The sequence below is a fragment of the Amblyomma maculatum genome, chromosome 1 (genome assembly GCF_055883805.1).
Source record: "Amblyomma maculatum isolate TAMU_Amacu chromosome 1, ASM5588380v1, whole genome shotgun sequence".
NCBI lineage: Eukaryota > Metazoa > Arthropoda > Arachnida > Ixodida > Ixodidae > Amblyomma > Amblyomma maculatum.
In genome coordinates, this window is record NC_139344.1 from 62830907 (window position 1) to 62958686 (window position 127780).

Consider the following 127780-nt stretch of genomic DNA (forward strand, 5'->3'; position numbering starts at 1 on the left):
TGCTCAGCGGTCGTCGGTTTACGATGCCCGTTGCACTCAACAGCGCTCAATTTAAAACCTGCGAAGATGCGTCTCGGAAAATACTCAAAAATGACCAGAGTAACCTGGAGCATTGTGGAAACGGACGCGAGTGCCTGAAATCATTCTTTCGACGCACCTGGCGCGACAGCGAAAATGATGAAGCCGCGGCCCGCGACAAAGAGCACAGACAAACAAAGAGTACTAAATCGTTCCGTTCGCTACAATCACAGTGATAAGGCAGCAGGCTGGCGGCTGTTGAAAAACAACAAATAATGATTGTAATGGTTCGCGCATTACTCCTCCCTTAAAAAGGCGCCGCCTCGATGTTTCTGAAATAAACATAGAGATGCAAACAAAAACATTAGAAATTCGAACACCGAGGGCCTTTAGCGCGCGTAATTAGGCTGCAGGCGCACAACGTGCACGATTCCTGGGCGCGCCCGGCACCGTCGGGCATGACTTGGTAGTCAAGTTGTCCGATGCGCTGAAGGACTGACTCTGTATGGGCCCAAGCACCGAGCTTTTCACTCAGTCCGTGACGGCGTATCGGCGTCAAAACCCACACAGATCCGCTGGCTTGTACTCCGCGTCACATCGTCGCAAGTGACATCATTGGGCGTAGATGCGTTGCTGGTGTTTAATGCACAGCCGGGCCAGTCGTCGGGCTTCATCTTCACGCTGAAGATATATAGGCGCGGCGACGTCCAGGTTCTCCTCGCCTCTTACGTGCGGCAACATTGCGTCGAGCGTCGTCGTCGGCTGCCTGCCATACGTAAGTTTGAACGGGGTCGATCTGGTTGTGTCTTGAACGGCAAAAGCAGCCTGCAATGAAATTTGCTGTGGCGATCACCGCGCCGTAACCCATATCCTAGCGGCGGCTTTTAAGGGCGTTTTCACGATACCTGCATGAGCTTACACGAGAATCAGATTGCAGGCTCTGTCGAAGCATTGCATGTCGTGTGAACTTGGCGACATCGAAATCGCTTGGGAAAGCACGTTATCTGTCACACGCGTGTCTATAATTCTGCTGAATATGCTCGGTCGTTTATCTCGAATCAAGCGGCAAAAAGCTGTATTTTTGAGGCACGCTGCAGGACAATTGCAGCGCCACCTAGGAAGTGCAGGTTCCTGATAGGTCAATATGACGTAGAGTTCAATGAAAGTAATGAAGCAGAAAAAACATATAAAACCAGATCAACTTTAACAGAAATGGGCAGCCTCGGAAGCATTGAATAGGTTCAATTCACTGAGCTGTAAATTTCCAATTAAACATCTATGCACAAGTCTCACCCCAGGGCCAAATAAGTTAAGCGCGCCTTCCAATCAAACAAAATATAAAGCCTTCCGCGATCTTCTTATGTATTTTTGTTAAACCAGTTCTTGGGAAAGGAAGGCGCAGTACCTGTCTCACTTCTAGGGACACCTTCACTTACAACTAACGGCATACAATCGGAGCTGCACGTGCCGTAGTTTTGAATCGCTATCGCGAACTGTATAGCCCCCAACTTGACTAGCAGATGATTCCTAAATTGGAAGAAAAACCGGTATGAGCTCTGCATACGGAACGGTTGCGTCACAATTCCGACACGAAGTCATGTTCCTATATTAGCGCTACAGCCCTGCCGCCTTTCTGCGACGCGGAGCCCTTGCGTCATCACACGTAAAGATGAGCGTTGGGTAAATTCTACAGAAATAAATGCCAAAGCGAAGCTATCAGTGGCAGTTCCGAAGCGATCTTCAAAGAGGAATGGAAGGAAAGAAGCAAAAGTAAGAAATAAGTGAAAAAATAAAGATGATGATACCCGGGTCCGCTCCTTCGGCTGATGGGAGTAGATGACGAACTCTCTATTCGTTGTTATTTTCTTTGGAACTGCTTTTTTTTTTAAAGCGCAGAGAAAATTTACGCTGTATCCTTTTAATTTATTTTGTAATCAGCTCCTTCACTCAGCTGTGTCTAACAAGCAGTCCACTGTAATTGATGTGATTTACCGTTCTCCTGGTTCTTCTGTCGTTTGCTGTTCGTGCTCAACGATTATTTGAACACACAAAACTTCATTTCTCTAATTCAGTTTTGATGAACGATTTTAACGCTTCAGGCATCTGTTCGCCCACGCTTTCCTTCTGTGCCCGGGAAGCCAGTGTTTGCAGTGAGCTTATAAACCTTTTCCTGTTCTTCGACTTCAAACAAACAGCTGACGAAGCTACAAGGGTTGATTCGCTTCTTGACCTCATTTTTGTGCGATCCAGCGTTTGTAGAAATGGATAGGAATCAGACGTTATCGATTGCATTTCTGACCACAAGGCGGCAGTTGCTTCGCTCGTTATTTTTGCTCCTGTTTCACAATACATTTTCACTACGTTCCCTGACTTTACACGAGCTGATGACGTTGCTCTCACTGACTGTCTTGCAGATGCCTTCGAACAGTTTCTCACGCTTAGCCATAGGCGTGACATTGACACTTTAGTCTGCTACTTTTAAAACGTCGTTAAAATCTGCATACAGCGTTTTGCTCCTTTCAAAACAAAGAAGAAAAACCCTAAGGCTCCTTGGGCGACATGGGACATTTTACATGCCGTGTTCGACGTCTGAGGCGCAGAAGACTACCCGGTGATATTTCAAGAGTTGTCGAATTTGATACAGCAATGGAGGAGCTTTGAACCTTCATTAATTTGGTGAAATACTGCTTTTTCAACTTCCAGATGGTAATCTTCTGAAAACCAATTCCTGCAAATTTTGGCACTCAGTTTTGCCAAAACAGTTTGTATACCTTCATATTTTATCGTTAATAATGAAGCCATTAATGATCCGGAAAATATAGCTAATACATTCAATGCCTATTTTCAATCTGTATTACCATTTGACACTGACGAAGCTCCTTTCCTTGGCCCTCCTGACACCACAACCTCCATTGACCATATCACAATTAGCGAAGAGGGTATGCTTAACTTAATACTGACGCTGGGCACAAAAAAATCAACCGGGCATGATGGTATACCCAACTCATTGCTCGTTCGATATTCATCTTCCGTGAGTCGCTAACCTCTGGCGTCATAACATCGTCTTGGAAGCTATAGCGAAGGTGTTTCTATCGTTCAAATCCGGTAACAAGCAGCTTTTACCTAATTACAGACTTATTTCATTAACGTCGTGTTCATGTAAGATGTTGAAACAGATAATCCACAAACATATAATTTTTATTGATGCAATAACATGTCTCATTCTCAACACGAATTTAGACAAGGTTTCGGCACCGTAACACAACTAATTGAATTTTCGTACGGCATTTCCTGCGCCCCTGATATTGGAGCCCAGGTGAATTTTATAGCTGTAGATTTTTCTAAAGCTTTTGACACTATACTACATTCTAATCTCCTATGGAAATTAAATTTCATTTAAAAAAAATTCCGTTCTGTAGATGTATTATCTGGCGTTCCTCAAGGTTCGGTGCTTGGCCCTTTATTATTCCGAATATACATTAATGATTTACCTCGCCATACCACGTCATGGATACGGCTATATGCGCATGACCGTGTTTTATATAACGTAATTAATACAAACGACTATCATTTGCAACTAAACGTCTCATTTACTCATTTTTGTACCTGGTGTATACCAGGAAAATGAAAATAAATTTTATTAAAGCTCTAGTGATGTCTTGTACTTACAGCCCCTCCCTTTCACTGTTTAATTGTGCTTTCAACGGCTCACCATTGCCCAAGACTTTGTAATATAAGTATCTCAGTGTTTTATGCATTATTAAGATGTCCTGGCCAAAGCATAAATATTTCCTTTGCCCTAGAGCACTAAAAATGCTTGGATATTTGAGAAGAACATTGCCTAGTTCTCAAAAGGAGCTAAGCTACTAATACTCAGATCTTTAATTCGTACGTACCTCCAGTCTGGAATCCTCATACACATGGTGAAATTGACATAACCGGGAGTATTGAAAAGCAATCAGGTTCATATACCGTCGGTACTAACGCCATCCATTTTTTACCTTCTTGTGCCCGTCCACCTTTAATCTAAATCCCTGTCCGTGCGCCGCCATATGGATTCATCGAAGTTATTGCATTGCATTGTTAAGGCAGTTTAACATGTAACACCTAATGTGTACCTTAACCCCCAATATTTCCCGATAAACCAGGAGCCATTATAGACTTAATCTAAAGCCATACTTCCCATCTAAGCCCGTACTGATAACTTCAAGCAAAGCCTTTCCCCTTGTACAATTGAACATTGCAACTCAATACCTGCCCTAACGCGGTCTGTTCCATTGTGCACATTTTTAGCAGCCATCGATGTCACATATATTTTTTTTTAATTTTTATTAATTGTGTTTATTAGGCATTGCCTCATTTTCTTTTCGATTTCCCAGCGTCTGTACCATATTCTGTCCGCTATGAGTGTAAACATGTTGAATAATTTTGTTTTGTACCTTGTCGTTCTAGTTTGTATTGTTCTTAAATCCACTCCTGCAATAGCCCGCAGCCTCTGAGGAGCTATTGCAGCAGTGGAATTTTCACTGCAGCCTAAATAAATAAATAAATAAATAAATAAATAAATAAATAAATAAATAAATAAATAAATAAATAAATAAATAAATAAATAAATAAATAAATAAATAAATAAATAAATTCCGTGAAGCAACAATGATGCAGGTGGAAGCCTATCTTGTTAGGTCTCATCTTACTTTCTGTGCGTCTGTGTGCCCAAAAAAGGTGATTGGAAAGCCCGTGGAATAATTTAAATGCATTTGACAACATTCCGCCGTAGCTCGGGAGTAACGGGGATTAATTAATGCTAGGCTTTTAAAGCGAAACTCCTGCAATGCTGTAAATGTTGGACTCTCTGCATTAAACCGTCATTCCTAAGTGACACGCCTTTCCGAAAGATGCTAAGGTCTAAAATTATAGATCCGTATGGTGGAATCTGATTCCCGGCAATCCTTTTGAGTCAGATTATTATCCGGGTCATTTAATCAATAGCAACTGCAATCAAATCTCGCACTGTTGCGAATCCTCAGCATGTCATTGGAACGACAGTGCCCCAAATTTATCACTGTGCCATTTATATTCACTTGAAAGTGCTGGACGGAAATGATGAAAAGGTAGCCTCTGCGGAGAAGGAACCTGGAGGGCGTGAAAATTACAGGTAAAATATAAAAGGGGCAAAGTACGTTGCAACAAGTGCTATACACAGTATCACGTGTTAAATACACGTATTTGCTCCAAACGGAAATGATAACAACGTGGCAGCATTTATTAGTACGATTGGATGAAAATAGCCCCATTAGAGAAACAACGCGGCGTCCGGCGTCACGTGTCATTAAATCAGCTGATTGGTCAACGGCGTCTGTGACATCATGAGACCACGTGACATGGTCTAGTGCGGTGGCGGGCTCGGCGTCATTCGGCAGCTGCATGCGCTTGGTTGTGTACAGACGTGTCTATAGACAGCTCCTGGCATCAAGCTGGAATGCGGCCATGGAGAGTCAACGCCACACGTGTCTACTGGGATTGAAATATCTGTAAGCGCAGAGAAGGCGCCCACTGAAGTATGTCGCTGAATATGGAGTATCGGCAGCTGCACTGGCCCAGCGTGTCCGACCAGCAGCAATGACGGAGAAGGTTTTAGAAGCAGGCCGAGCTAACTTATGATTGAAATCCTATCGCTTTCTCAACGCATGATGTAATTATGTGTCCCCTAAATTGTGCATGTTCTCTTACTTGCAGAGAGGCAGTTAGGAAAGGTTTCTTATCGGTATCAGTTCTTTTTTTTTTTTTTACTGATTCAATAGCCCCACACGAACAATCATCTCCAAGGCGATGCGGAACGGAACTAATTTGGAAACGCATTACTACCGTTTATTTCAAATTTGTAGAAAATATCGCAGCATTAATATAAAATCTGAATCATATTTTCCGCTTTTGGATGGTTTGGCTGATGAACTCGGCAAATAGGAGTTATGGATCGCTCTGAAAGAAAGCCTTCTGCAGCTCCAAGACACGACCATCCCCGCACAAACTATATCCATAGAAGAGCTAAAAATAAACCATGATTCTATACGACGAGTTACATGCCCTGACAATAAATAAAAAAAAAAAGCGAGTCTTGTGAAACTCCGAAGAAGGCGTTGTCCTGAAACCTAGCTTATCTAACAAAATTTCCATCACCATTTTAAATCGTTAGCAGAAATAGCCAAACGTTCTTCTTCACTTGGAAACATGTTGGTTCAGGATTCAAATCAGTTCTGGAAATAGGTTCGCAGTCGCGGTAAAGATGATTGATCGATACCAATGATAAAAAGTGATGACAGGTTGATTGACGATGACGGCATGGGGAGGGGGGGGGGGGGGGTAAAGCTGAGAGCTTTAGTAGAGATTTCTTGTCAATATTTCATTCATCCCACTCGCGAGTTCCAACAAGTGCCGATCCGATGCCAGAAGACATCTTTAGTGCAACATGCATTCACAAGTTATTGCATAATGTGAACTCATAGGTTGCAAGCGGCCCAAATAGTTGCCTGACACAATAAAAAGTTGGGCTCACAGATTGTCATTGCACTTCGCTTGTTTATTTGAAAAGCATTTCCAAGATGTCCGGGACTCTGCCAACAGACTGGAAATTGGTCCAAGTTTTGCCTATGGGAAAAATGGACCAAGAAATTCAGTAGAAAACTATAGGCCAGTGTTTCTAACAAGTAGATAGCTTGCAAGATTTGCAGTTGCATCGTGTAATACAACGTCAAATGTAATTTACTTCACCATACTTAGCACGGAGTTTGTCAAGGTATGTCCTGCGCTACACAGCTGGTTGAGCTTATATACTATCTTGCAGTAGCTATTAATAAACAAAAAGGTTAATGGTTGCATTTTTCTGGACTTCCGGATACAGTTGATGCCGTTGCACATGATCTCTTTGTTTCTAAGCTATGAGGCTACAACTTGAATGAAAGGGTTTTCTTGCGTATTTGTGAGTACCTATCCCTACGACAGCAACGTGTAGTTGGTGTTTGTCGTTCGTCAGACTACGGTTCTGTCACTTCTGGCGTCTTCCAGGGCTCTGTTCTGGACCGCTTATTTTCATTTTTGTTACACATAACTGACATTAATGTTGATGAATTACTTCTTGGTTCAAGACGATTGCAGTAGACTGCGCGATTTACAGAGTTATAGATAGCTCCTTTGACATCCAAAGCCTGCAATATGAGTTCAATAAGATAGACGTGTGGTGTGCTAATTGGGACATGACTGAATAAAAAATGTGCACGCGTGATCCTTTCGAGGAAGCTCTCCTACCCATCCTGTAGGCACCCTGCAATGAAGTTTGCTGTGACGATCGCCGCGCCGTAACACATAGCCTAGTGAGAAGAGCAAATACTTTTAAGGCGCTTTCGTAGGACGTTTCCACGCCACCTGCATGAGCTTACAGGGATCAGATTGCACGCTCTGTCGAAGCTTTGCATGGCGTGTGTCTGATAACTGGGCTACATCGAGAGCGTCTAGGCAAGGACGTTATCTGTCACATGCGTATCTATAACAGTGATGAACATGCTCGGTCGTTTATCGCGAACCAAGCGGCTAACCGCAACATGTTTTAGGCACACTACGGAACAAATGCAGCGCCGCCTAGCCAGTGTAGGTTCCCTATGGACGATTTTAGTTTCGATGCCTGGGCTCAGCCATCTTAGTTTGATGGTGGCGCCCCGTATGAGCCAAATTGGAAAAGAACGCTCCGGCTCCTCTTGAAGCCATCTTGGGCTGTGCTGTGCGTGTTGATGCTGCGATGCGGCAATGTAAAAGTGCTGTTTCGCGGTGGTCATGAAAGTTATCCGACACCTTGGTGCTATTTTGTATTTTATCTGAGCACGCCAGCAAACCGCGTATACCATCCGTTAGGCATGGCGGCAGCTGTTGGAAACAGCAGTAGCAGCGGCCGGGGCGACTGCGAAAGACTACGCTCCGCTTCCGCAGGCCGAACTCGTCAGAGTTAACTGTGAGGATGTATCTATTGTATCTTTCACGATACATGTATTTTCAATTATATTTTATAATCGCAATGGTAACTGTACACACAAACACAGTGAATGAACCGCATACGGGCAGCTACCGAGCGCGGAATACAGATACTACGAAAAACGCGGTCCAGTCATTGCCGTACTTATTTAACGTGAAGTGCGACCAATTTCATGTCGTGTATTTCCTCTCGACAGTGCATATTTATATTCGATGTTGCGCTGCTTTCATTTCGGGTTAAAGGCACGGACTGCGTTCACCGTGGTTACGCCGCTAACCGCTGATATCGCGTACCGAGCTTTAGCGAATGCATGCGTTTCTGCGGTGCGCCGGCGACCGAGTGCTAAAAGCATACGATCGAGCTGTGCTGCTTCAAAAATGTATACTTTCAACTTAAACCATGGTTTAAGAACAGTATATAAAAGTAGTAATGTTTAAAGTACCATCCGTCGATGTTTTCATGCAGCCTTGGTGTACGTCCGGCGGCGCAGCAACATCGTATCCCCGTCCCGTCGTAGCTGCATTGTTTGCACGGCGTATTGTTGAGCAAAACGTCGAAAAACGTGCGCTCTCAGCTGCTGCTGTGCTGTTCTGCATTCTTCTCCTGACTGTTGATCCTGTCTTGTCTGCAAGCCTGGCCGTTCTCTCTGGTGAGGCCATTTCACGTCGGGGGATTGGCCAGTATTTGTTTTAAACCGAACCTAGGATCCATGTACAATTAGGCCTATAATGTCTCTAGCTTCCCCAGGAGGGGGTTCGGCATCCTGGTTTGCCAGTCTGCCGGCCCAAAGCTTGGACTTGGAATCTTTCGGACGAAATGAAATAAGTATAATACCGGTGGCATTTGTACCAATTGGGGATGGATTCCTGAAGTTGAAAAATCCAAAAATAATCCAGGAGCAGCTAAAGGCTGTCACCCCCCACTACCTAGAAATCTCTGAGGTGCGTCCGTTTGGCAGGAGAGGTATCCTATGTAAGTCCTCGAATATACAGTGTGTGTCGGACTTGCTTCGATGCACATCATTTGCATCATTGCCTGTTAAACCTTTTATACCTGAACAGCTGGCATGTGCAAAAGGTATTATACGCGGCGTGGATTCGTCGGCTTCTCCGCAAGAAATGATTGAAGAATTTAATGAGGCTAGCATTGGCATCTTATCACTATTCCGTTGCAGCAGGGATGCTAGTGGCTCTAGGGTGCCGACAGAATCAATGATAGCGACGTTTGCCGGGGCTAACTGTCCAACGGAGATTAAAGTATGGCCCATTGTGTACTGTGTAGATCCCCTGCAGCCTCGCCCTTTGCAGTGCAAAAACTGCTGGCGATTCGGACACAGCAGCAAGGCGTGCAAATCCGCATCACGCTGCAGACTGTGCGGAGACAACCATTCATCTGACATGTGCACTTCTGCTGTGGTAATTTGCGCACTATGTCACGCAGATCACCCTGCTGATGATGGTACATGCCCAAAACGCGCAGATGAACAAACTGTTCTTAACAACATTCATCATAAAAGGTGTTCTAGAGCAGATGCCTATGCCCAGCTAGACCATAAGAGGAATTCGTATGCAGCTTGTGCAAAAACAATAGCTTCAGATGTGGAAACAGGCATAACAAAGTCGGTTGTCTCAGCTGTAGAGAAATCTCTTGAGGGTTTCTTCGAGCGTATGTTAAGCACGTTTACAGAAGCTGTGTCACAGGTCATAGCTACAAAGATTGGTTCGACCGAAATTGCAGCTTTGCAAGTTGGCAACCCTGGTATAGCTGAATGCCATGCTCCTATGGTTGCTAGGGCCTCAGTTGAGGGAGATTCTACCCAGACGACCCCTGCTCCTTTTTGTCAATGAAAGTACAGGGACAGGGTCCTGTGGATACCCACGTGTCCACCGTTTACCCATTGGATGTAGAGATGCCATGTTCGTCCCAGAAGCGTCGCGCTTCTTCCTCTCCCTCAAAATGCGCCCATTCTAACACTAAAAGTAAAAAAGGTTCTCCTAATCCTCAGAATAACATTGATGTCTTAAAAGAGGCTGTTACAGCCTCCCGGATTCTACAATAATCATTGCGGGGTTAAAAGTATTACAGTGAAATTGTCGTTCAATTGCATCTTCGTTTCACGATTTACAGAATCTTATCTCAAATTTCAACCCAGACATAGTTTTATTACAAGAAACTTGGCTTTTGCCAAATCGGCCATTTTCTCTAAAGTATTTTAGAACTTTTAGATCAGATCGCACTAGCGGCCGGGGTGGCGGCTTGCTAACATTAATTTCGTCAAAAACAATTCATCGGACGAAGGTGTCACACAAAATTCTACGACAAGACTGCGAACTGCTTGCAGTTGATATCGCAATTACACAGTCTGCTCCTCTCACTATTGCAAATGTCTGCTTTCCAACAGGTGTCCGCACAACAGATGGTTTGAGTGATCTTTTGAGTTCAACAAACGGACTGATTATTGCTGGCGATTTTAATTCACACCATGTTATTTGGGGTTACCGTTCAGATATATGTGGGCAGCGACTTTGGAACTGGATGTCTGTAAATGATGTCCATTGCTGTAATAGTCCAGGCATAACCTTCATGCGAGCAGCTGCTAAGTCAGTAATTGATTTAACGTTAGCAGCAAAAGGAGTAACGGTCTCATCATGGGCTACGGTGGATTGTGGTACATCTAGCGATCACTTTCCAGTTACGTTTAATATAGAATCTACTCCCCTTAGAGTAACTACTTGTGAACAAAAATTTGTCAACCATAAACTCTTTAAAAAGTTTGTGAACTCCTCTTTTTCCTCAATAGCATCATCTCAGCATTCTGAACGTGCTCAACAAGCACTCTCTTCACTGCTAGATGCCACTGAGCGTTCAGTGTTCACTGTGAAGTCGTCTGTCCCTAACAAAATGTCATGCCGATGGTGGAACGAAGAATGTGAGAAAGCATTCCATCGTAGAAAAGCTGCGTGGAAGAGCCTTTCCCATAACCAGTGTCCCCAAAATTGGATAAATTATAAATTTTATGCGGCTTCATTTAAAAAAACTATTCGTATAGCAAAGGATGAGTATAATGCTGATATGAATAGTTATTTCTCTAATCCAATTAATCGGAAGGCATTGTATAGGTTCATGGAACGCAACCAAAATTCTTCTCCACCACATGTAACCGAGTCAGAGGTGTTATCACCCAATGAAGCAAAAGCGAAACTTGAACAAATTGCGAACGGTCTTGCTATTCGCTTTCAATCGCAAACGGTGGCTCCCTTACTTCGACCTACACCACGTGCTCATTTTGTTGCAGTTGAGCCACCGGAATTGCATAGTATAGCGGCTGCTCTGAAATCTGCAGCTCCTGGGTGTGACGGTATTACAGTGGCTATGCTGAAAGCTTTAGTGCGAGACCACAGCTCGGAGGTGTTGAATATTGTCAATTTTTCTCTGGAAAATGCTTGGTTATCTCAAGACTGGAAAGTTGCAAAAATTATACTAAGCCTCAAAGATCCGAAAAAAGGCTTTGATTTGGATAATATTCGGCCAATTTCTTTGACTTCAAATCTAGTGAAACTTATTGAACGCATAGTTCATCGGCGCCTCACAAACCATGTGATGACCCTGAATGTATTTAATGATGCACAAATTGGTTTTCGTCAAGGGTGCTCCATTTGGACGGCTCATACAGATTTGGAAAGTAGAATTAGGTTAGCAATGAAGAAGAAAGAAGTGTCGGCATTGGTCACTTTGGATATCGCCAAAGCATATGACAGTGTAGAACATTCTATTCTGTTGAATAAGATAAACGAAATTAGGTCACCTTCTTACATGTTTGCATGGTTAAAAGAATTCTTAAGCAATAGAAAATTTTTCTGCACGAGGGGTCCTATAACTTCTGAAACTTATTACCAAACTAGAGGCGTGCCTCAGGGATCGGTGCTGTCTCCATTGCTATTTAATATATTAATGAGAGATATTCCTGTTCATCCAAATATAAAATTGTACGTGTATGCGGATGATATTGCCTTTTTCTCTTCTGCACGAGATGTTCATTCCTTATATCAGCTATTGCAAGCCTACTTGAATGCCCTTGAAGTTTGGCTGGGTAAAGTAAAATTAACTCTCAACGTGAAGAAATCCTCAGTACTCGTTTTCCCACCGGCTCACCCTCTTTATATCTCCCTTGTGTATTGCGGTTCACAAATCTCACAGGTTGAATCCTTAAAATACTTAGGTGTATTATACCACTCCCAATTAGACTGGCGGCCTCATATCAAAAGTAATTGCCTGAAAGGTGAGCGAGCCCTTGGTCGCCTGATTCGAATTAGCCATAAGAAATTCGGTATGCGTAGAGATACTCTTTTGTTTCTCTATAAAACTTATTTCAGACCAATTCTGGAGTTCGGCTGTGTTCTTTTCTCGGGCAGTCCTAAATACAAACTACGACCTTTGTTGCTACTGGAGAGGCGCGCTTTACGACTATGTTTGGGGTTGCCAAGAACAGTTTCAAATGCAGTCCTCTATTTAGAGGCCCGTATACGTGACTTGAACTCTCGATTTGAGCTGCTAACTGTGCGAACTTTTTTAAGAGCACTGGAATCTCTGTCTGGAGTGGCTTCTCCCATTTTTATTACACACCAATCTCAGTTTCTAGATTATCATTGGCCGCAATATAAGCAACCACAATTTGTATTTACTCAGTCCTTGCTGTCCAAAATTGCAGTTTCGCTTAGGTCAGTAAGAGGTGTTGACAATGTTCAAGCTACTTCCACACTGTGCTTTGACCAGTCGTTGTCATCTAATGCAAAACACTTGACTACCACGGTAATAAAGGGACACCTTGAAGATTATCTATTACAATATCCACGACACGTACCTATTTTCACAGATGCCTCACAACGAAATGAAAAAGCAGCAATAGGGATTTACTCCAAAGCACTTGATTGGAGTTTTTCTGTACGGATCCCTGATTATACACCAATATTTACTGCTGAATTGCTTGCAATTGGTTTGGCCCTTCAAAAAGTTCCCGGTAATGTTACTCACGTAATCATACTTTCTGACTGCCTGTCAGTCTTAGCAGCATTAGAAAGTCCGAAAATGCGTCTTTTGAAACAAACCCTTATGTTTTTCCTTCCGATACACTTACAGGAAGTACGCTTTCAGTGGGTTCCGGGACACTGCGGCATCGCTTCTAATACAATGGCGGATTATTTAGCAAATTCAGCTCTCAGTGGGCCTGTTGCCGATGTTGTACCCAATATTATCTTGCTAAATATATCCCGTTTTGAACGATTTCAAGCGTTAAACTCCTTGAGCCATGAGCCACTCCTTGCGACTACGGATTTTAACCATTTAAATTTCCATTGGAATGTCCGATGTTGTACCTCGAGGCAATGGGAGGTTTCCATGACGCTCATGCGTTCTAGAATTCCTTCCCTCAATCTTTATTTATGTCGCTCTGGATTCACGCCATCCGATCTTTGTGCGTCATGTAATGACGTGGAAACAATTGAACATTACATCCTCTCCTGCCACAGGTATGCTACTCAGAGGAGAAATTATTTAGAAATACCTCTTGCTCGCCTAGGACTGCCATTTACAGTTCCTGTCCTGCTCTCCTTTGGTGCAACCGTCAAAGGGCATGCCCAAAAACCGGTGTGTGAATTACTTCATAATTATAATATTGCTACTGGAAGATTTGTGTGTTAGCGCTGATCTGTCTGAATTGTATTTTTTCTTCTTATTATTACTTTTAGTAATTTACAATTTTATTCCTTTTTTTCATTGCTTTCTATTACATCGCCTCAAAATTTCAAGTTATTTCAGCAACACTAGCTCCTAATTATTAGGTTATCTATATCATATAGTCAAATCGACATTATCAAAAATATTATGTCCCCTACAACGAATTCTGGCCAATCCCCCACTGTGGGTATGTGCCATTACAATGAGGGAGAAGAAGAAGAAGAAGAAAGCGGCGCCGCACGCTGGCGCGGCGGACGACGGCGCACTCTCTCCGAGCGCTGCTCCCTATTCGTAGCTAGGCATAATTGTTTGGCATCGAAGGCATATACGATGGAGCTTTGTAATTGCTCAGCGCTAGAGTAAATGGTCTCACGTGAAACTGCCTTACTGCCTATCCCATTGTATCAGTAAGAAAAAAAAAATGTAAATTTCGGTAACGCCTTAGCAGTGCAACCAGCGTGCAGACAATGAGCCCCGCTACGTACTGTGTTGAGAAACTTGTTTGCATTGGTACTATCAACAACACGCTATGGGTCAGAGATATGCAAGAAAGAGTTTTTTCTTTTTTTTTTTCTGTCGGCTTATTGTTTAAGGCGCTGGCGGAAAAGATTTACCGTATCGTTGGAGCGGAGGGCTTGCGGGAGGCACGGCCTACCCGGCGTGCTTGTTTACTACAACGGAGGAAGTAAAATGGGCATCATATTCGTTAGTCCGTCATTGGTACTAATTAAGTCAGTCTTTCTTACATAAACTTTCATAGGCGAATTAAATCAGGATGGACTGAAAAGCGGTGAAGCAGGAACATATAGCCGCACTCGGACTGTCGATGCATGCTTCCAGCATACGCTCTCGGCAATCATCTTGCGATTTCTTTGATAGTTCGTGCAGTCCACAAACACGCATTGCTGTCCCGATGACATTACCACTACAATGGGTGCTAATAAATGTATTTAAGGCTCTCAAGCGACAATAAATATACCGACGTGCAAGGCCGCTCTGCTATGCATGAAGCGTGCGAATGCACAGCCTACCCGGCGCTGGCAACAATGGGCCGGCATAATGAATCTGGGGGTGCAGCGGTGGCGTAGCGGTAGAATATCCGCCTCGCATGCAAGAGGACCGGGGTTCAAATCCCGGTGCCGCGCAATTCTCCACCGGATGACAAAAAAAAAAAAGGGGAAAAAAAAAAAATCCGCGTGTCGATGGAATTGCATATACAGGTTTGGGGTGCGACCTGATGCCGGTGAACACCTCCGGCAACGCACTCCCTCACCAGAACAGGAGTTGGCCACCCTGGTGCAGTAATTGGCCACAACCTCCTATGATAAGCTCCATAAAACCCCGGCCCTCAGTCACCAGCGGCTGCGGAACAACTGACCACGGCGGCGGTCAGACCTGTGACGCAGCAGGGGGTGCTAAGAAAGCCTGGCTCCGCTGGACAGGCCGCCATTGGAAACTGACCCTGGCAACGTTTAATGCTAGAACCCTTGCTAGTGAAGCTAGTTTAGCAGTGCTGTTAGAGGAACTAGAGGGCATGAAATGGGATGTCATAAGGCTTAGTGAGGTTAGGAGGCCGAATGAGGCATATACTGTATTGAAGGATGGGCATGTACTGTGTTATCGAGGTTTACCAGAGAGGCGACAACTAGGGGTAGGTTTTCTTGTCAATAAGTATATAGCGGGTAATATAGATGAATTCTATAGCATTAATGAGAGGGTTGCAGGCATCGTAATTAGGCTTAATAAGCGGTATAAACTGAAGGTTGTACAGGCCTATGCACCTACATGTAGTTATGATGACCAGACAGTTGAAAGCTTCTATGAAGATGTACAATCGGCAATGCGAAAAGTAAAGACGCAGTATACTGTACTAATGGGCGACTTCAATGCCAAGGTAGGGAAAAAACAGGCAGGAGACAAGGCAGTAGGTGACTATGGCATTGGTTCTAGGAATAGCAGGGGGAAGTTACTAGTTGAGTTTGCAGAGCGCAATAACTTACGAATCATGAATACCTTCTTCAGCAAACGGAAGAACCGGAAATGGACATGGAAAAGTCCTAACGGAGAGACTAAAAATGAAATCGACTTCATAATGTGTTCAACCCCCGCCATTGTGCAGGATGTAGAGGTAATCGGGAAAGTTCGATGTAGTGACCATAGGATGGTGAGGTCCCGAATTAGCCTAAATCTGAAGAAGGAACGCAATAGATTAGTAACAAAGAAACCCATCAACGAATTAGCGGTGAGGGGGAGGGCAGAAGAGTTCAGAATCTCGCTACAGAATAGGTTTTCAGCTCTAACTGAGGATGGCGACATTACCCTAGAGGCAATGAACAATAATTTCAGAGATATCATTACTGAGTGCGCGGTAGAAGTAGGCGGTAGGATAGTTAAAGAGGATACCGGTAAGCTGTCTAAGGAGACGAAAGATTTGATTAAGAAACGGCAGAGTATGAAAGCTTCCAATCCAACAGACCAGATCGAATTGGCCGAGATATCAAAGCTAATCAATAAGCGCAAGGTGGCCGATATAAGGAAGTATAACATGGAGAAAATTGAGCATGCTGTAAAGAACGGGGGAAGCCTTAAAGCGGTAAAGAAGAAATTGGGCATAGGCAAAAACCAGATGTATGCGATAAGGGACAAGGCGGGCAACGTCATCACTAATATGGACAAGATAGTCAAAGTAGCCGAGGAGTTCTATACAGATCTCTACAGTAGCCAAAGTAGTCAGGACCGTAGTGAGATTGGCGGTAGGGAAAAACAGTCAGACGTTCCACCAGTGACGAAGGACGAGGTCAAGAAAGCACTAGAAACTATGAAAAGGGGGAAATCAGCTGGAGAGGATCAGATAACTACAGATTTGCTGAAGGACGGGGGGGATACCGTGCTAGAAAAACTGGCCACCCTGTATACGCAGTGCCTGGTGTCATCGACGGTACCGGAAGCATGGAAGAATGCAAACATTATCCTCATTCACAAGAAAGGGGACTTTAAGGACCTTAAAAATTACAGACCAATCAGCTTACTGTCTGTTACGTATAAGGTATTTACTAAGGTAATCGCCAATAGAATCAGGACAACCTTAGACTGCAATCAAGCAAAGGATCAAGCAGGGTTTCGGAAACGGTACTCTACTATCGATCATATCCATACCATCAATCAGGTGATAGAAAAATGCTCGGAATATAACCAGCCCTTATACATAGCATTCATTGATTACGAAAAAGCATTTGACTCAGTTGAAACCTCGGCGGTGATGCAGGCATTGCGAAATCAGGGGGTAGACGAGCCGTACGTGAAAGTGCTGGAAGATATATATAGTGGCTGCACAGCAACCATAGTTCTACATAAAGAAAGCAATAAAAATCCCATAAAGAAAGGTGTTAGGCAAGGAGACACAATCTCCCCAGTACTATTCACAGCTTGTTTAGAGGAAATATTCAGAGACTTGGAATGGGAGCAGTTAGGGATAAGGGTAGATGGAGAATACCTCAGTAATCTGCGATTTGGTGATGACATTGCCTTGCTAAGCAACTCGGGGGATGAACTGCAAATAATGATTGATGACCTAGACAGGAAAAGTAGAATGGTAGGCTTGCAAATCAATATGCAGAAGACTAAGGTAATGTTCAACAGCCTCGGGAAGGAACAGGAGTTTACATTAAGTAGCGAAATACTGGAAATAGTAGGCGAATATGTCTACTTAGGACAGGTAGTAACCGCAGATCCAGACCATGAAAAGGAAATATCAAGAAGAATAAGATTGGGATGGAGCGCATTTGGCAAGCACTCGCAGATTATGACTAGCAGCTTACCGGTATCGCTCAAGAGGAAAGTGTACAACAGTTGCATCTTGCCTGTACTCACCTATGGGGCTGAAACGTGGAGGCTAACCAAGAGAGTTCTACTTAAGTTGAGGACAACCCAGAGGGCTATGGAACGAAAAATGGTAGGGGTAACATTAAGAGATAGAAAGCGTGCAGAGTGGGTCAGAGAAATAACTCAAGTTAATGACATTCTAGTGGAAATTAAGAAGAAGAAATGGACATGGGCAGGACATGTAGTGCGAAGAGAGGATAACCGATGGTCGCTGAGGGTAACAAACTGGATTCCAAGGGAAGGAAAGCGTAGCAGGGGGAGGCAGAAAGTTAGGTGGGCGGATGAGATTAAGAAGTTCGCAGGGGTCAAGTGGATGCAGCTAGCACAGAACCGGGTTAAGTGGAGAAATATGGGAGAGGCCTTCGCCCTGCAGTGGGTATAATCAGGCTGATGATGATGATGATGATGAATGAATCTGGTTAGAGAGTATTTTTCTCCTCTCCTGCTTGCGCTCACTAAAATGGTCTATGTATGCAATATCAACTATGTGACCTTGAGCGAAGCGCAGAATTATAAATACTTACGTTTTTATCTTCCTGCTGACCCGAGGTGGTCAAAGCATCGTGAAGACAGCTGCTGGTACCTTGGGCTTGTTAAAAAAAACAAAAACAAAATTAGCCATATTACCAATAATTTCAAAGAAGAGAATATATGCGCCTGTCTGCTGGACCCATGTACACAAGAACGTATTGACAAACAGGAAGAAATTCAAAATGGGCCCGTCTATTTTGTCTTTGGATATTATATGGCAGAGCAATCTTCGGTGGCCAGACCTTGAAACTATAAGGTGAAATCAGAGGTTAAAATGTTTACACAATATTACTGTTCAATGACTAGTATAGACGAAACAAAATAACTGAAGTCGCTGTTCTATGTTTAGAAGCGAAGTGACAACCTTTATGAATTTCCTTTTTCAGGTGACGTATTCTGCTATTAGTTTCCATTTAGTTTTTTCATTTCATAAATGGAATGATTTGCCGCCACATTTTGTTACGTTATACCAAATGAAGCCTTTTTTTCCACGTGTTAAGTGCTTGATTTCTTGTTTTGTGAATATGAAAGTGTCTCCCTTGCTATAATACTCTACTGACCGGGTGTAGGTAAAAACATCCCCGGAAAAAAAACGTCCCCGGAAGAAATGTCCCCTGAAGAAGCGGCAACTAGGAAAAAAACACCCCCAAGGCCAAAGCCGGCCCTAAAAAAAAAAAAAAAAAAAAAAAAACTTATTCCGGACCTTACAAGAAAAAAAAAAAACACATTTTATGCCATTCTTTCTTGGCTTTGAGTTAAATGAAATCATCATTTGGAACCTGCGTCCTCTGGGGGCCTGAAATGCTCACAAGACCTGTGTAAAAGCATGGTGAAAGAGCCATCTGGCTTTTTATACGTTGCGAGGTTCCGAGCACTCAGCTCGTTAATCATATATGGCAGGTCTAATAAGTTTGATAACACTGCCCACTTAGAAAGGTATAAGCGGGTCGGCGTATGGTAGTCTCGGGGAACCGCCCAAGCAGAAGACGTCACTAGAATTACTTTCCAGACCTTCTGGCGACGAGGTTCAACCGTTCTTCTGATGCTGGTGGAGAATTGTGATAAGGGTGATGATGGTATAAGCAGAACGAGGCTTAACCGGTCGTGCATCATGGACATTTAAAGCATCGCTCTAAGCTTCTCCGGTAAAGCCGGTTGTCAGCTCCTCTTTTCCCCGCAAAGTGAAGACGAGGCGCTGTCACTGGGTGTTACCGCTGCCATAATTTTTTTTGTCATGAATGCCCGCATCAGTTCGATGTTCGCGGTCAATTCCAAGCCGACAAGTGAAACCGCTGTAATAAAGTTAACATGCATCATTCATCATTGCAGCTCGCCACGAGGAAACGTAGTCTACGTCCTATAGCGCAAGACTTTAGCCCCGTTCGGGGACATTTTTTTCTACTTCGCCAATAGGGACATTTTTTCCGGGGACGTATTTACCGGATCCCCCTACTGACCTTGTAGGTACCAAATAAATAAATGAATAAATAAATAAACAAACAAGCTCACCACATAAAGTGACCGCGTGCAGTATATATCTGTAAATCATAACTTGCTGAAAATTAATATATATATATATATATATATATATATATATATATATATATATATATATATATATATATATATATATATATATATATATATATATATATATATATATTGTATGCTAATGGTTTTAATGGTTTTTTCGTGGTGGCATGCATAACGGGAAGAGAAACTGAGTGGGAGTGCCAGCTTCTTGAACTCTAGCCCAAGGCGGGCAGAAAGTGGTATCGGCGAGGTTATTTATTTACCAACCTTTGCGATTTACTAACCAGGCCTATGCCATGCGAATTATGTGCCATATATCCCGCTCTTGGGAGTTGAGTCCGCGAGTGTGACAGCGTAGTAACAAGGTTTCAGTCTTTTTTAGGCTGTGCTAGTGTGTTTGAGTTGACTGCTTTTAGATTTCAAGCAAGTTGGTGCTGCTTGCATGATGTAAAATCATGTTGCACATTTTCTTCACTTTTGTTTTTGTATCGTGATTTACGCATTTGCCATTCGTGCCGACGCCGCGCAGTAGCTTTCCGATCAACGAAGTTTCCATTTTTAAGAAATCTGAAAGGCGAAATTTGGCGGATATGAAATTTTAATTAGTTTATGAAAATGTCTCGCAAAAAAAAAACAATTGCTTCGCTTGCGCTGACTTTCTAGTCACTTCAGGGCAAAGTGACCGGAAATAGGAATTTTTCGGCCTAATTGAAGGAATGTTTTATGACGGTATGAAGCACAACTTTAGCTGCGGTTGCTGTCACTGTTCGGGAAAAACTGGTGGAGCTTTACAACGAGTGGAAGCGCCACTCTCGGTGGTTTATGGTTTAGACGCTCGACTGCTGGACCCGTGTTCTTATATTACCGCTCTGCTACGATGGTGTTTTTTACACACGTGTGTGTGTGTGTGTGTGTGTGTGTGTGTGTGTGTGTGTGTGTGTGTGTGTGTGTGTGTGTGTGTGTGTGTGTGTGTGTGTGTGTGTGTGTGTGTGTGTGTGTGTGTGTGTGTGTGTGTGTGTGTGTGTGTGTGTGTGTGTGTGTGTGTGTGTGTGTGCGTGCGTGCGTGTGCGTGTGCGTGTGCGTGTGTGTGTGTGTGTGTGTGTGTGTGTGTGTGTGTGTGTGTGTGTGTGTGTGTGTGTGTGTGTGTGTGTGTGTGTGTGTGTGTGTGTGTGTGTGTGTGTGTGTGTGTGTGTGTGTGTGTGTGTGTGTGTGTAAGCACTACATATACGCCCACTAGCTAAATAAGCACCAAAACGACGAAGTCCTATTTTTGATTTTGCGAGGCCTTGAAGGTCATTTCCCGACACCCGTGAACTCCGGACCGTTCTAAATTATCCTTATCCCCACAGAGGCTTAAAGCGAAGAAGACGAAGTGGGACCTCGTGAAGAGCTCACGGTCGTGCGCCGACACCCGCCCGGCAAGCTAGGGAGTTGCAACCAGGAGAGTGGAGCTTCCTCTGTAAAATGTATGCCAGGAATATGCAAACATTGATCATGTTGAGCAAACCTAGCCCTTTGTTGGATGTGCACTCCAGGGCGATGTCAGGCGTTCCCAGGCTCGTTTTGATCGTCGTCTGATAAGACGGCATGATCATAGCACTATGATTTCTAGTCCTTACTCGTTTCGACACCTGACACCTTACTCGGTTCGACACCGTTTCACTCCCATGGCTGCTTTCTGCGTTGTAACTGTCGATGTTTTGCACGTTTTTATGCCGGCAACTCCCAACATTAGAGCGCAAGAGCTGAACCATTATCATCACAGTGCGACAGGAGCAGGCAGTCGCGAAGTCTGTGACGTCACGCATGCCCCTCCCTCACTGGCGGCAACGAGTGCGTGCCCAGATAACTTGGAAATTAACTCTATTTGATTTAAAATATGCAAAATTAAGAGAGCAACGTTAGATAATCGCAGTTTCTGCGTGAAATTTCAGTGATTTCACAAAATTTCTGTGTTTTGCCTTCATGTCGATTTAAGCTAATTGGCGCAAATGATTTCGAGGCAAGCACTACGAAGCCCAGTTTTCACATTGTGCCTCGTGAAGACGATCATGGGCAGCCTGCAATAAGACACAACTTAAAAAAAAAAAAAAGAAGAAAAATCGGCAGTTGTATAATTATGGGCAGTGGTACGCGGCGGTGTGTGTATTATTCCGCTGAACAATAAACAGAATCAGTTTTTGTTATTTCATAACACGAAACAAGTCATAGGCATCAAAATTCTCGGGCTTTTAATTTGCTGTGATATGTTTAGCCGTCGGTTACTGCATACTTACGTTGCAACCGACTATAGAGAAGTGCTCTTTCTACAGAAGCAGAGCGCGTAATCCGTTACAGAAAGTGTGTCATAATCATCATCAGCCTGATTATACCCACTGCAGGGCGAAGGCCTCTCCCATATTTCTCCACTCAACCCGGTTCTGTGCAAGCTGCATCCACTTGACCCCTGCGAACTTCTTAATCTCATCCGCCCACCTAACTTTCTGCCGCCCCCTGCTACGCTTTCCTTCCCTTGGAATCCAGTTTGTTACCCTCAGTGACCATCGGTTATCCTCTCTTCGCACTACATGTCCTGCCCATGTCCATTTCTTCTTCTTAATTTCTACAAGAATTTCGGTAAATTGAGTTATTTCTCTGACCCACTCTGCACGCTTCCTATCTCTTAATGTTACCCCTACCATTTTTCGTTTCATAGCCCTCTGGGTTGCCCTCAACTTAAGCAGAACTCTCTTGGTTAGCCTCTACGTCTCAGCCCCATAGGTGAGTACAGGTAAGATGCAACTGTTGTATACTTTCCTCTTGAGCGATACCGGTAAGCTGCTAGTCATAATCTGCGAGTGCTTGCCAAATGCGCTCCATCCCAATCTTATTCTTCTTGTTATTTCCTTTTCATGGTCCGGATCTGCGGTTACTACAGGTGGTATAAAATTCCTAGATATTAACTTCATACTTCATCATGATCGGACGTGCTGGATGTTTAAACCTCGTGGCGAAAAACCATTGTTACCTTTCAATTCATCGCGCTCTAAACTTGTGAAACGTTCTATTGCTCGCCTTTCATTTGTTAATTCTCTGAAGAAATCTTGCCCGCACCTCATGTATGACAGTTTTTCACAACAGTGTAAGCGTCTAGAATGTGCCGGGTACCCTTCCCATCTTCTTGTGTCCGTAGCCGAAGGCGTTTTGAAGAAAGTATGCCACAAAAAAGCGGATGCCAGTCAACAGGCCCCGTGTAAGAAAGAAAAAATTGCCGTCATCCCTTACATTCATAGGCTGTCCCATAATCTGAAAAAAGTTGCGCAGCGATCGGGAGTTAGAGTGGCTTTTTCGGCTCCGAATAAGTTGAGTCAGCTATGCACTAAAACTTCGTCAGATGCCAAGAAGGTGATAGACTGCACAAAGAAACAAAGAAAAATTTGTTAATTTCATCCAAAATGTAGTCTATCAAATACCCCTATCCTGTGGCAAGCAATATATTGGTCAAACGGGCAGATGCCTCAATGATAGGCTTCGTGAGCATGGCCGGGATGTCAGTAACAGGTGTGGTAAAGGTTTGTCGGCTCATTGCCGTGTTTGCAATTGTATTCCTCTCCTGAAAAAAAGTATGGTTTTTAAAGTGCACAAAAACCGGTTAACGCGTGAAATAGTTGAAGCTGAATGGATTACTCTTTTGAAAGATGATTGTATTAGTAACCCTTCTGTCGCGTTGTTGCCAAAGGAGATTGCGTATCTGAGTGACATGACTTGCTAGCGCATGTTCTTTGGCGCATGTGATACGCGGTGGTATAAAACCATGCTTTCTTCCTTGAATAAACATTAGTTGGAAGTTAGCGCTGTGTGTGTCTTCTTTCTCTGTCCTTGTCTTGGTGCGCTACATTTTGTTCCCTTCGATCATGTACCAACAAGCCCAAGTATCTACCCTTCTGGTTACTACCTGTCCTAAGTAGACATATTCGTCCACTACTTCCAGTATTTCGCTACCTAATGCAAACTGCTGTTCCTTCCCGAGGCTGTTGAACATTACCTTAGTCTTCTGCATATTGATTTTAGAGCCTACCTTTCTACTTTTCCTGTCTAGGTCATCAATCATTATTTGCAGTTCATCCCCCGAGTTGCTTAGCAAGGCAATGTCATCAGCAAATCGCAGATTACTGAGGTATATGTGTGGTATATGTGTATAGGTACTGTATATGTTTTTAATATGAGCACAATTAAGAAATAGTTTGAAATAAGATTACAATGGTACTTCAGGTTGAGCAGGACCATAAGCGTATGCACCAACGGGACACTAAGGACGACTTCATCTTGTCGTTCTTAGTAAAGACTGATTCGCTGGCTCTTTCTGGCTATGCTGACGTTTATCAGAAAGACGCATGACTGACTGACTGACTGACTGACTGACTGACTGACTGACTGACTGACTGACTGACTGACTGACTGACTGACTGACTGACTGACTGACTGACTACACAGGCGGCGCGGCCTCCATAAATAGGGCGCGCCGCGTCTGTCTGTTAAGGCGCGCTAAGGCTAGCGCGCACACACACTTAGCTTCGCTGGTTAGAGCGCTCCCTTTTCCTCCCGTCGAGCTGCGCATCGTCATTGGCTAGGTCCGCAGAATTTTCCGGAGACCTCTGGCATCTTTCAGACTGATGAGTCACCGAGATCGCCGGGTGATGAAAAAGAGGGCGACGGCGACGCGTACAAAGCTACGCGCTCTCTCGCGCGGAGAAGGAGGTTTTTCTCGAACCTTCCATGCGAAGCCGCGCGGGCCTCGCGCCGCGCCGGCTTAATAAAAATGTTGGCCGATTTCGTGACACCCACTCAATTCGAATGGTCTGCGAGATGCGAGGCGCCAGACGATGCATATTCTGACAGACTTCTGGACTACGACTGACACGTCGGAGCAGACGTATTGCTTGTAGGGCGTCGGTGAGGATGACAATTTTGGCTGTAGATAGTAAGGTTTTGGCGGATAGAGAGCGAAACGCGTCTTGGACGGCAACCAGTTTCGCACAGAAAGAAGGAGGTTCTGCAAATTGGTATGTGGATGTGCTAGCGCCGGCTTACAAGGACAACGAATAGCAGTTGTTTCACATCCGTCAATCTTGGCATCTACATATACATTTACTGAGCCTTGGGGCAGGTTGGTGTCTTGCTCTGCGATCCTTTCACAAAGGGACGATGCCGCATAAGATGTGGTTGGTCTATGAAGGTCATTAAGTTTGTTTTCACTCAGCTGAACAAAATTCCATGGAGGAAGAACTCGCGATGGCGGCGGCAATATAGTGTGCGATGCAGCATAGGCCCGGAGTGCTCGCGGAGAGTGCAAAAGTGTCGCCTTAAGGTTACGAGCATCACGGCGTTGCTGTACCAGTTCATCTAATGTGTTGAGTTGAGCGTTCTCTTGTGCCATGACCGGTGTGATGCGGGGGATGCAAGTGATGGTTCTCATAGCCTCTCTATTTACGGCTTCTTAGTTTATTTAGTTATATTTCAATCACAAGTGAGATCTCAGTGCCTGTGCAAGTGTATCTAGTTGAAGGCTCCGACTTGCAGCGTTGGGTCGTTTACAACGTCGACATAAACGAAGATCAAACCACCCTTCAACGTGAGCTGTACTGCCCAACGCACCGAGTCATACAGGCCCGACACATAGGAAAGGGCCGTTCCTGCATGATCACCTTGCAAGGCCCTCCGACACTCCCAGCCTGTCTGTACTACTACGGCTGCATATTAAGGCCACGGCCGTATAAACCGAGTGTGGTTTACTGTTATAACTGTTTTCGGGCAGGGCACATGCGCAAATCTTGCCCCTTTGCTACTGCCGATGAAGGTGCGTATGAAGGAAAAGGTACGTACCGATGCGGCCTCTGCAAATCGGACGACCACGAGATAACATCTCCAAGTTGTCCGACAAAGCAAAAGGCAACGCAGAAGGCTCGTCTTCGGAACACTAAGCGTTGGCCAATAGAGGACATGACACCGGTGCAGACATCCAATCGCTTTGCAGCTCTTCAGTATGATGATGACGAGTGGCCAGAGCTTCCTGAGCCCGCTTCGAATGCACCTCCAGCTAAGACAAAGTCTAATGATACGGTGCTCAAGAAACGTCGTCGACAACAGCCAATACAGCAGCGTACTGATCTACCAGACGACGATATGGCTGTAGTGGATCAGCAAATCAATCGTCTCTTAGCAGAAGTCTCTAAGCTCCGACAACACCGCGAAATGCTTGCTCGACGTCGGCGAGCTGCAGAAGTAACCGCCAAATCTAGTAATTGCTCAACACAACCGCCTTCATCCCGCGCAACAGGGCCATTTGCTGCCTCTTCCCAGAGTACCACAACGCCCAATGATAACTCTGCAACATCGCTGCTCCGCTATATGGTCAACCAGTTGTCCAACCTGACATCCGTGATACTACAGCGCTTGGACTAGCACACAAAAATGGCAAAATTCGGTCGTCCTGGTGTACTACAGTGGAACTGTAGAGGCATTTCCACGAAGGTGGCCGAGCTCAAGACCCGACTGCGATTCAACAAGCTTCGGGTGTGGGCTATGTTACTTCAGGAAACGAACGCCTTGCCATCTATTCCTGGCTTCAGCGGCTACGTGTCTCCTTCAATGACCGACCGTCGCGTGCAGACTGCTTCTCCCCCAGGAAAGGCGGCGATATATGTTGAAACGCGTATTCCTCATGTACACCTTTCTCTCGAAAACTGGTGCACATCATACCAAGAGGTAGTAGCAGTTGCTGCGAAATTTCTGAAAGAAACCGTTGTTCTTGTTTCTTATTACGTTCGACCAGCTGGAGGCGCCTCTTCCCGTATTAATCTTGGCTGGTTATTAAGTGTTCGTCGGCAATACCCCGGGTGTCCAATTTTAGTCGGAGGCGACTTTAACGCCCCTCACCCAGATTGGGGGTATCCGACTGCAAGCCCTCGTGGTAGGCGTGTGCGGGACGCCTTCACTGATGTCCTGTTTGTTCTGCTTAATCACCCTGGGACAGCAACACGGCCTGTGCGTCACATACGTAGTGCTGCCTATGCTCCAGACTTGACGTGGTGGTTGGGCGCAGGAACTCCCTCATGGCACATGGAGCCGGACTGCTGGGGAAGTGATCACCACCCGATCCTCATCGGTCTCCATCCCTCCCGTCTCCGCCATTTACGCCGCAAATGTTCTGTGGTAAACTGGGACAGCTTTTGCTCATGTCTCGACGGTATGTCTTCAGATTCGTCGTCACTCCTTGTTGACCGTATACAGAGAGCACTAAACAGCGCTACGACTACTACCTGGATTGATGTAGGTCGACCGGCACCAGATCTCGGCCTGCTTAACTTGTGGGCAGCCCGCCGTCAAGCTGAGCTGGCTGCTACGCGAGACCCTACTTCGGGGCAGGCACGTACACGACTGAATTATCTTACCGCGAAGGCTCGGAGATATGAACGCGATCTCTCGCGACGCCAGCGGCATGCAAGGTGTGAACAATTTTCTGATAAATCATCGAATGCCTCACTCTGGCGAACGTTTCGTTCAATGGAACACGGTCGTCGTTCTACTGACGCAGCAGCAACAGCATGCTTTGCGGCTAATCTGTCGCCGGGCGATTTCGCCAAAGAAGCTGCTCGAAAATTTTTCACAAAATACGATATACTGCCTCCTTCAGCTGTAAACCTTAATTTGGCAGGTATCCCTGCAGACGCATGGAAACTACCATCTGCTGCCGACGCTGATGGAATTGCGAGCCCCTTTTCGATGTGCGAGCTGCTGGCTGCAATTGACGATGCGAAACGGAAAACAGCGCCCGGCCTGGACAAATTTCAGTATGAGGTTTACAAGAACCTCAGTACTGCTGCACTTCCTCAACTACTAAACACCATAAACAAAGTGTGGCTTGATGGCGTCGTACCCGAGAGCTCGAAAACCGCTGTCGTGATCCCTATTCCCAAACCTGGGAAGCCTCCAACGGACCTCGCCAACTTACGACCAATCTCCTTAACATCAACGCTTTGCAAGCTCGCAGAGAAAATGCTAGCCACACGACTTTCTTGGTGGCTTGAACAGCACGGTTGTTATCACCCTGCTCAAATTGGATTTCGTCCATACATAGGTACAGAGGACGGGTTGGCTGTCTTGGCATCAGCAGTTCTATCATCTACCCGCAGCCGCAATGTACGTACCATATTAGCAATGGATGTTGAAAAGGCATATGACAACATCAGTCATGCTGCAATCCTGAATGCCATTGAGATGCTTCATCTCCCTCCGAGAGTACGCACTTTTGTCGCATCATTTTTGAACGGTAGAAAATTTGCAATACGCCTCAGCGGTGACACTGTTGGTTCATTCGTTTCACTACGTGGCGTGCCCCAGGGATCAGTATTGTCTCCGACGTTGTTCAATATTACTTTCATCCCATTGGCGTGGCGCTTACATGATATCCCTGAAATCAAGATTTTGCAGTACGCAGATGATATCACGGTGTGGAGCACTCACCATGATCTTCTCACTCAAGAGGCCGCCCTTCAGTCAGCATTAGACGTAACCTCTGATTACGCATCCTCCATTGGCCTTCAACTTTCTGTGTGTAAAACTTCATACACGTCAGTCGCCAACCGCTGGGGACGCCGTAAACTTGCCTCAAATCCTATTCGTCTCTCTCTATAAGGCACCCCAATACAAGAAAGTTCGAGCCTGAAAATTCTGGGCTTAACAATTCACCAATCAGGATCAGCGACTGCTTGGCTCTCTCAGGCAAAAAAGCAAGCACTTCAAACTATAAGTTTAATAAGAAGAATTGCACCTAAAACGGGTGGCGCTGGCTCGTCTGTTGCACGCCAGTTAGTGAGGGCGGTTCTGCAGCCCCGTATTGTTTATCAGGCCCAGTTCCAGCATCTTACAAGGGCACAATGGGATCGCCTTGAAACCGTAAATCGAGAAGCTATGAGGACCATAACATGCCTCCCATGAATCACACCGGTCGTAGCGTTACAGGAGAATGCGCAGCTCAACACCATCGATGAGCTGGTGCAGCAGCGTCGTGATGCTCGCAGACTCAAGGCCACTTTGTCACATTCCACGCAAGCACTGAGGGCGTATGCAACGTCACACATTATTCTTCAGCCACCTGCGCCAGTTCTCCCTCCCTGGAAATTTATACAGTTAGGAGACAGCAAGCCAACTGACATCCGCAGACCGACGTCTGCCAACGCGGCATCGTTGCCACGCCAGAGATTTGAAGAGCAAGATACTAACCTGCCTCAAGATTCCATAGTAGTGTACGTAGATGGAAGCCTGCAAGGCTGTGAAGCCAAAACGGCAATCTACTGTCCACGGAGACCTAGCCTGAATCAGACAACTACGTTTAAGCTTTCGGAACCACTTACATCTTTCTGCGCTGAGCTTGTGGCAGTTCAGGAGGCACTCTGCTCCGTGACTTCTATAACCATGCTCCCTACAGCCCACGTTGTCATCCGCACTGACGCACTTCAAGCAGTACGTCTGTTCCGACGTGTCAGCCGCTGCCCTAAAATTTGCCAGGACATCCACCAGCTTGCGGCGCGCATCCCACAATCAATACGCATTGAGTGGGTTTCACGAGATCTGCTGCCTTCCCAAAGTCAAGTTAATTTTGCAACCCGCCTCGTGAACAAAGACGCATCAATCCCACGGCTTCTCGAAGTCGACGACGCTACCCTCCTTTTGTCAAGAAAGGAGCACCTCCGGCGCTGCACACGTGCACTTATCCCTCCGTGTGCGATATCCCTTCCCCGCGGTCTCACCCGTGCAGAGGAGGTTTCGCTTAGGAGGATCCGGGTCGGTGTTGCCCTTACACCAGCTGTAACTAGGACGTGGTCATACTTCCAACACTTATATCCTCGCCCAGGATGCCCGATCTGTAACAACGAAGATGTCGAGGCCGACATCCACCACTTGCTGTGGGACTGCCCAGCACTCAAGCCAACACGAATCCGGCACCTGAGCATAGTTGGCCTTTCAGCAACCAATCCTGCCTCATACGTCACTTGGACGCAGGGACCTCATCATCGCTCACTTCTGGACTTCATAAAATCAGCCAACCTTTTTCCATTCATTTAATCATTTATTCATCCTTCATCTCATAACCTACTGATGCCCTGAGGCAATAAATATCGACTAAAAAAATTACGGCTTCTAGAAGATCCTATTGAGCTTTTGTCAAGTGCTTAAACTGTGCTTGATAGATGAGGCGTGGTTGCCGAACCGCTGTCAGCAAGTGCCGTGCGACGTGGGAGCGAGCGCCACCGGATTTAGGAGCAATACGTCTTATTAGGCCCAATGTCTGCATCGCCTGTTTTTTAGCCTGAGAAAGCCAGGTGGTTCCCGTTCCCGACTGATGAATCGACAGTCCCAGAATTTTCAATGTCTCACTTTCGTGAAGGGGAAGTCCAGATAGTTGGAGACGGATCAGCGTCGCCGCGAGTTTACGGTGACTCCGGCGGTTGGCGACCGACGTGAACATAGTTTTGCTCGTGGGAAGCTCTTGGCCGACAGATTTGACATAGTTGGTAGTAATATCCAAAGCTGACTGCAAGGCTTCCGCTTGAGTAAACATGTTATGGTGTGTACTCCGCACCATAATATCATCAGCATAGAGCAAAAAGTTGACTTCAGGGACAATATGTAAGCGCCATGTAAGGGGAATGAAGCCAATGTTAAACAGCATTGGTGACAGTACTGAGCCCTGGTGTACCCCGCGAACAGGGACAAATGATTCAATGGAATCGCCATTAAGCCGTATTGCAAATATTCTGTTTTTAAGGAAAGATTTTCAAGAGGAAAATGCAGCATTTATACGCAGCACTCTCGTAGTTTTTAAAGTTCCTTTTCTTCTGTGTTCCGAGTTCCTGTTAGTCATTTTGTCTTCCCACTGTCGCTTGTTTTGTAATAGAAAGAGTACAGTTTCATGTGCGCCCTTTTCCCACGTTCTTGTTGACCATTTTGTTTTCCGTTGTGACTTGTTTTGTTTACGCAGGAAACTTAAAAATATTTAAGGAAAATTGTGGGCCGTGTTTTCTTTTGACACGTGCCCTTGTGCTTCGTGTGGGAGTTTTCACGTTAGGTGCTTTTGGTTTTTAAAGGAGCGTGTTTTTTGCAGCGAAAGCTACACTTCGCTATGTTATCAAGCTGTCGGCGAGGCACCGTGTTGCCGTGGCACCATGGCACCGTGGAAGACAAAGAAGAGGAAGAAGACGACGACGAAGAAGACGCTACAAAACCTCGTATGTTTCAAAATGAAAGTTTGTAAACGATCTTATTCTGTATTGTGGCCCGACACAATTCCAGCAGGTTTGCCGAAACCATCAACTGGAATCTTGTAGCGAGAGCTATACTACGCTACCCTTGAGCATTTCGCCGGTGCCTGAAAGAGGTGCCTCAAAGAGTTGGCAGGCGGTATCTGGCAGCTGACACGGTCGCGCACTGACAGGAAGTGACGTTACGTTTGGCAGGAGCTCCCAACTCAGTCCTCTCCTTTCGTATGGGAGGTGATATCAGAATCAGCCTGCCAGGACCTTTGCATTCACGTCACCCCTATGCTACGCAGGCACGTTCATACGGTTTGAAAAGCAGATTTCAAAGAGGCTATCACTGCAATATTCATTGCTTTCGCTCTGAGGTTCAAGCTATGCTTAAACCCCCCAACTTTTTTAATACTGAGGTGTTTTTCACGCCGGTCCCCTGGTTCGCCTGTAATTTGTATGCTGATTGTGGTTGATAGTTGTCGCTGAATGCTTTCATTGTGTTTGGTTTTGGTTACGTGGCTGAGTGCTGCTTATAAATATGCCGGGTGAGGGGCAATAAATTTTAGTTCAGAGTTGGCGCCAGTCCTGTTGGTTTGCGTTCCTTCTTGCCTTTGTCCCATTCGCGTGGTTTTTCTGTTTCAAACATGGCTACAAACCAACTAGCCATAACCAAAGTACTCCTAGAGCATATTTATGCATTTCCTGTTTCAAAGTTTCCGCACCGACCCTGCCACCGCATGAGCTACTCTTATTGCTGTATCCACCTGTCAGTGGCGAGTGCTCTTTTCTTGTCTGAAGCGCAAAGCCATTCTCCTTGAGGTTCAAGCTCTCTTCAGTGTTCTGCGGCCATCACAAGGCGCATTTTCAAGGTACTAAAGTCTGAGTACTGGAGGCAAGTCCGGATGATCCATGATTGGACACGCGTCCTTGTGCTGCTTGGAAGAGAACCCATGAAGGAGCAGATACAGCTACAGGAAATGAAAAGGTTGGCGGCAAATACTACTGAGCTTTTTTGCTAACGGGCGTTGGCCACTCTGCTCGCCCGGCACAAGGAGTCATCTGGTGACCGCTCCAGCAGACTTGCCGTTCTTGGAGAGGCGGTTCTTCCAGGAAAAGGCAAGGAGAATTTCGAAAAAGGTCCAAAATTTAATTTCCCAGTTAGCCAAGCATCAAGAGTTGCTGGCTGTGGTCATAAATGTGGCTAGCCGTGCACCGGAGAGAAAAAAAAAAGAAAGGGTCATCGGACAGGTGAGATAAGCTGGGGCCAACCCACCGAAATCTGCGCAGTTGGAAAAAGTGTCGAATGATCTCAAGGAAAATGGTCTTCTAGCACTTCAAGCTGACAAAGAGGATGGTTTCGCTATGCGGCCTACGGCTTGTTCCGGGAAAATGCTTTGGCTGCCATCGACAAGAACTTTAAACATATTAAGTTCAACGCACGTACTCTAAGACGACACGTAATGAAGATCCTCGATTATTTGCGCTTAGGTGCCATCAAGAAGAGAGCTGCAGATGAAAACAAAGGCTTCCTTGAAGCATTCTTCACGGTAAAAATCCACAAGCCTGGAATGCCTCAACGCACAGTCGTTTCGGAAAAAATTAGTGTGGTTTAGCTCTGGTTAACCCTAGTTGAATTGCGAAAGCAACGGCGGAAGTTTGTTTTGCCAGCTACATTATTCTCCTATCACGCCCTAACAGTGTAAGGTGCTACATTATTGGGGGAACTTAAGCTCGTCCTTTAAGAGTAGGACGCGAGAGCGTAAGCTACCAGCCCACATATAAAGTCACGCTTCAACCAAGCCGTATGGACGTGCCTGCGTGTCGCACGGGTAACGAGAATTCAAACGGTTCTGGCAGGCTGATTCTGATATCACCCTCCCATATGAAAGGAGCGACGCGAGTTGGCAGCTCCTGCCCGTGGCATAGGGGTAACGTGAATTCAAATGTCATGGCAGGCTGATTTTTTTATGAGGAGACCGTAGCTACGCCTCTTCACGGCTAGCTGCGGCCCCCCGAAGACTCGCTTCGGCTGTCGTAGTATTGCTTTCGTAATAAACAAAAAAAAAAAAAAAAAAAACATGGCAACGGGTTATCAGTGGCTACCTTCAAAAACACCTTGGTACTTTGATGAGCCATGACCCCTTCCTTGCAGAGTGGGTCATAGAAATAACTCGAGTTAGTGACATTCTAGTTTAAATCAAGAAGAAATGGGCATAGACAGGACATGTAGAGTGAAGAGAGGATAACTGATGGTCGCTTAGGATATCAAATTGGATTCCAAGGAAAAGAAAGCGTAGCAGGGAGCGGCAGAAGGTTAGGTGGGCGGATGAGGTTAAGAAGTTCGCAGGGATTAAGTGGATGCAGCTAGCCCAGGATCGGGTTACTTGGTGGAATATGGGAGATGCCTTCGCCCTGCAGTGGACATAGTCCGGCTGATGATGATGATGACTCCTTCCTTGTGCGTAGTTCTCACGTCGTACAGGAACTTAGTCTTTGCCTCCTCTGGAATAGAGCGGATTTTCGATTGATATTGAGGAGTTGTATTATTCTGTTCCTCACCAAGGATGATCCTGAGTGCGGTTAGAGCAAAATTTATGATGGCAAAATTCAGTTCCAAAATGCAGCTGGAATCAGTAGCGACAGTTTCGTGGCCTTGCTTGAATTTTCTTGAACTCTCCACGTCCATATCGTTTGAAGGGAGTTCCTTTGTCCATAAGAAAAGATGTGTGTATCGGTTCGTCTGGTGTCACCCATACCTTAGGACATTTTCCTGTCATCCGTTGGAAATGAAATAAAACGTACTCTATGTGATCCTCACGTTGTTTCTTTTTTGAAGTTGAAGCTTCATTACGGCAGCCAGCTCGAGCCTTCAGCGTCAATGTCAGTGGGTGCCTGAAAGAGCGCCAACTCGGGCTCTCCTTTCATGTGGGAGGGGGACATTAGAATCAGCCTTCCATGACATTTAAATTCACGTTACCCCTATGCCACGGGCAGGAACTGCCAGCTCAGGTTGCTCCTTTCATGTGGGAGGGTGATATCAAAACCAGCGTGCCAGAACCCTTTGCATTCACGTTACCCTTAGGACACGCAGGCACCTCCATACGGCTTGGTTAAAGCGGGGCGTTATATGTGGGCTAGTAGCTCATGCTCGTGCGTCATACCCTTAAAGGATGAGCTGAAGGTTCCCCAATAATGTAGCGCCCAACACGATAGCGCGTGATAGAGAAATAATGTAGCAGGCAAAAAAAAAGCTTTCGCTTCCATCCAGGTTTAAACAGAGTTAAGCTGCAGCAAATATTTTTTCGTTATGCTGACGCGACTTTTTTATTATTTTGACAGACGCTCCGGAGGATTATTTAGCCACAGCTGTCAAATGGACGCTATCCGTTTGCACCAATCAGAACCAGGGCCTGACGTTTACTTGGGAGGTACCGACTAATAGTGAACTGCTGTTACTAGACTTACGGCTAGTGTTTAAGAAGGATCACTTATGCTGGGCGTAAATGAATCTTGGCAGAGGCTAGTAGAGTTTTGTCAAGAAAACAACCTGACCATACCGAATACTCATTTTCAACAGCACAAGAGGCGCCTGTACACATGGACTTCACCAGACGGTCTGTACAGGAATCAGATCGATTATATTCTTTGCCGGCAGAGATGGAGAAGCGCTATACAAGCAGTGAAAACAAGGCCTGGGGCCGATTGTGGCACCGATCATCAGCTTCTTGTTGCCAAAATTAAGCTTCGATTGAGGAAAACTCAGAAAACTAGAAGGCCTTTCAGGTATGATCTGGATCAAATTTCATAAGAATACGCGGTGGAAGTGAAGAATCGATTTCAAGAATTAGATCTAGAAGACAGAGAGCCCGAAGAGATGTGAACTGATGTTCGTGATATAATACAAGAAGTTGCTACTACGGTAGTTCCAAAGCAAAAGAAATGCAAGAAAGCAAGCTGGTTATCTGAAGAGGCTTTGCAAATAGCTGAGAAAAGGAGGATGGCAAAAGTTATGGGGGAAAGAGAAAGATACAAGGTTCTCATAGCGGATTTTCAGAAAATAGCAAGGAGAGATAAGAATGCCTTCCTGAACATACAGTGCCAAGCAGTTGAGGACAACAGCCGATTAAGGAACACATGAGCTCTGTATAAGACAATCAAAGATATCAAAGGAAGCTTCTGTGCTAAGCTGGGCGTGATAAAGGACAAACGAGGCAAGGACCTCACTGAAGCCTCAGAGATAAAGAAGAGGTGGGAGGAATACACAGAAGAACTGTACAAGAAGGACCCGAATGTGCAAACCCAACATAAGACGGTGGTGATTACTGATCTCGAGCCGGGCATCCTGAAGAGTGAAGTTGAATGGGCCTTAGCCAGCCTTGCTAAGAACAAAGCTAGCGGAATTGATGGCATTCCAGCTGAGTTGCTTCAAAACTTCAACCATGACGTAGCTGTTAATGTTCTGTATTCATTATGTTAGCAAATTTGGACAACCCTACAGTGGCCACATGATTGGAGTAGGTCAGTTTACATCCCCATTCCAAAGAAAGGCAGTGCCAAAAATTGTTCCAACTACCGCACGATCGCGCTTATTTCGCATGCTAGCAAGGTGATGTTGAAAATCCTCCAAGGTAGGCTGCAGCAGTATGTGGATCGGGAGCTTCCGGACGTGCAAGCTGGGTTTCGCAAGGGCAGAGGAACTAGAGACCAGATTGCCAACCTTCGCTGGATCATGGAAAAAGCAAGAGAGTTCCAGAAACCCATCTACTTCTGCTTTATTAATTATGCGAAAGCGTTTGACTGCGTAGATCACAGCAGATTGGGGCAAGCTCTCCTAGAGATGGGAGTTCGAATTCACCTCATCTGTCTCCTCAGGAGCCTGTATGAAGGGCAAGAGACCACAGTCAGAACTGAGCATGGTCTTGCAGATTGGTTTCCGATTGAGAAAGGAGTGAGACAAGGCTGCATACTGTCGCCCTGCCTATTTAACCTATATGCAGAGTGCATCATGAGGAAGGCCGGCCTGGACGAGTCTTCAGCTGGAGTGAAGATTGCTGGGAAACGTATCAACAACCTTAGATATGCGGATGATACCACTTTAATAGCAGAAAGTGAAGTAGAACTCAAGAGCCTTCTGATGCGCGTACAAGAAGAGAGTGAAAAGTTTGGGCTGAAACTGAACATTAAAGAGACAAAGATCATGGTGGCTTGCCCAATCAAGTCCTGGAGCATCAAGGGACAAGAAGTGGAAGCTGTGACAGATTTTCTCTTCTTGGGTTCCAAGATTACCTCAGAAGGAGACTGCAGCCATGAAATTAGGAGACGCCTGCTTCTGGGAAAGAGAGCAATGGTTAGCCTTGAGCGCCTAGTAAAGAGCAGAGACATTAGTCTGCCAACCAAGATCCGTATAACTCGTGCTATGGTCTTTCCAGTTGTGACGTATGGATGCGAGAGTTGGACTGTGAAAAAGGCTGACCGCCGAAGAATTGACGCGTTTGAATTGTGGTGCTGGCGAAGACTCTTGAGAGTTCCTTGGACTGCCAGAAGATCAAAATCAGTCGATATTGTCAACCATAAACCCGACTGCTCATTGGAGGGCCAAATTCTAAAGTTAAAGCTCAGCTACTTTGGTCATCTGATTAGAAGAGAGGAGTCGCTGGAGAAAGATTTGATGTTGGGAAAGGTTGAGGGTCGCCGGAGAAGGGGTAGGCAGCGAACGCGATGGTTAGATGGCATCCTCGAAGCACTGCAGATGAAGTTATGTGATGTTAGAAAGATAGTGAGAGACCGGAAAGCGTGGCGTGACATGGTCCATAGGGTCCCGAAGAGTCGGACACGACTGAACGACTGAACTGAACTGAGAGTCCTAGATCTCAGAAAAGCTTGTTACCTTTTAAGAGGGCCGTTCAGAGCTGGTCAAAAGAGCTATAATTACCAATTTCCGGCAGAATGATTTAGACAAGTCTTGCCACCACATGATGTCTGAGTTATGGCGTCCAGATTCAGAGGCTGAAGGAAGCAGGGCACTCAGGCCATTTGATTGTGGCTTTTGTAAAATGATCCTGAAGAAGGTCAAGCGACTTCAAGACAAAAATTTGGAAACAAGAAAGAAACCGGTGCAGGTAATTCCTACGTTCGTAAGGTATCCCATGACATCATGAAAGTTGCAAGTAAATACCACGTTAAGCAATGCCGAAAGTTGGGCGAGATAGTTAACGTTCATGATGGAAAATAGCGCGAAAAAGAACACGAAGGACGGAAGGAAGACACGGACAAGCGCTAAGGACAAGGAATAGCGCTTGTCCGTGTCTTCCTTCCGTCCTTCGTGTACTTTTTCGCGCCATTTTCCATCATGAAGTAAATACCAGGTTGAAGTTGTCTTTTCTGCACCTTGAAAACTTTCGAAAATTTGCTCCGTGGACAAGTCAAACGAAATACCAGTTTGCGGAATTAAACATGGAGCGAAGGTCATCATATGTAGGTCGTGAGGGGTTTACCAGATTCCTTTACGCTGTGAACTCCTCTATATAGGGCAAACTGGTCGTTGTTTACACGAACACGCCACTGAACACTCGCGGAATGTGCACAACAAACAAGGATGTTTCCTCGCAGGCTGCTGCAAAAGGTGCAAAAGTTGCCGTCCGAAAATAAACAAGACGATGTTCTTGAAATCCGATAAAGTAGAACGGGAAATAGTTGAGACCTATTGTGTCAAAAAAAAAAAAAAAAAAGAAGGAAGCTCGTGCGTCAGCAAGCCGTCCATTTTGATGAGTGACGTTGAGGTGGCTTTCCTCGAAGGGTTCCTTTAGATGTTACAACCACGATTCTCGCGTGCTTTTGCCGTCTTCTTGAATTTTTAAATTTATAGCAGCTTTTCTTTCACTTTGACACCGAGAGTGGCTCTCAAAGTTTTTAAAGATTGCTCTATGCTTCGAGTTTCTGTTGATCATTTTGTTTTTTTGCATTGTCGCTTGTTTTGTTGCACAAAGAGTACAGTTTCATGTGCACCTTTTTTCCTCATTATTGTTGGTCATTTTAGTTTTCCATTGACACTAGTTTTGTTTACGCAGGAAGGCTCAGGAAATTTAAGAAAAATTGTGTGCCGTGCTTTCTTTTGACACGTGCCCGTCTACTTCATGAGGGAGCTTTCACGTTAGGTGCTTTTTGGTTTCTTAAAGGGACGTGTTTGTTGTACTGAGGTGTTTTTTCTGCCGGACCCTTGTCCGCCTGTAATCTGTATGCTGATTGTAGTTGATAGTTTTTGTCGCTGAGTGCTTTTCTTGTGTTTGGTTTCTGTGATACGGCTGAGTTCTGCGTATAAATGCAGGGTGAGGTGCTATAAAATTTAGTAGATAGTTGGCCCCAGTCCTGTTGGTTTACGTTCCTTCTTGCATTTGTCCCATTCACGCCGTTTTTCTGTTTCAAACATAGCTACGAACCACCTAGCCACAACCAAAGTACCAAAATAAAGTAAAATGAAGCCCATACTTTTATGTTGTATTCTTGCAGTTGCAAGTTCCAAAATATTTAGCTCCCAAAGATAGAAAAAGAAGTGAATATAGTAAGAGCCACTGCATGTCATAGGTACAAGAACTGGGCCACATTATTTCAGATTTATGTTCCACATGGCTGCAAAAGCAACAGGTTAAAGATGATGGTCTGCAGTTCCCAACCAAATAAGCTGCCAGCTGTCGTCAGGAATAAAGCCAGCGTTTTAAGTACGCATCTATCTCAGCATAACAAAAATATCAGCACGTCATGACTATAGATTCAATGGTTTGGCATGCTTTAGACAAACATTGGATAAAAACATCACCGAGTGAATTGGCCAACTTGTCTCAAACAAAAAAAAAAAATCAGTGTGAGAGGTTGAATAATGTATCCATTATTAAGTTGCGGCATTGCTTTTTGCCACCAAAGAAAGGCTGAGTACTAATGTCGGGCTTTTCATCCAACAAGGCCAGACATAACCAACCACATACAAGCAGCCTTGCGAGAGGAGCGTTGTGATGATGTTGACCAAGAGAGTGCAGCTGTGCTTGTGTTGGAACTAAAAGCAGCAGATAAAAAAGCAAAGTTGATTTTTAACCCGCATCAAAGAACACAAGAGCAAGAACCCGGGGGGCTTGCAAATGACAACATGGAGGAGTCAGTGGCAAAAGAATATAGTGAAATGCTGCTGTTCTGCTACCAATCCGAATTCACGGCAGAGAGTATGGCCAAGCATGGAAGAAGCTTAGAGATGCAACAAATAAGACCACAGATTACTCACTGACTTTATATTATATTGTTGTAAAGGTTGGTAACGTGGCTAGGTATTCCTTCATTGTGCAATCTGAGAGAGATCTTGCATTGCAGGGCACTGTCATGTTCTGCAAGTGGTGATCCAACTTCACCCCAGAATAATGGATGATAGACTGCTGTTAGGCGGAGATGGCAGGTGTAAATGCAGTATTTCTAGGTCCCAAAGTTATGTCCCGCGACTTTCATGTGGCATGGAATCGGTGGCTGCGAAGAAAAGAAAATGCAGTTCGAAACTGTGAAAGTGTCCTCGTTCTGCTGTTTTGATCAGCATTGACAAAATCAAAATTGTGGGACAATCCAAAATTCAAATCCTATATATCTGGCCAGTAGCTTCCTCTAGCAGAAAAGTGGCTGATGTTTTTTATTGGCGGCATAACGTTTTTTGGTTGTCACAAGAAATAACGACAGAGAAGCACAGAACAATGTCTTAAAGGATAACACTAACTAAAAAGCAGTTAGGGAAAGAAAAGCCTGAATGATTCAATTTCAGTCCTGGAAAAGCAGTTCTTGTTAGAAGACAGATAGGCTAATATTAAAACGTGAAACCATCTGAATGCAGACTCTACCACAATGCATTCCCTTATTATCTACATAACATGCTACCTGAAGTAAATGAACACATTATGAACAGGATACATACGGCTGAAGATTTTGAATCTGAAGACATCACATCACTTCGACAATATGCCTCACTTGCAGTTAATTACACCTGCACCTGTAGTGCACCTGCAGAATTTCAAACAGCTTGCTTCTACACACCAAAGTGTTTGCGTGATGACTTCAAAAGACACAAGTTACATTGAAAACATTTTTATGCTGTTATTTTATAATATCAAAGAATGGTCATTTGAATAGCTCTCCCAGCATTATTGGAACAGTGCTTTTATTTGACATTTTCGCCATATACAGGTCCCCTACAAAATACAAATGTCAATCTGAACACACATGATGCAGTCTGCACAGGCACATTAAATACCATATGGGAACAACGGTATCTAAGCATGCCTCAGGGACTTGCAGCACTGAGACAGGAACTGCACGATTGGTTGCAGCAAACAAGAGCGGTTTCTGTGTATTGCACCGATGCAGAACTTCGAGCCGTTATTGATGCTGTGAGGAAACCTGATGCTGTGAGGGCAACATTGCCTGTCAGAGGGTGTTCGGGACAATCAAGCAAAAGAAAAAGGGCCAGCAACAAAGTTGGCACCTTAAGTTCATCCACCACGGAAAAGAGGGAGAATCTGTCATATCGTGGCCGAGTTGGAAGGAAGGCAGAACAACATTAAACCATGCATGCAGCATCATTAGAACGCAATTATAAGGCACAATCCTACTGCAAATTCAACCATTACAGCAATGCCAGAGGTACATGCTTTGAAATGTGTAGATAATGTTATGCTCATGCCACTGTCTGTGCTGGTGTCACTTGTTCAATGCCAAGACCAATGCCAATACATCCAAGATTCTTAGTATATATGTCGATACTTACCAAGTGCCATAATATTAGGATATTAGGTTAATGAATCTTGTGTGTGCAAAAGAAACAACGTGAACAGTGATATATGTCTTATTGGAGGACCCCGGGCAAATTTAAAATTTAAACCTCCTATGTCCATTAATGAAGCAAAACTTGTTTTTGAACTAGTTAGTTGTTCCTACAGCCGAAACTAGATTTAACGAAACCCCGTTTAATGAAACTTCCGATTTAACGAAAATATTCCTACTCCCTCTCAGACGCCCATATGGCACAATGCTTTGAACTCAAAATAACGAAATCAATTTCGCGACATCTCCCAATTTAACGAACTTCTGTCTAAGAAATGAAGCTGAAAATTTTTAAATGTTTTGCTTGTTTAGTAGAGAACGCCTAAAATTATTGATTGAGAGCCAACAGCAACATCGCAGAGCACCTTCGTTCAGCTTTTACCGAACTGTGTCATGCCAAACTAGATTTACAATTTTGAATTGAATTCACCAGACGTCGGGTAAAGTGGCGAATGCCCTTTATCTGCTCCGGCAGTTTGCCAGAACACACAAAGAGACGAAAAATGTATGCACGTTTTGCGCTGCAATAACGGTATCTACTGATGCAAATAAATTAAGTGCTATATTAGCTGCTTGGTCGATTGACATAAAACTTATTCGCAGTACATGAGAGGAAATCAAAGATCAAGCGGGATCGTTCGATAGCGATCGTGAGACAATTTTCTGGCAGTAAAGATCACGCTACACCACTCCTGTTCTTCTAGTGCCGAAAAATGTTAGGACAACATTTTACAACATCGCACAGTTACTAAAAGAGAGCTCCGTATAGCTCTTACGTGCATGCACAAGCATCCATTCGTGCTAAACGAAAAGTGGCATTGAACATTATAAAATTAACAAGATAACTGACTACGCCAACTTAATTGCCATTGCATACGTTACGATGAAACGCTAATGTTAAAAAAATGGCAAATGGGCATTGATAAACGTGAAATCTTACAAAATATAGTGAGCGTTGAGTCTCTGCATTTTTCTCGGGGCTTGTGCAGTTTTCATGTTCTGATGCTTTATAAGCAAGCTGAAATTCGTAGTTATCTCACGTGCTGATGCCTGCCGCAGTGGCTCAGTAGTTAAGACGTTCGGCGCCGCAGTACGGTTCGAGGCCGACCGCGGCGGCGACATTTCGATGGGGGCGAAACACAAAGGCATCCATGTGCTGTCCAATGTCAGTGTACATTAAAGATCCTCAGGGGGTCGAAATCATTCCGGAATCCTCTAGTACTGTTCCTCTTTCTCTCTCCTTCACTCCCACTTTTATTCTTTTCTTTACGGTGCGGTCAGGCATCCATGGAGAAGTTTAACAGACAGTGCGCCTTTTCTTTCCTATAAATCAATTCTCACATGCTGGCTGCCATATGTCATGCATAGCTTCAAAAAGAACAATTACAAAATTTTTTTTACTAACCGGTCCTTACTATCCCATTGAGACACCTTTGCAGGTGACACCTTGGTAGTTAGAAGGTGAGATTATAAATGCGCCGCATAGCTTTGCCAGTAATCAAAGTGTACGAAATAAGGCAGACGCATTTGCGCACAGGCTCCCCTGTCGGCAAACCCCAGTTAAAATGGCATGTTAGATCATTTAACTAGGCGATCGTATTAACGGTGTGGTTTATAAACGTGCGAGTATAATTAAATTCCCACAATACGTTTAGGTGATGACGAAGACATTTCGTTGAAAGGAAAAAGGGAGGGGGATTAATGGGAAAGTTGTTCGAATTATTAGTCCGGGATTCCGTTGAATAAGGCCTTCGCCCTCGCTTTTTCCACAATGGTTCGCTGGTCCCCCCCCCCCCCCCCCCCCCGAGGTCCGAGCTGGACAAGGCTGCCTTCCATCCTTCCGACGTTGGCTGTGTTGTAGTGACTAAGGCTTTGTTAGCCTGGCAGCCCCGGCACCTGCGTTCTGCCTGAAGAATTTACATTCCGTTGAGAAATCTGGCTCGATAGCGTGAAGCTTTACTGATTAATTGACATGGTTTGTAATTGGCGTAAACTACAGTGTTCTGCTTTATCTAATCCGTAATGTACGTGCGCAACCAAAGACGAGACAAAGAGGAGAAGTGGACAACGACGGCGCAGACGGTCCATCATGGTTCACCAACTTGCCCAATCAGCCGTTCTTATCTAATCTCTCTGGCTTCTGTCTAAGCTTCTGTCTTGAAAGCGCGAGTGCTGTAATACATTCGCATAGGTTATAATGGCGGGGAGTTCGAGACTTCAGGAGGGGGTGGGGGAGACTGAACCCGGGGAAGAATAGAATGATGAATACTGATGAGAAGGAAGGAAGAATACTGATTATCTGGTTTACGCAACTAAGCTCTTTGCGCGGAGCGCATACGCCCTGTTTCAGGATCTTGCAGGCCAGCGGCGCAATTCTTCTCGGCATATATTTCTGTCCGCAGCCTATGAATTCATAATGGTATGTTTGGAATTAGGATGCTCAGTTGCCATGACGGTCGCCGCCTCTTCCAACTCTGCAACTTTCCCGTGCCGAACAGAAAGTCCATTGACTGTCTGCCTTTTATGCACCACCGATATTGTTGAGGTCCGCAGCATCCACGAAGAAGGCTCTCTCTAATTTAGAGTAGCTCCTGAGTCCTGTCCATCATCGTGGCCCTCACACTCCTCGTTGATTGATGATATTCCGGAGGCATACAGTTAGGGAGGGGTAATGTCCCAAACTTGCTCCTATACTTCTTCGGGATATCTTGTCTTGCTTCAGTGGGGTAAGGATGCGGGTTAGTTGGTGTTCTACTGTGTAATAATACAAGCGCAACACAGCAGAAAACACAACTAACACATGAGGACACACAAGCGCTGAACTTCGTACTTGGAAAGGGTTGTCGAGAGAGGAGAGCATGCTGAGTTTCAGCTGAAGGAACACAGGTACTGATTTTTACCGGATGCCATTCTCAGAAATAATAATACGAAACGGCGGCTTGGCTTGTGGATCTTCACGGTAAATACCGCACTAGGTTCAGACATCTCGCTATTCTCGATGGAACGGACCAGGGCGGGCGTCTAAGTTTATTTTCTTACACAAGTTTTTAGCTTTCATTTTTGTCCTTTCATCCTCCTTAGCCCGACATGGTTTGTCTCCTAAAAGAGGTCAATAAGAGCTGCCGATGCCATCGACGATAGCAGATTTCTTGGAAGTACAAAAAATCCACCTCCTGTCATAAAAGCTAAAGATTTCCGTTCCCGGCAAGAAAAAATATGCACTAAAAGCAACTTCCGGGTTTGCGTCTTCTAGTGTGAGACTATGTCTACACCTGCTGCTATGCGTATGTTTCTATCATCATCAGGAGCTGACCATGCACCCCGGTGCACGAGCGACAAGAGCTCAGAACGCGAAACCGCCGGTTCAACTGGTAACTTAGGTCCTCGGCTGAGCACCTCGCTCACTTGATCGGGTTAAGAATCCACCTGTATAGTATACGGAAAAGTGCGCGAAGGAGACTTGCAAGGCTTTGGGCATCCTTTTCGCAGTCTTGCAAGTGCCACACTCCAAAGATGCTATGTTGTGCTTTCTATAAGGCAAAGAGCTCCACGCCATGTTGCAGGTGTGGAGCGGTGCGGCTTCAGCGGTTCCGAAAGGCGAACCTGGATACAGTCCTTGAAAAGGCGCGCCTGGCGGTAGGATTCTGCCTTGGAAATCAAGCACAGCATTTTCCCATGGAAAACCGAAGACAGACCCCCGAAGAAGGCAAGCTGTTGTGACAGAAGCATGCAGGCAGCCACACCTGCCCAACTCGCCTTGTTGCTCGTTACTTGTTGCGCCTTGTTGCTCCCGGGTTTGAGTCCTGGATCGGACCCGTCATGCTTATGTGATAGACGACCGCCTCCTCGAACGGCCCCGCTGAAGATTCACGGTGCGGTCTCGGTGAGGGGCCCCTAGCTACCCGCTTCAGATCTCGTGGGTCGGTGGCCTGGTTTTTTCCAGCGTTCTTGGATTGATGTTGCTGACTTGGTCTCCCAGTGCCGGCCTTGCGCCCGGCTCCAGTTCCAGCACCGCCACTCCTGTATTTTTGGGTGCACTGGAATGACCCTATGAGATGTGGGCCCCTGCAAATTAGGCAGCTGAGATGACGCTCAAGGCCATCTGCTAGATTATTCTCTCCGCAATCCTGATATCGGTTCTCCTGCGGATGAGGGCAAACATTGGCGCGATGTCCAATTGTTCCGCAGCGGGTACAGGCCGGCGTCGTCTTGCGATGCAATAGAGGCGAACCGACACAGTTTTTCCACAGTAATAAACATCGAAAAACAAACTCCTGCCCTCGAATGTGATCACGCCCATGTTGATGTCTCTTAATTTTCGGATTCATGCGTGCACCGGAGCCTTCGAAGTGTAAATGGGTTCAGTAATATCTGCTTTCAGGTCCACTTGGATAACTCCGTGGCTTTTGTTTTCAGAAGTCTTGAGGTAGGCTTGAACAACTATAGTCTGTCCTCCAAGTTGGAGCTGTCCGATCACTAGAACCCGACGAATAAGTTGGGCGTTCTTGATGCCAACGATAATTATATTCTGATCACTGGCTAGTCAGATAGCGAGCGCTTGAGACGCCTGCACAATGTGGTTGTTGCCCCTGAAATTTGCGAGGTTGAGTATTCCCTTTGGCTTAGAGATGACCACGGCACCTTCTGCTTCGAACCTATAGGTATGGCTTCTGACTTTCAACGTTTAGTTTGAGAATGCTTGGCCGGCCGAAGCAGTGTCGTAGCCGTCGCTGTACGGGGTTCCGGGTTACAACACCCCCCTCCCCGAAATTTTCTGAGCGCTGCATTCCCCCATTCCTTCAGCGTTTTCTAACGCGATAGCGCTAACGACCCCGTGTCACAGAAAAGCCGGTATTGGCGTTGGGGTTGTAACGCGAAACTCAGTAGAAAGTAAATGTTGCGATCTACCGGCCAAAGGCCGGCAGCTACGCGATGAAAACCAGGCAGATTCGCAGAGCGAAAAGACTACGCTTTATTTCCGGCTCGGAAATATATAGAGAAGGAAAGAAAGGAGGGGAAGAAGGAAAGAGGGACTATCTACGCATGCGCTGGTTATCTGCAGCATTGTTATCAGCAGCAGTAAAGAAACAATAAAAAGCCTTTGCGGAAACCAACGGAGTCAGACACGGTTCCTTCGCAGTGCCGTGCGAGCACGCAACCAGTCCGCCACAGAAACGCATTGCTTCGGTCAGAATAAAGGTGGAACTAATGTATGCATTGCCTTATGAGTGTCGGCTAATGCTTTGGTGCATTATTAGAAAGAAACTAATTATGGAAGTAATAGGCGAGTAGCAAATGACATTCCCGCTTTGTTTACCCGCGATGCGGCGCTCACTGGAAAATTCTTTCGATCGTACGGCGCTGCCGCAACAGATGGCGCGAGCCACCGCCCGATTATACAGAATACAGTACTCGACGCGACTAGGTGGCGTGAGCCGCCGTCATCCATCCGTCATATGTAAGCAAGCGAAGTGAATGTGCTTCTGGAACATAATGGGACGTGTTGGCGATGGATGCGGTGCCGGCGGTGCCCTCTACTAGTACAGGCACAGGGCGCACGTGTGAGTCGTCATCTTCTGCGAGTGCCGATGACGCATCAACATCTGCTCGTGCTCGTCGAAGAGAATGAGAAGATGATGCGAACGGGGCCCGATAACACTATCGCGTTGAAATCTTAGAGGCGAAGCTTTAGCGTCTTCCATTTTATTTTGACCGGCGGCGTATACAATGCCCGAAAAATATTTCTACCTATGCCACTGGTGGCGATGGCTCCTTTGTTGTTCGGAACGCGCACGACCCGCGGCGGCTCGCGCACGCTTTTCAAATATATATATATATATATATATATATATATATATATATATATATATATTTTCTGGGCGGTATACACCGTATAGTTTCATCAAGGGCTGGCGTCAGCGCGGTCGTTATCTCCATCTCTTGCATGCTTTTTTTGGGCCGTAGCCCCGTACGAGAATTATGGCGGCCATGTCGATCCTTTGCCGCGTCCGCGGCTACGGCGTTCACGTGTTCAAAGAACAATGCCTCATTGAACTGCTCCGAAATGGCCCACCTGGATAAACAGGGATCCACGGGTTTTTTATGACTTGACAGGTACAGTTCCACCGGTTTCGGGAGGTGCAGGTGTAAATATGAGCAGCAGGGCATTGATTTGACGCAGTCGACGCGAAACACGTCCGCTCTCTCTGATGGCTCGCAGCGTCCTCCAATCCGTCTAGAAAGGCGCACACTTTTTCACGGTAGCCTAACCCTATTCCACATTACCACACTTGTCACAGCTGTCTACCTGCATGCTCGCACTCTTTATTTCGCGACTAGAAGCCATACTTATAAAATGTCTAAGCCACAAAATTTTCAAATGAGCACCTTTGTAGTCATATTAAATATTGCGCTCTGATGAGAAATTCAACGCGAACTTCGGTAACGGAGATGGCTCGCAAAGCTGTCGGCTCCGGGCTTATAGAACTCCTCCTAAATGCAGCGCCCTCTCGGAGCTTTCATAGTTGAAACGACCCGATTTCCGCCTGCAGGTGAAACGCTGCTCAGTTTTGTAGTAGACTATACGTTAATGCAGGATGGGGCAGAGTCTGCGTGATGGTTGTCGTTAACGGCATCCGACCTTCCGGGGTACCTGCGAGACATCATGTGGCATTTGGAGTGGGAATATTTAATTACGCGGCACCTGCTTGCAACGATGGGACTGTGTGGTGCAACGTTGGTACGGTGTGCAAGAACGAGTAGTTGCACGGTTTTTTGGAGTGCAGTCCATACGGCTTTTCGAGATTTCGGGGTGTCACGATTTCACACGCCCGGTCATATCAGTAGAGGTTGCTTTGCACGACTCATAACAGCTGCCAGTGCATTCGTCCTTTGAAGCAATCGCTGCTAAGCTGTCGCCTCAAGTTGTTGGCGCGATATAAACCATTTCGCCGAAAGCAAGCAGGGAAATACACTCATTGCGCCGTTTCACTGTTTCCAGTCGCGAGTGGGCTGTGCATTTGCGCTTTTTATGTATGACACAGCGGCCTTGCGGGCTAGTATTTTGCCATACACAAAATTCAAATGTCTTCATCAATTCCATCGTTGGTGGAAACTGTTGTCTGGAAAGTAATCAACGAATTCAGAAGCTGATTGCCGAGACGCTGGACGCATGCAACCTTTGTCCAAGTACGGTTGTGATATGTTTCTGCTTCACAACTTTCCGGTATATCATGAATTAAATCACCGATGAACGTTTTGTGCAAACGAGACAGACTTCCTACCAACTACGAACTCTAGAATATGGTCTACCAGTTTCACTACCGCCGCCGCCGTAAATACCATCGCGCCGGAAGTGCCTCCCGCAATGTCCGCACCAACGCTACGTAGTTTAGGAGCCTTCCGCCAGCGTCAGCCACCGTTTTAGCGCACACAGAGGTGTGCGCTAAAAATGTGTTCCAATTTGATTTTCATGGGAAAAATCAGCACTGGATAGAATTCGTCCTTGAAAGTGAATAAGCATGTCGGGTCGGCCGTGTATCGAGCGGTGCTAATTATGGACTGGGGTACAAAGCAAGCTTATGGCTAAAAAGTAAGTACAAAACTTTTACGCTTAAGAACTTGCGTCTTGATTAGAACGGAACGTTTTTGGAAGCTATTGGAGCATATGTGGAATCGGTGCGACCGTCCTTAGAGAAAATAACTCGGACAGCTCTGCGCTTAGCGAAGGGATGTGAAATGATGCAAGTATATTCTAATTTCGAGCAGATGAGAGAAGTACATGCCACGTCTTTAAGCTCATGGCACAGTAAGCAGAGTTTACGGAAGACAGAGGAGGAAATATTGTTGACATGTGTTTGCTGGTTCAGTTCCTTTGTTATGTTCACTCCTAAATACTTTAATTCATTGGTTTCAGGGAGATGATTGTTCTGGATGGGGGGGCGTACGTGAATTGAGGTGAATGCTTTTTTCTAGAGACGTGAAGAAAGAGTGCTTTCATGAAGTTTAGGTTTACTCGAAGCGCGCACGCTTCGTTCGGTCGACAAAAGGCGTCGCCGTTGACGTAATTCAGAATTGAGAAAACAAGTTGGAAAAAATACGCATATATGGTTTCGTACTAAATTGTTACACGAACGTTGCTTCGTGCAGTGTTTAGGGAAGTGTCATACCATTTCGTCTTCCATTTGGTATCCATCTGCCAGCCACGTTGGAGGTTAGTTAGCGATAATTATCGATAATTATCTAACCGGCAAGATATGTTGTATGCTTTTAATTGTAAGTGTAGGTGTCTACCGGAAGGGAGACACATCAAACCAATGTAACACTTTGCCAAACTGTGTGGAAGTCTCTAAATGCGATAAATTTGGGGAATTAAAATGTGGTGTTAAAGGCGCTATCGCGTCTATTCTTAAGGCGAAGCTTGTAAGCATCCTCACAATTTTTGTACCCCACTTAGTCTTCCAGTCCCTTAAATAATTCAGAGCTGAGATAAGTGCAAGCAGGTCATTTTCTGACTAGTTTCACTAAAAAAGACAATCATCTGCAAAAACGACTCATAAGTACTCATTAATAACTGTACAATATCATAACATGTTAGAATCAAAAGGGACCCTAACACGCTTCCCTGTGGTACTCTTGATTTAAATGGTAGGCTATGTGAACTGTGGTTGTCAATGGTTAACTACTGGGTGCGATGGGTTAGATAAGCGGAAACCCAGGCAAATAGAAAATCAAGAAATCTAAGCGTTTGTAATTTCAGAATGAGTTTGTAATGAGACACACAGTCAAATACTTTACTGAAATCTGAAACAGAACTGGGAAAATGAACAGCAGTTGTCAACTGAGTAGCAATGGAAAATCTATTTCTCAATTGGACGCTGACAATAAGATTTTGGCTTGGTTTGATTTATGGGGTAAATTTAACGTCCATAAGGGACTCTGGCTATGGGTTGATGCGAGTTGCTCTATTTTGCTGACAATGCTACGAGCACTTAGGTTAAATTAACCATAAACATGTGTCATGAGAGCTTCATGTCGGAATTCAAGCAGGCCATGAACGCAGGAAGCTTCCTTCGTTCATCCTCACTTTCATTGCGAATGTACACCACGTCATCGAATACGGTGAGCCAAGCAGAAATGGCTATTCGTGTAGGTTAGCATCTGGGCGGATCTCCAGGTTTATTCTCGTGTGCAGTTGCAAGACTCAAATCCTTACGTTTATCCCCCTTAGCGCTTTGAGTTTAGCAGGCGCGGAGCCAAAGGCTCCAAGTCAGTCCGCTTTAACGGAATTCTGCAGTTACAGTGAGGTGTCCACAAAATGTTTGTTCAGTGATAGCAATTTTATTAGAAGCTACTGCTTGTTATAATTTGTATTCCTACTGGTGACAGCAGAACTAATATTAACGCCACTGGCTGCCTTCCGGCCCGTACGACAGATTGCTGTTTTTCTACCGCTTGTTTCGCGGCTGAAGGTATGTACTCCATCCTTACGCCAGTGACAACTTACGGAGACTCTGTGTGCACAATATACGTGTAGAGCAAATGTCACAAGGGATGAATAATTGAGACATACGTCATGAGTAGCGACATGCCTAAATATTTTCACCTCTCCTTCCTCCATCTCTTGTCAGCATCCAAGACAAACGCATCCTCACGGCTCCTTGCCGAATCGTACATAGCAGCTATTCGATCAGATATTCTTCGTCTAGTGGGACAGTTTCGGAGCCCTGGCCCCTTGCCCTTCAAAGTACGGATTTCTCATGTACACGTGAGTGAACCTAGAAGTACGCCCGGCAGATGCGCTCTCGGTCCAATCACGTTCGCCAACGAGAGGCATCTGTCGTGCAAAAATCGTCGTGCTTGGCCGCGACACGACAAAGAAAGGGGCACAAACGTATAGGCGCACACTGGCAAAAAAAAAAAAAAAAAAAAAAAAAAGCAGTGTCATAAAATAACCATTGTCAGCACTAAACATCGTTCACACTCCGTGGTGGCTCGACCGTGCGACTATGTATATGTGGCGACACTGGAGTACTGCTCAGGTATGTTGGTTTGAAACACTGTTCAGAATCTGAATGCGACTGTGCTTCTAATCGCCGACTCATCGGCATTGCGAGGCCCGTACTCGTATCGCTTTTATCGATATACTTTTACATTTGCGCAGCGATTTCTCGGGGGTTCTGCTCCAACGGGCATCTCGCGCTAAGTTCCATTGCTTATTGATTCGACATACACGTACCAAAAACGCAGATCAGCAAGTGGCAGTCCGTCAGCGTATAAGGGTGTAGCCAGCATCCACATCCCGACTGCCATCTACGAGTACACGTCCTTGCAGACATATCCTGGGTGCGTCGATGACAATGAGCGTACTTCGAAACGTGGGAAGGAGTTAGCTATATCATATCTGCGTCCAATGCTTTCCCATCGTACACGGCAGGCCCGACGAACGACGAAACCTCGTGAGATCGAGACAGCCTAGAACATCAAAGCCTTTTGTGAGGTTGTGGTTGAGTTTTGGGGTGGTACACCCATGTGGCGTCCACCACGGCAGCAGTGAGCGATAGCAGAAGTTGACTCGAGCTCCTTTCGCGTTTGAAGTGGTTCCTGTAGTGCGCTGAGACAGTCACAACGCGATGTGCTCCTATTAAACTTCACGATGTTGTAAGTCCACTTTCAGTACAGCACTGATTGGCGAGGTTATGAAAATGAAGCTTGGTTGTGCCGTAACATCAGTAAAAGAGGTATGGTTTCAGTTACGCAATGTCAATATCATTTGCGGCGGCGTGAGCTTACGCCACGACTGCACGCGTTTCATTTTGTATAAGCTCGAGCATGATGGAAGTGACCGACGCATGGTGCCCGAACCGAAACGCAAGTATTAGTCTCGCGTTCATACGATCGCACTCTTGGGTGTAAAAAACAGAGGAAAGGAGACGCGCTTTTTATTTTACACACAAATTGGGGCGAATGCTACGGCTAGTGCTCTTGCAAGTTGTGCAATGATTACGCAAGTTGTGCGTTCACTGACATGCGTCCGCAGCAGGCAGAGGAGAATTTGGCTTGCATTGGCTGGTAAATAGCGATAGACCATATAATCTTCAGTGGCCTTGGCAATAGAGGAGATAGGGAATCGACGCCCCCTGTGTTAATCCTGCCTCTTCCCTCTCTCCGACAGAAGACCAACCAGGGGAAGAGATCTGAACAAGAGGCCCCGATTGGGACCACCAGCAAAGCCGTATAAGGGGCGCTCCCCTTTCTCAGCATCAGGCTGGATGCATTCTCTTCCCTCTTTCGCTCTCTCCCTGCAAGGCGAAGATGTACGCACTTCGCCCTCGCCCCCACCCTCTCAGCCAGCAGGGAAACCGTGTGCGATGCGCTACCGCCGCTCTCGCTTTTTCCCTCGCCGGCTCGCGCGCGCTCGACGTTTTGGAGAAAGCGCCACGCCGCTGGTGCCGGCGCCGTATATACGGAAGGGACCGACCCCATTTCGGCGGCAGGCCCAGTCGAATCTCAAGCCGTTCCACTATGCGAACGTCTCCGGTGGCGCTGCTTCGGCCGGCTCTGCGGCCGCTACTGATGCTTCTGCTACTGCTCAGCCCGCTGCTAGTGCCGGCGAGCGGGGCGCAGGATGGCGAACCCGCATCCTCGACGCCCGCCGCATCCGGCGCGGCTGCTGATGATGCGATGGAGTCCGACGAGCAGACCAAGGTGAGCGCGCGGTGCATCCCGTCCAGTCTGTCGCCGTCATCGCGAGGATTCCCGTGCGCGCCTTCCGCACGTCGCGCGCGAGAGGAGGAAGTGGGGCAGGAATAAACGGGCAAGAGCCGTTTTCGATTTCGATGGAACGGGCACGGCCTGTTCCAGCAGTTTATAAGCCAAGTTTAGGCGGCCCCGCCGGACTAACGGGTAAAATCCTGTCCGCCGCTTTCCCGGTCCTCTCATGTTACCGGTGGCGGCCGCGCACTTTATGACAGGAAGTAAGCGGCACTGTTTTTTCGCGTCTCCAGGCGCTGCTGCATATGGGTGGCTGAATGTGCTAATGCTGAGTAGGTGCGAACTATCCATAAAATTGTGGCGAAAAGCGCACTGGTTCTTATGGCGTGAACGAAAAAGGGTTTTATTTGGCAGCCGCGCTTCGTTTTGACGTTCAACGTGGCGCAGCTGGTGTCGGCGCGTGGTCATGCATGGACCTAACCTTAGCCGCCAGTAGCTCCCGACACCCCTTCGTATGCTGATTTTCCTCGTTTTTCTTTTTATTTAACAGTTAGTCTGCTATTGGTGTCGTCCTTACCTAGGCGAACACGAACTTGTGTCTAAGGAACCGCTTGCGAAGCCCGCCTGTGCTTCAGCACGATCTATTATCGCGATGTTCGTGCCATAGGAAGTTGCATATACAGGGTAAGAATAAACTTGTGCTGAAATATTGAGAAGCGAGTGCTAGTATCTTTTTTCATGTGCGGCCTACTGTGAAGTGCGGCTCATGGCCTGGACATCAGACGCGCGAGCTAGGGACCGCTGACATCCCTAGCTCGCGCTAGAGATTCCACGGGTTAGCGAAATCGACGTAGTTACTGGTAATGGTTCAGTGAGAGGAAGGCGCAAGCCCGGGCTTGTAGCATCATTACTTCCGCGTGCCACAAATGTGCTTGAATTCTGTGCTCCAACTGCACCTCATACTGTCCAATGTATTCCGCTTGCTTAAACAATTTTAGAAAATTGTGCCTCATCGCGATCACTATCGCAGCAGACGAAATGCACGTTTTCAGGCAGTTTTTCAACTTTTCCTCAAAGTCAGTTTGTTCTTTCTTACCGTGCTAAGTTTAACCACTTCCCAGTTCGCATTCCTTCGAGTAGGGAAAACGGAAACGGACAATTTAGGCTTTGATCATTTGGTCTCCGTAGATGCATACGAGGTGGAAAGGAGAAAGTCATTCGAGCTTGCAGAAGGAACCGAACAAGCGCTAACGACGTGCCCTAGCTGAGGTCTTTTCTCCTCTTTCGTTTCCACTGCTGAGAACTCGCACTATTATACAACGTAAATGGCGTCTGCAAGAAAAGCGCTTACGTATTTGTTACGTAACGCGAGTACTATGGAAGGAACTGCCTCCACAGAAGCCCAGACTCGGGGCTTAAGAAAACGATTTCGGCGTTTCCTGCTCTCTACAGGTCTAATTTTACCACGACATTAACGTACGACTGCTTGTGAATCACGCCTCTTGCATGCATCCCCCGAAGCAGCCAGAAGTGGTACATTCAGCTTTACCTTTGGCGCCTGCCACATTATGTACGATTCTGAGAACTACCATGCCTTCAGGAATTCATGCAAAGAGCTCTCAAAACCCATGCACTGCAGTTCTTCTTTGGTATTTCGTGCCCTTCATGATCTTCAGGCACTGCAACTCTTGGCTTGACGTCCAAGCTGACAGTTGTCCGCCAACTACACCTTATAAGTCACCGCTGCAGCCCTCTCTGCCTTTCCGGTTCGAAATATAGTCTGGACACGTAGATCGCGGTGCGCGTTATAACCTTGCCATACGGACGAGCCAGACAACGACAGCCGGAAGTGTGCCAGTCGACGCTGACCGATTGCTGCAAGGGCGGAAGTCGCCAAGGGACGCGATGAAGAAGTGGAACAGAGCGTAGGAGGAAAACTAACGTTTCCTTAAGCAAATATAGAAGACAAGAGGTGACAGCGCAGCTTCTGTAATGCAGAGTGCGTTGCGTCAGCGCTGTAATAGCTTATCGCACAGCATGGACGTTTTACGTATTTCTTCAGGCTTGGCTCGATTGAGCACGCGACACATGTCGCCGATATGTCGATCTTTAACTGCTATCAACGTTAGCGGTTTAAAGATTACAAATGCCTCATTCCTCGATACATGAACTGGCAGTCCACTTTACTAGGCGCATTTATATGGTATGTCCAGCGATGAGGTGAGAGCTAATTTCCTGCCTGTCTAAACTGCTGAGCTTTGCGTTGAAGGAATCGGTCGGGCTGCATACATCGTATTATGATCCCCAAGTTTCCCACTCCCCTTGCAACCGTATTAAAAGGCAAAACGTGGGAAGCGTTCCTTTTGCACTTTGCAGTACCGAGCAAATGCTGGCACATCATAACTGCTTTCTTGTCTGTGGCTTGAAGTATTTTAGTTGCATGTTATTAGTTATGGCTCGTAGCCATTTCCAATATTGACAAAATTTAAAACTTCGCGCGTTCCTGTGTTCCTTGTTCAACGTTGTCAACTGAAGCTGTCGACTGCGACTCTTGGCGACGTTAAAATGCCTGCGTACTTTTGCTCCTCTTGAAAACCAAAATTTGATTAAATTTTTATATCGCATGGCTGGAAGCTTGCTTGTCATTACGCGCTACACGGAGATATTCGCATCACTCGCAACGCTCAACACATTTAACAATGACAAGTTTTGCGCAGGAAATTATAACTATAATATTGGCTACAGTGGATGCCAGTCGTACAAAAAATGTTCGTGCGTATTTTTAACACTGTCGTCATCATGTGGGTGCATTAAAAAAAGTATGGTGCAATGTATAACGGAAGAATTCTGCACGTAAAAGCATACTGGGTGTGCAGTGGTGATCATACGCCGTGCACGTGGCGTAAATTTATGTCGGCTTTTTGACAAATCTTCCGCCATCGCACACACCAGTCCAGATGCTGTTTCATCACTTTACTATACTTTAGCCAAGGATGCGGGATCGAATCACGGCCTCGGCGGCCGCTTTTCGGTGGAGACGAAAAGCTAGGCACCAATATGCTGTGCTGTGCGATGTCAGTGCACGTTAAAGAACCCCAAGTGGTCGAATTTTCTGAAGCCCTCCACTACGGCGTCTCTCATAGCCTGAGTCGCTTTGGTATGTTAAACCCCATAAATCAAACTAAATGAAACCAAGCTTTACTTTTTGTAATATTTTCTTGATACCATTGAAATGGGTGCTTGCGATCCAGCACCAAATAATAAATAATGATGGAGAGGCACTTTACTTCATGTACAGGCATAGAAGTGAAACTGTTACCGGCAAGTGATTGCATGCCGCTTTCTCCATTCATACGAATGCTCTTGTGTCAAACCCACGGATAAGCATTACGGTTCAAAGTACCCACTCAATTTACGTGTTCCAGACAACAGAGCGTATTAAGGTGAATGAGCCCAATTCATATGACTGCAAGTGCATTGTGATGTTTACGCGGTCATGAGTTGAGGGAGGATGCATTGTAGCTAACTGATGTAGGCGCGAGGCGTTTTACGAAGGTAGGGCTGCAGCGACGGAGCAGTCAGAAAAACTTCACTATACGTGAAGACCCTAGCAAAGACTGAACATGGACTGAAGGCAACATAACTTTACAGGAAATTGCAAACACAATGAAGTGGGTTAGATAAGAGAAGACGCAATCCCATCCTTATTTCTTCATCATTCGAACGGGTGGACTCTCACGTTAGACTACTTGCAATTAAAGCCATCCAAGGCAACTCCTTATAGCACGGTACAATTCATGCCAAGTAGCGTTTATGTCTTGTCTTTTCCAAAGCACGTGTCTTGCCAATCGATTTCATGACAGGAGCTGGTAAAGTACCATTGATAGACGCTTTAGGCATTCATATATGCATTGTGGTCGGTAGAGCATGAATACCTTTCTGCTTGCCCTTCCTAAGAGAAAGTATAATGTTATTTCATATTTTTTCCTCGCTTTGCGCCTGTAATTTGTTCATGCTAGTTTTATGCAATATTTGAGTGCTCTGGCTACTTTAATGTTTCTGAACGCGATCGTTGATGTGACTTCCACACAACTTTGTGTCGGGCACGACGGCAGTGTGTGTCGTACTTCACTATCCGGGAGACAGCGAAGCTCTCGTCGCCACATCGTCGCTTTTTCTGCGCATCGTGGCGTTGAGAACACATGTGCGCGTCCCACGCGGCTCCTCGTACCCCGTCGTGTGCACATTTCCTCTCAAGCCGCCGGGCGGCGGAGTGCGCTCCAGTCGAGGCATGACCAAGGAATGTGTGGGACGTCGCACACGACAGTTTCGTCGGTTTCGCGGAAATGCGCATGAAAATGTATACGCGGGCGTAATGAAGGCATCCGCCCTCGCCTCTCGCACTGGGAATGGAATCAATCCCGAGAGCCCGGCTGACGAAAAGTGATGTACATGGACTCAACGGAGAGCACGATGGTGCGATTGCTGGAAAAACCCTGACTTGTTCCAACGTGACATACGCACAGACGGACGGCCCGTTGGCGCTCAGTTCTCACGCGATGGCCGTGAGACGCGTGAGTGTGCGTGTGTGTACACCGATAGGCGGCTCATCTGTAGCCACCGGGTCAAGGTTGTGCGCCATCCCTCCTTAGAGTTCGCGCGCTATATCCCGCATTTTTTTTTCTCGTTGTCTCTCTCTTTTGCCCTGTGCTCTTCTTCTTTATCTTCCGCTGATTTGCACTGATCCGCGTCGCTCCCTGGAAGTTGCCCTCCCAAGATGAGCGGAGAGCATCTCTGCGGATCGCTGTGGCCGCAAGGGAAACCATCGCGTCGAGTAGAAGCGTTATTGGCGTCGTTGCGGATGCGAAGCTTATAACGGTCCGACACGTATACGCATGATGGATGACTGCTACCAGTGGTCGGGAAGTTATAGAACCACCGATCCGACCTGGCCGCTAGTGGCCTTGAAATCTTTCATCGAAATTTTTCGTATATTTTACCCATTTCGTATTCCATACCAGGATTATGATTTTCTTGTATTAGAGAAAGGGGCGCGGCATGCTTGTGGATTATGGTGTCGCACAGCTTAACCGACAAGTTGCAAGGAGGGGATATGGAAGAGTCGAGACGATCGAGACTTTCAGATAAATGCAGCACCTCTCACCCCTCGATACAACTTTTCTTTGCCCCACCGCGGGGGTGCAGTGGTTAACATGTCCGACTACCATGCAGGAGTACTCGGGTTCGAACCTGACGGCCGGCGGCTGCGTTTCGAGGGAGGCGAAACGGAGTGGCGCCTGTGTGCTGTGCGATATGGATTGCGCGTTAGAGAACCTTGGTCGAAATTTATAGCCTGAGTCGCTTTGGGACATTAAATCCTACAAACCAAACCATACAACCTTTATTTTATTTTTATTTTTCTTCGTTCTGGCAGGGGTGGTTTTGGAGGGATTATGCGTTAGCAACTGCTTGAAACAGTGCAAACATCTGCAGTTAGCACTTTACCCTCCGTGCTCTGCCAACGACACGACTCGTTCTCCTGTTCAGGCATAGTTTTCAGGGGTCTAGAACCGTTCTGCTGTCATGCAATTATCACTTGGGCGCTGTTTGTCTATCCCGCCGCGACTTTTGTATCCTAATCTTGTAAGGCTCCCTCATGACCTTCCGCGTTTCGAAGCAATATCTCTACATGGAATACAGCCGTACTTGCAAGAAGACGTAGAGTAAAGGCGGGGCTCAGCACGTGTAGTGCTGCCGTTTGTCCTGCAGTCACGAGTCGCCATTTGTACACTACTTGACTGCACTGCTCTCTTGCCGTGAATGCGCTCGACTCTCTTCTGGCGTGAGCAAACCGATCAGTCCTGGAGTTCTTTTTCACTAACGCAATGAAAGAAGCACTCGGCGCGGCGGAAACGTCGCTGGAATGCGTCACTGAGAGCACAATTGCGGCATTTATCAGTTTATTTGGGTCAAAAGAGAATAGAACACGTTCACTAGCTGTAGCCTTACCTTGCTCGTAACCTAACCTTGCGACTGTTCACCAGCGCCACCCTCATTCTTGCCAGTTTCCCTCGAAACGTGATCGACAGGTAGAGCGGGAGCTGTGTGATAATCCTTTTATGCTGCCTCTGACCTCAAGACTGCCAGAACCGAGACCCTCATGTACCCTATTTAGAAGACAAATTCACAAAATGAAAGAAGCCAACAGTCAGCGTGAACAAGGAAAGCATAGGGAAATATATATATATATATATATATATATATATATATATATATATATATATATATATATATATATATATATATATATATATATATAAACTTGGGTGGTTTTTAGAAGGCCAAAAATTAAAAAGAAAGATAACTCACTTTAGATTATTTTAGCCCTTAGTCTATATTGGATGCTGCGGCGGACACCTGGTAAGAGGAATAGTGTTTTAATTACGTCGATAAATAACTAAATACGTTACTTAAGTTGTTTAGTTTTTATTTTAGTGGGTATATTGTATTTGCGGAATTTGACCGCGTCCTAGAAATGGTAAATCCGGGAAAAAGACTTGTTAAAAAATTGTGGTGGGCGCTACAAGGCCCACAGATGTTAGCATGAAAGGCGGATTCACACCGTAATACAGCCCATGGGACGTATAGATCGCTCCAACTAGAGATTTCGTCCCTTTGCTGGGATCACCTTAGGGCCGGACCGACGCGTGGCGGTTCGTTGCTAGTTTCCCTACAGACGCGGCCTCGCTGATAGCCTCCGGGTCGGTACCAAACGCGCGCAGTTATTTCACTCCCACTCAGGCTTCGAAGCGCCGAAGAGGATATAGATCTCCGCCGGACACGTCCGCTAGTGCTGTGCTACGATGAGAATCTGCCTATCAGACTGGCGTTTGTACTATTTGGAGCCCCCTAAAATAGAAATAAAAATTACCGAGTTTATTTAATTAGCAAACTAGCAATGTAGACCATACAGATTTGTATTGGTATTGTGGAAACGTTTCCTCAATTTTCGGGCTTATTTGTTCGTTTCGCCGCACCATGTATTTAACACCTTGCTGATTGCATATTGTATGACGATGCATTGTCATCATCGTCGTCGTTTCACCAGAATTAATGCTTTAACTCTAATATGTATTGCTCTGTATTATATGGACCTGAACTATTACATTCATATTGCTTGTGCGCTTTTTATCCTGTGCATATTTTTGTTTTTGTACTCCACCCTCTCCCCTCTGCAATGTTTCTACCCTGAGGGCAATAAATAAATAAATAAATAAATAAATAAATAAATAAATAAATAAATAAATAAACCAATAAATAAATAAATAAATAAATAAATAAATAAATAAATAAATAAATAAATAAATAAATAAATAAATAAATAAATAAATAAATAAATAAATAAATAAATAAATAAATAAATAAATAAATAAATAAATAAATAAATAAATACAGGATTCAAAGAATCTCACCTGTAAATCATCTGGGAACGTAATAGAGCTTCATCGCTGACAATATTCAGTCAGCTTGTTGAAAAAAAAATTGAATATATGTGCTCATAGGTTAGAATAATTAAAGTGAAGATTTGCTTGAAATTAAACACTATGGCAACATTATTATTTTATTTATTTATTTTTTGTTATGTAGTGACGCAGTGAGAAAAATTATTGGGCGACACCGTTCGACCTCGCCATACGCCAGCAAGCATAACTGGGGAAAATGTTTTGTCAGTGCTTGTTGTAGACATGGCAATAATTTTCGCAACAGACAAAGATAGATATGACTGCGCGCGTGATATACAACGTGCTGTTATCAGGCTATGCACGTGAGATCGGTTAGGTTAAATTGATTGGGGCAGCACGTTATCGAAGTGTCAAAATATGCCTATTACGTGCAACACAAGATAGATTAGGACACTGCAATGTGTTTAACTCCGACATAAAATAAGAGGTGTTTACTCGCCGCGTGGGCTTAACAGGCTGAGCCCGAGGTTGCGGGTTCAAACCAGCCGCGGCGGCCTGTTCCACTATACAGAGGACACCATATGTCTCATAGCATTGCTCTGGAAAGCCAAAATCCATGGATCATCTAATAATCGGCTGATTTGCGCGAAACCACTGCGCCATTATCTGTACAAGACATTATCGGTGCAAGAAGCTTTGATGCATATTAGTATCAGTAGCAATACTTCGGATGGCCAGCTCGAAGGATGAGACACAGACGACGTATACAGATGCATACAGAACACACTGCTGCTTCTACCATGTTCCCTGTCTCCTCTTCGGTAATGTATCGTGACTACATCTTTTACGTCACTCGCATACGATCTTTCGAATTGGCCTGCCGAAATGGAATTGCATCAACTATAGGTCGGATGCCTGCCATTATATGTATACTCAGTTATTTTTCGACATTATCTGCGAACGAGATTTTCAACGTTTTTTTTTTCGTCTTTTTTTTTTTTCAAATATTGTATAGTTAATATATTCGCAGAGTGTCTCTGGGCCAGGCTTCTAACTTTGCTATTAATTTCAAAAACCTCACCAACGGTTTCATTTAGCCGCCTTAATCACTCCCTGTGAGCGCAAGATGAATTTCGGAAGCAAATTTTTGCTACGCATAGGAAGTTTACGCCATTTTCTATTGATGTATGCTCATAAAACTATCTTAAAATATCCCACAGTTGCCTCATAGTTATTCAAAAACGCGCTCCACTGGTTTTCTATGGCAGTTTCAACTGCTCGATGCGAGCGGTGAAAAACAAACAAACGCGACGACGACGATTGCGACACTCGGTAATGTGGAATATGAGCGAAGCTCTTTGCGTATATATAAAAAAAAACTATAGCGTCTTCTTCGTCAGGGGTGTGAGCGAGAAGCATGCATCCGTTCTGTTAGCAGTACAGCCCCATAATACAACAGCGCTTCCGGTTGACCAGCATCACCTAACGGCCAATCGGGGAAATTTTATGACGCAGAATTTACCCCATTCGAAGGCGTCTTTTTGGTGGTTCTGTGGCGCAATGTACTGACGCTGCATACTTGAGCACGACCAGCGGTAGTTCGAATCAAGGTGTCGGGTTTTATTTTTCTTTTCTTGCCCCTTTCTTGCGTTACTCTACCGGATATGTTGGAGGGGAACACTTCAGTTTCGATTTTAAGAGTAGGGTGCGATAACATTAAGGGGCACTCCTCAGGATTCCTACATTGCCGTTCACCAAACTGTCCGAAACGTCATTCTTCCGTATAGAGCTGTGCACGGGCTCGGGCCAGCTCGAAAGCCCATACTCGGCCCGGTCCGCGGGCCGGGCTCGGGCCGCTCGGAAGCCCTTTCGATCGGGATCGGTCCGGGCCGGACACCCCGATCACGGACACATGCGACATTTGCGAAAGTGCGAATACAACCGTAGTGCGATAAGCGTCTAGAATGCACAGCATTTTCCGGCGTCGTCCCTATGCGAGAGCTTCCTAGTTCTTTCCCGGCGTCGACCCGCCTATCCTCCTCACCTACTCGCCGCGAACGGACATTTGGTAGCTGTCAGTGACCGAGCAGCGGGGCCGCTTGTGGCCCCTCTGCTCGGTTATAGTTCCGAGTTTCGCATCTCCGCTCTGGTAACACCGGCGCTGATGTTTAGGTATATCCGTTTTAAGATTCGCGCCACGCTGTCGCCTATCACACGTCGCTATTATGACTTACTCTTACTTCAACATGGCCTCGTTTGATACGGAACATAGCTCAAAGCATCTGCTGTGCAAGAGTTTCTTCTTTTTTCTCTTGTTGCAAAAATTTCACGTGAAAGGCACACGGTGAGCCAGGCGAGCTCACAGAGTACTTGGCCACAAAATGAACCCCTTGTTTAGGTTTAGAGCTAGCGCCCTTTTGAAGAAGCACACAAGCTGCCTACTAAAAACTTGCTTTCCTATCAAAGAACGTGTCAGTCTTTCCAGCCACAAGTTGCAGCACCGAACGAAACTTCAGCGCTACCGGGTTCATTATCCAGGAGCACCGAGAATGCCTCAATTCAATGAATGACTTGTTTTCGCGCAATAGGTTAATTCTAGATATACGTTCTGTGCCCCTGTATATTCAGCAAATTTGTCATTTCAAACGTGAGAACTCAACATTTTTAGATCTTGGATAAACTTATCATCCTGAAATTATTTTCTTCTTTTTCATCGCTTCAAATGCAATTATATAGCATGACAGGCTGGGCCGGGCACGGGCCTTACATTTACGCGCTGGGCCGGACTGGGCCAGGCTTGGTCCCTATCCAAGTCGGGTCGAGCTCGGATCTGTAGTGTCGGCCTCGGGCCGGGCTCAAAATTTCGGCTCGTGCACCAGTATCGTCGTAAGATACCCGAGCCCGAACAGCATCTTGCGTCCTATATAGATCGGCCAGTTCCAACTGTGATAAGGTGGCCACACATATTTTGCCACGCATTGGGAGCTTGGACCATTCTCATCAACATGTGCATAACGTACCTTTCGCCATCCGACATCTGTCCCACAATTAAAAGGCGTCCCAGAATCCTGGACTTGGGCAACACATCAGGAGGCTCGGCTTATGGCTTCGAACCATTCCTGCGTAAGCAGGCAAATGTCACATGCGTTTTACGCCGAAGAACGAGACGAAGCGGAAAAGGCGACATTTTATTGGGCATCTCTGTAGACCTTATAAAACACTCTAAAAGAAAAAAAAGCTATGTAACGTGTTATATGTCCCAAAGAACAGGGAGGCCTCCCTGCGAATAGTAATGCACGTGCAGTGCCTGGCGCCCTTTCTGAATTTTTACCACATCGTTGCTTGTTCCTCTACATTTTTGTTTTCACCAGTCGATCTACCGGAGCTGCACTGTTAAAGTTTATTTCCTATCTTTCTTCTCTTTCCCCCACTTAGTTATTTACTCTTTTTTTCTTTTTTTACTCTCGCTTTTTCTTGCGTCACGGCACGAGACATATAATACACAGGGTGTTCTCTTTCATCAGCAGCTTCAGTCACCCTAGTTGATCATTGGCACCATCACCACGTGCAGTTATCGTGGAAGATGCAAGCGCATGCTCAGGGGTTTCGGTACCGTAGGCTGTAATGTCTCTCTCTCCATTTCCTTTATGGAAAAAGTGGTAGGGTGCAGGTAACCCTCTTCGTTTTATGCTATCTTACTGCGCTCTCCTTCGCATAAGGTCCCGCCCTTAGTTTTTTTTTTTTCTTATTTTTTTTTAAAGCTTGAAGTGTTCCAATAGCTGTAACCATGTGGGGCTGCAGACAGACACACCCGGATTGTTCGCGGCGCCCCAGATGCCACTTGAGGCTCCCATCGCTCAGCAAGTCACCGGCCATCGACTCTCCCTCTCTTAATCGGCTGCCGGAGGCCAAGGCGCGATGCCCATCACAGCCGATCCGCGAGGGGAAACAAGAGCAGAAAGCGCGTTGACCGCGAGCACTGCTAACGAGCCGGCTGGGTTGTGGGATGCAGGTCACTGGGTCCGCTCCGCCACCGCGGAGAAAACGACGACGTGCGCTGCTGGCTCAACTTTCTTCTTCCTTTATACTTCTTGCCACCCCCTATACTATGTTTTTTTTTTATTTTTCTGAGCATCCTCGGCGGCGGTTTCCAAGTTGTCAGCTTTTTCATTCTCAGCGCGTGGTCGCTGGAGCGTGCATGTGGCTCGTGCCTCCTTACAGCGTGCACCGTTTCCACGCGTCGGGCAACAACCTAAACGGCGGCCGCCCAAGCGCCCGTCCGAGCAGCGGCGGTGGTGGTCCTAGCCCTATTTGCGTCCAACAGAAGAAGCAACGGCGACGCGGGAGAGCACGGAGGTTGCTTGCCTGTCACGCTCCTGTATGCTCGCGTGAGCTTGCCTCTCTGGAGTTACCTTGCGGGCTTCGCACAGAGCGGAGGGACACGTGTTTTCTTTTCCCTCGCATCGCTCCTATATATTTCCTCAATTGTCAGCACTCGCTGTGGGGGGCAAGCGGGGTAGCGGGATTTCTCACGGTTAGCGTCGCCGGCGGCAGCAGCAGGCTGTGCTGGCGTCACTTTGTGCACACCGTCAAGGGTTGAGTCACCTTAAGCTTGGAAAGGAAAAAAAAAAAGAAAGAAAGATGAAAGGTCCTGAGGAGGATCAGCAAAGAAAAAAAAATAATATATATAAAAATAGCAGTTGCCAGTTGTGCTCGCACAGGAATTTAACACGTAAATGCACCAGGTTACTTTTTCAGAGGAGGCGCGTTTAGAATTTGCGTCTGATGTACCTTTGGACAGGAGGGAGACATCCGGGAACAAAAACAAGAACTTTTTTTTCTGCCCACGGAAACCCCCTGCCACCTTCTTTCCCTTTTCTTTCCAGACTTCAACTAAAATCACTTTCGTGCTGATAAAACTACTGGCGGTTTTCTTTGCGTGAGCAAAAAGCAGCAGAACGGTGCAAGCAGTTGGGATGAACAGGAGTAGACAACTTTACAAGAATGCTGAATTGGGCGAGTTGGTGCGTTTGCATTTTAGGAACGTAGCGCAAAGAAGACAAAGACAAAAAATAAGAGAAACACAGACGAGCGCTCGTGTGTGTTTCCATCTTTTTTTGTCCTTGTCTTCTTGACGCTACGTTCCTAAAGTGCAGACAACTTTTGCTGGTTATGAAAACGAACCGCAATTTCTTCAGTTCTGAAGATTGGCACTTGCTCTGTGAGTCAGGTTTTAATTTTCTAGAGATCTGCTAAGATATCAACAGGAAGCAAAAAAAGATTTTCTTGGTGTGTCCGTTTTCTGCAGTCGCGTCCAAGCCTATATAGTTTCTGGCTCGCTTCGGTTGACTGCGCCGACGTTCCAATGGCGAGCACACCGCAGCAGCACTTAACGTGCGCGTACGCGGAAGAAAAACCACACGGGCGCATGTCACGCGTTCACGTTTCACCGAGATGTTCCCACGTTCCATTATCCCGATATTCGAATCCGCCTATTACGCCCACCGAGTAGATGTGACCGCTGCACGGAAAGGCATGCTTACATATATGAGTGGTTGCCTGGGGCGCGGCGCCTTCGCCTATTTGGCAAATACTGGGGAAAACTTGCAGCTGCAAAAAATAGAACTGTAGGAAGGGACTATGACTTCAGGTCAGCGCCGTCTGTGCTGGTATACTTGTTCCAGATGTGTAGCCCTGCCCTTGCTCCGTATACACAAAAATGAACTTTCTATCGGGCACTCAGGCGCCTTCCCCATACCGTTTGCGCCCAACTATTCGTGCCCTTGGAGGCTCGTTTTCTCTTCTACCCAACGTGCAAATAACAGTTCAAGAAATTAACATATTCACAGGATCGTCGAAACAAACGCGGAAAATGGAGCATGTATAAAAAAAAAAAAAGAGGAAAATGAGCATTGATCCTTTAACTGTTACGAAAGGAGCGAGAGACGTAATGAATCAAATGATTCGTTCGAAGGTTCCAGGGCCTTCTCGAGACAATATGCAGTCACTTTTATCCGCTGTGGGCCTCTCTTTCATTACAGAAGCCTGTAGGTTGCCTCATTAATATTCGTCTCGACCGCGGACTAGGTCTGAAGGAACAGTGAGCAGCACTGGATTCCCGCTATGCTTAAGTTCCTACCAACCTTCTCCCCCTGTCACCTCCAGAACCGAATATGTATACAAAGTTCCATCGGTCACTACATGTGCGCGAGGGGTGCGCTCAAAAACGTAGGTCAATGAGAAATACCATAAAACTGACTGTAACCTATATCAAATCAACTAGCCGCCACGTCTGTGTCACCGATCGTTTCACCTAACTCCTTGCAGGCATTTATATTCCATGAGTCATACGGATGCCATGAAAGTTCGACGAAGCACGCGTATAGTTCCACACGGTTTTTTCGGTGTCATGTGATCCGATTGTTGCGTCCCAGCATCTGTAAGGTAACGCGAAGGTCGGACTTGGGGAATCAGGCTTTATTGCAGACCTGAAGCCTTGGTCGCACACTGCAGCCAAACACACTCCGCGATGACGATGGGTATCTACAAGAGGGAGCAGGATGAAGATGAAGCAGCACTACGGTGGCTGCAGCACGTTCAGCCGTGTGGAAGAAGAAGGTGTGGTTCGGCACCTTTAAGGACGTGCCGAACCCGCTCGGCCTCTGACATGGTGTCATTTATGCGCCGACAAAGTGCTAGAACATCTTCGATATAAGAGGTATAGGTCTCATTGGACCGCTGAAGTCGGGCTTCTAGCTTCTTCTTGGCGGACTCCGTGCGAACAGTAGGAGCGCAGAAAATCTGGCGTAACTTTTGTTTAAAGGTAGCCCAGTCAGGAATCGTCGATTCATGATTTAGGAACCACGTTTTGGCCACATCCGTCAAATAAAAGGACACATTAATTAGTTTAAGCGAATCGTCCCACCGGTTGAAAGCACTGACCCGGTCGTAGCTGTCGAGCCAGTCATCAGCGTCGTCGCCTCGGAGACCGGCGAACATCTGCGGGTCGCGCTGACGGCTGCTGACAGTCCAAGTGGCAAGGGGAGCTGGAGTCGAGTTGGTAGAAGCCGAAGTAGCGGAGTGGCCCTCTTGAGTCATGACGATGGTGGTCGGGGTCAAACGGCGGCCAGAACGAAGCTCCAGGTGGATGCAGGTGACGAAGCAGCGGGGAAATCAAGGCGCACCTCCACCACGTGTAAGGTAACGCGAAGGTCGGACTTGGGGAATCAGGCTTTATTGCAGACCTGAAGCCTTGGTCGCACACTGCAGCCAAACACACTCCGCGATGACGATGGGTATCTACAAGAGGGAGCAGGATGAAGATGAAGCAGCACTACGGTGGCTGCAGCACGTTCAGCCGTGTGGAAGAAGAAGCGCCACACAGTGCTCACACATCGTACAGCTGTAACTCCGGGTCTGTTTTTACTGCTTCCTGACAGGTCGGCGATTTTGGATATCCTCACCGCAAACGCGGAATTTAGGCAAGCATTTAAGTGCCCTGACAGAAACAGGAAGAAAAATTGGCAGTGGCTTAGCGTGGTTAAGCTTGGTTGGTGTAGCTGGTTGTGGTGCTTGTGGTTATGCTTATGGTTATGCGGTGATTCACTCTGGCCACGGCATATGGTTCAACTATTGTTTATTGTGGGGTTCTACCTGGTTTCTATGTATAATTAGTAGCTAGGCAAGGAGTGCCGTGGCTGCAACGATATACTTGGTTGTGGGTGAGGTTAAGGCAGAATGTACAACTGCCGCTCCGACACCGGCTGCAACGGCATTCTTTACGCCAGCAGAAATGAAAGCATCCCTGGAGACTGCGTTGGTTCCACCTGCTGCTAGGACACCTCCTATAGTATCCAACGTTGCACCCCCGGCGGTGGCTGCGGCTGCAGCCCCATAATTCTTCTTAGCTTTAGGAGCATGTGGTACAGATGCAGCTCCGCCCGGCCGTAGATCAACGTTGGGCTTAACTCTCGGTGTATAAGGGCGTACCCGAACCGGCGCCCCAAACGTCGTTCTAAACGGTAGTCTGAAGATTCGGACCATTTTTTTATTTTTCACAAACATGGGGGGTACGTTCTGGTCAATCCTATAAAGACACTTCCGTCTCGGTAGCTCGCTGTTGCTTCCTCTTTGCATTCTGACGAACTGCCTTGGCCGTAGGTGACATCGCAACGTCTGGTTGATACCGCGAGCCGGGGCCCAAATTTATCCTACTGTATGACGTCACCCCCGACCGCGGCTCTCCCCCACGAAGAGAGAGCGGGAGTTAGGCCGCGGTTAGTAGCTACCGCCTCGCGAGCCGACGGTGCGAGTTGGGGCCCCTGCTTTTACCGTAGATGGGATGACGTCACTCCGGCTGTAGGCGCCCCTCGTGGAAAGAGCGGGAGTTGGGCCGCGGTTGGTATCTACGGCCTCGCAAGTTGACGGCGGGAGTTGGGGCTCCTGTTTTTGCGCAGCTGTGCTTGGCGGCGCGCCAAAGGTCACGCTAAAGGTCAACTGTAGCTACCTCCTCGCTACGCGAAAGGCTGAAAAGTGAAAGTAGTATTGCTTTCGCAATAAAAATAATGCTGGTAGCTTTAATAGGCAACGACGGTAGTTAATTCACGTTAGAAACAAAAACATTCACAGCAGGAGCTCAATGCATAACAAAAATATAGTGACAATAGCCTCGCTATCAGATAAAAACTGGCTAAAACTATGCGCATGCCTGTAGGCAAAGCAGACGACGCCGTTACTGAAACTTTCCTCACCCCACCAGCGTATTCGCGCTCGCTGTGATCGTATCCGCATTCTACGCCCACGTGAAATCACTGCATGCTTATTTGTCTCATTTTCCGCGTGCCTTAACTTAGATAGCTTCCCAAAACTTTGTTGTGACTGAGATTTCGGACTTAAAAAATTCCCCAATATTCCAGAGACGATCCGGCCACCGTATTTGCGTAACCTTAAGGTCGCTCTTTTGCCTGTAACTGTAAACTAGAATTGTAACTATACGTGCCGACTCAAGCTGCATGCGATACGTAGACGGAGATGGGTGCATGCACCGGTCATTATTAATGCAGAGAAAACACACGAAAGTTAAAAGATGAAATCCTCAATTACGTGTAAAGACACGCCGTTGTTGAGCAGCCATCGCGATGGGTGCTTGTGTGGTGCCCTGACGAGACCAAATCCTCTGCTAGTTATTGTGCATTTTAGATTCTTTTTTCCTTACACGCTTTGTGGGATAGGAAAAAAACGCGCGAAAAAAAAAGCCACATGCCCGACAACACCGTGGGGGCAGACTTTGAGCAAAAATAGCCGATTCATTAAATGAAAGGCCTCACTGAATTGAACTTGAAGCTGCGTCCTTAAAAGAAAAGAAGGAAGAAAGCTGCTGCGCCCTTTTCAAGCGCCACTTATCCTCCTTGCTATCACTTTTCGCTTCAGTTAAGCTACTTGGGTGCCTGAAATGGTAGCATCTCCTTTTAGCGTACAAAATATTCGTGCCACGAAGCGGGATGCACCAAAAGCGTCAGCGGCTCCGGAAATCTCAACGCGGACGTCCCGGAACTAGGAGCCTCTATAGACTTAATGTGCTTCCGCAGTCGGCGTCTCCATAACGACGGGCTTTCCTTTTTTTCTTCCCTGCTTGGCGTTCATCGCGTGCCTCAGCTTCGCGGACACGGCGCTCCCAGCTCTGACGAGACCCTGCTTTAATGCGTGTCAGCCGTAAGAGCGTGGAAGGCGGTTTATGTTTCCCAGTATATAATGCTGCTGCTGCCGCCATTACCACTGCCCTGCACGCGAAATAGAAGGCGTAGCACACAGAGGCGCGCGGGCCCACCACGTGTTTGGACGCATCCTTAGCGCGTAATCTCAGAAAAGGGGTGCTGTACCGCATGGACACCAGAAGTGGGTTGTTGGCGGGCGCGATTCGCACCGGCCGGTATCCGCGCGCGCTCCTTATTCTCGCAACTCGGCCACGTCTGCATTTTCGTTTGATTTTGTTTTTCCACTTCCGGTCGTCCACTTCCGACAGGGACCCCGCTTTGCTGGAAGTGAAGACCACCCGGAAGTGTCAGCCACGAAACGGCGGCAGCAGTGGTGCGCGCGCGAGCCTCGCGTATACGCTCGGACGCCCGGTCCGAATCGATTTCGAAGGGTCGAGTGGTGGCGCGCTCCAAGAGCCTGACCGTCGCTCGGAATGCGCGGACTTTTTTCACGCGATGTTGCCTCGAACGCTTGCGCCGCTTGTCTCAATCACGATGCTTGCACTGCCACCCGGCGGGAAGAAGTGAGGCGGAAAGACACGCGTTCCGGGTATCTTTATGCATTGATGGGGTTCGCAACAGTATAGCATGCGGCGAGTACTAGGAAGAGGCTTAGGATCGACTATAGGAGCTTGGGCTGGACGGGACAGGTGACGTTCGTGTTAGGACGTGGAACGTGCTTATAGTCGTGACTGACGGCGCTACATGAAGCGTGTATAAGCGAAATGCCGAATTGTGGGCTCAGTGCACACTGCGCTCTTTTTAGTTGAGCTTCCGGAGTCGTGACACAACTTTCGCACTGCGAATATGGTGAAAACGGCTGTTTATGCTGCGACTGCTTATGTAGCGAATTCAGTATTGTGCGGATTTATTTGTGACCCTCGATTTGGCCGAGGCCGCAACTGCCCCTAGTCATGCTGGGAAGTGCGTTTATGGGGCTTTATATAGAGGATCGAATGATAAATTAGTGCGTCATATCTGTATACAATGTTCGTGGCGCTTTCCGCTTCAGTGTGACTCCAATAATGTCGCACCGATTCAACTTTTCCACTGCTTGAACCGCGCATCTCTAGCGCACTCTCGCAGCACGGTAGCGGAAGCGCATGGCTGCAAAACTAAACAGGACCAGGTCGTTCTATCTGCATCTCTTGAAAAAACGCGGCATTTTACTTGTTGGCCTGAGGATTACGAACCTGTTTCGTTTCTATACAGCTAGCAGATATAAAGCACCGTTTTTCAGGCCTCTTTGCTAATCTGCGTCTCCTCGTCCGCAATGGCTGTGTTGTTCTTGGTTCCGATTCTGCGTAACCTCTTCGCTCTTGGGCTGTTTTCACCACTCTCTTTCTCTCTCTCTCTCTCTCTCTCTCTCTCTCTCTCTCTCTCTCTCTCTCTCTCTCTCTCTCTCTCTCTCGGTCTGTTTCACTTCGTCCTTTGTGGGCAGACGACCAGCGTAACCCCATGCAAATCATCAACTCTGAAGAAATCAGCCTGACGGAAGCGTCACACAGTGCCTCGATGCGAGCACCGGAGTATGATATTGCGCTTTCTGAGTGTGAAGAGCCGTATAGAGACAGTGAGAGAGACGACGCTCTGCTAGTGGCATCACCAACGCCGCGGCAACTTGTCTTGGCATTCATAATCTGTCGGCTGTTCGCATTTCCGTGCGCTTCAAACTGAATAGCGCTTCCTTCCTTATATGTATACTTATGCTGACTGCGCCTTCAAAACATTTGCGCAGTCCTTTCGAAACCCATCGTATCGTCTCGCCGTGGTCTGCAGAACTTCGCCACCGCAGTGATCTGGGAGCGTAACAGGCACGCGGCTACACGTGCTAACATAACGCGCAAATTATATAGTATATATGGCTGAGAAGTGCCTTCTTCTTCCCATGTCTTACGATGTGCCCTCTTTTTTCGGGTACGCAGGACTTCGAGTCCATGACTCGGCAGTGGTCTTCGATGGAGGCGGCGCTGCGCTCGACGGCCGAACAGGCAGTGCAGACCGTGTTCCCGGCGCTGGTGAAAGTCAGCAGTGAGGCCGAGCTGTCCGGGGACTGCCAGGCTGCGCTACTTAAAGTCATACTGGGAGTCAGACGCCTGCGGGACTGGGCTATTCGCCGTGAGTATATACAAAAGTCCCAGCTCCAGGCCTCTAACAGCGCACCACCGACCAGCGACCCCGCACAGCTGTTCTGAATATACTGTACGCGTGCCCTGAAATGCCGGCAACCCAGTCCAGTGCACAGGAAGCAGTGGCACTAAACAGGGCCATCGATCGGAACGACCTCCTGCTTATTAAGAACGCCGTTGTAGAGCGACGAGCTGCGTACTACTGTGACACAAGCACTTTTTGAGAGCGCAGGTCAGGTCTGTTTTTACAAGTTTGTACGGGCTGCGTTCTAGTACGCTGAAACAATTAACTCAAATGATACACTACTGCGAATGTAAAGTATCGACGGTTTCTACAGAGCCCGGTCAGAAGAATGTTGGCTTAACTATTTACACCCAAATTTTACGAACATTACTCACCATCCGCATGCTTTGGCATCGTCCAAGCACTAAATCTTAAAAAAAAAAGAGAGTTAGTCATTACACTCTGACCAGTCGTCGCGAAAAGCGGAGAGAGGGCCTTCTTACGTAAGCAAAGAGCATAGGTTGGAATGATAATTGCAGTGAATAATTGTGCAATTCAATCTGTACGTCACTCTCTATGAACCGTGTATCCCCGATTTAAAAAAAAAAAAAGCAGTGGCACTGGTACCAACGCAGGTGTACCTCGCGCCTGTGGCTGTCGCTAATGAACGCCCAGACTAGCGGACTAACAAGAAAACGATCCACAAGACTTGTGGTGCAGCATGCTTGAGAAAGTGGCAGCCACGACATTGACGGGAACTTACCAACTGCGAGCCTACTTGCTTCATGTCGTAGAAATTTGGTCTTAAATGAACCACAGCGATTGACTTCTATGTGCGCGCGTGATGTTCGCAAACAAATAGGCAGAGAGTGTCAGTAAGGAGCGATTTTTCTCTCTAAACTTTAGCGCTCTTGTGAGGGCAGCAGCTCATCAACCGCCAGTCGTAAAATTCGAGGGAAAGAAGGCTCTCCAATCATGCTCTCGGGGCGCTCTCCATGGGCCCACAGCCATCCCACAGCTTCCGTCCGGCGACGTCCGGCAAGAGCCCGACTCCTCCTCTCGGCCACTCTCGGTCGAGTAGCGGACGCGAAATTCCGACAGCGGGTCCTTCGTGCGGCTCTGAAGGTCGTACGGCTTACGTGCGACGCTGAAGGTTGTTCACGTGGGCGAACAGCACGTAAACAGAAACAAAAAACATCAAGACCATTGACCGGGAGCGCGGAGCTCCCTTGCCCGTGCGCCAGCGTGGGGCTCCCGCAAAGGGTCCGCGCGGCAGGCAAGTACTCCGTCGAGAGGAGTGTCCGTTCCTCGGACCTTGCCCGCGCAAGGGCGGGCTTACGTGACCGGGCCGGTGTGCGCCGATGTCCCACGTGAGCCGGCGGGCTCACGGCTCGTCCAAACTCACGCGGACGTGCCCTATCAGCGGCGTCTTCGCGCCGCCACCAGCAGAGGTCCCACGGAATGCGGCGTGGCGGGCGAAGATTGCGGAAGGCGGAGATTCATAGTACGGGGGAAAGGGACGCTGTGCCCGCCACTGTGTTTTGACCAGCGGTGCGGGAAAGAGGTCGCGTTTACGCACGCAGTGTACGGACGCAACAAGCGTGATGCCGCGAGGATCGATCTTGGCTCATCGTTGTGTTGGTCTGAGATGCGACGGCGCCACTTTCCCTCTCCCAGCTGTTTCGGAGCGGCGCATGAAGGTGCCCGCCAAATGTCTAAACACGGCTTCCGTTCAGTGCTTGGTCTTTTGCTCATGGATTTTGTATTTCCTCAATGTATCGATGCATTAAGCGACTAGCTTATATGGGCATCGAGTCTATCGTATTTTAATGGTGTTGCGGAAGAGTTGTGTCCATTTTTAATTGAAGAAAAGGTTAAGTATGAGTACTAGCAAAGTGTTACAGTTCATTGGGTAATGGACTGAACAAAACTCCAGCCTCAAGTGCAGCAATATTTACTACCTCAATGACCATTCCGATAGTGTCATTTTTTAATCCGGGGCCGTAGCTCTATACGTGTCCCGGTCAGATGTAGTACATGATATGCATTTCCCTCTTTCCTATGAGAACAGTGCGCAATTGACAGTGTTTCCACTCTTTCGTTCCTTTGCGCTAGAAATCGTGACTTCGAGTGGAACAATTATTCAGAGATGAAACTCACTGATTCCCGCTAATGCGTTTCATAAATTTAAATTCTCTCAGAGTATATCTGCCCGGCCAAACCAGTAAGAAAAGAGAAGGGAATTTGTAGAGTATGGTACAGGGGTGAATGAACAGACGAGCCCTCTGATGGCCCCACTGCGCAGAAAGAAACTTAAAACAGAACCGGAGAGAAGAAAAGGAGGTCCTTAAGAGCTCTGATATGCATGCCAAGGATAATAGCGGCACTTGTCAAATCCTGCCCCTCATGACCGCGGATCGATACTCGAGAAGCCCTTCAATACCAGCGACCGCTTGGTCCTGCGCCCGAGGCCCCTTGCTGCGACCTATAACGGTTGTTAGCAGTCAAGTCTGCCGAAAGAAGTTCACTGCGCTCACCTTATGTATTAGTGCACTGAATGCGTGAAACAAAGCGGACGTTCGACGTTCCGCAGGTGGAGCAGGAAGGGCTGCGGCTCATCCCGATGACGAGAAAATACTTAATCGCCAGGCGCAGCAAGGTTCCTCCACGTCGCGGTTAGCCAGGCGAAAGAAGGTGTTTGAAGCCAGGTTTCAGAGAACTCAAGCGGGAGTTGGCAAAATCACCCGGGCTCACACGCCGCAAAATGAACGACGAGCGAACCAGCGTTGGACATTTCTGCGCCCAGATCACGGAGCAAGAAACCTTTTTTTTCTTGCTCCGGGGCCGAGATGAACGCTAGTCCTCGGGCAAATTGCATCTATCGTGCTCTCTGTCTACCTAGTTCCACATGGAAACCAAAAGCGAAATGTGGGCTAGTTGCTGGCTAGCAAAAAAAAAAAAAAAAAAGAAAAAAAAAAAGAAGAAGAAGCAAGGCAGAAGGCAATGTTTTTTCTGGCACTGAGGAAAGCTGAGAAATAAGAACAACTGTATATACGCGAACTGCACACAGCAAACGCTGGATGTGAACTTAAGGTTCGCGTAATGCGCTTATATGTCTTGCATCCTGAATGTTTATTATTTTTGGGTGGTAGTAGTTAGCCTGTCTCCCCTCATTCATCAAGGTCAAGGTGGCGATCGGCTGCTAAACCTAAGGTCGCGAGATCTAATCTCGGCCGCGACATCCACTTTTATATGGAGGAAAATGAAAAAATGCCAGTATGCCCTACGTCGACAGTGCCCGTTAAACAACCCCGTTTGGATGAAATTATTTCTCTGACAACCTGTTGCACGGCACAGATCATTTTCAAACCGACCCATTAGCACCTAAAACTTTTTGCTACGCCCTTTAAGAGCTATTCAAATTGATCGAGTCCTTGTTTTGTGCGTTTATTTTCATTTCTTTGTATACAGGACAGATGCTCACCTAATATAAGTTTCCTTACTGAAAGAACAGAGCGGGGCGGATTCAGCTCTGTCTCTGACGGTTATGCTTTTTTTTTACTTAGGCTGTTGGGTCTCCTCAAGCTCCACCAGATCGAATCATGGTAAATACCACTGATGAATCACAGTGTACAGCCGCATCGAGTGTCTCAGTTAGTTTGGTCGTAAAGTAGTTATAGACCGTTCTGATGCCTGTTTCAGGGGTAATCCTGCCGAGGGGCAAAGATGACAAGGCTATTCATGTATTTTAGGGCATCGCGGAGAAACTGTGACTTTTGGTGACTTGAACGGCACCGAGACGTTTTCTATCCCGAGCGATCGATGTGACCCTATAGACACTATAGAGTCGAACTGTGGGCATCGTGCCTCTTTGAAGCGAATAATAATAATAATAATAATAATAATAATAATAATAATAATAATAATAATAATAATAATAATAATAATAATAATAATAATAATAATAATAATAATAATAATAATAATCAATCTTTATTTAATGTGCGCAGGAACAACCATGTGGTCTTTGTGCTGCAGCACAAATAAAAAAAAAGAAACAAAAATGAAAAAGCACCAACATGTTTACACACACACACAGAGAACACACACAAAAAAAGAAATAAATAATACATGAAATGAAACTGAGACGAAAAGTATCACAGAAAGTAAGCAATCAATGAGTGGCATCACTTATATACACAGTGAGAGAATTTTTGAGCACACCAGGAAAGGAAAAAGAAAAAGAACGGTAGATAGTAGAGAAAAAAAACAACAACAAATAACTGACATTGATTATAGTAATATAGAAATATACATAAAATAAACAACTATTCCAGGCGCAACAAGTGCATGGTACTTAAAACACAGGCTAGAAATACAGAATAATACAATAAAGAAGTAAAATTGAACAAGGGACAGTAAGATTCGAATATAAAGTTTAAAGTTGAAATATAAGTAAGAAACGGATAAAAAGTAGTTCAAAATACAGACAGCATTGAACAGGAGAAAAAGCAAAAAGTGAAGTAAATACAATATTAAGGCTAGAAAGTGGGAGTTATATGTGATAAAGTACTATTTAGAATACAACGCTACGAACATCCAATGTAAATGAACAAAGCGAGTTTTGGAAGATGTCAAGGTGAGGACAAAAAGAGTTAAATAACCACTGCATCCTGTCCAGAGGGGAGTGGGAATGAAGAGGAGAAACCTGAAATGGTCTGAATATGCATGCTCTTTCGCGGAACGCGCAGTACGATGTGCACTAAGAGCTGAGGGCACATAATGTGGCCATGAAGGAGTTTGTACAGAAAAATGATATCAAGTCTGGTACGACGGCAGTCAAGAGAAGGAAGATTCAGTTGGGCGCTCCTGGTGGAGCGAGAGGGGGAAGTTGCGCAGGGAAAGCGATAATGAAATATCCGTAAAAATTTTTTTTCTACTCTGTCAACCTTGTCCAAGTTCGATTTGCAAATGCCATTCCAAACAACCGACGCATACTCCAAGACCGGCAAGCATATGGACAGGTACAGTTTTAGAAACGGAAGTGGAGTATGGAACTCTCTCGAAAGTCTGCAAACGAATCCGAGTGTGCGCATAGCCCGCTGAGCAATGCGTTTAGTGTGAGAGGAGAAGCTGAGGGTGCGGTCAAAAAGTACACCAAGGTCATTAATTTCATCAACCCTGTCCAACAGTACAGAATTCACAGAATAATGGTAGAGAAAGCTATGTGTTTTACGAGTAAAGGACACAACCCTAGTTTTGGAAGAATTGAGGGCAAGTCGATTCTTCGCACACCAATCAGAAAAAGCAGATATGTCCAATTGCAACAACAAGCAATCTTGAAAAGAATGTATTACCTTGAATATTTTTATATCATCAGCATAAAGAAGAAACGAGGAGTTCTTTATCGCCGAGGAAACATCATTAATAAAAACGGAGAAGAGAAGCGGGCCTAGTACTGAACCTTGAGGAACTCCACTCGTTGCAGGGTAAACGAAAGAAGAGTGTCCATTGACACTGACAAAGCAGAAGCGATCAAGGAGATAGTTGCGCAGGAGGGCTACGAGTGAGACTTCAACGCCAGAGAGTAGAAGGTTTTCAAGAAGCAGTGAGTGAGTAACAACGTCGAAAGCTTTGCTCATATCACAGTACACAGTGTCAACCTGACCCCTCTGAAGGACTGCTGCAGAGGCATACGTCATAAACGTGACTATAGGTTGGGAGAAGTAGAGCGACCCGACATGAAGCCATGTTGATTCGGTACTATGACATGTTTGAGATGGAAGGAAAGTACGTTGTGCAAAGCTAATTCGAAAAGCTTAGAGGTTGCACATAGAAGAGAAATCGGACGATAATTGGAAACATCAGATTTGTTTCCAGACTTGAAGACAGGAAACACGCGTGCCATTTTCCACACGCGAGGAAAGGCAGCATTTTTTAAACAGTTATTAAATATGGCAGTCAGTAATGGTACAAAGATATAACTGAAGGCTTTTATTATGGCGGCTGGAATGCCATCAGGTCCAGGAGACAAAGATGGTCTCAGACGCTTAAGACTCTCAGTTATCAACTCCTCGTCAAAGAGAATGGAATTAGTGCACCAGATGGGAGGCAAACGGAATCACAATGTGGATGTTTGTAAACGGAGGAAAAATGTTGGGCAAAACTGTCGGCAACATCCCGAATATCAAAACCCTGAGAGTCAACTAAGGTGATACTTAAATTTGATTTAATGGAACGCTTGCGAACGTAACGCCAGAACTGACTAGGACGATTTGAGGCACTCCTCTCTAAAGACTCAATATAGGAGTCGTAGTCCCGCTTGTATAAGCGTTTGCAAAGAGAACGCACACGGCGAAACTCATCTGCCCAATTGTGAAACCCAGGGCGTTTTGCTTTACGATGGGCCCGTTCCTTGAGTTTTATCACCGTTATTAGTTCCCTTGAAAACCAGGAAGGGAACTTCCTACGCGTAGGAGTATGCAAAGGTATGTACCAACGCATACCATCAAGAACTATTTCTGTAAAGCGACTGACTTGTCCATCTGAATCATTAATGTCATTTAAAAGGGACCAGTCGACGGAAGAGAAGAAATTGAAAAGACCGACATAATCACCACGTGCATACGCGAAACGGGGCGAATTCCTCACCCGATCTGAATTAGTAGAAGATGAGGCAGAGACAGGAGTAGTAACTAGAAGCGGAGGGTGAAATTTGTCACAGCGAGTCAGCGGTATGTCTGAACTCGAGACTCGAACACTTTCAAAATTCGATAGACAGATGTCAAGAATATTACCACAGCAGTTTTCAATGAAATTGTGTTGCTGCAAAGAGTTAAAGGCTATAAAATCAAGTAGAGCGTTACACTTACTTAATATGTAATGATTCTTGTGAGAAGAAATAAATGAGTTCCAGTTGATACCAGGAGTATTACAATCGCCTAAAATAAGAAGTTTGTGTTTGCTATGACGGGTTATAACATGTTCGATTGAGAGCAGAACATCATCATAGGCTGGAGGAGGAAGATTCGGAGGAATGTAGAAAGCTGCAAGTAAAAGTTTTTCATGTCGATTTAAAGTGAGCTCGAGCCACACACATTCTTCAACAGTTTCCAGATCGGAACGTCGAACGCACTTCACAAAACTGTCAATAGCAATGAGCACTCCACCTCCTCTTGATTTGGGACCTGTTTCAGGGCGGTCGCTACGAAAAACAGAGTAATTATTTGGAAAGAAATCATTGGAAGGAATAACACTTGACAGCCAGGTTTCGGTAACCACAACAGCGGTATAACAAGAGGACAAGACACTAGAAAAAAATTCAGATCCCTTAGTCCGAAGACCTCGGGCGTTTTGATAATAGATATCCAAATTAGGGGCCACTGCAATTTTGCGCAGTGGCCCCTAATTTGGATATCTATTATCAATAATAATAATAATAATAATAATAATAATAATAATAATAATAATAATAATAATAATAATAATAATAATAATAATAATAATAATAATAATAATAATAATAATAATAATAATTAGCCCGACTATACCCACTGCAGGGCGAAGGCCTCTCCCATATTTCTCCAATTAACCCGGTTCTGTGCTAGCTGCATCCACTTGACCCCTACGAACTTCTTAACCTCAGCCGCCCACCTAACTTTCTGCCGCCCCCTGCTACGCTTTCCTTCCCTTGGAATCCAGTTTGTTACCCTAAGCGACCATCGCTTATCCTCGCCTCGAATAACAAATGCCGGATAAGGAGCGAAAGCGTAGTTCCCGATATGCAATACCTGCTGCTTCTCCGTAATCGGCGTTGGCTGCATGTCTTGGGCTCTCGAGGTCTGCATGGAGCGCATGAATTATCTACCTTTGAAAACGGTGTCAAAAAAAATGCACCCTCAATGCATGTTACGGTTCGTGGGGTGTGTGGACGGTATTCAGGATTCATTTCCCGCCGCTAAGCAACGTCGGCTACTGTGGAAGGGCGACCGGCTTCTATAAACGATGTGCTGGATTCTAATCCCGGGAACAGCCACTACCTTTCTGGTGTTGCGGCGGACTGCAAGAAGGCAAAATATTGGTAGTTTTGGTGAATACCCTCTGTTTTCACGAATAAATAAATAAAAGATATGATTGGAGGACTACATATTGAGTGTTTACCAGGTTCTCTCTTACATCTCTATCTGGCCCTGTGTACTCATTACATTTAACTACAATACTAGGCATAGCAAAAGAAGTTCCCGGCTGCCATCTTTACTTTAGCAAGATCCTCAAGCTTACGGGGAATACGGCTGCCGCTACATGTCGCGGACCACGGGGAGTATTTTAAGTTTATCCCTCGTATAATTTTGAAGTTGCGTCTGTTACAAACGTTAGCAAATTATTATTAAATGTTTCAGATTACAATTCACTGCCCGAGGCATCACAACTGTTGAAATCTGACGCCACTGAGGGAGGAATGAATTTGAGATCGTGTTGAGATAAAGTTTAAAAATATTCAGTTGGCAGTCATTTTTCGCCTCGTTTCGCAGAAAATGCGCGCATGCATAAATCCTTGCTCATAATGCCAAGTAATTCAAACAAGACGTTCTCGGCATGAGTGTTCTGCGTCGTACTCGCCGTGGCTTGGGCTTTTTAGCGGACGGCGCACGGAAACTCACAATGTCAAAAGCCCCCAAATCGAGATGCCGTGTGACGAATGCCCCGTTGTGTTTGCCTCATTTTCAAGAACTCCAAGCTCCTGGCATGATTGCGCCGTTTCTAATTCCCCGTGTCAAATGCCCCGACGTGTTTTGACCGCGACATCTGCCGCATTTTCAAAATCCTCGGATTGAAAGGCCCTCACATGATTGCCCCAGTACAGAATATACTGCGACAGTTTGGCAGTGACGGATTGATGAGTAACTTTTGGAGGGGGACAAGGATGTCCTATTCGAGCATGCGTTTCAATGACTTTCTGAGCTTCCCAAACATTTTGTTTGGAATGGTTTTGGCAATAAAAATTTTTTATCCTCCTTCTAATCGCTTTACAATTTTGTTCGCGTTCGCCGCTCACTGTTCCCCGCGGTGTTTACCACGTATACGTGCTTGTGCTAGTCTCCCAGAGCTCGTGCAAGGTCTTCGTGAGTAGCTTTGTGTGAAGGAGAGCGCTCCTCGTCCCCTTCTAACACACAGAAAGACACAGAAGAAAATAAAATTATACTAGAGCAGCTCAAAACGTCCTCTCAGGGTGCAAATACGCTGCGTAAATTATACTGCCGAAATGAGAAAAATGCGTTGTAATACATCTAAAAAATGTGAGTGGCACAATGTCACGAAAAAACAACTGACTGAACTGACAGTATACTGTGATATTTGATATAGTCATAACTGAAACGTAAGGATGAAAAAATGACTTACATCCACAGAATTAAATCGAGAAAAATGACATTTTTGTAAATTTAGAATAAAATGATCAGCACTCCATGGTTATACGAGGATAGGCTTCTTTCGTATATCACTAAAGAAAAAAAAGAGGAAAAGAAAACAGCCCGCTCTCAATAAAACCCTACCTTCAATTGTGTCATCTCTCTCTGTCAATCTCTGTCAATGTTTCGTGTTCGTACGTGTGTGTGTAGAAAAGAAACAACAAATTTATTCGGCATTAAACACTGGGCTTTCTAAGGACGCAGGACGATCGCTTGACGACATCTAGAATGGGAATAGTATGCGGTGCTTTCCGCATGGGGATTATGATACGGCAATTTTAGCACCGGGTAATGGTGCGGGGCTTTCAATCGCCACGCGGGAATTATGGGACTAGGCAAACTCTGGCGGTGTTTTCACGACATGGGGCTCGCTACGCAGGGATTTAGAGCTGGGTGTTTTGCACCCGCGGGGCAATCATCCTACATCCCTTTTGGTCTAAATGTGCTTTTAATACAACGGGAGATATTAAAGGGAAACGTGCTATTCATGTGCTAGGGATGCTCCCGTATAACTGACTCGTTGCATTGCGCACTCGGTTATGCTGCCTTTGTCTTTAATAACTGTTGACACTTGAGTACTCTCAAATTCGATATCTTATTTGCGAAAAAATCGTCGTGACCGTGTTCTCACGCTCCCGACCGCAGCGGCTGCGTTTCGATGGAGGCGAAACGAAGTGGCGTCCGTGTGCTGTGCGATGTCAGCGCACGTTAAAGATCACCAGGTGGTCGAAATTACTCCGTAGCCCTCCACTACGGCTCCCTTTTCTCTCTTTCCACTTTCACTCCCACCTTCCTCCCTTCCCTTACGGCGCGGTTCAACTGTCCACACAGCAAGTGTGACAGATACTGCGCCTTTCCCCTCCTGTGAACCTATTATTATTATTATTATTATTATTATTATTATTATTATTATTATTATTATTATTATTATTATTATTATTATTATTATTATTATTATTATTATTATTATTATTATTATTATTATTATTATTACCCCGCCGGGGTGGCGCAGTGGTTACGGCGCTCGACTACTGTTCCCAAGGGCGCGGGATCGAATCCCGGCCTCGGCGGCAGTTTTTCGATGGAGGCGAAAAGCAAGGCGCCCGTGTGCTGTGCGATGTCAGTGCATGTTAAAGAACCCCAGGTGGTCGAAATTTCCGGAGTCCTCCACTACGGCGTCTCTCATAGCCTGAGTCGCTTTGGGACGTTAAACCCCACAAACCAACCAACCATTATTATTATTATTATTATTATTATTATTATTATTATTATTATTATTATTATTATTATTATTATTATTTTTATTATTATTATTATTATTATTATTATTATTATTATTATTATTATTCTCACGCAAGGACCATCGAACACACTCGTGGGAAGCGGGAACACGTAACATAGTTACAGTTTTCATCGCCACACACGACCCAACTCGCTCGCTCGCCTGACGTTCATGCTGTGTGGGCTTTCTGCTGGAGAGGGCGACGCCCCAGCCACCTTGTACACTTGATTCTGCGCAGCCAAGCTGCCGTGACACGAACTCGCAGTGTTGACTCCCAGTGATGTCGGTCCTTCGGCCGAGGGCCGCTTTGTCCGAAACTGCCTGTTGTCCTGCCCGGCGACGTGTCCGCGCCTGCACCACTGCCTCGTCCTTGCCCCCGATGTACGCCGGGTCCCGAAAAGGCGAACTGTGTGGGCGCCCAACCAGGCGTCACGCATGACCGGGTGGCGTCTTTGCCGAGCGTATGCCATATTACGTCGGTGGAGCGTCAGACTATCCTCGACCACTACTGACCGCGCGATGGCCATTGTTGCACCGTGACGGACGTTTTGGGGGCGAGTCCTTGAGGTTCGAACTCGTCCGTGTCCTCTCCTCGAGGGACTGAGCTACCGAGTGGCACGCTGATCGCTGCCAGTGACTGGTATCTTTCTTCGGCAATCAGCTCTGGCACTTCCCTCGAAGTCGGTAAACACGCGCGAATGCGCTGCCACGTCTTGCGAAGTAATTCTCTGAGGGAAAAACAAACTTGTCCGTCCACTTGACCTACCGAGGGTTAAGTACTTCACGGGCTCACGGGATTATGTTGACCGCGTTGTTTATGTGGTCTTTCAGCGGTCTTCTGATCTGAAAACGAAGACGGCGCGCACTAAGCTGGCCGTCTGCGATCCGCAGTGAGACGCTATACACGGAACCCGCGTGACGGCACGTGGAGTCCACTCCTGTCAACTTATTTCGCCTTATTAACGTTGCATTCTTGCTTGGCTTGCTAGTCAAGTAAACCGACCGTAAACTGATGATTTCCTTTAAAGTTACGTAGTTGACAGGTAACCTGGTCGCAGACAAAAAAAAAAAAAAATCTGGACAGATGCAATATATACAACGACACCCTTTAAGTCTCGTCCTTTTTCGTCGCCATTGTTTAGTTTCTTACTTTGAATGCAGCGTTAAAGAATAGCGAGTCAGCTAAGAGATTATTTTGTTTCAGTCTTTAGCTACAGTAAAGTCCGCCTATAGACTCCGGCTTATGAACTTCAGCGCAATTTCTTGCCGATGAAGCAAGGAGCAACCCGATATTGTTTTTTGTTTGTTTCGTTCTCGAAGGGAACCGAAGGAGAAAATGCGCAAACGTGAAATGGCACCCGCAAACGCTTACGGTGGGTGTCTTCTTTCACGCCTCTTTTTTTCTGCGCTAAGCTGCTCTCGAGAACGAAAAAAATAAATAAAGGAGTATCCATTGTCTCCCTCGTACAGCACTAGCTCTGTGTAGCTTTCTTTACTTGGCCACACACGCAAGCGTGCGTGTCCAAGCGTGTGCGTCTTGGACGCTTTTGTGCTTGACACCCGTGTAGGTTATTGAGAGGGAAAAAAATCAGGCCGCAAGTTCTGCTCCGAAAGAAGGGGACACGAGATGCTTTCTCAGACTACAATCGTCCGTTCTCCGCTTTTGCCTGTGGCCGTGTGAGGTCCAATTGAAGACGGAGGTGTCCAGGCGAGGATGTGATGAGGTGTGGGCGCGTAGGTTGGACGGATCCTGAAACTTGATACAGTAGAATGGGCAGCGGCTGCGTTATTCGTGTCCCATTTCAGCTCGAGTGTCTGGTTGCAGTTCTTGAGTTGTGACGGCGCAGCGCTTGCCTTACAGTAACCAAGTATGATGTTCGTAGCTACTGAGTAATATCGCACTCCTCCTGGTGTCCAAAGCGTCACAGCCGGTTACAACTTTGTAGTGATGTTCAGCTCGCATACAGGGCTGCTAATCAGGAAAAAACGGGAAGGCGATAGTACAGAGCGCTGAACTTTCAACGTTCCTCCAACTTTCCTCCATGACAAAAAGTACTCCGTTGTTAGAGCTTTTTCCTGTTACTTAACGAAGAAGCTCATTACGAGGCGCAATGATGAAGTTCCATGATTTTAATGTCTGTGGTTTGTTTGATATATGCTAACAATAAAGCGCTGATTTTGTTTTAGTGCTGTTATTGGACAGAAGAGTAAAACGCGGCGGAATGGACCATGGCTGATCGTTACCGACAGGTGTATTTTTAGTTCTAGACTACTTAATGCTAGTAATCGTGGTTGTCACGCGCAGAATACCAGTGATGGCGTTTATAGACAGACTTTTCCTAAGTGATAACGCTGATGTACATACGTACTTGTGCTCAGTTAAAATTTACTACCGCCAGTGCAAGACTTGCGGCACCCCTGAGATAAGCAAGTGGCTCCTTGTAACTTTTTATGCATCTGGAGCATCATATCCGCCATGCAGCATTCTTGTCGCCCTAACTGCGCCTACTGAAGGAAAAAGGCGCCTCCCATAATCCCTAAAGTCCGACTTTCCCGCGAGTGGATCTGCGCGTGCGCAAGATGCTAACGGCGCACGATGGAACCAATCTGGACGGCGTTGCTTCGCGCTACTAGGGGACACAGGGTTAGTTATACGGGATTTAATGGCGCAAAAGCAACTGCGGCTATGATGCGCCGGAACACATAGAAAACGACCATGGTTGCCTGCGGGGCCTCTTCCGATATTGTTAATATCCTAGCGATTGCGTCGTCTGCGACGACTTTGTCCCCGAAAACTTGTTACCCTCATCAGCCCACCTAATTTCTTCCTGCCCCTGTTTCGCGTGCGTTGTCTCGGAATGTATTCGGTTACGCTAAGGAGCTATTATGTTCCTTCTGTATTGCATGCCCTTTCAGAGATGTTATAAGCTCCCCATCGGACGTCTGAAAAGCAAACTGTGGCTTTTGACTAGGCTGCTATCTAAAGGCCAGGCTCGACGAGCGCATCTGTGCCTAGCGAGACGACGTGGCAGATAGTGTACATAATCCCACGAACGAAAGAAAATACAGTGGTCTGCGCTGTTCTAACCCACTGACGCGCTACCAGCCAAAATAGCTATGGTTGAGGCGGTCGAAACTGGTAACTACAAGTCGTTTGGCTTCGCATCAGGGGACCCGATTCCTGCTTGGTGAGATGAATCGAGCGAATTGGAAAACGAAGCTTGACTTCCTTACGGTTTCCGGGTTTGTAGCCAGAAAACAGCGAAGGGTTCCTTCTCCACTCTCCCCTCGTCGTGGACATTGTTGGGCGTTCGAATGAGGTTGTATTTACCGACTGGCGCAAGTATTTGGGGTACGCTTCCCCATCGTGCTGTGGCCTTTGACGGCATCTTCACTTGGCAATCAATGAGGCGTCTGCTTATCGCGGTTCGGCCGGGGCTGGTTGCTGTGCGATGTGCGTATCGCTGAATCAGGAGTTTGCCTACGAGTCACGCGTGACTGCTCTGTCTGCGTAAGGGAACGCTTTCGGAACGGGTCCCTCCCGTGGACGGCCTTTATCACCCGATGTAACATTTGATACCTCGATCTCGAGAGCGCGTGCCTGTAGGTTGCCGCTGACGGAGGCACTGGTCGCGAAACAAAGCATTCCCCGCGGTCACCGCCGTGAGGGTCCGTTCCGCTAGATAGTCGTCTTTCGATGCTACAGGTAGTCATTTCCCTGGCGGATGGACGCGAGAGGGCCCGGCGTGGACCAGTAGCTAGACCGGAAGCGGGCGCAGCTCCCGCGCTTCACCTGGCTTCACCGGCGGCGCAGTCGTTGGCGCTTATTTTCGAGGTCGCGCGTCGCGCTTGCAGATGCCGGCTGTACGAGCAGCAGCGGGCTGCTCCACTGACACCACGTGGCGCCGCCGCTGGTGTGGCCGGCTTCTTCCTGTTCCGCGAGCCGAAGCCGAGATACGAAGTCGCTGTCGTCGTCGCTGACCTTCCGTCCTTGTTGAGCCAACTTCCTGCACCTTTCCGCGCACCCGCAGGCCATCCACTGTTAGTCGCCGCTCCTCGCAGCGTGTGGAAGATTACCTGCAGCCAAACGCGGACGTATATACTCCCGCCGTGGAAGTAGCCCCTCTCTCGGGCATTGCTCAGCTGCCCTAGTTCCCGTTCCTCTGCATCAACCTGCTGGAATTTTTCGAGGAATCGCAGCCTGGTGGCCTATTTCGAGAAAAATCATTTTTTTTCCCCGTAGCTTGAAAAACCATACGGCATACAGCGATGCCCGGAATACACTACGACGATGAGCATGGCGCACGGCCGAGGAAGTTGGGGTCGAGCCGCACTAGTTTAACTCAACGTAATGAACCATAATGCAATGTATTTGTTCGTAGGTAATGAAAGGAGTGTTTGCAGAGGCGCGCAATTATGCGCCGCCCTTTCCGGCCTAATATATTACTAATAATAAGAGAATATTGCCTACGAGCTGGTCAGAAGGCACCGTTTCGGCTGTGGTGGCTGCTGGCGCTCACATGGGCTATACGAATCGTTCCCAAGTAACTCACAGGGCAGAGAAATAGAACAGAGAAATAGAACACTTTAATTCCCTACACAAAGCAAGTGGCTCGAACCTATAGCTGTGCACTGCAGACGATGAGAACGCACGGGCAACCCTTTGCTCCATCAAACTTCTGTTATTTTCAAACATAAAGATACGACAGTAAGAGAGTTAGTAGAAGTGTATCGCATGCATAAGGGAGATTCTGCGTGCGTTAGCAAACCATCGTTGTCACTGGTTAGACGTGAATATGCTCTTCTTGATAGCATGTTTTCGAAACACAGCGTTACTATGTACCATTTTTTTTTTCGGTGCTTTTCATTTCGCGTCAAAATGTATAAATTCATGTTTGTGTAATAAACCTTGAGTTGAAAGCCAGCGCTCGTGTTGTTGTGCTTGTTCCGTCTTTTTCCCTTTCGCGTTGTTTTATTATGGATAAAAACCAATAAATAATTTGTAACACTCAGTACATGGTCCCTACATCCATAATCTGTATCACATAAGTACGGCATCACTATGGACACCACTTCCGGCTTGAGCAAATCCGCGACCAAATTCTCAAAGTTGTTGACGCATCACGACTGCTGCGGTCAGGGGAGCGAAATATTTACGAATTCTCACGTCTTAACGTGAGAACACCTTTGAGAATCCGGCAGATGGTCTGCCGGTGTCAGCTGTGTGCCTTATACCATACCTCTCCGAGTGATTATTTGTGGGGCCTTAATGAGGCAGTGGTCTTAGTAAAAACATCGCTGGGGCTGGCCAAGAACGCCGCAAGGAAGCTAGATGTTCGCATACCAATGCCGTAATTGATAACGGAAGATATATAATTTTGAAGAAGATATGGCGCCAAGCTTGGAGAATACGAAGTTCCGTGTGCTCACTCCAACATGGCTGTAAGGAGCACGGTCGCAGCGGAAATATCGCGAAATGTAAACGCTTTTTAGCAACAAAATTGAAAAATAATGGAAAACAATTAAAATGCTACAAAGGCGGCGCTCGACATTACGTATGTTTACAGGCGCAATGTATTTTCTTTAACGCTTTTTGCACAAATAGACGGAACCTCTGAACATAAATACAACTGTTCCACTGCAAAAAGCGCTGAGAGCTTTTAAAGTTAAGGCATGTCTCAATATATTTTTTTTTTTTTTTAGCCGTACATAAGCGAAGCTTCCGTTCAACGTCGACCTTTCAACTTTGATTCTTGTGCGAAGTGCCTAGTTGTAGGTAGTTCGCTTCACGGTCGCTCTCCAACTTTCGCCGGAGGAGAGTGATCGCCACACCACGAAGTGCGCGCCAAGATGTGTTATGTAGGCTTTCCGAGTGCTGCCTTCCTGCGGAATGGCGGTCGTTGGGAGAGGCGCAAGTTTTTTTTCTGGAGCCGTGAAAAGATAGCGCATGTCGTCTTCCAAAATTTCGCGTGCCGTTGCATTTGGAATACGCGGTTCAAGGTTGGCACCGAGCAGAGAGTGCATGCCAAAAGCTCGTCATTAACGCCTTATCGATTTAATTAATCTACAATTCCCTGCTATCGGTCGATCGCACCCACGCATAAATAAAAATGTCAGCCTTTCTGGCTCGCGCACTCCTTACTGGCCAAATGGAGCAAGAGATAATTTTCTTTGGAGAAGGAGAGGTGAAACACAGGCTCTCACTTAATCCTGACACCCTAAGACCGTACGCAAGCCACGGTTGTTCTTACGCTAGGTTCCACGCGCGCTTATATAATATAACCGGCTTTTCCTGGTTGCACCTCTCGCCCTACGCACGGTATGGGCCATTAAGGACCACGCACCTCGACTTTTTTTATTTTCTTCTCCCCTCCCCGTCCCCTTCCCCTGCATGTTCACTTTTACTCCCCGTCTGACCGAAAGTGGCTCGCACTTACGAACCGCGAAAGCACTTGCCGCCATTACTTCGTGCTGGAACGGAGAGAGAAATGCGCGGTCACGTGTTGATAGCTTAGTGGCGTGTTCGCATAGTTTCCCAGGTGCGCTGCTCTAGTTCCGAGTGGGAGCCGCCGGAGCCGGATGCAACGAGCGTTAACGCAACTGGCTCTGCGACCAGGAAGCTCCCACCGGAACCAGTCTGGAGTGCGGTTCCCCTCTGGAGTGGTGCGGCGGCGACCGAGAAGAAGGAGAAAGTGCTCAATAATCTCGGAACCCGGCCGCTGATCTTTGCCCGCGCAGTTTACGATTGTGGGTAGGCGGCTTCGTAATGCGCGCGACTACGAGAGCGAACGTTGCAGATGGGTCGCAATCTGATATTTATGCTGCTCAGCGCAGCCGTTATTTTAGTTGGGCGTCATAGGTGCGCGGAGCAGGTTTTTGCTTGCTGAAATTCGTTACCTCCTGCCGACGGCGCATGTGCGGGTTATTTTGAGCTAACATTGTGGCTGTCGTATGCATTATCCACGCCGGCTTGCGCAGCAACTCTACGCAGTTATAACTAGGACGATTGACTCAAAAAAGCCGAGGTGGTCAGCTTGTGCCACATTGAAATGGGCTGCTATAGAACCGAAGAAAAGTAGATTTGAGTTAAGAATAGCAAAGCCGACACACTCAATTGGAAACAAAATAGCTGCTTCCCGCTCCCCACCTCCTTGTAGCCCTTCACCATTACCGTACTATCTCTTCAACTCTGACTAGTGTGTGAGGTCTCTGGTGGCGGTCTTTGCCCGGCAGTGATCACTTCCCGCTTTGTGCCAAATAAATAATGTTCCTCAAAAGTCTGGAAATTGGAGAGCTACACTGAGGGGCTTCGCTCAGATTGCACACTCTCGTTGTTGCAGCATGATTTCTGACTGTTAGTGAACGAAGGAATGCGGCGATCGATTTGCAATTGCTATTGCTCGCTTTCTAACACTATACATGCAGTAATGTGTCATATCGCGGTAGCCTATTCTGCGTTGGTCGATTCTGCCCAACTCTATTTAAAGGAGTATTGGCACCAAATCTTGGATAGCGGTTTTTTTTTTTTTTTTTTTTTTTTTGCAATGATGCGTGAGACGTTAGTATGAGTGGGCCCGGCATTGCAGTTTCTTTAGTGCTTATTAAGTGCTGGGATAAAAAACAAAGACGCAGCGTACGTACACAGACATAAACTTTAGTTCATGTTTAGAGCATATCACACATAGCGTCTTTGTTTCTTGTCCTTTGTCGTCGGTGCACACAAGAGAAAACACGTTTCCAGACCATGAACTCACCAAACTGCCCAATTGTACGTGTTGAATGGACAATCACGTGGTATTGGCCTGTATCCGAATAAGAGATCATTGCTGATTTCTTTTTCTCTCGGGCAGTTTAGATTACGGTTTCAACAGGCTAGGACTAGCGATGGTATCACATGAAAGTTTTGTTCATAACAGTTGCTCCGTCGGCCTAATTTCCTTGAACGCTTAAGTAGGACCTTCTCGAAAGTCAGACTGGCAAGAATGAAGAAGAAGAAGAGAGAGAGAGAGAGAAACAACTTTATTTGCTCGAGCTAAATACGCGTCTGCTTAGACGCCGTCGATGGGAGTGGTTCCCTCTTCACGGGACCCATATGCATCCCTGGCCGCCTGGCCCCTGGAGATCAGGATGAGCTGGTCTTCTACGGCGGGGCTGGTTAGCAAGGTCTCCCATCGCTCGGTAAGGGAGGATGAGGGATGGGGTGGTGGGAAGCAGCTAGTGTATCGCTGTTTCTTTATATCCTCACGCAACTTATACCGAACTTTACCGTCGCAGCCATCGCTGTGCTGATGAAACCAAAAGCGCAACTGTATGGAGATAAACGTTCAATAATAAATTATTTTGCGGCCGCAGGTAATTGCAAAGTGTTGATAAATACATACTAAATGTTATTCGTGTCATATGCAAACAACACGCAACCAGAATTTGGTACCTGTACTCCTCTAAGGGCGCTGTGCTATGCTGCGGCGCTCGAGCGCTGGCAGCTTATATATGTGTCCTGTCAAATTGCGTCTGTTCGCTTCCGAGTGAAATTCGAGAAGAGTTATTTTGCAGTATTGTTTCCAAGTGCCCCACTCTTTCTCATGATCGCGGTCTCGGTCGCAGTGGCCGACGCGAGCGGCAAATTGCCCATGGGCGTCATGACGGGCTCACTGGCGACTCTCGGCTCATTCGACCAGTGCCTCTCGGTGCGGCACGACGAAGGAGACGGAGACCCGATCGTGGGAAGGTACTGCACGCTCAACATCCAGTTCCCAGGGCTGCCTCGGCCCTTCAAGAATTCCTCGGAGCTCATCAAGGACCCCGAGTCGGTGAGCCTCAGAGACGCGAGTGTGGCGCCACCTTTGCGGAAAAAAAAAAAAGAGGCAATTCATATCGCAGACAGAACTATGCGTGCCACACGCTTCGTTTATTTTAACCAGTTACTGAGCGCGCAAAGCTTGACATGCAGTCGTTACTCTCGTCTTATCTGTGGTAAATTTAGGAACAAAGATTGTAGCGTGATCTCTTTGAAAATACGAAGAAATAGAAACAATTTTGAGGAAAAAATTTCGAGTCAGATTCACGAAGCTGCACGCCTGGCATCCGAACGCTGGTTAGTCATGAAAACTGACGAGGTGAGGGTTAAGACGTCTCCGGTGATGAGCTTGATCACTGACCGATCGCGGTGGCGCTGAGACGCTAGCTAATTAACCACCCAGTGATATTTGAAGAGAGTTATTTATATTCACCAACAACAGGCCGAATACACCATCAAACATCGCTGTGAATATGTGCCCAGAATCGTGTATGACGACGGCCAATGTTATGCATAACTAACTGATTTTACTACCAAGGACGATCGAATCGCCCCTTAAGCGTGCTTTCGTTTCTGCCTTCTTCCCGATTTCCACAGTTCATGCACTGGGTCTACAACTACGGAAAATGGATCAAGTACTTCCCTATCAGGATCGGTGTCTGTCTACCGTCGCATTGCGAGAAGGAGGACTTGGAAAAGCTCGGCAGGCACGGTACAGTGCACAGTGTGACGTGTGCATGAATTTTAAGCTAAGTAAAGGTTTGGTTTCAGCGAGCGCCAAGTGGTATTTGTCCTGTTGAATATGCACAAATACAGACACAAATGCTTAGTTAGCATTTTAATAATGTCATTCCGACCTCGTTAAAATGATGTCTGATTTCCGACCGGCACTGAGCGGACACTGAGGGAAACTGAAATTGGCCTCGGTTGAGATATTGCCGCACTTAAAAAAAAAAAAAAAAAAAAAGAAAGGACAACTTTAATAGCGCCCGGATATATCGACTGCGAATATTCCAAACATTGAATATACTCAACACATAGATTACCTCCTTCAGATTGCTGTGTATAAGTACGGGAAAATCGTTCTTTACATCGAACTAAATTTCGCCGGTCGTTCGATATATCGAACTGCATGTCGCGGTACTGCAAACGGGGCTTCTCCTGACGGCCCTTTACGACCACTTTCCGCCCCCGGAGACAGGTCGGTTACGCTCCCTTTTGCACCTGCTAACAGTGTTGGCGCTGTGAAACATCACGACTAGGGGAACGCAAGGTGTGTTTCAGAGTAGTCTTCGGTATCTGTGCGCAGTTTTCCACGCCACGTCGCTGTCATGCGGCAAATTTGCTCATCGCGCTAAGTCTAGCGGCTGCCCAGCTCCCCTGGCGTATTTCGCAGCCAAAGACATTGCGGAAACAAACTCAACCTTAGTTTTATAGAGAGACTCTCATTATTTTATTTATAGTGTACGGTTGACAGGACTAGGCATCTTATTATAGTCAGTGGCCAGTTTCGAAGCACCGTTTGTATCGGCTTCAATGCAAAGCAAGTTAGACCTATAATAGCAACGCCTAGCGAGCAGTGCGCTGCCAGTACGCCGTCGGGTGGCGCGTTGCTTTAAGAAGCGCGCCACTAAGCGTGAGTGCCATTTATTCTTGTTTCTAGGTTACAGAGCCGCTCATATAATGCAATCTTTCTCTCCTTTAACATGTAAAACTATTTCGCGATCCCCTTTGAGTTCGACATATCTGGGGTCTACTGTATTTTTACTGAAGACGCTTAGCAAAAACGGCGCCTTTCTGAGCCGAACCTAAATGCATCCGAAAAGAGCCAAAGAACAATTTTTATTTAAAAAAAGAAAAATGTGTAAGAAGAGTGCAAAAAGGTGTAAGCAGAGTCCCTTTGAGCAAGTTTCGACCATCGTGGCATGTCGGGGCATATAGTGACACTTATGTTTCAATTTTTTGTTTTTTATCATTGTTTCTTTTAGACCAATACCACTTCATTCCTCCTTCCCGTTGTTATCGCCCCTAATATTTGAAAGGTTAAACGTAATGGACTAGGAAAGTTACCTTTACCACAATTATTTGGTGAATTAAGCAAAAATGGTGACCAAGAAAATGAGAATGTTTGCACATTTGTGCGGGCTTTTTTTTTTTTTTTATCCCTTTCGCGTGCAGTTGTGAAGCGGGCCAGGATGAAGTCTTGGGTTGGAACTTGTGAAGTGGACCATCCCAAAACGGTCAACACCATACAGCTCGTCGTGCTGTGAGTATATGCGCAGGCAGATCTTCTCTTTGCGTGAACTGCAGTCAAGTCAGAGCCTAGAACACAAGGAAGACCTGATTTTCTTGTTTTCTCTTTGAGAAAATTTAAAGTTCTGGCGGTGCTGTATAAATTATTCACAATTAACGAAGTGAAATGAACTAATCAGGTATCTATGTCTTAACGGGTAATGTTATATTAAGGCTGTCAGAGAGTTTTTAAAATTTGTTAAATGACCTTCAGTTTCACAATATTGCTTCATAAAATCAAAAATGAAGAAGGAGATTAATGCGTTGTTGCCAATTAATCGTGCAATTATCAATGTCTATCAAGCACGTAATGTTTGCTTTTCTGTAGAACACATCTGCAAAGCCCGTGACCACCTGTCTGCCGCAGAATATAAAGTGAGAATTCGTTAACCGTAAAAAATCCCTCGATATATACCTTGGAATGTTGAAATAATTTTCCTAAACAGTTTAACGAAGAACTCCCGTATCTGTTATGCGCACGAGTCTTAATTTTTTTCGCCCGCTGTTAAAATCATTCTCCATAGCAAAATTCAGCCAGCCTCTACATTTCCTTATACTCACGGTTATGCAAACTGGGTTATTAATTATAACACATTTGGCAGCACGTCCGAATGAAGTGCTTTATTTTTCTTCAATATTTTAGCAACAAAGCGGTTCAACCTTATTGATTCAAAATGAAAACATGATGTTCTTTATGCCATAAGTGTAGTTGCCTTAGGTATAATGCATATCAGTTAATAAAATAAATGCCAACTCTTCCAATGTTTTTAGAAGCTGAAGGACAAAGCAAACCTAAAGGTTTAGTAGAGGGATCAGTCCCAATAAATTGTAACTTCCTTTTTAAGCATGCATTTGGTACACATTACCCCGAGATGACTACACGACGCCAACATGATGCCGAAGCCCGGCCTTGGAAATGTGTAACTCCACTAATTTCCTGAAACCGCATTTTTGTCTGACTATGCTACTTGCATTAAATTAAAAAAAAAATAAAAAAATCAGAAAGTAGCGTGTTTTGAAAAAGCATTGTCATTCATTGAGCTGGACTCTAGAGCCGCGCATGATGCATTACAATGAAGTCGCATATCGCTGGACATATGAGATTAAAAAAAAAAAAAAAAACAAGGAATAACTAGCATGCACCTCAACGCATCTGCACGTCAACAGCTATAATCAAAGACCTTAAACTTTGCATGAATCCTTCTAAGCAAACAAATATTTCTCATATTTACGAGCTAAATCGAAGTTAAAAGTTACAGCTAAATCGAACGGCTTGGCTTAGCTAACCGCGGTGGACAGTAAGGTCGAGTAGAGAGCCCGAATAGATTAACAATTGCCTCGAAGTTGCAGCAGTATATTTATGGTGTGCTTTTATTTCACCTTGCAAGCAGTCCGGTTATGGAAGAGACGACATTTACTGTTTAAGGCATTCGCCACGTATACCAAAGGGGTCATTCGCATCGCTTTCCATGCTTTCTGCGCACTCCGAATATCCTTGTCAGCTGAGCAGCGTCCCCCTTCCTACCGCAGGAGCATCATGGGAGTTCTGGCCGTGTGCGTGGGCTTGGGCACTCTGGTGGATCGTTTCTCTGGACCTCGAGACGAGTCCAAGAAGCTGCGTGGGGACGAAACGCCTTTGGGTAAGGGTAACTAGGAAGACAATATCGACCTCCCGAACACCATGCCGGAGGTCAACCGCGGTGTTGTCATGCTGCTTGTTTTTTGCTAAAGCTTGGTTGTAAACGAGACATAGCAAATAATTTATGCAAGTGTCAAAAGTCAGCCTCTTCTGCGGCAAGAAACGGAAGAAATCAGCTTGTATAATATTCCCTTGAGTTGCATATCAAGCTGTTGTGACAATTCGGCGTTACATGTGGTAAAGCCGGCAACTAATATTTGAAGAAGTATAATTTACAGACCTGCAAGGTTGTGCTATGCAATTAACCGTCAAAGTGGCTAACCGACCGAAGGACGCACTGTTAACACACCTCGATGATCTCGCAGAGTTCGCTCGGGAGCTGGCTCTGTCGTTCTCCTTCCTGGCAAATACTCGGAAGCTGCTTCAGCCGCCGCGCCGAAACTCTAGCCTGGGTGTGCTGCATGGTGTCCGCGTAGTGTCTTGCCTCTGGATCATACTTGGGCACACGTACTTCCTGGGCGACATCACCACCTTCGTGCGCTTCAGTGAGTACAAGCTTGATCCGAGCTGAGTGATATAGATCAACAATCCTAGCATACCAATACTCACAATTTTCCTAATTTTCATAGTTTCACATGTCGGCTGATGCTTTCAGTCCTCATTGCCTCGTCACCGTGCCCGCGTTTTTGGCGCTTAGAAATATTCATGTAAGATTAACCATGCAAAATATATATACGTAAACTTTGTGTGGAAAGTTCAAGCGGCGTGCCCTCTTGTAAACAGAGTGACATCTCACAGCACTTTATGCTGCATGATAATTAAAAACTAAATTAATCTTAAATTAAATAAACGATAAAAATTCAAAGGTGTGCACAAGAAGCTTGCCAGAAAGTTGCAAGCTGCTGCCTGGTTTGAGGTATTTTACACTGCAACGGTGCCTTATATACTTTGCATACATGCGTACATACATACATACATACATACATACATACATACATACATACATACATACATACATACATACATACATACATACATACATACATACATACATACATACATACATACATACATACATACATACATACATACATACATACATACATACATGCATACATGCATACATACATGCATACATACATGCATACATGCATACATACATGCATACATACATGCATACATGCATACATACATGCATACATACATGCATACATACATACATACATACATGCATACATACATACATACATGCATACATACATACATACATACATACATACATACATACATACATACATGCATACATACATGCATACATGCATACATACATGCATACATACATGCATACATACATGCATACATACATGCATACATGCATACATGCATACATGCATACATGCATACATACATACATGCATACATACATACATGCATACATACATACATGCATACATACATACATACATACATACATACATACATACATACATACATACATACATACATACATACATACATACATACATACATACATACATACATACATACATACATACATACATACATACATACATACATACATACATACATACATACATACATACATACATACATACATACATGCATACATACATACATACATACATACATACATACATACATACATACATACATACATACATACATACATACATACATACATACATACATACATACATACATACATACATACATACATACAGTGCAAATGGCACAATCGCAGGGAAAAGATTTGCGTATTGCGCACTGCAGCACTCACATTACATCAATGGGTCACTGTCACCCCAGAATAACGAAGTGCCCATGACTTTGTTATAACGCGAAAGCATTTCTAGGCTCATGAGAAGCTTGGACACTCATCATCAAATAGCCTGTCATCAGAGCCTGCGGGTAGAGAGTGTCCGCACAAATCGGCATAGAAGAAATCGTGTCACCGCCAGGAATCGAACCGCGGTCCTTCCATTCCCTAGCTGAGCGCGTAAATCATGCACTAATCTACGTCGACATCATGAGAACGATTTCGTAATTCTCCTTTTCTAGCTAAACGACGCCGGATGGCGCTAAGGGAAAGGATAACAGCAGCAGAGAGTAAAAAAAAAATTATTAAAATGAACAAGTTTCAGAAAGCGGTTCACAAGTGCACAGGTTATGGAGGGTAACGGATGTGTGTCGAAATCTGCGCTTGGAAAACTCAAAAAAAAAAAAAAAAAGACATATTTAGTTCGCGCTTACAGAGACGCGTGGCACCATCTAGCGAGGTTTATACAAAGCGCAACAGCACAGCAATCTTTTGCGGCTCTTGCCAGAGAGCAGCAAATCAGCCTCGAGCCTCGAAATAGCCTTCATTTGTAGCGCAAAACTCGCTAGAAACTGCAAATGCATTCAGAAACGAACATGCAGCAGCATAATCTGCAGCAGTAAGAAAAATGCTTTCGCATTACTGCACATAAGCAGACTTCAGTGAACCCCTAGAACTTTTACTTCAAAGTTTGTCATCACCTATTTACGGCTATTTACGGTCATGAGAATCAGTCAACGCCATTGGCAGTAGGGGATCCTTTGAAGGAAAAAGGACGCTTTATTCGTGATTTGTATTCTGTCATGGTCACAGAAGGTCGAGTATTTGAGAAGACGAATATTATTTGGCGCCAGTTTCTCTGTCTTCTCTTGCTTGGGAACGACGCTATTTCAACCATTCTAAACAGTGGGTTGTATGGGCTGACACAATAATAGTAGTTGTGACATAAACTACAGTAGCTAATCGCCTCGTACAAAGCTTGGATCAGAAAGACGAGCTATGCAAATGACGCGTGGCGCTGTATACTTAGGGTCGACTTGCATACCTCTGACGGGAAGACGAATAGCCTCCTCCATGGCAACGAACGAGTTATGGGTAACCTATAAAATCATGTTACCCATGTGGTGCTTGGTGTGTTGCGGAAGACAAGACGGGGAGAACGTGGGAAGAACATCAAAAGCACTCGTGAGGGATTGCATAAACGCTCATGGTGTACGTAGGTTGGTTTGACGTGAAGAAACTACGTCGCAAGAATATGGAAAATTACACTGTGCTTACGACGCAACAAGAGATGAGACGACACGGCGCTCCTGGTGGTGAACGTTAACCTTATAGGTATGGCCGTAATGTCACGGTAGCATGGTCCTCTGACTGAAGGCGACAACATTGGCAAGATGTTGCCGACGGCAGCTACAAAAAGCTTTTGAAAGTACAGTGGCATCGAATACTAGGCCCTTCATCGACAAATAAAACTTGCTGGTGTGGGGCGGCTTTTACTCCCTTAATCGCCTGCTTTGTTTTCAGAAACGATGCCCTTTATTTCGCAAAATTTCTCGATAAGACTGCTTTGCTGTTATTGTGACCATGTGCACTGTTTATTGTGCAAGACAACTTTTATATCCACTCATCCCCTTCCCCCAGTGTAGGGTAGCAAACCGGTTGCTTTTACTGGTTAACCTCCCTGCCTTTCCTCCTCCTCTTCCTCCTCCTTCCTCCTCCTAGCAAAATTGTAGTTTGCGCGGTTAATTTTACTCAGCCCGTGCATGTGCTTCCTGGTGTACGTTCTGTGGCCCATTTTTCACGTTCATATACTCGATGTGCCTCGCGACTCTGTGTAATGAAATGAGAGGCGCAAATTCTTCCGCAAGATTCGTATATCTCAAGTTTAGACATCGCGTTGTAATAATTTTGTAATTACCAAAAAATAGACGCCAGGAGTCAAACTCGTTGAACATTTTCTATTGGTATCCTTAATCATGGCTGCCACTCAAAGACTGCTAAAGCTACGGTTCTTTTAGAGTCTTGTATGCTGTTGACATCACGAAGGGCGACCAAGCGCTAGATTTATTTTTATGTTGTGAAGTTTAAATGGCCTCGTCTTAAAACATCTGACAACACAAAGATTAAAACTGGCATAGCATGTTAGAAAAAAAAAATGAAGCTGTTGCTCCTGGCAAACACAGCACATCTACTAATGGGCTAGAGCAGTCTATTATTCCATAAGAAACTTGACGAGACTTTCTTCGCTAATTCTGACGTGAATAACGTTGTCATAATTAGCAGAACACGTAGTAACGACTCAGGGCATGGAGGTTTAGTGCCCTTCGTAGTGGAGGCCTCCGGTTGTCTGTAGACTGCCTGGCAGTCTTTGGAGTGCCCTGGACTTAAAAAAAAAAAGAGGGGGGGGGGGGGCAGTAACTGTTACAGAAACGCCCCTCGATGGAACAGCTCGAAGTTGCATATTCTTTCTGACATGGTTTCTTGCATGAGCTATTAGCTTTCAACTGTCTATGCAAAAAAAAAAAAGAAATCTGCAGTTAGTACCAGCCAGTTCCGATAGGAGTAATATTCTTCATTTCTTGCTTGTCTTTCAGAGAGATTAAAAACTCTGGAGGAACTAAACACTGATGTTCCTTTCACGGCCATTGAAAATTTTCTCCCTGTCGACACGTTCTTCTTCATCAGGTATGTTAGCAGTTTATTCTATAGCAATTACGACGCGAATGTTAGAAACAATACGATTTCTTTCACTGGAATAACAATTAACAATTAGGTTTATTTTTCCACCTGCAGTGGCCTACTAATCGTCTACTCCAACTGGCCGAGAATGGAAAAAAAGAAAGGAAAACTCAACGTCTTGTCATCGCTCTTCCAAAGGTTCTGGAGGTAAGGCAACGGAATTATATATATATATATATATAACATAACATAACATAACATAACGGTTATGTGAAAGGCCCTCCACCATTGTGAGTGTCTCTTGTATGTCCTTCATGTCCCCACAAGCGGCGATTGTCTTTTTGGTTAACTGTTCCCTCGAACGCAAAGGAGCCATTTCAATTTTGTAGAAAATATCGCGTTTACCGCAATAGCTAATTTCAAGCAACCATACCATGCTTTCCCCTCATTTCATGCGTAATACTGTCCTCTACGCAGGACACATCGTCTTGATCTCCAACCTGCAGCATAATAACGACTAGCCTTTCAATCAAATAGACACACAGAGTCAACCTCGATTCACGCTAAATTTCATGTCTCACATTCAATTCCATACAAGATAGCAATTCAGGAACGGCTCTGGACCGTCATATACAACGCGCAAATTACGCAACATTTTCGCTCTGCGTTCTGGTGGCGTCTTGTTGAAGTAAGAGTTGTGGCGTCTGTTCTGCTTCAGGATGACACCCTCGTACCTGCTGGTGTTGGGGTCCTTCTCGATCTTGCCTCTGCTGGGATCGGGACCGCTGTGGCATGAGATTATGACTCCGCTGATGAACAACTGCGCGAACTCCTGGTGGAGCAATCTTCTCTACGTCAGCAACTACTTGCCCTACGATAAGATGGTAAGTTCTCCACACTGGTTGCCAATTAAAGGAAAGAAGTGATTTTCATGCAGCAACTGCAACGTTTAATGCTTACTCCTGCAACCAGATGATTCATTTCACATGCGTTTGAACATTGACATAGGAGAGTTGAACCGAAAGCCACATTCAGCGGGGGGAAAAAAAATTATGAAGTATGTTGTGTTCTACAGTGAAACACTGCATGAAATCTAGTTTAAGCATAGTTGTGTTGCCGCTTCTTTCTCTTTCGTTGATTTCGGAGCTTAAGACCTTGTCTTTAAAATCGTACGTCAGTTCTTTACGAGCACTCCACTTTCTTGCGAGGTGTGTATGACTTCCTTCATGCCACCGCAAATATATATATATATATATATATATATATATATATATATATATATATATATTATGTTATCTTTGTTTAAAGGTAAGTTAAGTTAGGTCATATGGAACCCAGCAACAGAACGCATGTGCGTGAACGCTGGAATGTTGAAGCTGCTGTCACATTTGACAGCGAAAGCGCCTGCAAGCTTTTAAGGCCAGCTACCAGAACGAGATCAGCCTTTTTAGGGTACTAGCGTTTCCTGCCGGTATAAAACTTGTCGAAGTAGACTCAGGGGATAGTTAATGTGCATATGAACACGTTTTCAATGTTGTATATAACGAAATAAATGACAACGCCATTTATCAAACGTTTCGGTTATCAGAGCTAAGCAAGCAGTCGAATGTCAAACTAAACCTCCAGTGGCGCAGTTTTTGATGAACATTTCGCTGTTCCGAGCCTTTCTTTGTTCTAACCGACAAACAAACGAAAATGAACAAACGAACGGACGAACTCGTTCACGGACGATTGTTGCGGTTCTTGCGGCAGGTACGCGTTATCACCAGTTGCGCTATTATGAACGAGCAGCGTGATCCAGTCTGGCAATCACAGTGCGACAAGCCGTACTCCTCAAATTTCGCCATCCTTCGACTCTGATTGGCAACCGCCGTCCCACCCCCCGCCCTCAAATGAAAAGGGGATTTCCTTTTTACCACTTCGCCTTTTTTCCGCCGAGGCTTCACACCCCAACGCCGGACACTTTGAGCGATGTCCGGCGTCCTAATTCTAACTTACCAAAAGGCACTTCCACCATTGGGGGTTATGAACTAATTATTCATTTTGTGTGCCGCGAGTTATGTTGCCGCCCTTACTGTGGTACTCTGGGGAGCTTGCATTCAAGCAATAGTGGTTGCCAAGTTGATGTACACCGCGCGCATGCCTAATTATCCGGGCTTACCGCCACCTGCTCCCGCCTGCAACGTTGAAGCTACGTGCTGTGCACATTCCTGGCGCAAGTCAATTTATGTACAAACATCCTATCACCCTCCTATCTCTTCTGTGCTTTGACCGTGTTACACAATGCGTGGATATGAACCGGCCAGAGTACTGTGTATTTGTGACCGTATCTTTTAGGGGAATAATGTAGACCCAAAACATTACCGTTTTTCATCTCTTTGTTCGTTATATAGTTAATCAATCGGGACAGGTTACAAAACAAAAACGACATCTAAGCAGTAGTGTTAAGTACACGACGTAGCCTCATTACAAGGGGCTCGGGAACAGCATCGATGAAGCTATTGCTGTAGTAACGGTTAGTCTTTTCTGCATCAAAGCAACTAGTAAAACTACTAAATTCTTATCAGTGCCAAGAAGAAAAGGTAACCTATTGGAACGTATACTGTAACGTAACTAAACGTAGACAAGTTGATGCAACCTAACCTTAACTTGCGTACTTTCATGTAAGAAGAGTCGCATGCACGTGCAACGCTGCATTGCATGTCTCTGCGAGAGGCGAGCGAATTTGGACCAACCTTTCTCTCGCAGTGTCTTCTGCACACCTGGTTCCAAGCGGTGAACATGCAGTTCTTCGTCTTAGCGCTTCCTCTAATGCTTTTCATCTACAAGTAAGTACCGGACCAGCAACGTGGGCTGCGGCTTGGCACACCGGCTTGGCTTTGTTTGTAAACGAGTGTGGGTACTCGCAAAACTGCGACGTTTTCCGTTGTTCTTTGATGCGGTAATGTCTTTCCTTTTGTTTTCACGGAGCTAAAAATAAGCGCCCATCTATGCTACCACCGTCAGTTTACTTTCTACTTCTTTTTCCCTTGCATTTTTTTATCATGAATCTCTGAAAATTTCGAGTATGAATTTTTTGTTCTGAATTATCATGATGTTTATTCACTTGTTACCACTTAATACAACTGCAGCTGCTAATTATCGCAACCACAGCACTAAAGGTTATAAAGTGAGCTAGTCTAAGCGTTGAAAAAAGAAATTACCTAGTGCGCGTCTGAAGGTTTGTTTGTAGGGTTTAACGTCAAAAATCAACTCACACAATGAGAGACGACGTAGTGGAGGACTTGAGAAATTTCAGTCACCTGGGGTTCTTTAACGCGCATTGACGTCGCACATGACACGGGCGCCTTGCTTTTTGCCTCCATCGAAAAGCAGCCGCCGCGTCCGGGATGATTCGATCCCGCGTCCCTGGGCTCAGTTGTCGAGCGCCCAAACGACTAAGCCACCGAGGCGGGGTTGTTTATTCTGAAGTTCTGAAATGATAAAACGCTTGCAATTTCATATTGAGAAAGCCAACGTATCTGACTTGGTCTTTTAAATAGGACAAGCCAGAATGCGTGATCTTGGGCAGGAATCGCCCATGAGTTAATGATACGGCCCTTAGCAACTTGGCATACGTTTGCTTAAATACGTGCAGACACAGTTTCGCAAAAGCGTACTGTTCAAAAGCTTAGGTAGGGCAAGAAAAATATCAGTAGGTATCACGTAATTACCACGTAAATGATTTTAGAATATGCTGACATACAAATATGACAAACGCCATTGACTTTGGTAATTTCATGTGGGATAGTACATGTTTGTACGAGATTCGTGCACGTTAAAAAACCCTAAACGTTTGCATCAGGAGGACAAAACTAAGCGCGTATAATCCATGCGCAAAAAGCCGACGCTGAGCGCGTTAAAAAAAAAAAAGAAATTCCTCGGTTATCTACGATCTGCCGAAAAGGTTCAGTCCCGCTAACGGAGCGGACATGAGTCGCCTTGTGGTGCTAGAGTGATTGCTGTCATTCGCTGATTCTGAGATTGTAGATGTCGGGGAGTATTTTGCGGTTATCTTGCAGCTCGCGAGAGCAAAACTGCTACCCCACTACGGAAGCGTTGTCCTGGATACGTTTTGTGATGGATAAGGCACCGGTTTCAGCAATTCACAATAAACGCTAACTCCGAGCCCGGTGCGCTGTCGCAGCGCCACTCAGTTGTGCTGAATCCGTTGAGCCGTTATAGGGAACTTTCCCTATTTTGCTCATTCCGGTCATTCGCGCAGGTGGTCAGTTCTCGGCTTGGCACTGGTGGTGGCACTGTGCTTGGCCTCTTGTCTGGCGGTGGGCCTCATCACCTACTTCTTCGACTTGCCACCAGCATTGCTGCTTATGACTTCTGAGTGGAGGTATGCAGGTCAATCCTCCTTATTGCCACCTGCCCCATCCCCTGCCGTCTTGATCACCACTTCTCCGTCGTTTGAAAATTAGTGCCGCGAAGCATCGTGCCTGTTGCAGCCAGTGACCGTATGCAGGCTCCGGATGACGAGCTATATATTTCAATCGAGCTATATATGTCAGTCCGCTGACTTATATGCCAAATGGAATGCAGTATCGTGCGCATATGGATAGTAGTGCAAGCGTTGCGCATGAGGTTAATGTATTTCTCGCACTGCTTATTCTTGCTGTTGGTTTCATTTAAAAAACAGCCAATGTTGTACTACAATGCAGTGATGCGTTCGATGAAGAGGCTACAGTCACTCGCACCTGCGCAAGCGCTTGGGCGACATAGATGTTACCCGTGTATAAAGGCGACATTGTTTAGCCTATGGAGTGCTTCTCGTGCAGTGGCCGATGTGGGCGCACGGACCTTGTTTAGATTCTTCTTTCTCTTGGAATACATTTCCCTGTTTCCCATTGTTCTGGACACAAGCTCAGCATATCGACAAAAAGTGCCATGTTACGAAATGATTCTTCCGTGTCTGGCCTCTATGTCGAACTGGTATGTGGGCAGCCCTTAAAACATAACGAAAAAAATAAAATTAAAAGGATTCAACGCTGCTGAACCAAATATTGAGTGAAAGCATTAGCTGCGGGTTATCGAGCGTTCTTCTTCTTTTCTTTTTCTTCTTCCTCAGCCCACAAATAAAGCCCCGCTTTAACCAACCCGTTAACGTGCCTTAGTGGCCTATAGGGGTAACGTGAATGCCACGGTCCTAGCAGGCTGATTCTGACATAAACGTCCCATGTGAAACTGGAGACCCAAGTTGGCAGCTCCTGCCAGCCCACATATAAAGCCCCGCTTTAACCAAGCCGTATGAACGTGCCTGACGTCACGTATCACGTGAGCACCAGCTGTACCTCTAGCGCGCCACGCCGACCATGTTTTTTTGTCACGTGGTGTGTGACGTCACGCGCTACGCCGTGGCTACGACCGCGCTACGCCGACCGCTTGAGTTAGTAGCCCAGCTCTCACCCTATAGTGTCACGTGGGGTGTGACGTCACAGCGTCACGTGGGTGCAGCCGCGCTACGCCGACCGCTTGAGTTGGTAGTATAGTTGGTAGCCCAGCTTTCACCCTAGTGTCACGTGGGGTGTGACGTCACAGCGTCACGTCGGTGCGGCCGCTCCACGCTGAAGGCTCGAAACCTAGAGTAGTATTGCTTTCGCAATAAAACCTGTCTTTCCCCTTTTCTCCTGTCCACAGCAAAGCTGTGCAGCAGCTGAACCTGCTGTACTTCCAGCCATTCACACACTTTGGCCCATTCTGTGTGGGTCTGCTGTGTGGATATTACCTTGTCAAGAACAAGACCATCACGATGAGCCGGGTAAGGCTGTCCACTCTGTTGCAAAGGCTACAAAGTCTTCACTTCCAGGCGTGTTCTGGCCGCAGTATAAAAACATGGAAGGACGTTTTCTTTCTTCCTGCAATGCAGCTGCGGTTAGGATAAGGCTGCTGACCTAACATGAGAAAGGGCAATTATTTTGATATCTGTGTTTATTTCCCCATGTGGTTGTGATGTTGGTGCACAACTTAACAGAGGGCTATAGGACGGGGCTACAGAAGAGAAGAAATTAAAAGTGAGAGGTACTGCGATAGAGGCTTTATATCTGGGTAGTCAAGCCCATCAGGGCTCGCATGACTAATGAGGGAGCAAAGTAATGCTTGTGATTACCATAGTCTGCTAATCAAGATGAAGGTGCAGAGTGCCAAGGTGAGGTGCTATGTAGCCGTGCAGCGAGGTGTACGTGCGTGTGTGTGTGGGAAGGGAGGGGAGGTGGGGTCAAGGGAGCCACTGCGATGTGTACATGAAGGACGACCAGAACGCTTCTTTTTAGCGGCATTGAAGACGTGGTATACACGAATGGAATCGATATGGACTGCGCGCTGTTAGTCACTTTCTGAGTCAAGAAGCTGAAGATATCTAATCCATGTATAAGTCGATTAGTAATGCTGATGCTCAAAAGGGGTGACGCAAGGGACCTTCGCATAACTTACGAAGCGTTACGAAGCCAATGACAGCGAAAAAGCTCTACTTCACCACTGGCCATCTAGTTCTCTTGTACTTCATTCATACGATCATGTATTGTTCCTGCTATCGTATAAACATACACCACACAGTCGAAAATCTGTTGCTGGGTGCCTGTCCTATTGTCACTGTGTATATGCAGGCAGTCATGCGTCGCCCTACAACCCGCGCAATCGCACGTTTCTTTTTTCTAACCCTTGTACCATCTTCGTGCAGCCCACACTGTGGCTAGGCTGGATGTGCGCACTGCTATGCGGCCTGGTGTCCCTGTGGGGCGTGTACCCTTTCCGCGCGGGCTTCGATGTGCACCCGGGGCTGGTCGCCAGTTACGCGGCCTTGCACCGCACGATCTGGTGCACCGCTGTCGCCTGGCTCGTCGTCGCCTGCCATGTGGGCCACGGAGGTAGGCGTCACTTGCCAGTTGTCTTTGTACTGGGAAGCGATCCCGAAGGTTCAAAGTAAAGAACGAATTTCAAAAAAGCCTAGCCAGCCATTCTGCATCAATATTTACATATTAAGCGTTCTGGTTTGTTGAAAAGCACTTGATATTACTAATAAAAATTAAAGCTTCTGAACACAACTTTTAATTTGTTATGAGTGTTGTTGTCTGAGAGAAAATTATTCATTGTGTTGCACTTCGTAGCACGACCCCGATAGCTCTGTGTAGTGCACTACCAGTCCATGGCAAATAGCATAGGGCTCATTAATTTCGACGTGGGGAGTGCAGCTTAGCTTTTGGGGCGTTGCCAAAAATCAACGAACTACAGGTTGTTATATATAGGTATCAAGACTGAGGAGGTCCTTCTGCCCACTTTGTGCTTTAACTTCCGAGATACACAAAGCATGTACTAGAAAGGCGATTGTCCAGGCGCTCAAGTACATCAAGAGGCGTGTGCTTTAATAAAAAGTGACGAGTATATCTGCCACATGCATCAAACATATGCGAAAAGGTTTGGTTTGGTTAGTGGAGTTTAACGTCCCAAAGCGACTCAGGCTATGAGAGACGCCGTAGTGGAGGACTGCAGAAATTTCGACCACCTGGGATTCCTCTACGTGCACTGACATCGCACAGCACACGGGCGCCTTGCTTTTTGCCTCCATCGAAAAGCGGCCACCGCGACCGGGATTCGATCCCGCATTCTTGGGAACAGTAGTCGAGCGCCGTAACCACTGCACTACCACGGCTTTTTTTTTTTCTTTATTTCCCGTTAACAATGAAAATTACAGTGGGGTAAAGTCAAAGTATAATACCACGAAAAGCTCTAGCAAAATTAATGCTTCACAAAGTTTCAAAAATGCTTTAGATTAGCCAGCTTGCTCAAAACTGGCATCCATTGAGGTTTCTCACTTTGAGTATTATAGATGGAGACCAGGTTGTTGACACTTTCAATAAAATACTCCGTCGCGGAGCGAGCATCCACGTCCGCATGTCTCACAGCCATCCTCGTTTTCAATACACTGTGGAGGCAAAACAACATGAATAAGTCGTATGGCCCACCACTTTGATTATAGACCGGCAGGAAACGTAGACAATATGCTGTAATTGGCAAGTGCTTTTTTAAACTTCTCTGCGGGATATCACACAGAAATACTGCATCCCAGCAGTCAAGGAAAATATGTTCTATTGTTTCCGGCTTATGGAAAATCAAGCAGTTCACCGACCACGGGACAAAGAGAGCTTTTTATACTTTGTATAACTCCCTGCATGCACTACCATGGCGGGTTATACGAAAATGATTGTTTTGTTTAACCCACTGGTGAACCAGAAACTTTAGAAATGAAGGGAAGGTTCCTCTCATGAGTACTGTACTATACATCGTTATAGATTTTTTTTTTTTTGTAGTGAATTGGTTTCACCAGAGATGAAGTATTTTTATCAGGTGTACTTTTTCCTTTTAGCTAATGCTGATATCGGGAAAATCGCAGTGAATAATAAGCGGAATCGTGTATGCCTTCGAAAGTAGTGCCAGTGGACGTGCGAACTGGGCCTTAAGCAAGGCGCTGGAATACATTAAGGTTAACTACTGTGTGTAAACTCTCCTGGAAGCAGGAAGTCAAGCACTCTCCCGGAAGCCGGAAGTCAGTGTCTCTACTTGCGTGTTTGCTCACCCATCGTCATTCACTGTTCTGTTGTTTGGTGTGCGGCATCTCAATTTGTTCAGCCTAAGATCGCAGAATGTCTTGACATGTAGGTCAGCCATTGTCGGGAAAGCCTATCGTATTTGTACGAGTTCGGCATATTTTTTCACTTTGTGTCTGGACGCCCTGCTTTGTTTTTCGCGACAATTTTCTGTTTTGATTTCTTGTGTTCATTCTTTTTTTTTTCCTCTAAAACGTGAAGCTGCACAGAAAGGAAGTGTGTACGAGCCAGCACACCTTTGTGGTATGCTGTGGTGCTCAGTGTTAAAATGGAGTAAGGTTTAAAATAGAAGAGTATACTTTATCAACATGGGACGTTGGGATCACTTGCAAAAAGGTACTTTAGACAAAGCATAATGTTCTTGTTACAAGCACCGAGTGAGCAAATGTGTACACGGCAAGAGTAATATTATAAACAAAGCAAAACATAGTACGTTTCATTCAGGATGGTGTAGGTTTCGATGCGAACTGCCTGATGCTGCTCATATTGAAGTTATTAATGGTTCTGTTTGAGAAGCGATATATTACTGTTTGAAGTACTGAATTAGTTTAGGTTATTAAAACTCCAAGCAGCAACAGAATCTTAAGACGTTAATTTCGGAGGGCTTAGATACGAAAACAACTGACTGTTGCTCCCAATTAAAGAAAATGCGGTGTCATTCTTCCCTCCAGCGAGTCTAACAAAACCGAACAAGGATTAAGAGGGAGCTTCAGTCTGCAAGTGACCGTTTCGACAAGAGGAGTTGACTTCGTTGATTTGAGGACTGAGGCTCCCCCTTAACCCTTGCTCGGTTTTTCTTAGACTTCGTGTAATCATCTTCGCTTCGTCCTTCCCTTCAGCGGGTTAGTGATAAGTATGAGACGAGACCGCAATTGTTATTGTTCGCACGCAACGATAACGACTGGCTGCATGTGCCGGTCCTAATATCACGGTGGTGTGGGTTCAACATTCTACCTAGAATTTTAAAGCATACATAATAAACAGTGCCTTGGAGACTGAGGTGCAGATGTTTCTCGGCCCTAACAGCTGCAGTTCGCCAGTGCCGGTGTCCGAAGTATACGCAAAATATGCTTATACCCGTATTTGTGCAGATCGGTGGCGTGATCTACTTGCAGCTAATTGGAAATGTCTAAGATGGCTCGGCCGTTCAGAAGCCAACCCTGTCGCTGGGCGCAGTGGCTAGGGCGCTGGACAGCTTACCCAAAGATGCGGGATGGAATCCCGGCTGCGGTGGCTGCTTTTCGATGGAAGCGAAAAGCAAGGCACCCGTGTGCTGTGTGATGTTAGTGCAAGTCAAAAAACCTCAGGTGGTCAGTATTTCCGGAGCCCTCCATTACAACGCCTCTCATAGCCTGAGTCGCTTTGGGACGTTAAATCTCATAAACAAAACCAACATTTCAGAAACCGTATTTTGACAAACATGCCTTTCCCTTTCTATAAATCAATCAGACAACATTCAAGTAAAGTTTTACACTGACTTCTATCAAGTCCACGATGCGGTCATATACAATAGATAGATGACAGACACCACGCGTGTGATGGCTCAGGAAAGCACCGCAAGAAGTTAGAGCAAAAAAATAAATAAATAAATAAATAAAACTTTCTATGTTCCAATATATACACGTTGCAAACAACAGGTCCGCGTCACTACCTTTAAAGGTCGCAAACGCGTAAGTAATTTCGACATAGTTAATATAGTAAGGATGCTGTTCTGAAATAATAATGGAGATTTCTGTCTATGCGAGGTTCATTCGATATTGACGGCGAGTGTTTGCAGATATATGCTTGGCTTGCCTTTGTGTTTTTGCTTGAGCTGAACATATTTCAGAACATTGCCTAAGGCGCTTATCTTTTAACAGCTGCTAGAAGTGTATTATAAATTTGCCTTCTTTCCGTATTCGTACAGGTCTCATCAACACGACGCTGGCGTGGAACGGCCTGGTGCCGCTCAGTACGCTCTCCTATCTCATCTACCTAATCCATCCCCTTGTTATCTACATGCACGTCGCCACGGCCAGAGAAATTGTCAACCTTGATCAGTTCAGCATGGTACGTTACGCGATTAACAACTGACACATGGCATGGAGTATCTTTCCTGAATAGCATAGTCTGTGAACAGAGGTCAGACACGGGAAAACAGACTGCCAAAGGCGGTGCTGGGTCTAACGAGGACCACCTGTGAAAGCTTTGTCAGGAACGGCCACCAAAATGAAACGGATGCCAAAAGTCACTGGTATTGAGGAAAGCATAGGAAAATAGTCTTTTTTTATTTATGGTGTTAATAAATGCGCAATCGGTATCGTAAATATTTTACCCTAAAATTATTGATTAGAATGTAGTAGAAAATACATTTGTATACCACATGCTGGGCTCGAACTCTCGGCCTACGCATGCCACCAAGCGAGTCAGCTAGGTATTCTAGTCATGTCATTTCATAAACCTAGCCTAATGGTAGGCCGAATTTCGAACCCGAGGTATCTCGTGACGTGAAAGTAAAATTTCAGAGGAGACAGCATTTTGCTTAACAAATTGATTTCGATAAGTTAAATATTGAGAAAATCACTAGCAACACCATGCATTCCGCAGTTTTCTAGTTTATGCATTAAGGTTTTATAATCAGTCGGCACGAATGCTTTTAAATATAGAAAAAAAACTATCTGTAACTTTCTGGTCTCGATATTCTAGAAGCATCTAGAAGCGCTCCCTCTAAGGAATTATATTTCTGAACACCGTACTGTTACCGGGTTACGCCATGTTTAGTAAAAAAAAAAAAAAGAAAGAAGGAGGCGACAGCTCGTCTAATATACTACAGCTTACCGCACCCTTCATGCTGTCTACGTAACCTTTAGGTCATAGTAGAGGGTGAGTGCGAGAGTTGCTTGCGTTAATTATGCTGACAATATAGGACGTGTCACCATTTTTTCTTCGTGCTCGATCCTTGTCAAGTATAGATCTGAAGATGTGGCCGATGAATATTGGTTGGTCTGCTCTTACAGGCTTGCCATTCTGGCAAAATTGCGCATATGTTGTTTCATTGTATAATTAGGCTAGGTAAATATTATTTCAAAGCTTATTATGTTTCACGAAGTTTAGATAAAATTGATATTAAGGACTACATAAAACGATTTGATTAAAAAAAGTAACATTGAACCGCTGTGGTGCTACCTGGGGCTTTGTCAACGGCAGTGTGTATTTTTTCAGTTTAAACATTGTTCAGAACGAGGTGCAAAATGAAAAAGAAACTTTTCACGACTTTGACTAGATGCCAACCTGACGTGGATTTTCTCTTCATATTATGCTGCGAGTTGTGAAGGCGAATCGTACAGGTTGAGAAAGTGTCCCTGTACAGGAATGTAATAGAAAAGTCCCTTAGAAAAACAAAACACGGTATGACACCTCGGTAAGCGGAACAGTCTTTTTCAAGTCCTTAACAGTTGAAAAAGGCTTATCTAACAGCAGAGGCAGCATAATAAATTGAGCTACGTTTCTGGGACTTCCTTATCTCGTAAGAATCACCTTTCCAAGGAAGTGCATACCATTTTGACATCAATATAAATAGCCCCGTCTTTCTTTCCTTTTTTTTTTTTTTTTCCTTGTTAAACGGGCGGTTTTTTACGCTGCTTCCTGGTGCAGTGCTACAGCTTCCTGGGGCACACGGCGGTTTCCGTGCTACTGGCGTACGTGGCGCACGTGACGGTGGAACTTCCATTCGCATCTCTCAAGGGGCTGCTGATGCAACGCCGGCGGGCCTCACTGTCGCTGACTGCGAAAGGGCGCCAGGCGCCGCTCCAAACCGTCGTCTGCGGCACCGTTGCAGTGAACGGTCACCGGCCAACCACTGCGCCTCAGCCTGGTTTTGGCCACGTGACCTGCAACGCGTAAAGCCACGCTGTGCCACTCGTTCTTGCGAGTTCTGCTGCGACATCGTCGTCATGATCGTAGTCTAGGGAACAAGCGTTAAGAAACGCCAATTCGTAACGTCGCGAAGGGCCGGATGCAAAGCGGAAACAGACTCAGTGCGCACAAAGACGTTTTGAGGGTAGCGGAGTGTGCGTCATCAAACTGTGCCCGTCATCTATAGACCGTCTTCCTTCGTACGTCTCAAAGTCACGCTGTAAAGTTCTATCGGACATATGTCAGCAGGAGGCCATATAACTGGTTGCAAACGTTATTATTTCAACGAAGCTGTTTTCTCGATACTTCTGTTTTTGAACTTATGCGACTTCATCCCTCGACGACTTCACACACCAAGACGAAACCTCGAGCCAAACCTTTTGGCCCGCTGTTCAACCTGTGAAGCAGACCGCGCTCGGCCCATATTGTGATATCACTGCCACCTCACTACAAATGTTAGCGGTTCCATCTCCAACGTTTCCCGACCATTCCCGTCGAGCGCAACGTTTTGTAGTCTGCGAAACAAGGGACACATTTCTGCATAAGAGTGGTCAGCTGCAGAGATAACAGCGATACCTGCGAGGTTAAATGGGGAAGCCGAAGCAGACGCAGGTGAAACTCGAGACCGCTTTAAGTTTGCTTCCGACGTTCAGTGGCCCGAATATAACTGTGCCTGTCGACGCACATTCGCGATGCGGCATTACCGCTGGACCCGGCTGTCGCAGATCGGCTACACACACGAAATCGGCTGCGCACGAAGAAAAATGTGAAGTCATCCAGACATCTGCTGTATCCATCTGGAGGGTTGCGCATCTGCTTGGATAGCGCAAAAGCGTGGTTGTTAATGCGTCGTAGTCTCATTACTTCTATGCGCTGATGGTTACCGAAGTGACGCTAGTGATCTCTCAAACGTTACGAATTTGCAGGTCACGCATTTCCAGTATTATGATGTTTTTTGTATAGTGAAGCGGCTCTAGGGATGGAAAGCAATATTGGGAAAAATTGCGAGAAAAGAAGCAGTGACCGCGCCTAGATAGCAGAATAAACGGCCTAATCATCACGCAAGCATTGTCACCAAGTGTTCTCTCCAGAAAACTGCCGTGGGTGTGTGTTTTGTGAACATCATCTCAGCATCGTTTTGGTGAAGGTTGTAATGAGGTCGACTTGTGTCTCTGCATTTTATACTGATGTCTTTTCGTAGCCTGTGTTCCTCGGCATCTCTGTGTTTTTCTTTATAAAGAATAAACACTTTCTTCCTGGTACACTGGACGGCAGTCAAAGTGATCTCTTACTGCACTCGCAAGCAAAGGCTTGAAGTTTGGTTAGGTGAACTACCGGAAGGAATTGTTATAAATAATATGAAAACATGGCGTCCGAGAATAGACACGTGTATACTGCTGCAGTATACAGCGTTGCAGATGAGTGGTTTGAAGCAACTGTCAAGTTCATTTTCGCGCTTTTCTTTCTTGGTCAGCCGTGCGAATTCGTTTCAGGCTATCCGCTTTGACTATTGTTTAATGCGCTTGATGATATCGAGTTTACAGGTCCATAAAGATACGAAGAAATTTTCTCCAGTGTGGAAGCAAGAAAAAAAAATTCTCATTACATTTAATTGAAACTTATGTGCACTTTTCCTGGTGATATGCTTATCTTGAAGGAAGCAAACATACAGGTCAGGTCAATAAATCTCAGGCGGAGTACTTAAAAATGGTACAGCGCAAGTCATCGTGTTAAGGTAATCATAGTGGCACAGTAGTACCATGGTTATTCCTAGGCTTTAATGCATAATATAAAGTTATTTCACTTAAACAAATAGCCTCTAAGAACCGGAAAAGACTACTGGCAGAGGATCTTACGTCGCTAGAGTTGGATACAGCAAAAGTCAGATTGAAAGCTTCGCACCTTTCATTACTTGTTCAAAAGGTGGCATACGTCACAGTTAACGCACAATCAGTCAAGGTCATGCTATTACGGAGCAAGCTTTGGTGATAAATCACTTGTCACGCTTTACGTAACCAAAATTAGGAGGTTCTTTGCACAAATGTTAGCCATATGTCCACGGCGGAATATCGTGAGTCGACACACTCAAGCTCACTCACTCACATTCAGATAGACGTGAGTCCACACTCGAATGCACATCATGATCTGAGTCGTGAGTCCGGGCTCATGACCAGATCATGATGTATGATTTTGTGACGACGATGTGTTCGGAAAAGGACCATTTAGGGTGCGATGGCTTTGCGACGTGTCTCGGTGGCCAAAAGACAAAATTCTGTGGATTTTTTTTCCTGCGAGCGCTCCCTCACATATATTTTGTGCATTTTCACACGTTGAACATTGCAACCCAAGTACAACTTGATGTCAGCAGAAACGTAGTCAAGGCCTTCCGAACTTTTTATTTGTTCGCTGACAACTTATAATATTAAATTTTTGTTGTGCTTGATGACATAGTAAATATCGCTCCTGGCGCTTCACCACATTAAGTAAAAAGATCAACCAAACCACCTGAAGCACATAAAACAAAGCTTTCTACCTAAAGATAATTCATTGCCTTGGTCCAGGCCATTTCAGCTAAACAAAACGCTCAGCTGAGCAAACGAGAGAGCCAAATGAGTGAGTGACTCCAGGTAAATCGTGAAACAAAATGAGTGAATGAGTCCAGATGAGTCATGGGCAGAGATGAGCGAGTCCAAATGAGTTGTGGGTCAAAGCGAGTCATGAGTCGAAATTTGCGAGTTCAGACGAATTGAACTGAACTGCGTGATTAAAGGGTCGAAGTGAGTCGTGAGTCGGAATAGCTCCGAGTGAGCAGCGAGTCTGAGTTTGAGTGCACGAGATCGGCGAACCCGATCGGCGAACTCATACCCGAACTGGGTATGAGTCAGCCAGCAGATTGAGCGTTTTTTTGTGCGTGCGTGTGTGTGTGTGCGTGTGTGTGTGTGTGTGTGTGTGTGTGTGTGTGTGTGTGTGTGTGTGTGTGTGTGTGTGTGTGTGTGTGTGTGTGTGTGTGTGTGTGTGTGTGTGTGTGTGTGTGTGTGTGTGTGTGTGTGTGTGTGTGTGCGTGCGTGCGTGCGTGCGTGCGTGCGTGCGTGCGTGCGTGCGTGCGTGCGTGCGTGCGTGCGTGCGTGCGCGCGCGCGCGCGCGCACTCTTAATGTTGCGAGGTATGATGTTACCCCATGCTGTTGGTGTGTTCTCGCATAAGCGAATTAATGAAACCACAGCATCTCATCTACCGAACACGTATGAAAATTTCAAACGCCGAAGCGCGCGCTCTAGTATTCTGGACGCACCTGTACTTCAACGACGGGCTGCAGCAAATTATGAGATAATGCTCAATTATTTTGTGGAATATTAACAGGAAGGCCACCGGAATTGTTTCTGATCTATGTAGTGATGTCCTCGTGGTACCCTTAGCGTTCCTTATCTCCTTAGAAATTGGATTCCAAGGGAAGGAAAGCGTAGCAGGGGGCGGCAGAAAGTTAGGTGGGCGGATGAGGTTAAGAAGTTTGCAGGGGTCAAGTGGATGCAGCTAGCATAGGACCATATTTATTGGAGGACTCTGGAAGTGGCCTTCGCCCTGCAGGTAATGATGGCGATGATGACGACGACGGCAGTCTCATTCTGCCTCGAGATACCTGGAGTACTGGCTAGGCGAAGAGAGCTGCACTGCACGGCCCAAAAACAAGGCACGATTCTCGCTTTTTTTTTTTTTCTACAAAGAAGGAATGCTTACGTTGTATGAGTTCAGAAATATTAGTATTGTTAAGAAAGGTAACAAGAAAAGTTTGGGATGACACAATACTAGAAAATAAGAACACAAGTGGCGGTACATGTGGAGCCGTCAAACACCCAAGAAAGAGGTCACCTTGTCAATGAGGCAATCTCAGATGGGGCAGGCAGAGCGGAGAGAAGACTGACAAGCAAATATATTTGAGTTTGTGGGCACGCTTGCGCAAAAAATGAATAATCTTTCTCCACCCGAGAAACAATATCTGCGATCCCAAGAAAGGATAAAAGGGAACATTAAAGAACACGAAGAACATTCTTTAAATTCGATTCGTTCGACGCGGCCAGTTGTAGAATAACGTACAGACAGAAAATCAGGAAGACCTCAGTGCGGATTGCACTGTAGTAACACTGCGGGAACGAACACTAGCGCATCCAATAAATAAGAGGCAAGACGCGTGCCATCTTGTAATTATCATTTTCTATCAGAAAACATTCACTTACACATGTAAATACAAATGATCAATAAAAAAAAAAACTTCAAATCACTGGTTTAAAAATATTCAAGTTGACCATTGGTAAGCTACCAGTTTAAGCTAAATGTACCATCTTTACCAGCTATTCATGAGAGGAACGCAAATAAATCACCTTTAACCCGCTACCCAGAACCGGAATATCCTTGGATGCGCTAGAATCATACACTTATATAGTTGAGAAACTACATGCCTACCGAACATACTTCAGGCTTGTATTTCGGGCTCTTCGGTTGCAATGGCAATAAAGATGTGGCGGCTACTGCGTATACGACAATGCAGTAATTTGCGCCAAAACAGTGGTAACGTTAATAATGCACTGATCAATGAAACGGGTATAAAAATGTACGGGCGTCGCTCGCTCAAACAGTGGACCACTGATTATTTTGATTGCCATTTGTATGCATGAAGGCACCATAATCTAGACCGTTTCGAGAAAATTCATGTTTTCAAATCAAGGGCGGATATACCATTCACCGCTCTAGGGATCAAGCTCTCGACAGTGATACTCCATTTACCGCATTCATTTACCGCTTACCGCTTTTCCGGGTACAAAATGAGTGTTCGCAATTCAATGTTGAGGTTTTAGAAGGACAGATGCGCTTCATGTGCTTTAAACCAAGCCGTGCCTCGTGCATTACTGCAAATATAATCGCCGAATATGGTGAACCGAACACACAAGATGTGCGTTACGTTCATTTCTTTCTAATACTGATGTCAACGCCTGAGCGCTTGGTTACATCAAAAATGGCTTTCTGGAAAGAAAAGACGCCTTAACTGTCGCTCTTCTCGGCGGACACATCTACTATAGTGCGAGTCATGAGGAAAGGGAGTTAGTGAAGCGAGCGAAAGGGAAAGAGGCTACTTAGTGGTGGTGGGTACATCGCACAGCGCATGGTCGGTTTCACTATTGGCTGCACTGCGCCAGGAGTAGCTGCTTGAGCGGTGTTCAGAATACACACATTGGTAGCGAACCGCGCGCCCTGAGTGGCGGTGATGAGTGAAGGTGAACGAAAGGAAGAATGCGATAGAGAAAGGAATGCAGCTACATACCACTTAATGATTCTGATATTATCCACGGTAGGTCCGGTCTCTTGTGCTTGGTTCTTTAGTTTCCTCGCGCGTGAACACGGTGGTCAGTTCTTACGCTTCGGATACAAATTACATTCTCTATAAGGCAGGTGAAAGCACCGCCTGAACTGCGTTGCTCGGCACTGCACAACTGCGCGCGTAAAGTAACAAAACATTTGTCAGCAGGATGCCCAAACGGAAAGGGCCCACCACTGATATCCGTTAGTTATTTGGCGGAAAGCTTCGCGGCAAAAACCTTCTACTCTTGCCACTTCGGTTGAATGCATGGTACTACAGTTATTAGTCATTCGCTCGCTTGGCCATGGTTACCAGCTTCACATAGTACGCGGCCTGGATATCACGCTCAATACAACTCATGCTGCACAGTTTTCTACCATGCAGGCGCAAACAAACTAGCTTGGACAGTTTGTACCTGCTGCCAACCTGCCGACATCGATAGTGTCCCATACGCAGGCCAACTCAGGCGCATTACAAACGATAACTGCTTTGTAACTTCAAAGAGCTTAGTGTTTCACTATAACCTGCTGTTCTTGGATGCCGAAGTATACTACACGAAGCCGAAAGCCATGAGAGCAAATTTATAGACGTGTGTACGCGATGCCCCAGGTAGCCTCGGCAAAAGTATAAATTTTAACTAGCGCCGCGGTATAGGAAGCCACAACTTCAAGCGTTTGTTCCCCCACCATCATAGAACATTTCACAGCGTGAGCAGCTCCTCCTAAGGTTTAATGGGGATCTCATCGGGAAAGCAGTGTGGCACTGAGGTAATCAACACCCACAATTCACCACCGCGCGATCTTCTGTTCTGCGCATGCGTGACTGTATATGTTATCAACTTCCGGTTCTCGCTTCCAGGCTCATCTGCAACTGTTGCTCAAAATAATCTGCTGTCGGTGCTGTTGCGTAGCTGTCGGTGTCTCCAGGACGTATCGAAGCTTGTTCAAATGACAGTATACGCGAGTGGGATGCCCTTGTTTCAGTATATACGTGGTGGTGAGAAGCGCTTCTCTTTTTATTCTGCTTAATACCGTCGTTTCAGCAACACAAAACACCAGAGGATGCATCGAACAATGAGAAGCGCTGACACTGAGGACAGCTCTATGCAATTATATTTCAGTGGATATTATTTACCTCTTTCTGGGTACGCTGACGTTTTTCGAGCCGCAAGCCATGTATGTAGTGCCGAGAAAGTTTCAGTTAAAATAACCAATTAGTCGTTTCAAACTTCTTATGTACTGAACGAAAAGGACGAGTTGCCATCGTTTTTAATTAAATGGAGGTGTACCGTAGCCGCCTCGATCCGGGTCCAAAACTCGGTGTCCACGCACACATTTCAGTTACGAAATCGGCTGGTGACGGCGACAGCTGTGTTCTTTCCGGTTTACTTTTTCAGCCACTAAACGTCTGTTCTCGGTTTTCAGTAGGTGAGAGCGATCCCCTTGTGAAAAACTCTGTACCCCGTTGATACAGGTCAACGTAAATTGTTCTGCGCGTGTCAATTACAACAGCCATTCCGAAGTGGGCTTGCCTGATAAGCTGGAGGGCCTGATTAATAATCACGCTTATTTGAACGCCTGAACCTTCAGCAGCGGCCAGGCTTACGCAACATAGTTGCTAGACCCGATACATATTTCTTTCTCTAACAATAGAGAAGAAACAAGGACAACGAAGAATCACTGACTAAATCAAGTAATTTTCTGAGAGCCTTGTTATTATGCGAAGCGGTGGGCTGTTCCCTTGGCGGGGTGCCCCAATGAATCCCAACCATCACCAGGTGTCGTGGCTGACATTCTGGTTCGTTGCCCGCATTCAGCGGATCCTTGATGGGGATGGATCGAATGGGCCTGGCCCTCACCAGTGGCGTTCCAGCTACCCTGCGACACTTTCGGTTTTACGAGGCCTGGAAGGGCGGTGTAGTCGTTAACCACGTCATTCGTATACACACTATAGGATGGTTGGCCCGAAATTGCCGTCGAAAATGTTTCCCGTCGGTTTCTCCAGCACTTACCTGTGCATCCCCCAAACGCTGCCTTAAAAAACTACTTTTCTAAAACCCTGGCAAACGTGCAAATTTCTCGAAGTCTAATTCTTATCCTGATAAATTTGATGAAAACCGCAACTAGCGTCTAGTTTAAAGAATACATATACGCATAGACTCTCACCCTCAATTGCTCATCTGGACAACGCCTGACAATAATCGTCCTGCTCGCACTAGCTTACATGCCTAGGGTCTATGCAAATGCGCGAACGGCCACTTTTTTAGACAATGAAAAGGAGACACATTCTCCAACCGGCTTCTTGCGTTGTTTTTTTTTTTTTCTTTATGTCTTGATGTTCCACGCAGGTCAATTCTGGCGGAGTGGCTCCAAGCGCATGAGGTCTTCGAAGTGAGGGGCAGCAGAATTGTGATTGCTCATTTGTTCAGGTCGAGACTCTAGGTTTCGTTTATACAGCCGAAGCCTTCGAAAAGCTGCGGAAATTCGGTGAAAAATTGCTTCTTTAGCTGGCTTTTGAATCGTTCCGACCACAGGACGCCAACTTGGCTGATAACAGGGGCTCAATTTTGATGCAACGAAGAAAGCTTATATATAGTAAAAAATCTGGCATATGGACCTCGGACTTGGAAAAAGGCGCTGATACAACCAACACTTCCGGCGCCCCGCCATTATGTCAGTTTTGTGGTCCGTGGCGTGGATGCTTCCTCCCCAATTACTCTGCAAGTGCGCGCATACATCGTGGCATGTGTTGCGTTGCCTACAATTCGTTTTGCTTCATACAGCTTACCTCCCACGCCGCGCTGGCTTCTAGATCGCAGAACGAACACAAGATGTGCGCATTTCGGGAATTTTTCCAACTCGGCAAATCCGACATCGATAGGAGAACAGGCGTATCCCTGTCTACAGTAAATGACAAACAGTTCGTCGCCTGCCCTCCGCCTGTGCAGCACCAGAATTCAAATAATGCTGCTGGAATACGTTTCTTTCCACGGGTACACGCAGACTACATGGCATCAAGCGAGATGCTGCTGCCACATGTGTTTTGCCGAGCCAGCTCCAAGGTGCAGTCTTTGCCAAAATTATTAGCCTGCAGGGCTTGATTCTAATCGCTGCAACAGGGTTACTCACAAGCGTTCTCTTCACCTGCGAGGTTGCGAACGGTTGCAGGGCGTAGAAGCAAATGCCTTGGTATGTATATTTGACAAACACTACGTAATATCAAAAACAAATGAAACGCGAAGACAAAAATTGAAATGTGGACCCAACTATGTGAAAAAAGAAGAAATAGCCGTTGGAGGGGAAACATGAGTTGATCACTACTTTTAAAGAACAGCCTCCTGGTCACGTGAAATTAACCTGCGCTCGCAGTGAACTTCCAATGGCTATGATGATATCACTTTGCTCTTTGTGTTTCAAACATCCTGTTTGCGCTCATTTGACGCTGATGGTACATATGACAGTTCTTCAAAGCAAAATCGTTAAATAAAAAAAAATTCAAAAACAAAAAACAAAACAAAACAAATGTCGTACGCTCGACAACAATCAAAGTTCCACTTGTGCGTTTCCCTTTCTAGCAGACGACGTGCAAAGGGGGCTTTCCATAACTAGTTCTTCACCCGGAGAGTGATAAGAAGAGGGTAGCGAGAAGAGGAAAACGCGCACAAAATCCCGTCGACGAGCAAATAGGAGCGGGGAGAGAGAGTACAGCGCAAGCCTGAGCGCTGGACGCAAGCTGGGTGTTCGTGTAGCAAAATCGCTCCTGGCGAATTCATTGCGGTGCCGTAAATGTTACATAAATGTCCAGACCCCTTAACGGCGATTTCTTTAAAGTGGAAAAGCCAGACTACTAGGTAAGTTGACTCGGGAGCGTATCGCCTTATGGAACCTGCGCCAAGCTTAGACCCCGACAAGAAAGCGCTTTTCTAAGTAATTACGACAAGAATAGAAATCCAAACGACGAATGCAGTATGGAAGTAGCGATGCTACGAACATAAGTAAAGTGGAAGCAAAAACAACGATAACAGTAACAAGAAAAGGAGAGCAAGGCCGTTTTGTACCAATTTATCTCTGCAAAATCTGACATGTTTGAAACAGTGTTACAATATTCAGTGCGGTCTTTGATGCGATGTGTGGTTAACCGCGACGAGCCCAAGGTAGAGACCGAAGCTTCGTAATTGAACCTTTCCAAAAACGCATTTATCCTAGAGTATTCTCTCGTTATTAAGAACCTCTTGCCCTGAAATAGTACCAGACGAAAACAGGGAACTATGACGTCATAGTTGCTCCATAAGCAGCGACCGGGCCATCTTTAAATGCATACCTGCTGTTTGTTTGGCTAGTGCAGTCAGTCAATATAAAGACGTTCTTTAGACTCATCCACCACCGTATGACGGACAAAAATACGCATAATGTCGAAACACAACCTGAAAGCACACCTCCGAAAAGCAAGGACTGGAGGCTTTACTAGAGTTACACATATGTAAGTCCTGTTGTCTTTTATTTCTTTTTCGATGTCTTCGCGATATATTTTATACCCTCAGCTGAGCCTGTTCATAGCTCCTTAGCGAGTAGAATTGAAGGCTGCTGGAAGCACGGCATGCCGTGATGGATACTGCTATAGCATCAGATATTCCAATGGCGATCACAAAACCTGAAGTGACTCGCTGTGAACCTATCAAGTCTTTCTTCTGCCGGAGACAGGTGCCACAGGTGACAGCGCTGCTTCCTCTGCATCAAGAGCATGACTTTAGTGGAACACTTGTTCGCCTCGAAAGAAATTACTCTCACTGCAACATGCTTTCGATGGCGTGTGGTCATCGGTCATTGTGGTGCACAATCCGCCGCGGTTAGCCGGTTATCACCACAAACACTCGTGTGTGTGTTCGTGGAAGGAGTGCTACACGGAGCCATCTCCTATTGGCCAGCGAGGAAGATGGCTGCACCGAGGCGGTGAACAGTAAAGCCGACATGCTCACCCGTGTGGTCCTGTACCGACTCGCATCACTGCGGCTTTTCGCATGCCGCCTTGAGAAGCATGCAGCCGAAGCGGCGACGAGAACATTCAACATACTCAGAGCGCACGGTTCTCCTTGATCCTAAAGAAGACTCGTATCGCTGCGAATTTCGACGTCTTTCCAAAATGCACATGACTTCGTTAAGTTCTCTATTGACTCGCATGTAAGTAACTCTGAATTTCGTACAAATCCACGAGATGTCCTATGTGGATTCGAATATGGCCGGTACATGTATCATGTCGCATATTTAAAGAGAACACGACTCCGGTAGGTCCTCTGCAGATAAACTTCCCGTATGTCATCTTCCTAAAGAGCACACGATTCTCCTTGATCCAAAGCTGAGTCGTATCGCCGTGAATTTCGGAATGTCACGTTTTTTAAAGAGCACATAAAAGCGTGAAATCCTCTGCGTATTCATCCATCTGCAACTTCCTGCATGTAGTGTTTTCAAGAAACCGCGGTAGGTCCTGTGCGGACTTGAGTATGGCTGTGACTTGCAACGTGCCGCCTTTTTGATGAGCGCGTGACTCTGGCAGTCCCACTCTGTACTCGAACGTCCCCACCTTTCTCAATGTCATTTTCTTGACGAGCACGAGTTCGCGGTAGTTCCGCTGTGGATTCAAGTATGGCTGTGACTTGCGACATGTTGCCTTTTTAAAGAGCACGTGATTCCGGCAGTCCGTCTGTGGACTCGCACATCTGCACCTTTCTCAATGCCGTCTTGTTAAAGAGCACGAATCCGCGGTAGGTCCACTATGGACTCGAGTATGGCCGCGACTTCCGACATGTCGCCTTTTTATAGACCACATGACTCCGGTAGGTTCGCACATTCGCAACATTGTACACGTCGTTTTCTTCTGCGGCACACGATTCTCTTTTATCCGAAGCGGAGTCGTATCGCCGCGAATTTCAGCACGTTGCCTTCTTATAATGCATACAGCTGCAGTAAGTCCCCTGCGGGATCGCAGCGCCACAACTTCAGGCATGTCACCGTCTTAAGAGCAGACGACTCTGGTAGGACCTGAGAGGACTTGCACAGCCGATTTTTCGGTATGTCGTCTTTTTAAAGAGCGCACGATTCCATTATGTCGTCTGCAAACTCGTATATAGCAGCAACTTTGAACGTGTCGCCTTCTTAAATAGCCCATCACTTCAACGGGCCCTCTATGGACTCATTCCAAAGAAACTTCCTGTATGTTGTCTTATTAAAGAGCACACTGTTGTCCTTAGTCCAACGCGTTCCCTCATAGCCCCAGCATTCAGCATGTCGCTTTTTTTTAAGAACACTCGACTCCGGCAGGCCTCCTGAGGCCTCGCAAGGACTCAACTTTCGGCATGTCATCTTGGTAGAGACCGCACGGCTCCTCGAGTTTCGGCATGCCTTCGCGAAGAGCTCACGGCTCTGACTCGCACCGTTGCATATTTCGCATGCCACCTTTTTAAAGCGTGCCCGTCTCCGCCTGCTCCTTCGGGGATATGCATTGATGCAACTCCATGTATGTCTTCTTAAGCGCACGGCATCGCTAAGTCCTTTGTAGACTCCCATTACTATCGGCATGTTGCCTTCCCAGAGAGCGCAGGCTCCACCAGGTCCTCTGACTAACTCACACAATTTTTTCTCCTTAAAAAGAACACTTCGCTGTCTGGCGGTAGGGAGAGACTTTTTGCGACGTGGCCTTTTTTGAAAAATTGTGGCCACGTGAGGAATCAGTAACGATGACTTTTATGCCACGTGTGGTGTAGTTGTAGAGCAGGAGTAGAATCATAGCGCTGTCGAGATCACGCTGCTAATTGGCCTCCGCGCCGACGCGGAGAAATTAAAGTCCAAACCATGTGGCTCTTCCAGGGCATTGGCTGTCTTGCATTGTTCACAACTTCAGACGTGTTGCAGCTAAGCAGGATGAACCAACCCCGACAGTGTCAGGTTTTGCAGTGCTTCGATATGTTCTCGCACAGCAAACCCCGGTTGCAACGTCTCTGTTGTCGATGGGCGCCACGCTGAGCAGGATTGGGCTGCCGCCTTTGAGAGGGCCGAGGACTCCCCTTTGCAGAGTGTTAGACACAGTACGGACACCAAAACAGGCACACAGCAAAAAAAAAAAGGTAAGTGCACGAAAACTTCCGAAGAATATTGAAGGTCTTGGAGCCGGTGAGGATGTCGGTGAAACTGGAAGCTTTCTGATGGTCAGCCAAGGCTGAGATGCGGTGGCCTGGGTATTGGCGTCGGGCAGTTTGGGGAGAGGGAGTGCGGAGGGGGCAGTAAATAGAAGGAGAATGTCATGGTGCTAAGAGAAACATCTCTTGAGGCGAGATAATAGGGGTGATGGATGCAGCACGCTGTCAAAATGACGGAGTACTTAAAATGGCACAAGGAGCGACATTAACATTTGCATGCTTTGGAAGCATGTGCTTTGAATAGCGTTGGCGATGAACATCCAGCTATAAGAAGAGGCAGTTGTCAAAGTCCAGTGATGCACAAAGGCATGTTTTTCGAATACGTAAAAGTGAAACTGCTGATGGTCGTGGTTTTGAGGCTTTGTTGGCGGTTGATGCGGTACATATGAGAGTTCGGTTGAGAGGCCGAGATGATTAGCGGAGATAGCTCAGCATGAGCCTTCGTCGTGTGCTAAACCTTACGGCTGAGTGTGTGCAACAATCTGACAGCTATGTCTTGCGGTGAATTTTCTGGACGAAGCGATGCGAAAGAGCAATGTTGCTTGCCTGCAAGGTGACGCTTTTGCGATGTATAGCTGAACTTAGCAGGGCTCATTCGGTAGCTGCCCTTAGTAAAACACACCGCAATTTGTGCTGTTCTACCTGTGAGCATCCACCTGGTTCGTGAGCCTGGCTTGATAAATGGATGACTGTACGTTAGGGAACAGATTACTGAAGGGACAGCGGCAGAGAAGCTGGTAGCATAGGGGTCGAATTAGCTTTGGTTATACGCAGAGCCCTGTACTTGTCTCTGTGCAGAAGCACAAGCCCACACGAGCTGGCAGCTGGTATGGAGAGATCTCGCAGGAGTTGTTGCAGAGGCGCTGAGGAAGCATACTTCGATCGTGCTTGAAAACGTTGGCAGCGATGCCGATTAGAAAGAGGAACGCCTGTACCTGACGGAACTTGGGGCTGATGTCACATGGCCAGAACTTGGGAAGCGGTGGTTTCATCTCCGGCTCCGGCCAGGTCTCCATCCACTCGCAGGGTACCAACTGCCATTAATCACCAGTCTAGTGCCACCAAGAGTGCTGTCTGGGCGTGGAGGGCATGCGAAGGTCAGTCTAGCCGTGCTAACCACGGTAGAGTCGAAAAGGCAGGCAGAAGCCGTGTTTCGCTTACGGGCTTTCGAAGCAGTTGCGGTCGAGATAACCCACTCGCACTGTGCCGGGCCTCGAGGGGTTTTCTTTCTTCTCTTCCTTCGGTGCATATGGCACATACCCACTGTGGAGGATTAGCTAAAGTCCATTGCAGGAATCGAATTCATGAATATCAGTTTAGACTGCATGATAGATAACTTATTAATTAGAAATTAGTGTTGCTAAAATAATTTGGAAAATTTTTAGTTGATAAGAATAGAATTCAATGAAATAAGGGTAAAAAAATATATAAATATATATTAAATTATAGTTCAGACAGACCAGCGCTAACATACAAATCTTCCGGTAGGAATATTACAGTTGTGAAATAACTCACACACTGGTTTAAGGCATATCCTTTGACGGTTGCACCAAAGAAAGGAGGACAGGAACTGTAAACCGCAGTCGTAGGCGAGTAAGAGATCTTTCTAAATAATTTCTTCTCTTAGTAGCATACCTGCGGCAGGAGAGGATATAAATGCCCAATTGTTTCCAATTGTTCTTTTTATTGCTCTGCTCGTGCTGCGAGCCTCGGCACGCATTTCTGTGTCATCAATGGGAGCTTAGCACTCGGAGACCTTGGTGTTAGCAAGAGATCAGTTTGAGGTATGCAGGCTGCGAAAGTTCATTCACTAAGCATCTGCATGCTGAAACGCAGAGAGCACACGGGATTAGTGGCAGCGGAAAGCAGCCTGGAAATAACTTCTTCATAATCAGTGCCTGAATGAATTACAACATTGCGAAGAAGGATTTTGAAATTTTCCACAAAGCTTACGTTTCTGGTCTGTTTAAATGAACGACTGAGGCGACCTCTGATCCCGGGAGAAAGTTAGATTATTGAGATATGCGTTCATTAAGGGTGCAGAAACAATTTCATTTTCTTGGTACGCCTGATGCTCATTAAGGAAATGACGGTTACGGAGTCATTAGATTAGCTTGCGGTCTGTGCCGCTGCCGCAGCGGCCGCGCAGCTGCTTCAAGTTAGATTCAAAGGGAGAGTCTTGGTGTGACGCGCTTTTCTTCCTCACCTGGGCGTTTGCGGCTGGGAGGAGTGTATTTGTATTTATGTCTGGTGTGGGGTTCACAATCTCCTGCTTACATTATAACGACCGCGCGTAATTAACACGCGTGATTACGCGCGCTGTTAGGGAGGACAGCGAAGAGAGGGCACACTGGCCACCCCTCACAACCTCCCAGCAGGGAGCCTACATGTAGGCTGCCTACCTCCTAGGCTCCCGCGGCAACACCGCGTGGGTTTCCTTCTCTCCTCACAGCCTACTCGGGAAACCTCTTCTCCCTGGTCCAAGTCGAGGAGCGCGTCTTTCGCAACTCGTTGGGCGTCTTTCGACGGTTGAGCGTGCACGCGCACGGTTACATTTTCCGTCGGGGAGACCGCCGTCTTCACCCTCTTCGCTCGGTGCCGCACGCATTACCGCTGTGGACCGTAAGCACGAAGCCGCGCCAGGTGAGCTAACTCACCTCCTTACTTGTGCTTCCACATTACGTGGTTTATTTCGCCCCCGTACGAGAGTGGGACGTTCGCTCTCTACTGCGGCTGTATTTGAGTGTTATGCCTTGCCGTGTACTCGAGGACAATAAACTCTATTAGGGTACGTAA

At 46.1% G+C, this 127780-nt stretch overlaps 1 protein-coding gene across 1 annotated transcript; it reads left to right on the forward strand.

Moving 5' to 3' along the window:
• Positions 1-52190: 52190 nt before the first annotated feature.
• LOC146202576 (nose resistant to fluoxetine protein 6-like) lies at positions 52191-113700 on the forward strand. Its single transcript, XM_084584864.1, has 16 exons — positions 52191-52557; positions 71704-71896; positions 91265-91470; positions 92055-92169; positions 93636-93723; positions 95280-95389; positions 95754-95933; positions 99820-99910; positions 100019-100111; positions 100623-100788; positions 102653-102732; positions 104169-104291; positions 105590-105710; positions 106629-106815; positions 110459-110601; positions 112186-113700. Exons 1-16 carry the CDS (start codon positions 52375-52377, stop codon positions 112432-112434), a joined length of 2328 nt encoding a protein of 775 aa, XP_084440990.1. The 5' UTR covers positions 52191-52374; the 3' UTR covers positions 112435-113700.
• Positions 113701-127780: the final 14080 nt, after the last annotated feature.

Coding starts and splice junctions, on each gene's coding strand:
- LOC146202576 (XM_084584864.1), top strand. CDS start 52,375: ATGCGAACGTCTCCGGTGGCGCTGCTTCGGCCGGCTCTGCGGCCGCTA. Junction 105,711..106,628: donor AGACCATCACGATGAGCCGG/GTAAGGCTGTCC, acceptor ATCTTCGTGCAG/CCCACACTGTGGCTAGGCTG. Junction 106,816..110,458: donor CTGCCATGTGGGCCACGGAG/GTAGGCGTCACT, acceptor GTATTCGTACAG/GTCTCATCAACACGACGCTG.